The sequence below is a fragment of the Myotis yumanensis genome, unplaced genomic scaffold (genome assembly GCF_028538775.1).
Source record: "Myotis yumanensis isolate MYYU_CA2020_CCGP unplaced genomic scaffold, mMyoYum1.0.hap1 SCAF_2, whole genome shotgun sequence".
NCBI lineage: Eukaryota > Metazoa > Chordata > Mammalia > Chiroptera > Vespertilionidae > Myotis > Myotis yumanensis.
Window position 1 is genome coordinate 42,384,402 of NW_027223753.1, and position 144,179 is coordinate 42,528,580.

Genomic DNA, 144,179 nt, shown 5'->3' on the forward strand with positions numbered 1-144,179 from the left:
AGGAGAGGTGTGCGGAGGGAGGGAGGGTCGGGCGGAGGTAGGGAGAGGCCGGGAGGGAGCGATGGGTGGAGGGAGGCGGGGCTCAGGTGCGGCGCGGCGCTGCGGGCGCCAGACAGGGGAGGGGGCGGGGCCAGGGGGCGAGGAGGGGGTGACGCCGCGACGTCGGCAGCGCCAGCTTCGCGCGTGAGCGGCGCGGGCGTCGGGCCTGGCTGGCGAGCTTTCCCGGCGGGCGGGCGGGCGGGCAGGTCGTCTACGCCGGCTCCGGCGGGAGTGCGCGGAGGTGTCGGGTCAGCGGCGGGATCACCTGCGGCCATGGAGGAGACGCAGCCGCTTCCGCAGGCCGAGCTGCAGCTGTGCGACAGCCTCATCATCTGGGTGAGTACGAGGGGGCGACGGGGGTTCGAGGGGCCGCGGGAGGTGGGGGTTCCCCGTTTTCCCTGGGGAGCCTGAGGAGTAGCCAGGCCACCTGCACCGAGGACTCGCCCTCCGCACCTTCTGGCGCCCTTGGCCGCGAGAGTGCCACCTGCGGGCGGGCCGCGGGGCAGGTGTGTGTGTGTGTGTGTGTGTGTGTGTGTGTGTGTGTACGTGTACACGTTTGTACGTGGGGGCGGGGGAGGGGACGGGAACTCTGGGGGGCGGGACGGGGGAGGCCGGTCTTAAACCCCCAATCCCGCTCCTCCCTCACAGCTGTGGCGCCCAGCCCCTCTCCTCTTCCCCGGCCCGTTTCCTCCTGCCCCGCGACCAGGTGCTGGACTTGTGGGTCACAGCCCCGCTCACCGTCCATCTGCTGGCCTTCCATCTGCTGTACGGCCTTCTCACAGGCACCTTTGTGCCACTTGGGAGTCAGGCCCCCTCCGGAAACCTCCCTTCCACCCCAGCCGCCTAGCTCCGTGTGTACAGGGGGCCAGAGGTGGTTTTAGTTCCTGGATTAGTGCTAATCCGCGCCACCTGGGCATCCGATTTTGCAGAAGCCACTTAGAAGAGATGTTTACTACTATTTTGAGGGGAAAAAGATGTTGGGTTAGGGGCTCCTATTCTCTGTTTCTCGCTCCCCCCCCCCCCCTCACCCCATCCCACCTCTCCAACCATTTTCTTGAAAGGAAGAGTCTTGGCATTTTTGTTTGTACTTGAGCCATGCTTAGTATTTCTTTTTTTTTTTTAAAAAAAATATATTGTATTGAGTTTTTACAGAGAGGAAGGGAGAGGGATAGAGAGCTAGAAACATCGATGAGAGAGAAACATTAATCAGCTGCCTCTTGCATAGCCCCGACTGGGGATGTGGCCGCAACCAAGGTACATGCCCTTGGCCGGAATCGAACTTGGGACCCTTCAGTCCGCAGGCCGACGCTCTATCCACTGAGCCAAACCGGTCAGGGAAATGCTTAGTATTTCCGTTCATTTGTGTTGGGTTTGGACAGGGAGGATCCGTCCCCATTTATTCCCTTCCTCAAAATGATGGCTCACCTTTTGGAGGTGCTCGGCTGTCAGAGAGCTGGCAGGGATGTGGTTTCTTAAGTCGGTATTGGATGATCCACACGATGTTGTTATTGATGCCCATGCCCAAACCAGTTGTTGAGTTTTGTGTAAGGTACTGTGTGCAAAATGGAATGTAAGCGGACTGGATCAGGAGGCGGCAATTGGTTGATGACATTCCCAAGTGAACTCCTAATGCACATAATTCAAAAGAATGAGACATCAGGGAAGGTTTCTGGCGCTTTGTGAAGTGTATTGGAAATTACCATAATTTAAAGCAACTGGAGCACTTTGGAGGTAATTAGCTTGCTTTTAAGTGGAATGCAAGTGTCCAGGGCTTCTGAGTTAAAGCAATTAGCTAACTAACTGTTCATGTGTATTTTCACTTACAGTAAGTATTGGGGTTTGGGTACTGTATTTAAGACTGTCATCGACAGGGCAACCTTACTTTTAATGATGTGTTTTGTTAAAACAAGTGACTGACTAAAGAGTGTATCCTAATCTGTTGCATTGTTGCACTAAACATCGACTAGCGTAGTAAATGCAGTCTTTATGATGTCATTGACTTAAATATGAAGTGGTGGAGAAGTGTAGGGTTTTCTTGAATTGTATTGCAATATTTTTAAGTATTAGGCGACTATGTCCATTCTTTTAACCAGTATTTATTGAGTCCCTACTTTGTATAAGGCACTGAAGAAGACCAATATCAAGAAAAATTAAAGAACTTTCTATTTTGACTGGAGTGGTTGGCAGAGCTGTGTATTTTTACAATGGAAGGCAACATTTCTTAAAAACTGTACAAACAAAGCAACTGATGAGGAATCATAGATGGCAGAGTGTAATTGGTCGTTTGCTTCTCCAGTTCTCTCTCAGGCTGCTGAAACACTGTGGAGAAAATGGAATTACTGTGCAGACTATTACCTCTACAAATGCCACTGCAGCCAAATCCACTTGTACCCATAACACTGCCCAGCTTTATGATTAAGAATAGTCACACATTTCTCTTTGAAAACCTTTATCAGTACCCTATTTGAGCCCCAAACATTTCTCCCTCTCAGGAAAATGACCTCCTCATCTTTGGCTCTGGCTCTGCATCCCATCCTTTCCACCTCTTCTAAAACTTTGCTCTTTCTTATCCCCTTTCTGTATTTACTACTTCTTCCTCTCTCCATGGGCTCCTTCTTCTCCACATGCAAACTTGCTCCAATCTTCTCTATCTCAACAGGAGAGAACAAAGAGCCACCACTTCCTGTATTGCCCCTTCCCTTTATGGTCACATGTCTTGAGTTTTTTAAACTTCTTGAACTTTCATCGACGCCTCAACGCACTGTCCTTAAGCTTGTTTTCTCTAAGGCCTCCACTTCCTTACTCAATTTCATCAACCATTTTGTGCATACTACAATACTCTCTTCCATTTTCTAAAACATACTAAAGATGTCACTCTCTTCATCACCCAGAGCAGTGTTTCCACAGAACTGATGTGCATAAGAATCACTTGGGGATTTTCTGATTTAATATGTTTAGAGCTTGTGATACCTATTGTTCTTAGACCCCACACATCCAGAAACCTTGAGTCATAGCGAGTGTGCTAACAGCTATTGAGTTTATACCATGTGCCAGGCACTAATCTAAGTACAGTGTTTACCAGTTCATTTAATTCTCACAACCATCTTGTGAAGTAGAAGCTGTTCTTACTGTTTTTCATTATATCGATGACACCATTAAGGATAAGGCCAAACTTTTTGTCATGGCTCTTCAGAGGCCTGACCCATGACTGTCCTCACCTCTTCCCCGTCCCTCTTTGCACTAGAATTCCAGTAATTCTGAACTGCATGTTGCCTGAAAATACCATCTCTTTTCCTATACTTGTGCTTTTATTATGTCCCTATTTCCTGAAGTTTTCCTTCCCCTGACCCTTTCTTTACTCAAGACTTTCAGTCTAGGAACCATCTCTAAATAGTCTTTCTTAAATACAAGACCTAATTAGATTAGTTGACTGGTATATTTCAGAACACTTTGTGCATACTACTATCACTGGACTACAGATCACATTTGCTAGAAATGATTTTTGTGTTTTTTTCCTCTCCTTATCTCTTGATTGAGGCTACTTTAGGGTAGAAACCTGATAATTTTCCTTGGTAAATCTGTCCTGTACTACAGTGCCCCACATAGAGTAGAAGCTCAGTAAAGTATCTTTGTGTACTTTGAAAGTAACTGTGGCTAGAGTTAGTCTATGTCATTCTTCCATGTTGCATTAGGATAAGGGAGACAGATTTATAGAATATCAAAATATACACAACCACTAAAGGTGAATTATGGTGAGAGAAAATTTTATTGGATTAATGTAAGTGGTAAACTAAAGGAGATGAAAATATGTGAGAAAAAAGAATCAATCATAGTATATTGAGTTAAAGATCATTATGAGTTGAGATTAGATTTCTAGAAAGTAGATGATCCATTTTTACTCTGTTATAATTTGCTTTTTAAAAATCCTCACTGGAGGGCATGCTTATTGATTCTAGAGAGAGTGGATATGAGAGAGAAAGCGAGAGAGAGAGAGAGAGAGAGAGAGATAAGAGGTGAGAAAGAACATTGGTTGCCTTCCGTACATGCCCCAACCTGGGGTTGAATCCACAAACTAGGTGTATGTCCTGACCAGGAATTGAATCAGCAACGTAACAGCCTTTTAGTATACTGGAAGACTCTCCAACCAGCTGAGCCACACTGGCCAGGACTAATATGCTTTTAAAAAATTTTTCTATCTTGTGTTTGCTTTTTAGAAAATGATGCCACCATTTTACTTCCCTTTTTAATATGTACATGAATGTTTAACAAATAGAGCTTTGAAAAGTTGTAATATCTAAAGCCAAATTAGATAGAACCTGACATGGTAGGTGGGCTTTGGTCTGTTCATGCCCTAAGGCTAATTTTGGATAGCAGGCAGAAGTCCTGCCTTATTTTAGAGCTCATCAATAACCTAAGTAGTAGTTTTAGACTTGACATTTCTAGCCTTTGTTTTCCTACCAAATGATATGACTGAAATTTTCACTTCAAATGTTAGGTTATCTTGAAGTTCTTTTTCTGATGTTATTCTCCCCAAAATAGACAAAACACATAGTATATGTAGGAGTTCCATGCTTGGCTTTCAAAAAGTCAGAAGTACTTCATACATGACATCAGTATATTTGACTTAGGTATATTTTTATGATTTATGAAATGTTAAGTATTTTTATAAAAATATTACACAGTCACAGAAACTTATTAGTATAGTTTTACTTGTTTGGCAGGGTCTGAATTTAAACAAAACAGGTCAATTAGCTATTTTTCTCTCTAATTTTCATATATATATGTATATATATATATGTATATATATATATATATATATATATATATATATATATATATATGTGTGTGTGTGTGTGTGTGTGTGTTTGAGTGTTTGAGGGGAGGTTGGTAATGCTACCCTGTAGGTGTCAAGAGGCAGTAAGTCATTTGCTTTATGTCCTTTTAGCTGCAGACATTCAATACCCCTGCACCTTGTCAGGATGTAAAACAGCTGACTAATGGAGTTGCCATGGCACAAGTTCTTCATCAAATGTAAGTAGTGGTCCTGGTTCTTCCTGAAAGAATTGTAAACCCAATACCAAGGAAGAAAACTTAAACTTGTATTTTAAAGGCTATTGAAACTTTATTTACTGATGACACACATATAGTATCAAAGCATTCTTGCATCTACAAAACAAAAAGGTGTATCACCTGATTAATCTTTGTTAATAAAGATATGTCTTAATTTTAAATGGGCCATCAGGATTTCTGTTCCAGAGATGTTAATTTTAAACTTGTTCTGATCACTTTCACAACCTATAGTAACTGAAAGGAACAGGTTAAATTAATGGTATAATTCCTTAAAATGTTTCCTTTGGTTATACTCTTGTCATTTGAAGGTATCAATGCAAACAGAATACTGGATTTAGAAAAAATATTAATTTTTTAAACCTATATTTGAACTAAGAGTAAATGTATGAATCCACCAATAATGAAATGTTGTATAAATGAAATTTAAAGTTACAAATCCTAGGGAACCTAAACTAATAAAGCAGTTCTCTTTGGGTTAGGCCCATTTTATTTAAATACATAATATCAAAAGTTCTTAACCCCATTATTTCCTGATTTTTGCCAAACATTATATAAGAATTAGGGCCGAAACCGGTTTGGCTCAGTGGATAGAAGCGTCAGTCTGCGGACTGAAGGGTCCCGGGTTTGATTCCGGTCAAGGGCATGTACCTGGGTTGCAGGCACATCCCCAGTAGGAGATGTGCAGGAGGCGGCTGATCGATGTTTCTCTCTCCTCGATGTTTCTGACTCTCTATCTCTCTCCCTTCCTCTCTGTAAAAAATCAATAAAAAAATCTATTAAAAAAAAAAGAAGTAGTGTTATGACATCTACAATATGAGGTATGCACTTAGTAGAAAAATCATGGGCAATTCTGTAGTCATAATTTATTAATTAATAGTCATTGATTTTGTATAAGCTTACTTTCATGATAATGTATCTTCAATGAGACCAGAATCCTATCTCTGCTATCTTATTTTATAGTCGGAGATTTTCTATTGATTAGTTGCTATTATTTTATAAAGATTTGTTGTGATTGAAAACCCCCATAGAAGGGTTAGCAAAAATTCTTTACTACTCTTAGAAAAACAACTTAAAACAATATAAAAATTCTCATTCCTTGGAATATTCAAAATGGTCTAATTTAAATAGACACATAGTTAACTCAAGATTAACATTTTAAGAGATATGCTTAACATGTTAACTTTTTTGGGAGGCTGTCATTCTGAAATATTTCTTATTCCCTTGCTTTTTTAAAGATGTTTCTTAAATGTTTTGTTTATTCATACCCTGATTGGTTTCAAGTGATTTAATTAGCCAGAACCAAGCATTCTGAATATGATTCTTTCTTGATGATTTGGGGATGTCATCAGTATTTTTTTTGTCATAAGGATATACACCTGGCCTTTTTTTCATTACAGTATATTGTAGGTATTGGTGTAGATACAGCTACATTGTAGTTGGTATGGATGTAAGGCTGATGTGTGTTCACTCACTCCAGCAGTGCTAGCCGAAGGTACCATTTAAATATATCGTGGTGCTTTTAGTAGCTTTATACCAAACCACAATAGAAGAGACCCATTTTGACCATGATATGGTACAATGACTCTTTGATCTCCTATCCTCTAGAACTGTATCTCATGTTTAACAGAGGGTCAGCTTCCATATAATGAAATCTTAAAAATCAATGCCTAAAGTATATAACTTAGTTGTTGGAGTCATGGGGTTATTGCTAGGGTTCTATAGTTCCTTAATTATGTTTAGTTTGACTACATACTATGTATCTCTCTGTTTTAAATGTCTGTAGGAAAACTGTAACCACAACGATATTAGTTTTCTGAGGTTGCCATAACAAAATACCATCAGTTTGACCTGACTCTAAAGCCATTGCTCCGAGTCAGCTATAATCATTGAAATCTAGTATCTTGATCCCCTACTGATAGATGAATAAATGAAAGGCTAGGTGTACATGTCCAAATTACAGATCACAACTTGATGTGTTAAGCACAGAAGGCCTTTTGATTATTCAAGCAGAGGAGTATCAGTTCATTAAAGCAATATAATTGTGATATATATAGTAATCAGTAGGCATTAATTACTACCTGAGTTTAGTTGGTAAAATTGTCAGAAGACAAATACTATAGGTGGAGTTAAAATTATTGTGTACTGATTCTCACCTAGTTTTATTTGAAGACAGTTGGATCATAATTTGCTTTTTTAGTCTCATGTCCCTTTCTTACATGGTGCTCCTCGATTTTCACAGAAGTTCTGGGAAATATGAGAAAAGGAGCTAACTGCTGTGGCCGAGAGTATAATTAAGGCATGTAGATGTGGCAGTGCAAAAAGTGAAAAGAGGATAAATGTCCAGAGAGTTCTGAGGTTAGATATCAAGTTTAATAATGCCAAAGATTGACTGTCATTTTAATTGTTTGAGAAGAATGGATTTGTTTATAAGAAAGAAGCAGGAAATACTAGTTGTACTGGTTAATAATTCGGATTTTTTTCAATAGATGGAGTTACACATATGTTGATATATATGCAATTTGATATGTATTCTATTTTGTTGTATTGACAGCAAGCTTCAAAACTTCATATGTCAAATTTTCTGAAGGTGTTAACATCATAGATATTTTTACACTTAAAAATGTTGAATTTTGTGCCAAAAAAAGAACATTTGCGGAAAGTTTTCATTCATTACTTTATTTTGAAGAAAAGTGCTGCTGAATACTTCGGGAAGCTTATGGTGAACATGCTCCATCTCAACATACTTGTGAACGCTGGTTTAAATGCTTTAAAAGTGATGATTTAGATGTGAAAGACAGAATGTCCAGGTCAACCGAAAAAGTTTGAAGACCCACAATTACAAGCATTATTGGATGAAGATGGGTGTCAAACTCAAAAACAACTTGCAGAAAGATTAAACATTGCTCAGCAAACAATTTTCGATCGTTTGCAAGCAATGGGAAAGATTTTAAAAGAAAGAAAAATGGGTGCCACCTCAACTGAACGAAAGACAAGTGGAAAACCAAAAAGTCATCAGTAAAATGTTGCTTCAACGGCACAAAAGAAAGTCTTTTTTGCATAGAATTGTGACTGGCGATGAAAAGTGGATTTATTTTGAGAATCCCAAATGCACAGGATCATGGGTTGATCCAGGTCAACCATCACATCAACTGCAAGGCCAAATCGCTTCAGAAAAAAAAACAATGCTCTGCGTTTGGTGGGATCAGGAAGGCGTGGTGTATTATGAGCTTCTAAAACCAGGTGAAACCTTAATACTGATCGCTGCTGACAACAAATAATCAATTTGAACCACACTTTAATCGTGAAATGACCAAAATGTGCCAGAAGACATGGAAAATTAATTTTTGCTTCATTTTGCACCATCACACACTTCAAAACCAGTTAAAGACACATTAAAAGATCTTGCCTGGGAAGTGTTACCCACCTGCTGTATTCACCAAACCTTGCTCCTTCAGATTACCACTTGTTCCCATCGATGGCACATGCACTTTCTGAGCAGCACTTTAAAACATAGGAAGAAGTGGAAAATTGGGTCCCTGAATGGTTTGCCTCAAAACAAGAAAAGTTCTATTGGGACGGTATCCACAAATTAGCTGAAAGATGGGGGAAATGTGTAGCTAGTGATGGACATTACTTTGAATAAAGCACTTTTGATGTTTCTCTTGAAATTATCGTGTTTTCTTTGATTATAATATCTGCATTATTAACCGATACACCTAGTATATATTTATGGACATGTCAGCAAGTATTTCTCAGGGACTGAATATTTGTGCCCTTTCAAAATTCATATGCTGAAGACTTAACTGTGTAGGGCTTCATTGTGTATCTGTATTGGAGATAGGGCCTGTAAGGAAGTCATTAATGTTAATCAGATGGTAAGTTCGGGGGCCCTGATCTGCTAGGATTAGACTTCTTATAAAAAGAGACATCAGAGTGGTCACTCCCTGCAAACATACAAAGAAGAGATCATGTGAGCACACATAGCAAGATGGCAGCTGCCTACAAGCCAAGAGAACAGACTTCAGAATGAAACCTACCTTGCCAACATCTTAATCCCTTCCACTCTAAAAATCAGCAGAAAAAAATATCCTCCTCAGGTGAGGATTAACAAAAAAGAAAACAGTTAAAATTCAAAATAAAGGAATTTAAAGTGGTGAAGCCATTTTTGGTTACTCCTGTCAGAAGTGAGATCTTCTGTATTAGAACATCTGAGGCAAATAGTTTCTGAAAAGCTAATCACTGTGTTCTAATTTCAGCTTTGTATTTTAAATTCAAGGTACTGCCATGGAAAATAATACTTTGATTTCTTTCCTCACTTCAGTTGCTTATCTGTAAAGTCAAGATTTAGATGGGACCTTTAAGACCTCTTCTAGCACTATATTCTGATTTTGTTGTGTTGGCTTAACTCTTAAAGCATTTATCACATTCTCCTTTGAGTATAGTTATTTTTGCTTTCTATTTTTCCCTTTAATAATTATTTCTCTAAGAGTCAGAATAGTAAATTATTTATCTTCAAATTAACCTTGCTCAATACCTTACTCAGAGCAAGCATCCAAATATTTGTTTTAAATATAATATATTAATATAGTCCATTATTTATAGTTAAATGTCATTCTTCTAGATCAGTGGTTCTCAACCTTCCTAATGCTGTGACCCTTTAATACAGTTCCTCATGTTGTGGTGACCCCCAATTTCATTGTTACAAATTGAACATAAAGCATAGTGATTCATCACAAAAACAATATGTAATTATATATGTGTTTTCCAATGGTCTTAGGCGACCCCTGTGAAAGGGTCTTTCGACCCCCAAAGGGGTCGCGACCCACAGGTTGAGAACTGCTGTTCTAGACTTTATGTAACACATACTGATATAGCAGGTTTTTTTTGTGTTGACCTTTAATATCAATAGTACTTAGTTTAAAACTAAGTTTGTCCTTGTAGATTTCTCATTCTACTCAGTTACAGTGAAATTTATTTGGGGTTTTGCCAGATACTAATTTCACTTGGGACAAATTATTTAGGTTCTCTCATCCTCAGTTCTCTGAAGAGTAAGATTGAAAAAAAAATAGTTTGCCCAAGTTAATGTGACATTTATATGAAATAATATGGGAAAACATTAAGCACAGTGCTTGAGACATAGTAGACATGAAAAATTGTTTTTCTCTTTTTTTTTTCTCCTTTAGGATAGGGACTTTCACATCTTCCTACTTTCAGGGTACCTGTTGACATATTTAGTAAATGTTTCTTAAATTGAAGTTGTTAATGACTTAAGTAGTTTATTATGAGAAATTCTAAAATAAGTCATTAGGAATAACAAAAAATTTAGTGGATCTTCTAAATAATATGTACTATTCTTATTAAGGACAGGCTTTAAAATATGAAGTAACTTTTTCTGTTGACTAAATTTGGTATTTTACATGTTTAGCATTTGTATTTTTGTTTCAGTGATGCAGCTTGGTTCAATGAATCTTGGTTAAGCCGAATTAAAGAGGATATTGCCGACAACTGGAGGATAAAGGTATGCAGAATGAATTGAAGAATCCACTTGATCCAAGCATTGGTTCTAAAATTAGTACTAAGCTCAACTAAATTTTTTTTAAAAATTAATTTAAGGTTGCACTTATTGTATGCAGTTTGAGCTTTGACACATGTATGTTTCCTATATAACTATCATCATAGTTAGAGATAGGAAATTTTTATTAATCTAAAATATGTGCTTATGCTCCTTCCCAATTAATTCTTATTCTTACCTTGGCCCCAGTTGGCCACAGATCTGCTTTCTGTCCCTAAAGGTTTCATTTCTAGAGTTCCATATGAGTGGAATCAAACATTTTGTACTCTTTGTCTCTAGCATCTTTTACCCAGTATAATGTTTCTGAGACTCATCCGTGTTGACTGTATTAACAGTAGATTTGCTAAGTGTTATTTCGTTACATTACTATACCACATTCACTTATTGATGGATTTTTGAATTGTTTTTTTTTCCTCTTTCTTTCCTGATATTGTAATTTATGTGTTTTGTATTTTTGTCTTGATAAGTCTGGTTCAATCAATCTTTTTGAATTTTATTGTTGTTGTTTTTTCCAAAGAACTAGTTTATTTTTTGTTTTATTGATTTTTCTCTTTAATCTTTTTTTTAAATTTCCTTTCTTCTACTTACATATTCACTTCTTTTTCTTGCTTCTTAAGGTGGAAGCTTATATCATCAGTTTTGGACCTTTGTCCTCTTCCCCCCCCGCTTATGAAGCATTGCCTTAGCCACATCCCACACATTTTGACATACAGTGTTCTTATTTTCAATCACTTCAAAATATTTGGTAATTTTCCTTGTGATTTTTCCTTTGATCCATGGGTTAATTAGAAGTAATATTTTAAATTCTAAAAAATTAGAATTTTTAAGTAACTTTTAAAAAATTTCTTAATTGCTAATTTAATTCCATTTTGATATTAAGAAATTCCTTTAAATTTACTGGACTGATTTTATAGCCTAATATCTGATCTGTCTTTGGCGAATATTCCATATATACTTGAAAACAACATGTATTCTGCAGTTCTACAATTTATGTCGTTTATTGATAATACTGTTTGTATCTTTTATATCTTTATTGATTTCTTGTCTAATTATTTTATCAAGGTAGAAGGACTCCTTTAATTTCTAATGATGATTGTGGATTTGTCAATTTTTCCTTTAAATTCTGTTAATTTCTAAATCTCATAATTTAATCTCTATTATTAGGTTTATATACATTAATTTTATGTCCTAAAATATGAATGAATATACTTATCATTATGAAATATCTTTCTTTATCCCTTATAACATTCCTTGTTCTGAAGTATAATTTGTCTGGTACTAATGTAGCAACTTCATTTTTATGGTTATGTTTTGCTTTAGTGTTTTTTTTCCCTCTTCTTTTAATCTCTTAAGTTTTTATATTAGAAGTGTTTCATGGAGACACCTAATTGTTGGGTCTTGCTTTTTTATCCAGTGAACAACTCTTTATTTGGTTCTTTAAAAAACAACAACAAACTTTCCATTTCTTATATTCCTGGTTTTTTTGTTTGTTTGTTTTTATTTTTTAAATTTTATTGTTTAAAGTATTACAAATAGTAGTACATATGTCTCCTTATATCCCTGTTTTTATTGAAATCCTTGAACATTTTTAAACTAGCAGTTATAACATTATCTTCTAATTCTTTCATTTCTCATTTCTGGGCCTATTTCATTGACTTGAGTTTTGTCCTCGTTATAGTACACATTTTCTTGCTTTTTCACATGTGTAGTAATTTTTTATTGGATGCTAGGTAGTTTGAGCATTATTGTTTAGTGTTGAGGTTTTTTTGTATTTTATAGTGTGTTGGACTTTGTTCTTGCAGGCAGTTAAGATACTTGTGAATGAGTTTGATCCTTTTTCTTAAAAAAATAATTCTTTATTGTTGAAAGAATTACATATGTCCCCCTTACCCCCCATTGACCCCCTCCAGCCCGCTCCCGCCCCAGGCATTCAGCACCCTATTGTCTGTGTCCATGAGTTATGCATATATGCATACATGGTCTTTGGTTGATTACCTCCCTGCCCGCCCCCCCCCCATCCCCCTGCCTTCCCTCTGAGATTCCACACTCTGTTCCATGCTTCAAGTCTCTGAATCCACTTGTTCATCAGTTTATTTTGTTCATTTGATTCTACATATGAGTGCGATCGTGTGATACTTGTCTTTCTCTGACTGACTTATTTCACTTAGCATGATACTCTCCAGGTCCCTCCATGCTGTCTCAAGGATAAGAGATTCTTCATTTTTACTGCTGCATAGTATTCCATGCTATTAATGTACCACAGCTTTTTTATCCACTCATCTAATGATGGGCACTTGGGCTGTTTCCAGATCTTAGCTATTGTAAATTATGTTGCTATGAACATAGGGGTGCATACATTCTTTCTAATTGGTGCTTCAAGTTTCTTTGGATATATTCCTAGAAGTGGGATCACTAGGTCATCTTTTAAAGATTTTGGGATGTGGAAAGCAGATTCTCTCGTTAGGGCTGGGGAACCATTTTTCTTCCAAGGGCCATTTGGATATTTATAACATAATTCTCAGGCCATACAAAATTATCAGCTTAAAAATTAGCCTGCTATATTTGGTCAAACATTTAATTAAATCACTTCTAATGCCTTGGCAGGGCCAGACCAAATGATTCTGCAAGCCAGACATTCTCCACTGCTGTTCTAGGGCTAGGTTAGACCTACTACTAAGTTGTGATCTTTGGGAGTTATTAGTGAATGCTTGTCTATACAGCATAGTCTCTTCACCCTGGCTGGTGGGAATTTCTTCAGTTTCTGGCTTGTATAATCATTGAGAATTATTCAGATTATAGTCCCCAGGATTGTTCTTTCCTTGGAAATTATTTTTGTTAAATCTCACTGAGTTTTACCCATGCACATGCAAATTAATATTCAGTCATAGCATCAAAGGAACCATTAATGCAGATTTCTGGAGTTCTTTTTCTCTATAGCTCTCAATTTTTCATTTGTCTGTCCTGCAAATTCTGCATACTGTGATCTTCATGAACATCTGATGTCTCTCTCTTCAACTAACAAGAACATCAGGCCCTATGCTATGGTGTGAAAATTGCCTCTAGAAAGAAATCTTGGATAGTGCATGTGTCTTTTTTTGTTTGTTTTCCTTATCTCAGAAATTAGAGTTCTATATTACTTGTTGGCTACAGCTTGAAAACAATTGACCCTTGTATTTTCTCCTGTTTTCTAGTTGTTTGTGTCAGGAAAATTAAGTCTAGACCTGTTACTCGCTCATGACTGAGCATGGACGTGCTCAATCTTTAAAGTTGGTACTTGACTTCATTCTATCTCATTTTAAATAGAATCACCCTGGTTAAACTTTGTAGGCATGCAGACATTATTTTCTTTCACTCAAACTGATTAACACTTCAATGTTTAAAATTATCATGTACTTAATATTTGTAGAACTCTAACATATAGTATATTTGTTATTTTTATCAGGGGGCAGTTTCTGTTGTCTTTCACCTTGGCATACATTTTCTTTCATTATTAAATTTTGAAATTTGTTATTTTTTCCCCCCATTAGGCTAGTAATTTAAAGAAGGTACTTCAAGGAATTATGAGTTATTACAGCGAGGTATGAGAAACATCTGACTTGTTTTACTACAAAATGCTATGTGATAATTATATGACACTGAAAAATGACTTGGCTTTTCATTTATAACGTATTACTGGAAAATAATTTATAATGAATATATATCTTTTGCCATTTTTAGAACATTCAAATTATGTGAACATAAACAAGCTTAAACTTAATATATTGATTTGGGAAATAATGTTGCTTCTATATTGATACTGTTTAAATTGATTATATTTTGAAATAGAATTGCCTCCAAATGATTTGATTTTATGCAATGCTGTAAAGTAGACCTTATAATGAAATTGCAATTATTTCATATTTAAAACATTGCTTTGATAGCTATTTCCAATGCAAACAATAGCACACATATACTATGAAATTATGCTTGTGCAATTGAATTGGGGGGAAATGCAAAGTAAAAGTAGTATTAAACACATTAGCTAGTACATTATTTAAGTATTTTTTTCTTACTTAGCATCATAAGTTCACTGCTAAGATTATTTGATATAACAAGGTTTATTGCTTAATGTTTGGAAATGGCAGCAATTGCCATTACAAAATTATGTTTCTATTTTTTAAAGTTGTCCCAGTTTAGCTTGTTATTTCTCCCAAATAATTTTAAGACTGAAATTTTTCAATTTATTTATGCCTAAAACTCATTTTGAAGCTTTTTCTAATGCCACAAAAGCTCTTAATTAGCTGAAAAAGAAAGATCAGGTCAGGAAAGATTAACTCATTAGATTTGTTATTTATGTGTGATGGTTTATTATGTGATTCTCTTAACTGATTATATATCAAAATATCATGAATATTCTTTGTCATAACATAAATCTTTTTTTTTTTTTTTAATGAAAAGGCCTAAGTATTGTCAAGATAGATCAGGCCAGGGGCTTCTTAAACAATCCCTTTTTTATAGTGAGATGAAAGGATATTTTGTATAAAAGCATTTTAGTTGCTTTTGGTTTGTTACTTAAAATTTTGGAAGGTGGCTTGAACTTTACTAACTGGCTTTAGTCAGTATTTTGGGTGTATCATTTGTTAATTTATCTGAGTCATTTTAGGAACCTATTTATAATTTTTCTAGTAATAATTAAATGTAGTAACTTTTTGTAGCCTACATAAATGAATGATTTAATTTATTGTTTCAATACCACAGTTTTTGGGGCAACAGATTTCTGAAGAACTTATTCCTGATTTAAACCGAATAACTGAAAGTTCAGATTCTGTGGAGCTTGGGAGGTTACTGCAGCTTATTTTAGGTTGTGCGGTCAACTGTGAAAAGAAGCAAGGTAAGTGAATTTCTGTCATTTGAGAATATGTACTTTCTATAAACAACCTCCATTTCTATAGAAAATAGCACTAAAATGTCCCGTTACTGGTTGACAGCACCCTGAGATGTAAGCCAGAAGATAGGAATTCTAGCACAGCTCTGCCACTAAAAAGTTACCAATCTTGAGTATCATAATTATACCTGGATTCTGAGATTCATATTCAGTGGCTATATGTAATGTATTTTAATTTAATTAGTTTAATATGTTCATTGCTTAAGACTTAGTGGATAATCAGTAAATATTGTACTTATTCATTTGATACAGTATCTCTTTCACTTGTAAGATATCGAACCTTAGGTTGATTTAGAATCTGTACTAATAAAAGTGTAATATACTAATTAGACCGGACAGCCAAATGACCTTCCAGACGTCATTTTGGACGACCTTGTGGACAAAGCTGCGGTGGTGGAGGCTGAGGCAGAGATGGTTAGGGGCGATCAGGCCAGCAGGGGAGCAGTGGGAGGCGATCAGGCTGACAGGGGAGCAGTTAGGGGGTGATCAGACCAGCAGGGGAGCAGTTAGGGAGTGATCAGGCTGGCAGGGGAGCAGTTTGGATGCCATCAGGCCGGCAGGGGAACAGTTTGGGGCATCAGGCAGGCAGAGGCAGTTAGGGTCGATCAGGCAGAGGCGGTTAGGGGTGATCAGGCAGGCATGCAGAGTGGTTAGGGGCGATCAGACAGGCAGGCAGAGTGGTTAGGGGCAATCAGTCAGGCAGGCAGGTAAGCGGTTAGAAGCCAGCAGTCCTGGATTGTGAGAGGGATGCCTAGCAGTCGGATTGGAGAGGGTGCAGGCTGGGCTGAGGGACCCCCTGCCCCCATGCATGAATTTTGTGCACCAGGCCTCTTGTTTTATAAATAAGTATGCAGGTGTTAAATTATAATTCAGGCTTCTTTAGATGATATTCTGCTCTTCAGAAGAATGCCTGTCCAGTGAATCCTCCTAATAACTAGTCTAATAATATAAATGGCATTGGTGTATTATATTGATAAAAACAAACACAGTGATCCATGTTCTACTGAGTAGAAGAAAAGCATTTTGGTTGAATATAATGAATAAAATGATGAACTGAACAAACCAGGATCTACTTGGCTGAAGGGCTTGCATTGATCTAAGTGGTAAGATTTTTGATGCTGGTGTTTTTTGCATGAGTTGGCCAAACTTGGCTTTAGTACATTACCTTTAAAACAAAATGTTGGATAATTAAGTTGTAGAATATTTTTAAAATATGTTTTTATTGATTTTTATAGAGGAATAGATAGAAACATCGATGAGAGAGAAACATCGATCAGCTGCCTCCTGCACACCCCCTACTGGGGATTGAGCTCACAACCCCCGGCATGTACCCTGACTGGGAACCCAACTGGTGACCTCCTGATTCATGGGTTAATGCTCAACCACTGAGCCATATCAGGTGGGCTAAGTTTGTAAAGTATTTTAAGCCAGGACCTTAGAAAACACATACCATGTTATCTAATGAAAGAAGAGAGCATATGAGATAGGATAAGTTCAATAAAACAAATTCAGGGAGGAGAAAAATAAAAAAAAACCTGACATTAATCCTATATAATAAAAGGCTAATATGCAAATTGACCAAATGGCAGAATGACCTGTTGCTGTGATGCACACTGACCACCAGGGGGCAAACACTCAATGCAGGAGCTGCCCCCCAGGTGGTCAGTGCACTACCACAGGGAGAGCGCCGCTCAGCCAGAAGCCAGGCTCAGGGCTGGTGAGTGCAGCGGTGGTGGTGGGAGCCTCTCCTGCTTCTGTGACAGCACTAACTATGTCTGGAGTGGGCCTAAACCATTAGTTGGACATCCCCTGAGGGCTCCTGCACTGCGAGAAGGTACAGGCCGGGCTGAGGGACTCCCCTGAGTGCACGAATCTTGTGCCCCAGGCCTCTAGTTATAGTAGGTCCTCAGGTTATGTTGGAGATCCATTACTATGACACGATGAAACATGATTTTCGCCATAAGTTGGAACCCACCTACATAAGCACCTACATCACTCAGCTGGAGCACATACACAGTAGTAACGAAGTGAAACAGTAAAAAAAAATTAAAAGATAACAGTTCCTGACCTTTACTTGTGGTAAATAAATAATAAAAAACATAAAGCACATATGTACATATGTCAAAATGACAGAACTTTTTTTTTTTGATAAATAAATGGGAGATGGCGACGTAACCACGAAACAAAGTACGTCGGACGATGTAACCCGAGGACTGCCTGTATCAATAAAAAGGGATTGAGTATCTGGAAATCATTACCTAGCTATTTTGTTTAGGGCACATCACTTCCCTAGAGGCTTTTATTTCTAACATAATGTCAAAGGTCTACCTATTGGAATGTAAGGAATGTAAAGTTAAAACTTCAGTAAGTGTTTAAAAATGGACAAATCAAAGCTCATTTTTAGCATTTTTCTGTTGTGATCTTTTGAATTTTTTCTTTAATCCTTTGTTTCTATTTCAATTACTGGGTGTATATAACATCTGTCAAATAGTGGGCATTGGCACCAATTTAATGCCAATAGGAACCCTCAATTTGGGTGCTGTGAAGAAGGAAACTATATACAGTGCAAAACAGCTCAACTGTGATACAGCACAACTATGAAAACAGCAGGGCTGTGAGGCAGACTTGGGGTCAGGCTCCTCTCCAGCTAGACACCTCTGCTCTGCTCCTCCATGGTCTGCCTTGGGTTGAGCTGGTCTGCTCTGCTGTGCTTTGGTCTTTTGGTCTGTTCTTCTCTGGCCCATTCAGCTCAGCCAGGGAGACACAGTCTTCAGTTTTTGGTGGAAAGGGAAAGTGTTCTCTCAGAGCTAGAGGGGAGCTGGCTTATATGGGAAGGAGTGCCCACCCCTGCTCCCTGATTGTTCAGTCCTCATGCAAATGAGGAATCTAAATCCTCACAGTTTGGTCCAAAAGGCACTGTTTGATTGATTAGAATAGAGCCACTCTAGTTGGTTGGAACTTCACATCTCTGATTGGATGGAGAAAGCCTCAGGAACTCCTTTATAAGTTGGCTCATATGGAAGAAACACAGTGCAGGCAAGCAGTTAAGTGCAGGTTCTCCCTGAAGTGCAGTTTGCATGTGAGGTTCCTGTATAGAAATGGCTGATAATCTGTTTTATTTATTCTTAATTGATTATAGAGAGGAAGAAAGGGAGATAGAGAGAGAGAAAGATAGAAACATCAATGATGAGAATCATCGATCAGCTGCCTCTTATTGCATGCCCCCCTACTGGTGATTGAGCCTGGAACCCGGGCAATGTGCCCTGACCAGGAATCAAACCGTGACCTCCAGGTTCACAGGTCTATGCTGAAACACTGAGCTACGCTAGACGAGCTGGGCTCTGGTTTTTTAAAATTTGAGCCCAGTTAGCCACCAAGAGCCCTTCTTAGTAGGTATCTTCTTTCTCAGGGTTCACACATTGTTTTTGCTTAATTTTAGCATGTTTGTCAGTTTTAATACTCTTTTATTAAAGAAACAACTTTGGCTTTGATTCTGTTCTATTTGTACTGGTAAATATTCGTTCTTCTATCTTGTTTCTTTCACTTGAATAAATCAGTTCTGTTTGAAGCTATGATTGGCATGTTAAGCTAGAGTTTCCCCTTACATTATAATTTTGTTGCTTCCTACAAATTTTAATGTAATATGTGGTATTTTCATAATTCTAAGCATTACTTAGCAATTTTGTCCTTATATTTTTAAAAGGAAATTCAATTCTTAGATAAATAAATAAAAGCTTAGAAAGTAGTAAATATAAGGAGATAGCTTAATTTTCATTATTAAAAAATCAGGACTAGCCCTAGCTGGTTTGGCTCACTGGATAGAGCGTCGGCCTAGGGACTGAGGGGTCCCAGGTTCGATTCCGGTCAAGGGCATGTACCTTGGTTGCAGGCACATCCCCAGTAGGGGGTGTGCAGGAGGCAGCTGATCGATGTTTCTCTCTCATAGATGTTTCTAACTCTCTATCCCTCTCCCTTCCTCTCTGTAAAAAATCAATAAAATATATATTTTTAAAAAAATCAGGACTATCTACTTGAATTTATTTTTGGAGGAATGTGTCTGGGTTTGCAATTTTTAGGAGTAAGCACATAAATGAAAAAAAATTCTTTAAGTAACTTAATTAAAATGTAAAAATAAAACACATCCAGAATATAATGCAGCTTCCACACCTTCATGCTTTGCAAACTTTATTTTCAAAATGATTCCATCCAAGGTATTGCAACATTCTAATCATGAATGAATGAACTAGTTTGGTAAACAGTACCCTGTATATTTTGGTGAGGAAAATGATCATTTTTTTGACTACTTTAGCAAACTGGAAGTACTCTATTATCCCAAAAATTCAGTTAAAGGAAACCATTCTACTTCTTGTGCGTTCTCTAGTTAATTCTTCCCCCTCCCACACTCATATAGCACTTAGTTGTCAGGTACATATCAGAATCAGAATCTGTCTAGTTGTTGGCTTCACAAATAAAAGAAAGACTTAAAGAACTTCTTAGAAGTTTCCAGAGGAGTTATTAAAATAATAAAACTATTAGAAAATAAGAAGTCTTTAAAGTTGTTAGAAAATTGTCTTAGCTAGAAAACATATAGTTGAAATGGATTTAAATCTGCAAATACATGAAAGACATTGTCTCATCATTCCTCCTTTCTCATTGGGATAGGATCAGCTTAACTTATTGCATATGTGCTTATATCAGTATCACCTTAAGATGAGACTTGGTAAATGTTGGATGGGCTTTTACAGGAAGCTATATAATTTATTTCTTTGAAAGCCTTCCTGAAATGAACTAAATAGGCGATCAAATTAAACTTTCTGGGCTTAAAATTTTAGGAGTTCATTTAATACATGTGAATTTATTCTATAATACTGAATATTTTAACAAGAGGGAAGAAATTGTCATAATTGTTTTAAGATTAATTGCAATCTCTTCTCTTTCTGTTCCTTATAAGAAAGTTAGAAGTTTTCTTCTTTAAAATAAACCATTTAGCCTTGGCTGGGTGGCTCAGTTGGTTGGACTGTCATCCTGTACACCAAAATGTTGTGGGTTTGATTCCTGGTCATGGCGCATTCGGGAGGCAACTAATCGATTTCTCTCTCTCTCTCCTTCTCCCTAAAAATCAATAAAAACATATGCTTATATAATGATTAAAAAATAAGTAGATAAACCATTTAAAAATATTTATATGAATATTTTCAATTCTCTGCTTGTTTTTAATTGACATATTTCTTGTGGAAAAATAATGTACTTGCATAGACAATTATATGTGGTAAATGCATTTTTATGCTATTAATTGAATGGCTAAAGCACTGGGTAAAGAGTAGATTCTTTTTCAGAAAAAATCTGATTTCTTTTTTAAATCATAGAACATATTCAAAACATAATGACACTGGAAGAGTCTGTTCAACATGTGGTCATGACTGCTATTCAAGAGGTAAGTTACGTCATATTCACATATGTAAGAAAATCTTAAACCAAATGTTATAACGTTTCACATAAATTTTATGGATGTATATTTTTCTGTTTGTATAAATTTGCTCTTTGCAGCATGTTTACTTGCTTTTAGCTATTGTGTCTTCCCTGTCCCCCCAAAAAAATATCTTAAAAGGACATCAAGCCCAGTATTAGTTTTTCTGCACTTAAAAGATAAATTGATATTGTCAAGATCCTTTAAATAACTTTAAATAAGCAGGATAAATAACCTCTCTCTAGGTAGGAATTTTTATTTCTTCTCCTTTTTTCTGCCAGTTACAGCAATATCTCCTGAAATTTTAAAGTGTGTTGTGTGTATTTGTATTTATGTGTGTGTATGTATGTATGTGTATGTGTGTGTAACATTTACATTTTCAGAATGTTAGAACTATGAGAAAACATGGTGATACTTAATAGGTTTTGGAGCCAGGTAGCCTGGGTTCAAGCCAGACTAGTTATCAAAGTTGAACCATAAAGATTCAGAAATCATGTGATGCATGTTTATTCTTAAAATCAGACTAAAAAGGCAGAGATACAGAGCAGGGGAAACCTGAGGGAAAGTAGAGTGAAGGATTACTGAGGACAACCATAGTTTGGAAGGGGCATTATATAGGACTTTAGAAGTCTGTGTACTCTGAATATGCATTTTTGGTTTGAATTCAAGGTATCACTATACATAAATAAGTCTGCCTTTTATATGCAAAAATAACTATTTTACAGAAATTTTTTCATATAACTCCGTTTAAAATCTCTTTAAATTAGTAATTTTGCCATATCACTCATTTTTTCTTGTTTTTTTCTTTTTTCCCTTTGATTGAATTTACTGGGGTGTCACTGGTTAACACAGTTATACAGGTTTCAGGTGCACAATTCTGTATCACTCATTTAAAGGCTGTATTTTAAAAGTTAATATTTATTATGGAAGAATCATTTTTATTATGTTCATTTTTATTCATCTTTTAGAACTTGGATTATAATTCTTTAGTGCACATGTTTTCAATATGTGTACTTATTTTAAGCATACTTTACTTATAATATCCTCACTTGTATAATGCCTTGAATATTGTATTATTTAACTTAAACCTCTGTAAAATTTTTATTTGAATAATATTCTAAGGATTGTCAAATTAAGATAAGGAAAAATTATAAAGTGTTCCACTGTCCTTTCAAGTAAACATTTTTACTGTAGAAACATCACTTTATTGTACTTAATTTACTATTTTAATTTCCTAGTTGATGAGTAAAGAAATATTGAGCTCTCCTACAAATGACGCTGTTGGAGAATTAGAACAACAGGTGAGTATTTCAGTTTGTGAGGAAGGTGTTGAAAGCAATGATATAGTACTTTACCAGTTACTATCATAAAGCTTACAGAGAACATATGCAAGATTATTTTCCTCCATGAGGTTTAGATAGTTTATGAGATCTCAATTGAATATTATGCATTCCTTCATGAATACAAGTAGTGCTGGTCTGCAGAGATTTTTATGATCATTTGAAGAGCTGAGAGGTATCGAATCTCCTTATGACACTTATAATGCATACTAGAGGCCTGGTGCATGAAATTTGTGCACTGGGGGTGAGGGTGGGGCATCCCTCAGCCCGGCCTGTGCCCAGGGATCAGGCCTAAGCCAGCAGTTGGACATTCCTCTCGCAGTCCGGGATTCCTCTCACAGTCTGGGACCCCTCACTCCTTACCGCCCACCAGCTCGCTGTTCCTTAGTGCTACTGCGGTGGCGGGAGAGACTCCTGCCGCCACTGCACTCGCCAGCGGTGAGCCTGGCTTCTGGCTGAGTGGCCCTCTCCCTGTGGGAGTGCACTGACCACCAGGGGGTTGCTCTTGTGTTGAGCGTCTGCCCCCTGGTGGTCAGTGCACATCATAGCGACTGGTTGGCCGATCTTTCTGCCTTTTGGTCGATTTGCATATTAGGGTTTTATTATATAGGATGTGACCCATTTTATATAGTTAGAAAGTAGTAGACAATTTAAAAAATTCTGCTAAGTTCACATTTATCTACTAAGGTAATATAATTTTTGTCACAGTTGCTTTACTTTCTCTTAATATTGAAGAAACAGCTCAAAGACCCTGTACTCGAGTCTTCTTCCCCTGGCTCTATTATATGACTTTCTTAATGGGGGAAAATGCCCTCTCCGCCTGGATATAACCCAGTCTGGTTGTAAAAGAAAGGGTAAGAGGAGAGGCAAATGCATCAGGAACTTTTCTTATTACATTTTTAGACATTTGTTTTTCATGAATTCACCACTCATCTGAAGAAGTATTTCAAATTAAAATATTTTTTCTAGAAAGATTTTAATTTAAGCTTGCGTTCTAATTTTTTTCTGTGATGAAATTAAGCAGTGCATCCACTAATACTCTTTTGCTTAAATATTTCACAAGGATTTACATAAAATTTTATTTCTGTGGGACCTTATCCTTAAATGTTAATGATATTATGTAAATATCACGTAAAAACAAAAATTAAGACTTATTTGTTAATAGGTAAAATTTAAAAACCTTTTCCAATATCAGTGTATATATGTGTTGTGATGAAAGTATATTTTTCAGTTTGTATCAAAACATGACTTACTAACAATTAGGACGTTTTATATTTCAGCTTAAAAGGGCCCTGGAAGAACTTCAGGAAGCACTCTCAGAAAAAGAAGAACTGAGGCAGAGATGCCAAGAACTGGATATGCAGGTGTGGAAAAGAAACTCGATCTAAGAAAGTTCCTGTTTTAAGTGTACCAGGGTTTAATTTTAATTAGGTAATTGGCAAAGTGTATTGGAGGTTGGGTTTCATTTCATAAAGGGACCATTAAAAGACTGTATTAAAGGTTTGAATATTCCAGCATGATTTTCATAATTATTTTTCTCTATAATTGAAAATTGCTGGCTTAACTACTTTGAAAAGATCATTCTAAGTATAGAATTTTAACTAATATTTAGATGTGGTCTTAGTTTTATCTTTTGTAAAAAGGGGAAATTAAAGTATCTATTTCATAGTGTTTGTATATTAAGTGAGGTGAGGATAGAAATGCTTAGAAGTGCTTGACCCCCCCCCCCCCCCAATAACCGAGTGCCAGTTTTGTTTTGCTAACATGTATGTGGATATGAACACATGCATATATAATTCTTGTGTTTATCTGTAAATGCATGTTAGCAGAATAAACTTGATGTAAGAAACAGTAATTAATGGTTAAAGAGAGAGATTTTCAAACCAGGCCATCTATATCCAGAATCTGGCCATGTTATTAACTGGTTATATCCTCTCAGGCAAGTCACTTAATTTCTATACTTCATCTTAATTTTTATCACATCTGTCAAGAAATGATGTGATAATATATATCTCCCAGAGTGATTATGAGTATTGAGTGAGTTAATATACATAAAGCACTAAGAATAAGGCCTGGCACATAGCACTGTATATTTGCATACATATATTGTTATTGCTATTATGTGAAGATGCAAATGTAGAAGTTATGCAATAAGTCTTAAAACTATACAAAAGGTTAAGTGTACTGTCATAATATCCTATATGTAAATTTAATTTTTGTGTATGTTTCTATTGTAAGGATCTTAAGGGCACAAATTCTTATTCTTTTTTATATATCAGTCACTTAGGATTATACATGACAGGTAATAGTCACTAAACTGCTTTTATGACAGGAGGGATAATTGTTTCCTTCTATAGCTGCCTGGGGACAGTTTTCCAGATTTTTTTGTGTTTCTCATTAGGAGGACAATGTTTGTAACTTTCCTATAGTGTATTTAAGGTAAAATTAAGAATTTTAATTTCCTGTTATTAGCTCAATGTGTCAATATATAGTCTCATTCACATAAGTGGGTTAAGTTAATTATACCTTTTGAAAATAAAAATACCAAACTTGTACAGTATGTCAGAAGTCATGATAGGTCAAGTTTTTTTGTGTGTGTATGTGTGTGTGTGTGTGTGTGTGTGTGTGTGTGTGTGTGTTTAATCCTCATTCAAGGGTATGTTTTTATTTATTTTTAGAGAGAGGAAGGGGGGAGAGAGAGAAACCTTGATGTGAGAGAGAAATTTCAATCTGTTGCCTCCCATATGTGCCTGGACTGGGCAGGGATTGAACCTACAACCTAGTTATCTGACTGGGAATTGAACCTGAAATTTTTTGGTGTGTGGGACGATGCTTCAACCAATTGAGCCACCTGGCCAGGGCAGCTCCAGTTTTTTGTTTTTTGGTTTTTGTTTTAATAATCTCAATAAAATCATATGTAAACTTAGGGCTTTATAAAAAGTCACAGCCTTGCTATAAAATTTTAAAGATGTTTTAAAATGAAAACAAATAGAACAAGAGAGCAAATCATGCTCATTACATAAATTGTAAGTAAAGTAGGAAAACGTCTGGTACTAATACTGATGTGATTTTAAAGTTACGTGCTTTTAACCATCCTATATAATAAAAGCCCAGCAACCATAACGGTGTAAGGACCAGAATGACTGCTCGACCAATCACTTTGAGGTGTACTGACCACCTCTTGGTCCTACCCCTGGCCCGCAAGCTCAGATCGCTGGATGGCGAATGGGGAACTGGAGTGGGTGGTGGTGGTGGGACGGGGGACTGGCGAACTGGTGGAAGATGGCCCTGATCTCAGGCTAGGCCTAGGGACCCTATTCGCGCACAATTTCATGCGCCGGGCCTCTAGTTTTAAATAAGAGAACAGTCTCAATGTACGTATAAATTTAATTCATATTGTTGTTATTGATTCATGAACTAAATAATGTATTTGTCCCCTGAAGACTTGATGTGCAACTGATCATTTTCTGTTATGAAACTAAAATGATAACTTTGTGCATACATCTATGTATTTTGGCTTACTAGGTAATAGCATCCTACAAATAAATTTATAACTAAAATGGGAACAAATTAATTTTTCAAAGTTAATTGATATATCACAGTTTAGAGCAGCGGTTCTCAACCTGTGGGTCGTGACCCCTTTGGCGGTCAAACGACCCTTTCACAAGGGTTGCCTAAGACCATCATGCATATCAGATATTTACATTACAATTCATAACAGTAGCAAAATTACAGTTATGAAGTAGCAATGAAAATAATTTTATGGTTGGGTCACAACATGAGGAACTGTATTTAAAGGGCCAGAAGGTTGAGAACCACTGGTTTAGAGACTTACAAACATTTTCTTTATGGAACCAAGGCAAGCATAACATTTTGGAAATATTTTCGTTATCTATACTAATAAAAGGGTAATATGCTAATTAGACTGGGATACCTTCCGGGAGACCTTCCAGACAAAGCCATGGTGGTGCGGCCAAGGCAGAGGTGGTTAGAGGTGATCAGGCTGGCAGGGGAGGGGAGTTGGGGGCCAGCAGGCCGGCAGGAGTGGGCAGTTGGGGGTGAGCAGGCCAGCGGGGAAAGCAGTTGGGGGCGATCAGGCTGGCGGGCAGGGCAGTTGGGGATGAGCAGGCTGGCAGGGGTGGTGGGGGGGCAGGTGTGGGTGAGCAAGCCGGCAGGGGAGCAGTTGGGGGCAAGCTCGCCGGTGGGGGTGGCAGTTGGGGGCGAGCAGGGGGGGCAGTTGGGGGCAAGCTGGCCAGCAGGGGGGAAGTTGGGGGCAAGCAGGCCAGTGGGGGAGCACTTGGGGGCTAGCTGGCTGGCGGGGGGGTGGCAGTTGGGGGTGAGCAGGCTGGCGGGGGGGCAGTTTGGGGTGATCAGGCCGGCGGGAGGGGGCAGTTGGGGCGAGCAGGCCGGTGGTGGGGGCAGTTGGGGGAAGCAAGCCGGCGGGGGGTAGTTGGGGGCAATCAGTCCGGTAGGGGTGGGCAGTTAGGGGTGATCAGGCTGGCAGGCAGAGTGGTTAGGGGCGATCAGGCAGGCAGGTTAGCAGTTAGGAGCCAGCGGTCCTGGATTGTGAGAGGGATGTCCCAGATTCGAGAGGGTGCAGACTGGGCTGAGGGACACCCCCCCCTCCCCCCAGTGCATGAATTTCATTCACCGGGCCACTGGTCCTATATTAAAAGTCTAATATGCTAAGTGTTTGGTTATCTGGTCATCTGTTCAACCAATCAAAGTGTAATATGCTAATGACTAGAGGCCTGTTGCAGGAAGATTCCTGCAAGAATAGGGCTTCCTCAGGCCTATTCCTGCAAGAATAGGGCTATCTAAGGCCAGAGCGAAGCAGTGGAGAAGGGAATCTCCGCCACCTCGATTCCTCCCATCTCTGCCACCTGGCTTCCTCCCCTCTCCACCTCCTGGCTCCCTCTCTTCTCTGCCACTTCGCTCCCCCCCCATGTCCCCTGCCTCAGCTCCACTCCCATCTCTGCAACCTCCGATCTGTTTCCTTCTCCACCGCTTGGCTCCCTTCTGCAGTGCTTGGCTTCCTTCTACAGTGTATTCAGTCTTTGCTGGGTGCCTGTGTATGCAAATTAACTGCCATCTTTGTTGGGTTAATTTGCATACTCTTCTGATTGTCTGGTGGGCATAGCAAAGGTATGGTCAATTAGCATCTTTGTCTTTTATTAGCGTAGATATGCTAAGGCTGGTCAACCACTCGCTATGCTGTGCACTGACCACCAGGGACAGATGCTCTGACCGATAGATTAGCTTGCTGCTGGGGTACAGCCGATAGGGACTGAGAGAGATGGGCCGGACATGCCCTGCAGCCCTCCCACAATCCCTCCCTGGCTGGCCAACCTCCTGCGTCCCTCCCCGGCCCTATTCATGCACTGGTGGGGTCCCTCGGCTTGGCCTGAACCCTCTTGCAATCTGGGCCGAGGGAACCCCCTTCCCCAAGTTCACGAATTTTGTGCACTGGGCCTCTAGAGTGTGTGTGTGTATGTGTGTGTGTGTGTGTGTGTGTGTGTACTCTGTTTTCTGTATGTTAATCTAATTAATCTGATTTCTTATGTTTGGAACCTCTTAGACCTAGAATTCTAGAGTTGGAAGGATCCTGGGAATGATCTTGCTCAAGCTAATTTAATGGGTTTGTCAGAATTAGAACCTAAAACTCTGGACTTCAAGGTTTTTACTATTGATGCTTATATTTGTGTATTTGTCTTTTTGTAGGTGACTGCACTTCAAGATGAAAAGAATTCACTGGTTTCTGAGAATGCGATGATGAATGAAAAACTTGACCAGTTGGATGGATCTTTTGATGATCCAAATACAATGGTTGCAAAAAAGTTTTTTCATGCACAGTTACAACTAGAGCAATTACAGGAAGAAAACTTCAGGTAGCATTTTTAGTTGAAATCATTTTATAGAGTTTTATTAAGCTGATAGCTAAAAAATCATAACAACTAATTATATTATAAAGCATGTTTAGGACACTGATTAAGCTACTGAAATACCAACTGATGTAAGTAATTGCTGACCTCACAGGGTTGATAATCCAGTAAGGCAAGAGGGATACATATATAAACCACTCAAAATAACATGTGATAAGTGCCAAATGAAGATCACAGGCAAGTCCACTAGGAGTGATTGCTGAAGCCTAGTGAGAATGGGTCATTTCTTATTTAGTACAGGGAACTTGATAATAACTGGGGAAATCAGTTTATATTGACCTCTTTTATTTTAGTCCAATGACTTCAGGGTTCATTCTAATCTCCATTTTGATATGGTAACTTCCTACTTCAACAGCCAGAAACCTGCCTTACATTTTCCTCAGTATGTTTACTCAACCCCAAAATACACAGAAAATAATTTAAGAATTGCTAATGCAAGCTAATAATAGACTTCGGTATGTTTACAGTTCTTTTTACAAGCTAATATTTACATATTGTGAAATGAGTAAATACTAAGTACAATTTGACATGTTTTAACAAATGCCGACATTTGTGTAACTCAGACTTCTATCATTAGGTAAATTATTTCTGTCACTGCGGAGAGTTTCCTTATGCTTCTTCCCAGTCAGACCTACCTCCCAGAGCTATTTACTTTTTCTTCTGATTATTTTTCACCATGGATTTCTAAATTGAATCATGCAGTGTGAACTCTTTGGTGACTGATTTCTTTTGTTTATTAGCATGTTTGTGAGATTCATGTCGAATGTATCAATAATTCATTTTATTGCTGAGTAGTATTCTATTACTAGAGGCCCAGTGCACAAAAATTTGTGCACTTGGGGGGGGGGGGGGGGTCCCTCAGCCTGGCCTGTGCCCTCTTGCAGTCTGGGACCCCTCGGGGGATGACCACCTGCTGGCTTAGGCCCGCTCCCTGGGGGTTGGGCCTAAGTTGGCAGTCAGACATCCCTCTGGCAGCCCAGGAGCCCTCGGGGGCTATCCACTTGCTAGTGGAGAGCAGGCCTAAGCTGCAGTCGGACATCCTTAGCACTGCTGAGGAGGCGGGAGAGGCTCCCACCACCGCCGCTATACTGGCAGCCGTCAGTCTGGCTTGTTGCTGAGCAGAGCTCCCCCTGTGGGAGTGCACTGACCACCAGGGGGCAGCTCCTGCATTGAGCATCTGCCCCCTGGTGGTCAGTGTGTGTCATAGTGACCAGTTATTCCCAATCGTTTTGCTGTTAGGGTCAATTTGCATATTACCCTTTTATTATATAGGAGTGCCTGGCCAGCCTGGGTGAGGAGCTGATGGCTTTTTGCAGGCTGGCCACAGCCCTTTCAGTGTGGGGGTCCCCCCTGGGGTGCCTGGCCAGCCTGGGTGAGGAGCTGATGGCTGTTTGCAAGGTGGCCACAGCCCCTTCAGGGTAGGAGTTCCCCCTGGGGTGCCTGGCCAGCCTGGGTGAGGGGCTGTTGGCTGTTTGCAGGCTGGCCACAGCACCTTCAGTATGGGGGTCCCCACTGGGGTGCCTGGCCAGCCTGGGTGAGGGGCTGAGGGCCGTTTTAAGGCTGGCCACACCCCCTTCAGGGTGGGGGGGTGTCCTTCTGAGTTGCCTGGCCAGTCTGGGTGAGTGGCTGATGGCAGTTTTCAGGCTGGCCAAGCCCCCCAGTGGGGACCCTCACCCCATGAGGGTGTGACCAGCCTGGGTGAGTGGCTGATGGCTGTTTGCAGGCTGGTCACAGCCCCTTCAGGGTGGGGGTCCCCGCTGGGGTGCCTGGCCAGCCTGGGTGAGGGGCTGATGGCTGTTTGCAGGCTGATCACAGCCTCTTCAGGGTGGGGGGTCCTGCTGGGGTGCCTGGCCAGTCTGGGTGAAGGGCTGAGGGCTGTTTTCAGGCTGGCTAAGCCCCCCAGTGGGGACCCTCACCCCATGAGGGTGTGGCCAGCCTGGGTTAGGAGCTGATGGCTGTTTGCAGGCTGGCCACAACCCCCAGCCACCCAAACTCCTAGTGGAGGCTGGCTGGAAGTAGATATCTGGGATTTATATGTCTTCTATAATTGAAACTTTGTTGCCATGAGCGGAGGCCACAGCCAGCTCAGGGCAGGTGGCAGGCGGGAAGCTTGGCTTCTTCCATCGCCTGGGCAACCAAGCCTCCTGCTTGCTCTAGCTCCGTGGCTGCCAGCTGCCATCTTGGTTGGGTTAATTTGCATATAGTCGCTTTGATTGGCTGGTGGGTGTGGCTTAGGGCATAGCAAAGGTACGGTCAATTAGCATCTTTGTCTTTTATTAGTGTAGATATGGAATTATTCCACATTATATCACACTTTGTTTATCCATTTTCCTTTATTTATTTTTTATATTTTTATTGATTTCAGAGAGGAAGGGAAAGAGAGAGAGGGAGAGAAACATCAATGATGAGAGAGAATCATCCATTGGCTGCTCCCAGTACGCCGCAACTCAGGAATATGCATTGACCAGGAATCGAACCGTGATCTCCTGGTTTATAGGTCAACACTCAACCACTGAGCCATGCCGGCTGGGCCTAGGTTTCTTATTGTGACTGGTTTTTAATTTAATTTCTTTGTCAATAGAGAACATATTCCATGAGATTTCAACCTTCTGGTATTTCTGATCCTTTTTTATTGCTCATCATATGTTTTAGTGTGGTCAGTATTCCATGTGTACTTGCAAATAATGTGTGTTCTGTAGTTTTTGACATATGTTTTATAAATGTCAGTTAAATCAAGCTAGTTAATAGTGTTATCCAGATCTCTTCTATATTATTACTGATATTTTTGTTTAGTTCTATCATTTATTAGGAGACTGGTGTTTAAAATTTTCAACAATGATTATGGATTTGTGGATTTCTACTTTTGATTTTGTCAGTTTTGCTTCATGTACGTTAAAACTGTTGTTAGGTATATATACTTTTATATACCTTCTGCTAAAGTAAGCCTTTTATAATTATGAAATATTTCTTTACCTTTGGTAATACCTTTTGTCTTAAAATTTATTGTTTCTAGTAACATAATCACCCCAGCTTTCTCTTACTGTTTGCATGATATTTTTTTTATCTTTTTACATTTAATTGTGTCTTTATGTTTCATATGTCTCTTGTAGTTAGGATTGATGCATTTAGTCCCTTTGCTTCCATGTAATTTTTGATATGGTTGTATTTAGGTCTGTTTGTCAATATGCCATTTTTATTTTTCATATCTATTCTTTTGTTTTTTCTTCCTTTGCTGCATTTTTTGGGATTGATCAACTAATTTTTTAATATTTGATTTTAATCACTGTATTGTCACTTCAGTTTTTGTTGTTGCAGTAGGGCTTGAGTATTAATCGTTAATTTATCCCAGTCTACAAAGAGTTAATATTTTGCTACTTTATATGCTATATTTTTGAATAATTTTAATATATATATATATACATTCTCTTCATCTTTTGAAATTAAATTCCTGTTTGGACTAGAGATAACCAAACACAATGTTTCAGAAGTGAAAATGAAAATTCAGAACATTATTTACTTCTCAAGTCTATTTGAAAAGCAAGAACTCCAAAGTATCTTATTTCTTTAGTCTTTCTTCTTTGAATGTGGGATTTAAAATAATGTAGAAGTAAGTCTTATTAACCACAAGTCTCAGTGAGAAAGTAAATGATGGAAATTGAATTATTAATATCTAATTTGTTTTCTTTATGCAAGGCTTGAAGCTGCAAAAGATGATTACCGTGTTCACTGTGAAGAACTTGAAAAGCAATTAATTGAATTTCAGCATAGGAATGATGAATTGACTAGTCTTGCTGAGGAAACAAGAGCCCTGAAAGATGAAATTGATGTTCTTAGGTATGGCATGTCAAAGTAGGATTGTCACTTCTAAGTTCTTACTTACTCATTTCAGTATTCCATATTTTAATCAGTGATTCTCATAGTTACCCCTACGTATAGAGTATTAATCAATTTTTATCCAAACTCCTAGTCTTCTTTAAGGCTTATTGATGATAATTGCAACTTAAAGATAATACTCAATTCTTCTTAGGACAATTTTATATTAGAACTGATAAGCCTAAACAAAATGATAACTTTTTTTCTTAAAAGTTGGTAAGCTGAGTTACTTTCAGGTACATTTATCTTGACCTCTATCTACTCATTAGTTTATCCTGTCGAATTTTTATGTAAGGAAATGCACACTGTCACAATCCGCATTTTGGTATTTGCTAAAATAAATAGATAAATACAAATAAGAATGCTAACATTTATTTCAGGATCACCCTCGGGTTCTCTTAATTGTATTTGACAATATAAAACTTATATTTAGCTTTGGCCTGTAAAATGTTGCTTAAATAAATAGACTATCTACGTGTTATTTATATTTTCTGTTACATTTTCTTAATTAGCCATTTTGATGCACAGTTTTTAATGTCCATTTGAAACAAAATCTGTATAACTAGTCATTTGGACTTGCACCTGAGGGTGAAGTGATTTGGTTTGTTTGTTTATTTTTGTTCTGGCTCAGTTGGTCAGGTAAGCACAAGTCTAAAGGGAAATGCTTTATGAAACAAAGTATAAGTTAATTAACCTCCAATGCATATCAGTTACTTGAAATAAAACTATATTAAATGTTATTTATGCACAAAGCACAATTGGTCCATAATCTACAGAGTAGCTCAGAATTATTCAATTATATTTACAAACCCATTCTTCTTTTTATACAGCATGCTAGTCCTTGAAACAGTTTTATTTAGTGTGTCAAATTTGAAGCCTTTTTTAAAAAGCCTTTGTAACAAAAAGGCTGAATTATAGACAGTGTTATGCCTGAGTCCGGTTCCAAAGTTCTCACAAAATTTATTATTCTGTCTCTCTTTCCTTTTTTTTTTTTTTTTTTTTTTTTTGCCAATTGAGAGTTCATTTGAAAGACTAATTTTTCAGCCAGAAGAAAATGATGTGCATTGCTAGTTTTCACACAGTAATGTTTAGTCTTTATTATTATAGGGCTACCTCTGATAAAGCAAATAAGTTGGAGTCCACAGTTGAGATATATCGTCAGAAGCTACAAGATCTGAATGACCTTCGGAAGCAGGTGAAAACGTTGCAGGAAACAAACATGATGTATATGCACAATACAGTCAGCTTAGAAGAAGAATTAAAGAAGGCAAACGCAGCACGTACACAATTAGAAACATACAAGAGACAGGTAAGAAAATATGTTAATTTTTTTAATCATTAAAATATAAAGACCTCAACTTGGTTATTCCATTTGCACAGAAGTGAAGAAACATTGCCTATAGTAAACTATGAACTTATGATAAATTTCTTCTATGTATAATTTCAATTCAGGGGTTGATCATTGAGTTTGAGTTATCTAGGTCTTCTACATTTTTATTGGATCTGAGCATATATATATATATATATATTTGGATAGTTTATTTTATTTTTTTAAAGATTTCTGGTAACCAGTGATAAAAGCCTAGATAATGGGACTGTAACCTAAAATATTCTGTTGTTATTTATCATCCAACCTATGGAAACAGTAAAAGGCTAATTGTGTATTTTGTCTAACTTGTTACTTGGGTGTTTTAAAATTTATTTTAAATCTTCTTATCTACATGTTATTTTCACAAATGTTTAGACTTAGACTGTAGTCTTGCTATAATTTTATTTACAATCAGTTTTTCATTTATTAAGCTCTGAAATCAAACGATCATTATCGTATATTCTTGTGTTTTACTTTTGTTTCTGACAAAAGGTTCAGGATCTACACAGTAAACTTTCCTCTGAATCCAAAAGGGCTGACACACTAGCATTTGAAATGAAGCGACTTGAAGAAAAACATGAAGCTTTACTTAAGGAAAAAGAGGTAAACGTCACTATAATTAATAAGTAATATGTCTGTTTGCTTTTAGATTTTAATGTGATCCTTGCTGTTCTAAGAATAGAAGTGATATCAACCAATTATTCTGTCTTTCTTCAAATTGAAGTTGTTGGTGTAAAAGAAAGTCTTGTAAAAATTCTTCGTGCAGTTTTGATAGTTTCCTTCACAAGGGAAGATCAAGTGACAGAGCCAAGGTCATACGTCTTGGGTTTAATGTTTTTTTTAACTCAGGACTATCAACTCCTTGAAAGTGAGGACCATAGATGCAGTTTTTAGCAGCTTTATTAAGATACTAGAAGCCCGGTGCACAAAATTTGTACACTCGGGGGTCCCTCAGCCCAGCCTGCGCCATTTCGCAGTCCGGGAGCCCTTGGTGGATGTCTGACTGACGGCTTAGGCTCTCCCCCCAGCTGTTGCAATCAGTAATCTGTCTCTATAGATTTGTCTAGTCCAGCTGTTCTCAACCTGTGGGTTGTGACCCCTTTGGGGGTCGAACGACCCTTTCACAGGGATCGCCTAAGACCATAGGAAAACACATATATAATTAGATATTGTTTTTGTGATGAATCACTATGCTTTAAGTATGTTCAATTTGTAACAATGAAATTGGGGGTCACCACATTATGAGGAACTGTATTAAAGGGTCGCGGCATTAGGAAGGTTGAGAACCACTGGTCTGGTCTATCCAGAATATGTAATCATACACTTGGTGGTCTTGTGACTTAATTCCATAGTTAGTATAATGCTTTCAAGGTTCATCCATGTGGTAGCATGTATCAATGCTTCATTTTTACTGCTGAGTAATACTCCATTGTATGGATATACCACACTTTATTTATCTGTTCATCAGTTTATGGACTTTTGGGCTATTTCTACTTTTTCATTGTTAAACAGATAATATGGCCATGAACATTTATATACGTACAAGTTTTTTATTTGGACCTATCCTTTTTTGAGTATGGAATGGTATTGCTTGGTCATGTGATAACTAAGTTTAACTGTTTAAAGAACTAGACTGTTTTCTAAAGTGTATGAACCATTTTTTCCTCCCACCAGCAGTTTTTGAGGGTTCCAGTTTCTACACATCCTTACCAATATATACTATTTTTTAGTTTTAATTATCCTCATAGGTATGAAGTGGTATGTCATCGTGGTTTTGATCTGTAGGTTCCTAATGACTAATGATGTTGTGCATCTTTTTATGTGCTTATTGGCCATTTGAATATCTCCCTTGGAGAAATGTCTCTTCACATTTTTTGCTCATTTTGATTTACATTATTTGCTTTTTAATGATTGATTTTTAAACTTCTTTATATATTCTAGATACATATCCTCAGATATATGACTTAAAAATATTTTTCTCCTATTCTGTGCATTATCTTCTCACTTTCTTTGATGTTACTGTTTACAGAATAATTTTTATTTGATGAAGTCACAATTATCTTTTTTTTTTCTCTTGTTACATGTGCTTTTGTGGGTAGTGTTTCTGTGAAAGCATTGAGTAATCTGAGTATATAAACATTTACTCCTGTGTTTTCTTTTATATTTATATTTATTGGTTTTATATTTAGTCTGATCAATTTTTAGTTAATTTTTGGATATGGTGTAAGTGTCCTAGCACGATTTGTTGACAAGACTGTTCTTTCCTCCACTGAATTGTTTTGGTACCAATGTTAAAAATGAATTGGGTGCCCTAACCGGTTTGGCTCAGTGGATAGAGCGTTGGCCTGCGGATTGAAGGGTCCTAGGTTTGATTCCGGTCACGGGCATGTACCTTGGTTGCGGGCACATCCCCAGTGGTGGGTGTGCAGGAGTCAGCTGATTGATGTTCCTCTCATCGATGTTTCAAACTCTCTATCCCTCTCCCTTTCCCTTTCTCTCTATAAAAAATCAATAAAATATATATTTTTAAAAATGAATTGGCCATGAGACTGTAATGATGGATATGTTATACTAGTACATTTGTCAAAACTCATAAAAGTAAAGCAGAGTTAAACCTAATGTAAACTGTCATCATTAGTTAGTAGTAATAGTGTATCAATATTGGTTCATTTGTTCTTACAAGTAACTATACTAATGCAAGATGCTAATGAGGGAAACTAGGCAGTGTAGGAGTGGGAGAAGTGGGAGAAGAGGGAATGTACTATCTACTCTATTTTGGGGGACAAAATTAATATCTATTAATTGATTTAAAAGTAAAAATAATTTTGACATTAATGTAAGAGTTTATTTCTGGACTTTCAATTATTTGTCACTGATTATAGTCTAGCTTGATGCTAGTACCACTAAGTTTTAAAATTGGCAAGTATGAGCTCTCCAAGTTTGTTCTTTTTAAAGATGGGATTGTCTGAATCTGTAGATCAGTTTGGAAACATTGCCACCTTAATGGTATTAAGTTTCTCGTCCTTAAATGTTGGATCACATTCTATTTATTTTGGTTTTTAGCTTCTTTCAACAATGTTTTATAGTTTTTATTATATAAGATTTGGACTTTTTAAATTTTTATTCTGAGTGTTTTGTTATTTTTGTTGCTATTATGAATGAAATTATTTTCTTTTTTATTTTTATTGCTAATGTACAGAAATACAATTTATTATTGTACATTGATATTGCATTTTGCAATCTTGTGGAATTCACTTCGTATTTCTAATAGTTTTTTGTGGGTTCTTTAGGATTTTCTAGATACAAGATCAGGACATCTGCAAAGAGGAATAGTTTTGTTTCTTGCTTTGCAGTTTGAATGCCTTTTTCTTTTTCTTGTCAAATTTTCCTGGCCAGAACCTTGAGTATTATGTTGAGTAGAAGTGTCAAGAGTGGCCATCATTCTTTTGGTTCTAATATTATGGAGAAAGCATTCATGCTTTCACCATTAAGCACATTTTAGCCATGGATTTTTTATTGCTGTTGTTTTGTTTTGTAGATACCATTTATGGAGTTGACTAGTCTTTATTCCTAGTTTGTTGCATATTCTTGCTTTTTCTGGTTCATTGAAATATGTGATTTTTGTCTTTTATTGTATTAATGTGGTTACTTAGTAGTGTGGTTAGTAATGCAATGGTTTTTAGATATTAAGCCACAAATTCATACTTCCAGAATGCTACTTATCACTTTTTCAGTAGAGTTTCACACCAGTGATAAAAAGAAATAACAATTCTCCAGCATCTTGTACACATAACACTATATTCCGTGTACTTGACAAACATTATCTTATTGGTTGCTCAAAACACCTTTGCAAGGGTTTGCATATGTCAGTATTCCTGTTTTGATGAGGAGGATACTAAAACCAGAGAGTCACATCTCTTGCCCCAGATAATATAGCTAAGAAGGAGTGAAACTGGAATTCAAGCCACAATCTATTTGCCTCCAAACTCCATGCTTTTTTTATTACTCTGCAGTTGTATATTTTTACTGTGTTGCATAATTATATTCATTTGGTTCAGAGACAAACTAATAGGGGGATCACAAGCTTTGTGTTATACAAAAACTATATAGTTATGTGATTTATACAAGAGAAAATTACCCCTTAGCACTAAAACTAAAACATTGCCATTTTTAATTAAATAAGCAATAATTATCAAATTAACTTTAAATTATTGTAAGCATAAAGTATACTACCTGTGGGCATAATTAAAAATTTTGCTTATATGAACAATTCTTTTTTAGAGACTAATAGAACAGCGTGATACGCTGAAAGAAACGAATGAAGAGCTTCGATGTTCACAAGTACAACAGGATCACCTAAACCAAACAGGTAAATTTTGTTGAATTAGAAACGTGTTTTTTTTGTTTGTTTTTTAATGGTAGAAATACTGAATTATTCATCTGTTTTGTTATTTAGATGCATCTGCTGCAAAAAGTTATGAGAATCTTGCTGCTGAGATTATGCCAGTGGAATATAGGTAAATTTGTTTTTATTAATTGATAATCTATACTTAATATTAGAAATATGATGTCTTTTTGTTGTTGTTAGTCCTCATCCAAGAATATTTTTCCCATTGGTTTTTAGAAAGAGAGGGAGGGAAGGAAGGGAAGGAAGGAAGACAGAGATATACATCTATTGGTTGCCTCCTGCACACAGTACCCCAACCAGGTACAGATTGAACCTGCAACGCAGGTATATGCCCTTGACTGAGAATTGAACCCTTGACCCTTTGGTGCTCGGGCCACCACTCTATCCATTGAGCAATACCAACCAACACTGCTTAAGCTTTCTAAGTCAGCTTGTTATTGCTACTATACCAGTTTCAAATTTATCATAAGTAAAATTTCACAAACTAACTCACTTATTCTAGTTTTTATAGTATGACCTTTATTGTGTTGAACTTTTTTTCTTTATTCTTTCAAACTCTACGGAAAATCTTAATACATGGCATTCAAATCCAGATGGTAAAAAGAAAAGGAGAGGAGCTGCCAATAATAGAAGGAGGATTAAGCAGAAGTTAAATTACAAATTTTAGAGGTTCCTCTTGACCCATCTTTTATCTTGGGATTTTAGTGCTATGTTTACTTAGACATTTGACTAATCTGGTATTTTTATGCTTTTCCTTTCTTTGGTGACAGCTGTATTTATTCAGTACTGCAAACTCTATTTAAATGGCTTTATTGAGATTCACCTATTTAAAAGTGTAGAATTTGGTGGGTTTCAATGTAGTCAAACTGTGCAATAATTCTTGCTATAAAATTTCAGAACATTTTTATTCCTCCAAAATATACCTTTATATAAATAGCAATTATTCCCCACTCCTGCCTCTTCTCTACGTCCATCCTCAGGCAACCAGTAATCTACTTTTGTCTCTCAATTTGCCTGTAATGGATATTTTATATATATGGAATCATACAATATGTGGCCTTTTGTGACTGGCTTCTTTCACTAAGCATAATGTTTACAATGTTGTTGATTTTTATTTCAGTTTTTGGTCATGCTAGACAGGAAACTATTTGTACTTTTTAGTTACTATCTAGTGATATTAATATTTTTTAAATGGCCATATGAGCCTATTTTTTAAGGTTATAGTGCTAGCATTCAGAAGACTAAAAATTGAGATTGATAGTGGTTGCTTTTGGGGAATGGGACTTAGGAGGGGAGCAGGTAGGCCTGCCTTATTTATTTTCATTTTTAAATATATTTTTATTGTTGATAGTTACTTTTTTATTTAATACTAGAGGCCCGGTGCACAGAAATTTGTGCACTCGGGGGGGGGGGGCGGGGGGGGGGGAGCTCAGCCCAGCCTGTGCCCTCTCGCAGTCTGGGACCCCTCGGGGGATGTCCACCTGCTGGTTTAGGCCCGTTCCCTGGGGGATCAGGCCTAAGCTGGCAGTCAGGCATTCCTCTGGCAGCCCGAGAGCCCTAGGGGGATGTCCACTTGCCAATGGGGAGCAGGCCTAAGCTGCAGTCGGACATCCTTAGCACTGCTGAGGAGGCGGGAGAGGCTCCCGCCACCACCGCTGTGCTGACAGCTGTCAGCCTGGCTTGTTGCTGAGCAGAGCTCCCCCTGTGGGAGCGCACTGACCACCAGGGGGTACCTCCTGCATTGAACATCTGCCCCCTGGTGGTCAGTGAGTGTCATAGTGACCAGTCTTTCCCAGTTGTTCTGCTGTTAGGATCAATTTGCATATTACCCTTTTATTATATAGGACTAGAGGCCCGGTGCACAAAAATTTGTGCACGCGGGGCGGGGGGGGGGGGGGTTCCCCAGCCCATCCTGTGCCCTCTCGAAGTCTGGGACCCCTCGGGAGATAAAGACCTGCTGGCTTAGGCCTGCTCCCGGGTGGCAGAGGGCAGGCCCAATCCCTAGGTGCAGCCCCCGGTCAGGCTCAGAGCAGGGCCGATTGGGGAGTTGGGGCACCGCCCCATCATGCACAGAGCAGGGCGGATGGGGAGGTTGCGATGCCACCCTCAGTCACGCTCAGGGTAGGGCCAATTGGGGGGTTGGGGCACCGCCCCCTGTCACACTCAAGGCAGGGTCGATGGGGAGGTTGCGGCGCCACCCCCTGTCACGCACAGAGCAGGGCCCATCAGGGGTGTTGGGGCTCTGTACCCTGTCGCTCACAGAGTAGGGCTGATAGGGGAGTTGGGGCACCGCCCCCTGTCACACACAGAGCAGGGTGGATCAGGGGGTTGGGGCGCTGCACCCTGTCACACTCAGGGCAGGGCCAATGGGGAGGTTATGGCTCTACCCTGTCACACACAGAGCAGGGCCCGTGGGGGGGGGGGGGGGGTTGGTGCGCTGCACCCTGTCAAACACAGAGCTGCAGGGCAATCAGGGGATTGGGGAGCTCCCCCCTATCAGGCACAGAGCAGGGCAGATAGGGAGGTTGTGGCCCCGCCCCCTGTCACACACAGAGCCACAGGGCAATCAGGGGTTTTGGGCGCTGCCCCGTGTCACGCTGATCCCAGTGCCGGGAGGCATATTACCCTTTTACTATATAGAACAGAGGCCTGGTGCACGGGTGGGGGCCGGCTGGTTTGCCCTGAAGGGTGTCCTGGATCAGGGTGGGGGTCCCCACTGGGGTGCCTGGCCAGTCTGGGTGAGGGGCTGAGGGCTGTTTTCCGGAAGCGAGTGACTGAAGCTTCCAACCGCTCCTTGTTTTCTTTTTTTTTTTTTTTTTATTCTGGGCCAGCTTTAGCTCTGAGGCCTCGCCACTGAAAACATCGATACAATGTTGCTAAAGCCCGGCTGACTGAAAGCCGGTTTCTGGGCTTTTGTTTATTTTCTTATTTGCAACATAGTAGATAGTTGCTTAGAGTTGCAACTGAGAGGCCGGAAAGTGAGGCAGGGAATGTTGGAGTCAGTAGTCACTGAAGCAAGCAAGCCTCATGTTCGCTTCCAGCTGCCTGGCTGCCGGCCGCCATCTTGGCTGACAGTTAATTTGCATATACTCACTGATTAGCCAATGAAAAGGGTAGCGGTCGTAAGCCAATTACCATGTTTCTCTTTTATTAGTGTAGACTAGAGGCCTGGTGCACGAAATTCATGCACGGGTAGGGTCCCTAGGCCTGGCCGTTGATCAGGGCCCATCGGGGATTTCCTTCCCCAGGCTGCTGGCTGCTGGCCAGGGCCTTCCTTTCCCAGGCTGCCGGATGGGGCCTTCCTTCATTCCACGCTGCCCGCTGGTGGTCAGGACACGTCATAGCGAGCGGTCAAACTCCCGAGGGGACAATTTGCATATTAGCCTTTTATTATATAGGATAATTTCTATCATTTGTATTTAAAAAACATGTGTATGTAAGTCTTTAATAATTTTTTTCTCTAAAAACAAAAATATCTAGAGATAGTCATATGACTGCAATTATCATAAAAGTGTATTTAAAAATTGTGTACCAACTGTGGCTTCTTAAATCTATTGCTTTTCCTTTACATGTTCTTTAAGGATATGCTCTATATTAGCTTTGGTAAATAGTTTCTAAATTGTAAAATTAAAATAATCCAAAGTATTTCAGGAATTTGCATAGTCATTTAACAATATGTAGCATAATCTTACATCTTTACCTTTAAAATATTTACTAATTGTTTTTGAGACATAGTCTTATAATGTACATAGTTTTTTCTTTAAAACCTTTCAGAAGCTTTGGTAAAATTTTAAAATCACAGCTATTGAGTTGCCAGGCATTTCCCTTTTTAGAAAGTTAAGAATGTAAAACTTCTTATACTTAAAACAATTGAAAAACAAATTTTACTTGTCAACATCAGGGAGGTGTTTATTCGACTGCAACATGAAAATAAGATGCTTCGCCTGCAGCAGGAAGGTACTGAGAACCAGCGCATCGAAGAACTGCAGGAGCAGCTAGAGCAGAAGCACCGCAAGATGAATGAACTGGAAACTGAGCAAAGGTGACATGCTCCTTCACAGTGAACAAGTCACAGTGATTCAATTACCAACCACAAAATCGTGGCTCACAGAAGTGGAAAATATCATTGTAGTTCACATAATTAGGATTTTTAAAAAATATATTTTTATTGATTTCAGAGAGGAAGGGAGAGGGAGAGATAGAAACATCAATGATGAGAGAGAATCATTGATCGGCTGCCTCCTGCAGGACCCCTACTGGGGATCAAGCCCACAGCCCAGGCATGTACCCTTGACCAGAATCGAACCCAGGACCCTTCAGTCTGTAGGCTGATGCTCTATCCACTGAGCCAAACTGGCTAGGGCTAATTAGGATTTTTAGAAGAAGATTAATTTTTGTTGTTGTTTTTAGTCTCTCACTACCATTTACTTTTAGCAGACTCTGTTAACCAGGTTGCTTATCCTTGAATTTTGTTTGCATGTCTTCACAATTTAGAGAAAATATAACAGATGAATAGATGATAACCTGGTTTCTACTAGTCTGGTGCAGAGATGGGACATAGATTGTGTTGTCAAATTTGAATCCCACTTCTTTTTAAACTTGTTAATTATTTGGTTCTGAGCAAGTTACTTAAATTCACACTTGGTATCTTCAGCTGTAAATTGGGGGTGATACCTATTTGCAAGTTATGAGGATTACAGAAATGGTTTATTTATATAATACCAATGAGAGGTGTTCAAATATTATATTATTAAAAAAAAACTAGAGGCCCGGTGTACGAATTCGTGCATGGGTGGGGTCTGGCTGGCCCACCCTGATGGGGGCCGATCAGGGCCAGGCCAGCAGGAGGTTGGCCGTCGGCCCCGCCCCTGATGAGTGTGGGGGCAGGGGCAATCAGGGGCAAAGCCGGCCAGGAGTGGGCTGTGGGTGGTTGGCCAGCCGGCCCCACCCCTGATCGGGTTTGGGGGTGCCAGTCGGGGGGAGGGGCCACGGGAGGTTTGGGGGGCCGATTGAGGCTCCCATTGGGCTGGTTGGCTGCCACAGTGCTCATCATAGCAACCAGTTGTTCTGCTGTTCCAGTCGCTTGGCTTTTATATATGTAGGTATGACATTTAATATAGTGGTTACTATATGCCAGGCACATTTCTAAGCACATTTTGGTATTAACTCAATAAATCCTCATAATAACTGTATGAAGCAATAAGTGTGATTACCACTGTTTTATGGGTAAGGAAGTAAACTACAAGGAGATTAAGCAGCTTTCCCAGAGTTACACAGCTGGAAATTGTGGATCCTACATTGACCCTCTGTCAATCTGATTCCTGAGTCTGTGCTTTTAACCACTATGTTAATCTTCCCTTTATAAATATCATACTTGGAGTGAAGGTTTTTAAATGTATTTGACCAACCTTCACTGGATTTTAGAAACCACAGGAATCTGAGACACTTGAACCTTGTCTCTCATACTTGTATGCACACATTACATCAGCTGTGGTAAAATGAAGAATGCATTTTGGCTTTCTGAAGAGACCATTAAATATTACTATCTGACACAGTTTAATATCAATTGACACTGGAGATACTAATTTTTAGCTTTTAGAGAGTTAATATAGGAAGCTAGATGTATCAATAGATAATTATTATATTATGCAATAACTATGTGAAGAAAGTCAGACAGATACTCCTCTTGCTGGTAACTTCCAACTATGGTAACTCTAAAGCAGGTTTTCAAGAAATGAGATTATGGCAAGTAAAAAAATATACATTAGTTGGTAGTGCCAATCTCTTTAATTTAAATAACAAGTCATGAAGAAATGGTTGGAAAATAGTGACCTTCCTCTTCTAGTACACTGTGAAATCTGAAATAGGAAAAGGAAACCTAGTTTCCATTCATTAAAAATGCAACTGTAGGAAAAGCAAGCTAGTTTTCTAATTTTTATTCCAGTAAGTACAGTGTAGAAATGTTGTATTTTTACTACTGACACATAAAGTACCTTAAATTTTAAATGTGGGTAAATATGCTTTCAGGATAAAAATGTCATCTTTTATTAAATATTTCCTTGAAAGTAGCCTCCTATATACTGTATATTATACCTCACCACAGAACATTGTTCGCATCTGTTATTGCTATTAAATACATAGTTTAAGTTACATTGCATAAATGCACCTTTTTAGATCCTTAACTACTTTGACTTTCAATACAAATAAACCCATATGATTCATCTTAAAATAGGCTGAGCAAAGAGCGCATCCAAGAATTGCAGCAGCAGATTGAAGATCTCCAGAAGTCTTTACAGGAACAAGGCTCCAAGTCTGAAGGAGAAAGTGTAAGTACCTGAAAAATTATGGTGATTCTGCTCTTTGGCCTCTCTGTTAGGTCCTGATGCCCAAATTAACCTTGTATTTGAAAGTGCTACCCTTATCATTGATGACACCCTTAAATACCGTATATATTTGCATAACAGATGCAGTGATTTTGCCAATTTGGAACCTGTAAATTGATCATTTGTATTGGAAGGTGATTTCTATCTGTCCTACTTCAACAGCTAATTCTATGTTCATAGCAATTCCTGACTGAGACCTGCTGCAGTTGAGGCCTTCCCAGTTCTGCTGGGAACCCAACAGGGCTGGCCTGAGACAAACTCTAGTGAGAGTAAGCATCAGCTAGAATTGAGGAAAACTTTTAATTAGAAAAAGAATTAGAAAATGATTTCTACCAAAAGAGCAGACCTCAAAAGGACAGAAACCTTAATGCAGTTTTGAAGACATTGCCCTCTTCCATTCTAGCTCATGACCTTGCCATTTCTAATGGATTTTGATAGCATATATTTTGAGAGCAGAAATAAGAGAACTTAAAGAACTTAAAAAAGATCAAACAACATGGCTGGTGTGTCTCAGTGGTTGAGCATTTAACCATGAACCAGGAGGTCATGGTTAGATTCCCGATCATGGCACATGCCTGGGTTGCAGTCTCCATCCAATTAGGGGGTGTGCAGGAGGCAGCTGATCAATGATTCTCTTTCATCATTGATGTTTCTAACTCTCTCTCCCTCTCCTCTCCCTTCCTCTCTCTCAAATGAGTTTTTTAAAAAAAGGATCAAACGCTCTAAATATACTTAGCAGTGTTCCTATAGTTGGATCTCTATGTATATAGGGGAAAAAAGAAAGAAGTAATAATTGAGGGAGGGATGTATTTAACTAAACAGCAAGAAGATAGGGCTAATTGTGTGTTAGGTAGACATTGATTAGATGGAGTGTTAGGTGATTCTACCTGTGTTGATGGGGGGCGGGGGGAGGGAGAAAACTCAGAAGAATAAAGAGATGAAAAGGAAAATTGAAATGGTTTCATTTCCTTTCTGTCTTTTTTATGCTTTATATGATTTTTTCTTTTTTTCCTGGGGGCTTGGAAAATAGAAATCGTCTCATGCATGGCGGCATCTCATATGTGCATATATACGGTATTGTAACCTCTCTAATACAAATATATTTTTAAGGCACATTAGGGAATAATTGAAAAATTGGATCTATTTGGGGGAGTACATTTTGGATTAAGATTTTAAATTTCTTTATCTTTTAAAAAATAATGTTAGTGTCCAAATTATATTTCAAATTATATATATAAAGTTAGAAAGATATAGATATATAGACATATAGACATATATGTATATATATGTGAATTTATAGATACATTTTTTTTTTATTAATCCTCACCCTAGGATATTTTTTCCATTGATTTTCAGAGAGAGTGGGAGGAAGGGAGGAAAATGAGTTGGCGGGGAAAGAGAGAGAAACGTTGATTAGTTGCCTCCCACATGCATCCTGACCTGGGCTGGGGAACAAACCATAAATCTAGGTACGTGCCCTTGACTAGGAATCAGGCCTGTGACCCTTTGGTGCACGGGCCGATGCTCTAACCTCTGAACCACACTGACCAGGGCTCAAATTATATATTTTTAAGCTCTACAGCTATTTAGTAGGTGATACAGAACTACTATTGCAATTTAAATGTCTCTGTTTTTTTTTTAAAGAGGAAATTTTATGTTTTGAATTTGATTTTTTAACAAAATCTAATGACTTCATTTTTATATTAATATTAAAGTGTTTGCATTTATAATGACAAAGGTTTATTATAAAGATAAGTTAGTTATTTCAATCCATTCTTCATTAAAGGCCTAAAATCTTAAACATTTTATTTTAAACTAGAGGCTTGGTGCACGAGATTCGTGCACTTGGAGGGGGTGGTCTCTCAGCTCGGTCTACACCCTCTCGCAATCCAGGAACTCTTGGGGGGGGATGTCCGACTGATGGCTTAGCGCTGCTGCGGAGGTGGGAGAGGCTCCCACCACCGCCGCTATGCTTGCCAGCCATGAGCCAGGCTTCTGGCTGAGTGGCGCTCCCCCTGTGGGAGCGCACTGACCTCCAGGGGGCAGCTCCTGCATTGAGTGTCTGCCCCCTGGTGATCAGTGTGCATCATAGTGACCGGTCGTTCTGCCATTTGGTTAATTTGCATATTAGCCTTTTATTATATAGGATAAATGATTCTGTAGCCATTTCAGTGTTTGATACTCCTCCATATATCACGTTCAGCTTGCATTTTCTATTTTTCAAGTTCAAATTGTATTTGCATTGTATTCAGAAATAAGAAGCATTTTCTTTCTACTATTGTACTCTTATTTCATTTCCTATTCTTCTTTCCCTTTGAAGTGAAAAATACCTAAATTTTATGTTTTTAAAAGTTTATTATTAGAAATACACATTTTTAGCACATTTATATTTTAAATAATATATCTTCAAGAGGAGATAAAGTGATTCTGATGTCTGGAAAATTTATTGTTGCCACAATAGTTATCTTATAGCAACTGTTTTTAATTTTTATAGTCCAGCAACCTAAAGCAGAAGTTGGAAGCTCATATGTAAGTAAAATTGGTATTTCATTTCAAATATGAGAGGGGAAGGGTTTTAAAATGATCTAAAGTTAATATCCTTTTCTGATTTTATGAAAACAAATACCCTGATGCCAATTGAATGTTCACCACTGCCATTAAAAAGTGAAAAGGAAAATGTGCTAGAAGGCTCAGCCTGCCTGCCAGTGATCCCAATGCTCACATTTTTCATTTACTAATGCCATTGAAGAGTTTACAGAGCTGGCAATATCGGCACTAGATTATGTGGAAATGAGGGATGTTTATCCTATAAAATACTTCTTTTAACTTTCTTAGGAAGCAAAGGTTGCAGGGGGAATAATTGCACATTTTTAGCACCCATCATGTGCCAACCAATTTACCTCTTCACAACAATCCCTATACTATTTGGCAGATATTATTCCCATTTCATAGGTGAGGAGAGTAAGGATCAGAAAGTGACGAGCCCACAGTCCATGAATGTTATGTGGCAGAAAACCAGTTTTCATTCTTAAATCTGTTTGGCTCCAAAGCTCCTTGCTCTTCTTTCTACTGCTTAGGGAAAAACTAACAGAGGTACATGAAGAATTACAGAAGAAACAAGAGCTCATTGAAGATCTTCAGCCAGATGTAAACCAGAATGGTAGGTATTTGTAAAAACCTGGTTCTAAGGACTTGCCCTTTTTAGTTGACAAATACAAGAATTATGTATAAGTTTTTGGACAAAGTATAGATACATACATTGCAAATAAGTGCTATTATAATTTTTAGTGATTTAAGTAATAAATGATCTAATGTTGATGCAAAAAAGTAAGTCTAATAAAATGAACTTATGATATATAGGAGTATCAAACATTTTGTAATATAGCATTAATACTATGAAAATATAAATAAGTAAAAGGATTTAAAATCAGATTAAAATGAACTTCAAACATTGTATAAAAGAATGTTTTATTTTCTCATGATGGCTGTGCTTAAATTGTAAGGTATGTTTGCTCATTGAAATAATTGAAAGAAGAGAAATAGCTAAATAAAGCAGATTATAGATATTTTTAAGAAAAAAATAATATGAAAGATCGAGGATGTATTGGTTGCAATTCAAAAGTTTTAGATAAAAATTCACTACAAACAATAAATAAAAGGTTTCTCTTTTAAGTTCTTTTATGAGTCCCTAGAAAATAAATGTGATAAATGTATATTTTTGTGTGTGAGGATGGAATATTTTAAACAGGGAGTAATTGGTTATTTTCATTTTCAACAATAGCACAAAAGATCAATGAACTTGAAGCTGCTCTTCAGAAGAAAGATGAAGATATGAAAGCAATGGAGGAACGATATAAAATGTATTTAGAGAAAGCAAGAAATGTGAGTGATCTGTCTTACAGAACTCCCGCCTCTGTGACGCAGGTGCTAAGTAGGCCTGTTCCACCTGATTGTACTGCTCTTCTTGTTTCCATGTCACATCACTTCCTTCCCCACTCTCTGTCTTGCCCGTCAGGCTCCTGGTGGGTTCCAGGTCAGTCCTCCCATTCTCTCTCACTCATCAGCCTCAGGTAAAACGACCACATGGCTTACAGAAACAGTTAAGCATGGACAGCAGTGACCTCTTTAGAGAAAATGACCACTATGATATACGGCATTGTTAGCTTTAAAATGAAGGCATGTTTGCCTTTTGTGAAAATTTAGCTTTTTAAATTTGTTTGAAAGTATTTTAGCATTTAGTCTAGCTTAGGCAGTTATATACTGTTCTAGTGTTCACCACACTAATTATTCTTTTTATTTATATTCTTTACTAAATATCTGCAAGTGATATTCTTATAAAATCTTTTATTTTCATGACTACCATATATTTTCCCAATTATAAGTGTTCTTTCACAAAATGTCAATGTATTGTTTTCAATTTACTGAATGAAAAAAAGAATTTTGTGATGAAGTTTTATAATATTGCTAATGTCTGCCCTTTTAATGTTTTATATAATATTCATTAAGGCGTAAATAGTATCTGCAGCAACAGATATACTGCAAGATCTTCTTAAAGCTTAGCAAGATGGATGTTACATGAAATCTGGTCATCAGTGGGGGAGGCACTCTGCTCCATGCAGTCATTCAGTCTTAAAGCGAGAGAGGCTCCACCTTATTCAACATACAGTTCCCAAGTTCACTTGACATTCTCCAACTAGTGGATGAGGGAGTGAGCATAGCTTGTGTGGGAAGTAGGTCATGGGGTCAGACTTGGAAACAGTGTAAACCACTTTCACTCGCCTCAGTGGGCAGAGCTCAGGTACATAGCCACACTCAGCTTCTCAGGAGGTAGTCCATGCCACAGTTCAGTTTCTCTGTTTCAGAAGTGTAAGTGTCTTTAGTAAAAATATAAAGTATAGAAAGGTTCCCAGATACGACTGCTGTTAACCTTTGAAATACTACCTTAACACTGTATATTTTTCAATAGATATTATCTCTATGTTTCTTTACCATAATATACACATATATGATTTGTGTGTTTTTTAAACTTAAAAGAATTTCCTTGTGGAATATAAATGTAATTTGATTTTTATTGAGTGTCTCTTACGCTAAGCCCTGGTCGTACAGCACTAAGCAAGACAGACATCACACTTACAGAACAGATTTTGCAAAAGTAAAAGAATGGTGACATAATATTCAGTTGTATAATATATCACAGTTATTTAGTTGTCATCCTATTGTTGAAAATAGCTTGTTTCCATTCTTTTTTCTTTTTTTGTTCCTAGAAATAAGGCTATAGGCAACATAGTTATTCAGAAAGCTTTTGACTTATTTTGGTTTATCATAACCTTGTTCCTAGGTTAATGGATGAAATAGAATTATTGGGTCAAAGGGTAAGAACTTCTTAATAAGATGCTTTTTCTGTATTTCTAAATGATACTCTAAAAGGACTATAACTAATTGAACAGAGCAATGACAAAATACCATATTCTTGCCATCATTGAATATTCACATTAAAAAAATGATACTTTTTTGGTAAACATGATTTTTTTTTCCCTCTTACACTATTTGGTGGAGAGGTTAAAATAGTAATATATGTCCATTATAGAAAATTCAGGAAATATAGAAAAGTCACAACCATACTTTTTATCACTAGAGTTAACAGATTATGATTTTTTCTTTGTAATTAAATTATGATTTAAACTTTATGTTGTGTGTATGATGTGAACCCCGTGAGGGCAGGCACCATGTCTCTCATAACTTGCTGTACCCCCATCTGTCACTGTGCCTGCCACTTTCGGCACTCAGTAAATCATTTTGAATGAACAGCAGAAATTGTTAGGCACATTACCTTTGTACTCTTTTTCTGTCCTCTGTAATTACATACAATATTTTCCTAACCATTAAATAATTTTAAATATTTTAATGGGTTTTTAATTATAATATACAGGTGACTTTATTACTGGCAACTTGTTTTTGCTGTAATTTATTCCTGATGCTTCTAAATTGATTTATACATAGTTTAGCAAAGTCTCAGAACAACATTGTGCTAAAACATCTGAGTTTTACTCAACTTTTAGTAATTTAATATGATTGGCACCCCAGTGTTTGCAGAAAATAATCACCAATATCTATTATATTGATCTTATGTATTGAATTACTACATTTAACTAAATAGTAAAAAAGATTGTTGCTAAGAATTTTGTATATATTACTCTTACTTTGTACATCAGCAATTTTCACTATAATTACTGAATTCATTTTAACATTTTAAAAAATGTTTAAGGCATATAAAAGTAGAAGGCATCTTACCTCCCTCATTTCTGATATGCTTCAAGACTTCAGTGCTCAAGGTTTGATACGGCCAAAAATAACTATCCCTGATTATTGAGCCTTGGAGAAGGGACATTTGATTTTGAGATGGGGATTTTTTCATTTTGTACTGAATTTTTATTCTCTTTCTCACCTATAGAATAAGTTATTTTGTAATTCAAATTAAATTATGAGACAAATTATAGTTAGTTGCTGGATCACTTTCTGCGTAATTTTCCACTTACACTGATTTTGTAGACTGCGTTCTTATATTTCAACAATTTATAAGATAAAGTGAACATACTTTTTTTTTCTTTAAACAGGTTATAAAAACTTTAGATCCTAAATTAAATCCAGCATCAGCTGAAATAATGCTGCTTAGAAAGCAGTTGGCAGAGAAAGAGAGAAGAATTGAGATTCTGGAGGTAAAACTTCATATTCATACCTCTCCTCTTATTATTCTGTATAATCCTGATAATTAACTATTGACAAATATTAGCCATTAATTATCAAGTCTCACAAGAAGTTAGAAATACTCTTTTTTAGCACTGTGTGTTCATTGCAGAGCATCTCACTGGCCCATGAGATTGGTCTCTGCAGTTTGTGCTCCCTGCTGCATTGTATCTCCCTCCCTCCTAACAGCCAGTCTCTGGATGTCTCTTATGAGTTTTTAATAGATTCCACTATCATACTCCTTTTAAAATTATGTGGATGAGAGTTCATTCAGAAAAAAAAAAGGAAATGAAAGAAAGAAACCAAGCTCGCCTTTTAAATAGAGAACTGTATTCAGTTCACCAAATTTATCTTATCTCTTCTCCCTGATCCTCATGGGGACCCAAACAAACTTACTAGGTGGAATTCGTGAGAGAAGGAAGTACTTCAAAATCCCAGGAAGCCCTTGAATAAAGTGCCAGTCTGTTACTGACCATGCAAAGTTATGGTGGTAGTAACATTTTTAAATTTTACAGTTATTTTTATATCAGTAGTTATGTTATTTTTATGAACTGGGTGAAGTATAAGTATGTCAGTATTGAATTGTATATTCTTAGATTTTTATAATTGGGCATGTTCTACTTTGCAAAGTGCTTCACAAAACTATTCTTAATACTATTATTATTCTTAATAATATTCTTAATATTATGTTATTCTTGAAGTCAGTGTATACTTTCTCATAATCACATATGGATAATTGCACAGCCCTGTTGAATTCTATATACTCACCTTGAAATTCTCATAATTGATCATTTGAATCAACTAGGAATGCTTTATTTCAAAGAAACATTTTATGTTCACTTATAACTTTCTTCATGTTATTTCTGAGCCAGTAGATATGGGCTGTGGTAAAAATATTTTGTTTAAAGATTTAAAGACTTGAATACTCAGAATACACAACAGTCTTATGTGTACTTTCTATAAGTTCCTGTTCAGGCCATATTGGCTATTATAAAAAGCACTGGTTAGCGGGTATTTCTCTGCAGAAGTGCTATTCATTCTTGAGGATTCAACTCAGATGTCTTCCCTTAATTCTCTCTCCAGAGTTTGTCCATGTACTGTGAACTCATGAATTCATTCCACAGTATCATTCTTTGAATTAGGCTAGAAGGCTGTGAATTGAGGCCAGAGGCTGTATCTTATATCTCTGTACTCCCACCATTAAATATTACATAAATCAAAAGCCAAGTTGTCAGCTTTATTGGTAACTTAAAGTGATTATCTTTCTCCTTGGTCAGTGTGGCTCAGTTGGGTGTCATCCCAACACCTAAAGGTTGCTGGTTTGATTACCAGTCAGGGCAGTCAATGCCTGGATTAAAAGCTTGATCCCTTGTAGGGGGTGTGCAGGAGGCAGCCGTTCGATGTTTTTCTCTCACATCAATGTTTGAGAGAAAATATTGATGTGAGAGAAAAAAAAATCAATTTAAAAAAAAAAGTGATCTCCTTTCCTTTCTGGTCCAAGTAACAAGACTTGGACTGAGTCTCTGAAATCTAAGTTGCTCTGACTATTCACTTCCCATCAAAAGCCAGTGATAATGGACAGCATTATTGGTGCTTGAAATGAAGCTCCCTAACATGTATGATGACAGAGTGGTGCCTCTACCTCTAGGGCTCTGAGGAAAAACTACAGTTAAGTCACAGCATTTGGGCCTTTAATTTATGTGTATTTATCTATACACTGAAAGAAGTAAAAAGAAGAGTAAGGTAAATAGCAGAGGTTATTCTATCTGCCATCTTTCTTGGGGAGTGTTTGCCTGGAGTCGGTGTGAGCCAGAAGAAAGGCATCTTGCCTCCCTCATTTTCTGTATGCTTTTTGTATCATCAGCATCTTGCTGTGAAAACATTCAGATGTTTTAAGGTTATAATTTTTTAAATGAATCAACTTTATCTGGTACTCAGTAAAATAATACAAGTAGTTGTATTAGAGTAATTAAGAAATGGATGTCAGACGCTAAGGTGGCTTGTAACTGACCACAGGCAATCTAGTACACAGGTCATTAAGAACTGAGAGATAAAAACCCATGCTAAGCTTTATAGGAGATTTAAAGGATTTTCTGGAATATTTTTTATTACATCCTCCTTCTTCTTAGTTTTTACTTTTCAAAATAGGTGCAGCTCTGTTTTGTTACCTAAACCAGTTATTACTTTTTTCTAGGTATAAAGGATAGTAGCATAAGAATCACTAGTTTTTGTGAGCTTTGTTTTTGGTTTTTTAATACCTGTTTTACCAGTAAAATTTCTGAAATAAAGATTTACCAGTCGCAATCTTACTCCTTTATAAAGCTGTTATATGTGCATTTCTCCATAATTGAGTCTATAATTTGACAGTTTTTTATACCTCAAAATGCATTAATCAAATTCTCTCAATAATGAGCATGCGAAGAAATATTATACTATTTTTAGTAATTTGGGGTTATTTGGGGGATTTTAATAGTCTTCATATCTTTTTCCAGAGTGAATGTAAAGTAGCAAAATTTCGTGATTATGAAGAAAAACTAATTGTTTCTGCCTGGTATAATAAGGTGAGTTGAAATTCAGCTAATGATTGGAAGTTTAGAACAGTGTTTATCAAACATTTTGATCAGGAAACATTGATGAAAATAATATTTTATACCACAGATCAGTCTATACACATATATGTAAACAAGTTACCCTATGGGCATTGCATTCAGGTATTTTCTGTCATACTCTTTTTTAAAAAAATGTTGGTCGTAATCCCAATTAACTATATATTTTAGTTTAATGTGTTTAGTTGATTTTTACTTTTTCAAAATCAGTAAATTGATTTCATGACTCATTCACCTTTAATTAAAGCACATGAAGTGTACATGCCACAGTCCATAAATACTTTTAAAATTGCATTTTTTGAGTTAAAACATTATATTTGTGTTCCATAAAGGTTTCTTTAGAAATGTGAATATCTGTGTAATGCTTCTAGTAATCAGCATTTATTTTAATATTCCCTGAAGCCTCTCAGTGTGTCCTTTAATGTATTTGTTATTTTTTTAAAATCCAGGGACTACTCCTCAGTAGTTGTTCTTACAAGGAGAAAAATAGTATAAAATAATTTGAAATGTTTTTTATTTTTTTACTCTGAGTATCTGTAGGATGTTTTCAAGAAAAGTAGAATTTCATGGTTCTTTTGGGTTATTCTAATCTGCTAGAATAGATATTAATACAAGCTCAACCTACCGTAGATGCTGCGTATTTAGAATGAGAAAATATCAATTTATAGACCCCCCTCCCCCGTCCTTCACCACATAGAACTAGTCCCTCCTCAGACATGCTTTGTTTCTTTCATGCCTTCAAACCTTTTGTTCTCTTTTCTTTCCTTCCCTGCTCTATTTGGTAAAATCTGACTTAATTTAACAAGGCTTTGAAGGAAATTACTTGTGAAGTGTTCCCAGACTCTTTTCCATCATGGGTTAATCATCCTGCTGGTTAATATAGAGGGCTATGGATTATTTTCTTTGTTCTGTGGCCATTTTAAAAAATGTATTTTATTTTATTTTATTTTTTTCCATCACCATTAATCCTTCCATACCTTCCTCCACCTCCACTACCTCCTCGCCATGCAATCACCACACTGTTGTCCATGAGTTCTTTTTCTTTTTTTTTTTTTTTTTGCTCAATCCCTCCCCCATCCCCCAGCCGCTGCCATGCCAGAGCTGTTAGTCTTGTATCTATGAGTCTGTCTCTGTTTTGCTTGTTATCTCAGTTTATTCATTAGATTCCACATATGAATGAAATCATATGGTACTTGTCTCTCTCTGACTGGCTTATTTCACTTAGCATAATATTCTTCAGGTCCATACATGCTATCTCAAGGATAAAATTTTCTTTTTTATAGCCAACTAGTATTCCATTGTGTAAATGTACCAGAGCTGTTTTATCCACTCATCTGCTGATGGACACTTGGGTTGCTTCCAAATCTTGGCTATTATAAATAACACTACAGTGAACACAGGGGTGTATATATTCTTTCAAATTAGTGTTTCTGGTTTCTCCAGATAAATTTTCAGAAGTGGAATCACTGGGTCATAAGGCAGTTCCATTTTTAATTTTTTGAAGTATCTCCATACTGCTTTCCACAGTGGCTGCACTAAGTCTTCATTCCCACTTTATTTGTTGATATATTAATGATAGCCATTCTGATATCTCATTGTGGTGTTACTTTACATCTATCTGATGATTAGTGAACTTGAGCATCGTTTCATATGTCTATTGGCCATATGTCCTTTTTGCTCTTTAATTGGATTGTTCGTTTTTATTTGGTGTTGGGTTTATAAGTTCTTTATAAATTTTGGATATTAACCCCTTATCAAATGTATTGGCAATTATGTTCTCCCATTCAGTGGATTGTCTTTTTATTTTATGGATGGTTTCTTTTGTCTTAGTTTGATGTAGTTCTATTTGTTCATTTTTCTTTTGTTTCCCTTGCCCAAGGAGATATATCAGAAAAAATATTGCTACGAGAAGTGGCCATAATTTTACTACCTATGTTTTCTTCTAGGATTTTTATGAGCCTAACATTTAAGTCTGTAATCCATTTTTAGTTTATTCTTGTGTTTGGTGTAAGAAGGTGGTCCGGTTTCATTTTTTTTGCATTCATCTGTCCAATTTTCAAGCACTTTTATTAATAGACTAGCTTTACCCCATTGTATGTTTTTGCCTCCTTTGTTCAAGAATTAATTGTTGTAAAGGCATGGGGTTATTTCTGGGCTGTCTATTCTGTTCCATTGATCTATATGTCTGGTTTTTTATGCCAGTATTAATGCTGTTTTTTTAAGTATTTTTAAAAATATATTTTTATTGATTTAAGGGAGAGGGAGAAAGAGATAGAAACATCAGTGATGAGAATCATCGATTGGCTGCCTCCTGCAAGCCCACTATTGGGGATGCAGCCCGCAACCCAGGCATGTGCCCTAACCAGTAATTGAACCATGACCTCCTGATTCATGGGTTGACATTCAACCATTGAGCCACACCAGCTTGGCACCATGCTTTTTTGATAACTGTGGCCTTGTAGTACAGTTTGATGATAGGTAGTGTGAGTCCTCCAACTTTGTTCTTTTTTCTCACGATCATATTGCTATTTGGGATCTTTTGTGGTTCCATATAAAATTTTGGGATAATTCTGTGACAATATGCCATTGGTATCGTGATAGAAATTGCATTGAATTTATAGACTGCTTTGGGTAGTATGGACATTTTAATGATGTTAATTCTTTCTATTCATGAACAAGGAATATGCTTCCACTTATTTGTATCTTCTTCAATTTATTTCTTTGGTGTCTTATACTTTTCCAAGTATAGGTATTTTACATTCTTGGTTAAATTTATTCCTGGTTTGTTTTTTTTTTACTCCTTTGAAGCAATTTTGAATGGGTTTGTTTCCTTAGTTTTCCTTAAGCATGCATCTGAAGACTTTGTTAAAATATTGGACTCACCTACAGAGCTTCTTACTCACTAGGTCTGGGTAGCATTTATAGGTAGAATTTACATTTTTTAACAAGTTCTCGTTGGTGGTAATGTTAATCCAGGGGTTACACTTAGGCAACCATTGACCCAAGCTTTTATATTGTGTTATGGGTGCTCAATGTGGGTGGAGTGATTGCCCAAATGCAAAATTTTGCTTTGGGACCTTTTTATTTTAATTGTTCTTGTAATTAAAGTTAGTTTTAGAGCATTATTTTAAGGTGCTGTTTTTAATGATTTTATATTTAATGGATTAACATAGAGAAACTAGGTTTTATGCCCTTGTTTTCTTCTTACTAGCATTACCAGATACAGTTGAATTAACTTCTGCACCCTTATTCTTTAAATTAAAAAATGAGGCCAACACCAGCTTTGTAGTATTGTTTCGAGGATTAAATAACTTTATGTATGTAAAAAGCACTTTAAAATCTAACTCTAAGTAGTCATTTTATTTTTTATTTATTTTTGTTCAGAGTCTAGCATTCCAGAAACTGGGGATAGAATCTAGACTTGTGAGCAGCAGCGGGGCTGGCAAAGACCCTGCTGCATGTCCTCCTGCACGGTCTTTCCTAGCACAGCAGCGGCACATCACCAACTCCCGAAGAAATCTCTCTGTTAAAGTTCCTGCTGCAACCTCTGATTAAACTGCTAAAGACAACAAGCAGAAGTGCCCTTAAAATAGTTTGTGTCTTTCAACCAACTACCAGACTGAAAAAGATGTTTATGATGCTGGATATCAGCTGTTCAAGAGGCACGGAATTAAGTTTGCTGGCTGACTTTGAAAACAAATTTTACAATTAGCTATTTCTCTGAGGGAGCACATTTGAATAATTAGAAGATGTAATTAGGCACCCATCTAAACATTTGTGTTTTGAGACTATTATAATTTCAAATTGATTTTGTATATTTTAGTTTAGTGTTTTCATTTGTGTCAGTAACTTGGTTAATTTGCAATGTGTAATCAGTAATAAGTAATTTAAAAATACATCTATATTCATTTTATTGTTTTGGTCCATATAAAAATAACCTTAAGGTAGGCACATATAGAACTATACAAGAGTTATATTTTTTTACTTGATATGTACAAGACTTGATCTGTAGCCTCTAACTCTGTCATTGAATGGGTATATCTTATCGTGAAGTAGAAGATATGACATTTGGAAGTTTTGATTGTTGAAATGACTTTGCTATAGCAAAGTGACTAATAGGAAGTTTTGCAGATTCAGAAGAGGTTATATACTTCTGTTACCTACTATAAAAAGGGCTTCTATGTGGCAGGGTGTAAATGGGAAGGGTAAATGGATAAACTGATTTTAATGAGAGGTGACTTTCTGATGGGAAACAAGCTAAAAGTATAAAATGATACTTTGTGTGAAACATCCACATGCTCTTTAATATAATTAATAAATAATTATTTTACTTTTAAGCATAAAATTATCAGGATTTCTACTAAAAATACTATAATAATTTTGCCTCCTAAGAAGAAATGGTGCAGCAATGAAACAATTTGGAATCAAGTTAATTTTGTTTAATAAGTAAACAATCTGTCTTGGGCTGTGTTTATGGTATTCAGTTCGTTTTTGCCCAAAGCCCGTCATTTTCAAAGGTGTTACTTTCTCATTTTTTAAGAGTTACTTGTTGGAATTTTAATTAGATGAGTAAAATATGTGCTGTTCAATATTGTAGCCACAAGCCACATGTGGCAATTTTAGTTAAGCTAATTAAAATTAAGTTTTTGGTTGCACCAGCCACAGTTCAAATGCTCAGTATCCACATTGGCTAATGGCTACAGAATTAGTGCAGATATAAAATATTTCCATCATTGCAGAAGGTTCTACTGGACAGTGCCATGCTAACTCTTCTTATAATAACATTGAAACACTCCTTGCTGTTAGACCACAAAAGTAAAAAGAAGAAAATGTCAGGACTATTTCAGTATGAAAAGGAATTGAATTGTGGCAAAACTAGCATTTGCATTCCTTAAAGTTGAATAGCTTGTGTTGTGACATTCATAGTTCATCTTTCCAGTATTTTTCAGCAGCTGCACACTTACCCACTTGTGCATAGACCAGGCAGGGGTCAGCACACTTTTCTGTAAAGGGGCAGATAGTAGTAACTTTAGGTGTTGTTGGCCATGTGATCAGTAGCAGGTAAATCAGCTCCGCCCTTAAGTATGAAAGCAGTAGCCATACACAGTATGTAAACCAAATAGGTGTGGTTGTATTTCAATAAAACTTTACTTACAAAGACTGGTGTTAGGTCAGATTTGGCCTGCATGCTGTAGACCTTCTTGGGTCTAGAGTTTATTCTTAGCCTTTCCTTGAAAATATAAATATTGTTCCATTTGCAGTGTTACTTATTTAGATTCTTTGTTTTTTGATTCTCTACCAGTAAATTTTTTTTAAATTACTGAAAATACAAGAATTGCTTCCATACTGTATTTTGGTCTCTTAGATTAGGGCACATCTGTCAGGATATTTTGTTTTATCAGGGTTACTTCTGTTGACTACCTCTTAGATTTTGGTGTCTTTTTTCAGTGCAGTTTTATAGTTGGTTTGCTTCTTCATATAGCCTTATAGTCTTTGTGTGCCTGTGACTTTTGGTGAAATGAAAACGTATTAGCATGCCAATTAAAATTTTCTAAATATATGGCATTTTAAAATATTTTGGTCAGTGTAAGACATGAGCTACTTTGGTATTTACTACTTGCTTATAATTGAAAATAAACAACATTGTCAAACTCCCTTTTACTGAAATTTATTGTAAAACATCAATGCCAATAAATTAATATTTTCACAATTCAATTGCTCACAAATTTTCGATTATACTTGGAATTTCTATGTAATCTGTGCAATTTATGAATAAGCTAGATTCTTTTATCTTAATAGAGAAAAAGCAAATTTTGTGATTTACTACTTTTCTAGTTTATAAGTAGAATTTAAATTGCTAGATACATAAGTATTTATACAAGACTAATGTAATTTAAAGTTCTATATTATTGTGATTAATCATATGGAAATTCAGGAATTGATCAGAAGTGAGATTGTTTTCCACATCTGGTTAATAGAGTGAGATTGACACCCTGTGGGTGGTAAAGCATTATAAATATTCCTCATAAACCATGAATTATATATGTCTGTGTTATAAGTGATGCTTAAGTGCATATACCAGGGAAGAGAAATATAGCATTTATTATGTGATAATGAGTTGAATGTCCCAGTGATAATAAAGTAAAACTACAGACCATTTGGAAATGATCTTTATTTTGAACATTTGCTGTGTAATTAATATTACTTTCTCTTTTTAAAATAAAAAGTATGTATACATATGGCAATGATGTTTACCCTGAGATTAACTTAATGTATTGAGAAATATTTTAAGTTCACTGTATTTTTTTTTAATAAATAAGGCTGTTGAGCTAATGATTTAGTATAGATTAAGAATTAATGTCTTGCCCTGGCTAGTGTTTCTAAGTGGTTAGAGCACTGGCATATGCACCAAAGGGTCTTTGGTTCAATTCCCTGTCAAGGTGCATACCTAGGTTGCAGGTTCGATCCCCAGTCCAGGTTCGGGTGCATGTGGCAAGCAACCAGCCGATATTTCTCTTTCTCTTTCTCTTTCTCTTTCTCTTTCTCTTTCTCTTTCTCTTTCTCTTTCTCTTTCTCTTTCTCTTTCTCTTTCTCTTTCTCTTTCTCTTTCTCTTTCTCTTTCTCTTTCTCTTTTCCTCTTTCTCTTTCTCTTCTCTTTCTCTTTCTCTTTCTCTTTCTCTTTCTCTTTCTCTTTCTCTTTCTCTTTCTCTTTCTCTTTCTCTCTTTCTCTTTCTCTTTCTCTTTCTCTTTCTCTTTCTCTTCTCCTCTTTCTCTCTCTCTCTCTCTCTCTCTCTCTCTCCTCTCTCCCTCCCTCCCTCCCTCCCTCCCTCCCCTCCCACCATTCCCTCCCTCCTCCCTCTTTCCCCTCATTATCTTCCCCCTCCTCCCCTCCCTTCCACTTTCTCTAAAAATCAATGGAAAAAATTATCTTCGGGTGAGATTTAACAACAACAGAAAAGAATTAAATTCTTGTCTAGAAACATTAAAACTGGGCATTCCTCATGAAGGTATCATCTTGGATACTAGAGTGCTGATTTGAATGTTAGATAATGTTTGTACACCTATACCTGGTTACTGTATAGTGGCACATCTGACTCTATGGGGTGGCTTATAGAGGCCCAATACTACCGTGTTAGGTTCTCTCTGTGTATATTTAACAAGAACCATTCCTGTGTAAAATGAGTGTATATGGTTGTATGCATACAGTCTTATTGTGAACCTGTACATTGCGAAAACGTCGTTTGGGATATTGTAAAGCACTAAAGCACAACTGCAAAAGACAATGGTGTGCAGTTATTAAACGTGATATAGCTTAATTGTAATGTTTAGTTTATAAAAGGTCCTTTCTATTTTCCATGGCAAAGACTTTGACACTTGAAAAATAGAAGCACTATTTGATTTATTTTTGTAAGTATTTAGGATATTTTAAATAAATGATTGTCCAATAACAGTATAATGTTGTAAAGTGTTTTAGTAAATAAAGTTTCTGATTCTGTGTGATGGTTATGATTGATTTTTATTAGGTATAGGTGCATGTTTAATTTGCTTTAAATAAGACAAAATATTTAGATCAGAAAAGGAAAATAAATAGCACTAATTTATTTTTTTTAAAATATATTTTTATTGATTTTAGAGAGGAAGGGAGAGGGATAGAGATAGAAACATCAATGATGAGAGAGAATCATTGATCGGTCTGCCTCCTGCACGCCCCCCATTGGGGATCGAACCTGCAAACCAGGCATGTGCCCTCGGCCGGAATCGAACCTGGGACCCTTCAGTCCGCAGGCCGATGCCTCTATCCACTGAGCCAAACCAGCCAGGGCTAATTTTTTAAATTTTGTTCTATGTTTGAGGTTTTTTTTTTTGGTGAATGAGTAGATGTGTAAAAGTGATTTTTTGGTTTGCCCAGTTACATCTCCAGGTTTCACCACTGGAATCTAGGTATTTTGCGTTATTGTGGAATTCAAAACATTTCTGTGCTTTCTTTGGCAGAGGGACTGCTACTCATCTCTCAATTTCCATTCTCTCGTTTGGCTTTTTGTAATAGAACACCATATTTTAGCTTGTTACATTTACCTTACATCTAGGGCGGGAAATAAGTACTTCTTGGACTCCCTTATAACTAGGTCATTTCACTAAGTTCTGGCCGAAGAAATGTGAATAGTAGTGATGTGTGCCTATTAGAAGAATGGGTATGTTTGTTACAGCCCTTTCCCCTTCTAGAATGCCATGGTCTGAAGGTGACTACCAAGGACAGTGGACCAACAACGAAGAAAGGACTTGCATCCTTGAAATCACCACCTAGCCATATCAGTTGCAGACCTGTAGTCCATATTTCTCTAAGCAAGCAGTTTTTTATAGCTATTTTATTTTGGGGTCTCTCTCTTCTGATATTTTATTTCCCTACTAGAGGCCTGGTGCACAAAATTCGTGCACTTGGTGGGGGTGGGGGGGAGGTTGTCCCTCAGCCTGGCTTGTGCCCTCTTGCAGTCCAGGAGCCCTTGGGGAATGTCTGAGTGATGGCTTAGGCCTGCTTTCCAGGAGGTGGGGCAGGGGGAACAGGCCTAAGCCATCATTTGGACATCCCTAGCACTACTGCAGATGGTCAGTGCGTGTCAGCTCCTGTGTTGAGCGTCTGCCCCCTGGTGGTCAGTGCACATCATAGTGACCTTTGGTTCCGCCGTGCATATTAGCCTTTTATTATATAGGATCTGCACCGGCTTGTCAAAATAAGTTGTGAAAGTTTTTGAAAAGTGCAGATGCTCCATGTTCTTGGATTATATTTTGAAAAGGTTTAATTTTAACCTTGGTGTTAATGGGGGCTCAATAAATGTTTGTTTAATGACAAGAGTAAAGTTAATGTGCCAGGTATACAAAGGTGGAGACAAAAGTGAAGTTCTGTCTCATGTTAGGTAGATCTTCATGATCCCCAAAGACCACTATTCTCTAAATTTAACTTTCTGGACTGGCTCAACATCACATAATGTTATGAGTGGTTCATTAAGAGCGACTCAAGGTTCTAGACCTACACTGACCAATATGGGGGCTGCTAGCCATATAGATACTTAATCAATTAATTAACTTTTATTTCCTCATTACAGCCACACATGGCCATGGCTCCGATATTGGACAGTGCAGTTAGAGAACATTTCTGTCATCACAGAAGGTTCTCATGGACAGCTCTGTTCAGAGGCCTAGGTTGAATGGACACGTTCTGTGTTTCTTGGAAGTTCCCCATGATGTGGGATCACACACATGTAGTGAGGTGAAGCTTTCAGAGATATCCCTGCACAGTGACACGCCCAGGGTTAGAGATGCAGTGAGTTCTCAGCTGGCTATGGTTCTGATGGCGAAGTGCTCCCCCCATCCTTTGCTCAACTGGCTGCAGCAACTTGCTCTCAGTACCTGCTAAATGCTACATTTTAGACCTCTTGCTTCAGCTTAAACATTCCCCTCTTCCATAAATGCTTCCATGATTTCTCAAACAAGGTGAGAAATCCATTTTTCTAAAACTTTAAGTCTTTGTCTTAGTGACCTTAGTTGATCTTACGTACTTTTTAAAAACATCTGTCCCTAGACTAAGTTTATTTATTTATAATCCTCACTCAAAGATATTTTTTCCATTGACTATTTTAGAGTATAAAGGAGGGGAAAAGGGAAAGGAGGGAGGAGGGGGGAAAGAGAGATACATCAATGTGAGAGAGACACATCGATTGGTTGCCTCTAGCACAAGCCCCAACCGGGGACAGGGATGAATGAACCTGCAACCTAGGTACATTCCCTTGACCAGGAATTGAACCGGATCCCCTCAGTCCACAGGCCACTGCTCTAACCACTGAGAAAACCGGCCAGAGCTAGACTAAGTTTCTTGAAGTCAGGGATTATAGCTTATCTCTGTTTCCCCATGGCACGTGGAACACTGTCTTCCACAAAGTCAACAAATATGTACCAGCTGAACTAGACTTGCTGGTGATGGGCAGAATATTTTCTGTAGAAATCAGCCTCAAGATGCTCTGAAGGAATTGGAGGAGTGCATGGAAGGAGCACCTGCATAGGCAAGAAATGAACAAATCACAATATTTTATTTCAGCCCCACAACTAACGAGCACCTACCCCTCAGCCCCCTTTCTTGATTTTATCACGTCATATTTTTATAAGCGCTTCATTGAGATAAAATTCACATACCATATAAACGAGTTTAAAAAGTGTGTAAGTCAGAAGTTTTCAGGATATTCACAGTTGTGCGACCATCACCATTCTCTAAAAACATTTTATCACCTCAAATAGAAACCCTGTAGCCATTAGCCTCTACTCTGCTTCTCCTCTCCTCCCAGCCCAGGGTACCATTAGTCTACTTTCTCTGCCTATTTTGGACATTTCATATGCATGGAATCATACAAAATGTGAGCTTTCGTGAATAGACTCTTAAGCATTATGTTTTTGAGGTTCATTCATTCTGTAGTATGCATCAGTACTTCATTTCTTTTTATTGCTGAATAATATTTTGTTACATGTTTGTGCCACATTTTGTTGTTCATCAGTTGATGGATTTTCGGGTTCTGGCTATTCTGAATAATTCTGCTATGAACATTCATGCCCACGTTTTTGTGTGGAAATAGGTTTCATTTATCTTGGATATATACTGCCACGGTCTGATTATGTCTCTCTAAAATTCTTACATTGAAATCCTGCCCCCTAAGGAGATAGTAATTAGGAGATATGGCCTTTGGGAGGCTCATAAATGGGATTAGTGCCCTTATAACAGGCCTGAGAAAAACTCCCTTCCCTTCCCACCATGTGAGGATGCAGCAAGAAGGGCTGGCCCTGAATCAGAAGGTGGGTCCGCCAAAACCGGTTTGGCTCAGTGGATAGAGCGTCGGCCTGCGGACTGAAAGGTCCCAGGTTCGATTCCGGTTGAGGGCATGTACCTGGGTTGCGGGCACATCCCCAGTAGGAGATGTGCAGGAGGCGGCTGATCGATGTTTCTCTCTCATCGATGTTTCTGGCTTTCTATCTCTCTCCCTTCCTCTCTGTAAAAAATCAATAAAATATATTTAAAAAAAAAAAAAAAAAAAAAAAAAAAAAAAAAAAAAAAAAAAAGAAGGTGGGTCCTTGCCACACACCAGATCTGTGGGCACCTTCATCTTGGCCCTCCAGCTTCCTGCTGAGGAAAACATTCTTATTGTATATAACGTACCCAGTTTATAGTATTTTGTTACAGTAGTTCAACTGATATACTTGTGAATGAAGCTGCTGGGTCATATAATAAATCTATGTTGAACATTTTGAGGAATTGCCAGACTGTTTTCTGAAGTGCCTGCAACATTTCACAATTCCACCGGCAATGTGAGTTCCAGTGTGTCCACATACTCACCTAAAATAGTTATTATTTTAGCTCTCCTATTGTGTGATGTGGTATCTCATTGTAGTTTTGAGTGGCGCTTCCCTAATAATTAATGAGGTTGACCATAGTTTGATATTTAATTACTCATTCATATCTATATCATCTTATATAATAAGAGCCTAATATGCTAAGTGTCCAGTCCAATTGGCCATTCAACAAATCAAAGCATAATATGCTAATGATATGCTAAGGCTGCTCAGCTGCTTGCTATGATGTGCACTGACCACCAGGGGGCAGATGCTCCAACCAGTAGGTTAGCTTGCTGCTGGGGTCTGGCTGATTGGGACTGAGTGAGATGGGCTGGACACGCCCTGGAGCCCTCCTGCGGTCCCTACCCGCTGGCCAACCTCCCATGTCCCTCCCCAGTTCCAATCGTGCATCAGTGGGGTCACAGCAGGCGAGTGCAGCGGCAGTGGCAGGAATCTCTCCTGCCTCCACAGCAGCTCTAAGATGTCCAACTGCTGGCTTAGGCCCGCTTCCCATGGGGAGTGGGCCTAAGCCAGCAGTCAGACATCCCCTGAGGGCTCTTGGACTGTGAGAGGGTACAGGCCTGGCTAAGGACCACCCCCATGCACTCCCCCAAGTGCACAAATTTTGTGCACTGGGCCTCTAGTCTTTAAAGAAAAGCCTATTCAAATTTTTCAGTTTTTTAATTAGTCTGTTTGTTTTTGTATTGATATTTATTGTGGATTCAAATTCTTATTAGATATGTGACTTATAAATAATTTTATACTCTCCTGTGGATTGTCCCTTCTTTTGGAAGTTTTGTTTATAGAACAAAAGATTTTAATTTTGACGAATTCCAGTTTATCAATTTTTTTCTTTTTTACTTGTGCTTTTGGTGTTATATTTAAGAAAACCAAAGTCAGGAAGATTTCCTTCTATGCTTTCTTTTAGGATCTTTATAAGTTTACATCCTATACTAGTCTGTGAGCCATTTTGAGATCATTTTTACGTATTTTGAGATAATTTTACAGCTTTTTGAAAAGATTATTCTTTCTCCATTGAATTGTCTTGGCCCCCTTGTTGAAAATCACCTGACCTTTCCTGAATGTTTTTATTCCTAAACACTCAAGTCTGGTGCATTGGTCTACATGTCTGCCCTTGTGCCAGTACCACACAATTGTGATTACTATAGCTTTGTAGTAAGTTTTAAAATTAGGAAATATGAGTCCTAAATTTTCTTTTTCAGGATTGCTTTGGCTATTTTAAAATGCCACAGAGCTCACTTCTTACTGAGATCCGGCTTTTTTTTTTCTTAAGTGCTCAGATTGTTTCAAAAATTCAGTTAATGTCCATAGTTCTGGAAATGTTGATTTTGACAAGTTTGCTAGTCTTCTCAGGGTTTTTACAGAGGAGTGAATTTTGGGAGGTCACTTTGCCCTTTGAGAAGTTCTTCCCTCCAAGTCAGATTTTTAGAAGTAGAAGGGGTCTTAGTGAGCAATCTTTGAAGTCCACATTGTCCAGAATATGCAACTAAAGTGCTGAGAGGTAAATGGCTTGCTGCATAGTAACAGAAACTTCTGACACACTGAAGCATTAATATTTCTGCTCTGCCTCAGTCCCTTGGCTCCTCCCCACCTAGAGGTTCAACAAACATTCTCTGAGCATCTACTATGCATCAAAACCATTAGGTACTGAACCTGTGTGAGCAAGGCACAATCGTCTCTGCAAAGCTGAGTATAATTGGGAGATTACATGGCAATAGCAAATTAAAATTTTTGACTAACATTCTCAGAGAATGGATGGAGGAGGGAGAGTCAAGAAAAATGTCATTGAGGAGTTGACATCAAAGTTGAGTCTGCCAGGTGTGATTAGACGTTTCTTGCAGAAAACATCTATAATAATAAAAGTGTAATATGCTAATTAGACCGGACGTCCTTCTGGAAGCTGGTGGCTGGAGGGAAGCCCGGGTCCCTGGTGCCAGAGGGAAGCCGGTGCCGGCAGCCGGGGAAAGGAGGGCCCACTCTTGCAAGAATTTCGTGCATTGGGCCTCTGGTACTTTATATAAAGACATGCAGATTGTCCTGTGTAGAGAATTGGTCGTTTGGCAAGAGATGTGATTGAAGAGGTGAGCAGGTTTTCAGATCCCAAAAATGGTCATACACTCAGCTAAGGAGCAGGCCTGCACATAGGGCTGTTCACAGTCCCCACTCCTGAGAGCACTGTTCACCTAGAACAGTGGTCGGCAAACTCACTCGTCAACAGAGCCAAATATCAACAGTACAACGATTGAAATTTCTTTTGAGAGCCAAATTTTTTAAACTTAAACTATATAGGTAGGTACATTGTTATTAACTTAATTAGGGTACTCCTAAGCTGGCCTTTGCTAAAAACGTCCTCAATCTGATTGAGGTACGTTCGCTGAGGTCGACCCCTTCCACCTCTCCCATCCACACTCGTCTTGTATACTTGTTTTGTCTATCTTCTTTCGTTCATCCTCTCTATATGTTCATCCCCCACTTCTTCTAACGCCGCTTCTTCAAAATAGACTCGCCCAGGCCGAAAACCGACTTCTGTGCATGGGCCATGAAGTTTCAATCTCACTGTACGTGCACGCCTGCACGTGGTATTTTGTGGAAGAGCCACACTCAAGGGGCCAAAGAGCCGCATGTGGCTCACGAGCCGTGGTTTGCCGACCACTGACCTAGACTACCAGTGACAGCCCTGCCAAAAAACCTATAATGGTCCAGGTATCAGTAGGGAGAAGGATTTACTGCTCTATGAACCCAATGAGGAAAAGGTCAAATTGCTAGGAAAAAAGGTAGAGAATTAAGCTCTCCAGTGTCATAACTAGAGGTGTTGTTTGAAATAACCATAACAGTGTTGCAGCTACAATTTATTATATGTCAGGTACACTATGCCTTTCTTTAATATATATATATTTCGGTTACATTTATATACACTGAGTGGCCAGATTATTATGACCGGCCAGATTATTATGACTACCCCATCAGTACTTCATTGACACTTCCAAAAATACTGAATATTGAAAACTTCCTAAGCAAATACTCTCAAGGTTTTATTATTAATATTATTTGCATGACTAATTCACTTCATTGTACTGATGGGGTGGTCATAATAATATGTCTGACTGGTCATAATAATCTGGCCACTCAATGTATATATGATATTTATATATAACATGTAGTGTATATGTATTATAAATTCATATTTATATATTAAAGTAACATAGTGTGTGTGTATATATAATATATATACTATATATATTATATATATAATATATATATATATATATATATATTTTTTTTCCCCCTTCTGTTTTGGCCTCACAGGTTTATCAGACAGTGTAGGATAAGTTATGCTATAGTAACTAACAGTCTCAAAATTTTAGTGGCTCTCAATAAAATAGGTTCATTTCTCACATCGCATATCCATTTTGAATCAGCTATGGCTCTGCTGTATGTCTTTGACACCTGGATGTAGGCTGACAGGCCCTTATCTAGGATATTGCTAGTTTCATGGCAAAGGAAATAGAAACATGAACTACTAGCTCACTCTTAAGCACTGAGAAGAGACTCATGGAACTTGTGCTCTCATTTATTGGCCAAACAAATGACATGCCTTCCTGCATATATCAGGGTGATTATGTGTAATCATCCCATGGGGAGGAACACCACAGAGAAAGGCCACCAGAGAGGGATAGTGGCTCTTTTGACCAATGTCATCATCAACCACACAGATATTATTAATTCTATTTTGAAGACTGGGAAATGGGTTCAGAAAAGTAAAGTGTCCTATTTAATGTGCAAGCAAAAATTAATAAATGAGAATACCTGGATTGAATTCAGGCCAGTGTAGCTTTAGAACCCTAACCCCAGTTTATCTGACTCCCCATGCTACCCAACCCCCAGCACTGAGTCTCTTAATGTTGTTTTATGTGTTATCTTTGGACGCTTGATGTATTTGGGTGAAGAGAAGCCTTTTTTTTCTGACCTTGACAGTTGTACTAGGCACCGTCACGATTCAGTGCCAGCCCTGGAAAGTGAGCCTTTGCATTTGACCCTTTATTCTTGCTTAGTATCTGTTTCAGAAGTAAGAGGGAAAGGTTGTTAGATTTTCAGAGCAGAACAGATAGCTCATGGTGCATGCACAAAAACACAGTGTGACCCAAATAGTGGAAAATACCCATCTAGGAACATTAGCCTGTTCTTAAGAAATAAGCATGGGGAAATGGAATATGTGGCCCCATTCCAGAAAGCCAGCTGGGAAATGGAACAGTGAGCTAAGAACAAGCCTGCATTTTGCACTGTGTCACTGAAGGGTTATAACAGAAGTTGGCATTGGGACTGAGAAATAGGACATTGGAGTGAGGTGACAGGACAGAGGAGTAGTGGCAGAGATCTTATTTTAGTCAATAGGTACCATCTAGTGCCAGCCTACAATGATTCGACCCTTTTTAATTAAAAACGTAGATTTTTATTGATTTCACAGAGAGAGAGAGAGAGATAGAAACATCAGTGATGAGAGAAAATCATTGATTGGCTGCCTCCTGCATACCCCACAATGGGGATCAAGCCTGCAACCTGGGCAAGTGCCCTGACTGGGAATCGAACTGTGACCTCCTGGTTCATAGATTGATGCTTAATCACTAAGCCATGCAAGCCAGGCAATTGTACCTTATTTTATTCATTTTATTGGTCCCTACCAATATTCTTAATATTAAAAAAGACATTGTTCTTAATATTGAAAAAGACACTGCTCCTGCCCTCAAGGAATGTATTACTTAACTATTGCTATGTAACAATGTCCAGGCTTAAAACAATACTCATTTAAGGTTGGCAATTCAGGCTGGATTCAGTTGGGCAGTTCTTGTTTTGGATGGGGTCACTCATGCATCTGCATTCAGCTATTGGTTATGGTTGGGTCTAGTTCATCTCAGTTGGCCCTTTGCACAGCTCTGTGGTGGGCCAGCTGTCATCTAGGGCAACATGACAGGAATAATGAGGCCATGTGTTTCTCCTCATCCATCAGGGTAACATGGGCTTATTTAAATGGTGGTCGCAGAGTCCCAAAAGAGCAAGGAGAAGCCCTAGCTCAGAAAAGTGATTTTACTACATTCTATTGGCCAAAGTCAGTCAGCAGGTCACTCCAGAGGAAAGGGAAATGTACACAGAGTCCATCTCTTGATGGGGAGAAGTTGTCAAGCTACACTGAAAGGGGTGTGAATACAGAGGAGGGGTTATTATGACTATCTTGGGAAATGAAAGTTGTTCTCAGCCATCTTACATTGCATAAAAACTAAACACGGTAATGAAACTTATGCTTTGTGCTATGAAAGAGTAATTGGCACTGGACTAGCCCTTCTATCATAAACAACCAGAAAATTAGGCAAAGTAAATAAAAATAAGTTTTCAACTATTGGAAAACTGACACTTCAGAACTGTGATTCCCAAGAGAAAGGAACAAATGAGATGATCTCTAAAATATCTCCAGCTCTCCCTTCCTCTCTCTCAAAATCAATTTTTTAAAAATATTAGGAAAAAACCCCCACACAAAAACAGAGCTTAGAGGCCTTTTCTGCACATGGTCCTCTCATGCAAATGGCACTTCAGGGAGAAGCCTGCACTAAGCTGCCTGCCTCCTGCACTGACCTGCCTTTCTACACTATTTCTGCCATTTGAACCAGTCCTTGAGGAGTTCCTAGAATCCCGTTTGAACCAATAGGACTGAGGCTTCCCCGCCCAATAAAGTGGCACAGCTATATCCCCATTAACATCTCTACCAGCTAATCGGAGCAGCTCCATTATGACCAATATCGCCATGCCTTTTGGACCAAACTATAAGGAATTGGAGTTCTCATTTGCATGAGGATGGGCCAATCAGGGAGCAGGGGCCCGGGACTTTTGTCATGTAAGCCAGTTCCCCTCTGGCTCAGGAGTGCACTTTCCCTTCCCACCAAACACTGAAAACTGTGTCCTTGGCTAGAGCAGAAACACTGAAGACATGTCACTGGAGCAGAGGAAAACAGCCCCTCACAGGGGCAGAGAGAGGCAGACTGGCGCAGAGTGGAGGGGTGCAGAGTGCAGGAGCGCAGAGCAGAGGGGCAAGGCCACAGGGCCGCCTCACAGCCCTGCTGTTTTCACAGCCTTGCTGTGTCACCATTGAGCTGTTTTGCACTGAATACACTTTCCTTGACCGCACCTCAATTGTGAATTCCTGTTGGTGTTGAATTGGCACCAAGGACCATCTGTTGACACGAGTTAGAGCTCAGAATTCCCTGTTCTGACAAAGCAGCTTGCTCGCCCAAGAAGCTGTCCTGATTCCTCACTTAGTCACCGAGCCAGCCCCTGGCTCCTGGCTGGAAATATGTAGGGCATTCCGAGAGGCCCTTTGCTGGACCCTCTCCCTACTGCATGCAGGCCCCCTGTGCCTGACCTGGGCACACTTCCATACTAAATCCGTGTGTCCTGCTCCTTCTCTGCTCTAAATCCTCCGTCCCTGGATCCAGTTTTAATATACAGTGCAGTTTGCATGTGTCTGTGTGTCTCTGGAGGACAGCAATGGGGAAAAGACTCACAGCCTGGATTACTTTCAGGTAAAATCTGTGCGTTGGCCAAGGTGCCACAGAAAGTGGCATATGCTTGCACATGGTGTGTCAGACTCTGATGCAAAAGAAGAGGGGAAGGGCCCCTGGAGCTTTCAAACTAGGCGAGAAATAAGAGAGGTACAAATCAGATGAAATCTTTGTGTAATGCTTGGGCAGGAAGAGATCTCATATTAGAATCCCTCTAAGGAGCTTTGAGGGGGAGAAAGGAGTCGTTTTTTCATTACCAGAAACTTCAGCCATCTATTCCCCATGGTTTCACCATAATTGTGGTCATACTCTTGGCTCTGAGTCCCAATTCATCCATTAGGTCCAGATGAGTGCCGGGTGCTTTACATTTATTCCACACGGAGTGTGTGAGTGCCTCACCTTCTGGAGTCAGGACACATGGACAGCAGAGCAGGAGTGCAGCTCAGATCCTTCACCAAAGTCTTTCATTTTACAGATGAGGAGACTGATCATATTACGTGAAGTATTTTGGCCAATTTCTCAGTCTCCTACTTGGGTGATCTGATTGGGAAAAAGAAATGGAAGGCAAGATCCTGTAATGCCCTGGACGCAAGCCGCTGTCACAAAGAACCAAGAGACGCTTCTCATGCAAAAAGCAAAGGGTTTATTGTTTCCAGCATGCTGGGACCCGCAGCATACTCTGGGCACAGAGCAGCGGCTACGAGCCCCGACCAAGAGTTTAAGCACACATTATATACTTTTTAGCAAACGGGGGAAGTAACCTGGGGTCATTCTACTGGAGATCTGGCGCTGTGTGAGTCAACATACATCTATCTGCTTTCGGTGGGGAGGGAATGTAGTTTGGAATTTTTCACTAATGATCTGGCTTTCTAAGTGAGTTAATGCCTGTCTGGTTTCTTATCAGGTCGTTTGTCCTTCAGTTCCCTCCCTGGCTGCAGCCATCTCCCGTAACCTCCCTGGCTGCAGCTGTCTCCCATAAAAGTTGTTTGTTCCATCTGCCCCTTCTGACCTTTCTGATTACTCTGGTGCCTGTCATTCCCCCCTTTTTCTGTGGACGGTTTCTAATCTTAGAGACCTTCAGGCTCAGCCAAGGCCGAGTATTGTTGCCTGATAATCAGGAGCTTAATGTCCCCTACCCTCTGTTGTATGAATTCCATAATTTTATTTATAATACAGGGTCCTATGGAGAGAATTAACAACAGGATTATGAGCGGTCCAGCAACTGCTGATAAGAGGGTCATTAACCATGGCGACTGTGTAAACCAGGATTCAAACCAACTCTTTTGCGCCTCCCTCTCCTTTTGTCGTTCGGCCAGCCGCTGCCGAAGTTTGGTCATGGATTCCTCCACTACCCCTGTATGGTCGGCATAAAAACAGCATTCTTCCCTAAGGGCTGCACAGAGCCCGCCGTCCTGCATGAACAGGAGATCTAGACCTTGTCTATTCTGTAAGACCACTTCTGAGAGTGATGTGAGGGAGTCCTTAAGGGCTGTTCCAAGAAACCACATCAGGGAGCCATCCAATCCGATGCAAAAGCATAAGAATCTGTATTTCAAGCTAACTTGAGCTCTCCATCCACCAGACTCACCGACACATCGGCTAGCCAAGTGGCCAAGAGAGGGCCAACCCCGCCCAGAGACCGGTTATATAGGGGGGGGGGTCGGAGTAAGGGGAGGAGAAAGAACTGTGCTCTGCCGCCTGGGTGTGGCTAGCAGAGTAGGACGTAGCCCCTACCCTGGGGCAACCTAGCCCTCGCCCTTTCATTCCCCCCTTTGTCTTGGAACTTCCGGCTCAATCATGAGATGGACTGATTCCACCGTTGCTAGAGGCTCGTACTGGGCATATTTTAACAAATGGTCTGGTGGAGGGGAAAGAAACTATTTTAGTTCTAGCAACTTCTATTGAAATAGGATTTTTCTTCTTAAAATTCCTCCATGGCTATCAAAAAGCCAAATTAAGATTAATTTATCTACTGTCCTGATGTTTGCATAAATATAACAAGAATGGTAACTGACTACCTTTGCTGGAATCTCATGGTTGAATCTTAATGTGCCCCGTAGGGCCAGGAAGCCACGCCACCCAGCTGCCATCAGGCCCGCCTGCAGTATCTGCTGAGTTAGGTGAATTCTTCACCTGTAGCAATTCCACCTGAGCCCATGCTCCAGGCTTTAAGCCCATCTCAGTAGCCCTCCTACTTGTTGCGGCCCAGAGCGTGTGGGGGCTCCGCAGGAATGCAGAGGCATCCCTACTGCTCCCCTTTTACTCTTACCAACCGCCAGTGATGGTAGGGCATCGGCCTGACACTCCAGCGCCAGCCATCTTCAGGGCTTCCAAGCAGAATACCAGGCTTTCTTCGTGGCATTTTTACTGGCTTCAAGTCTTTAGAGCTTAGACAGGGCTCTTTAAAACATGATACTCCAGTCAAAGTTTTCCGTTAATAAAACCACTATTAGGAACCGGTCTTGTTGAATCTATGCAAAGAAATGTATTGCCATGTTAGCATTGCCAAATTTCGGAGGAATTACATAAGAAGAAAGACATACTGATCTACTCTAAGATTTTCTGACTTTCCTTGCCAATTCCTTTTAATTGTTGGCATTAAACTTTCTTTCTATGTATAACCATGCCTCAGACCTTCCACTCTAAACAGGCTTTTTTTTCAGACTACCCCTGACATGGGCATGGTTACAAAGGCCTGCAAGCAGTACACAGGCTGCCAACTGTTAGCTGTCTTTCAACAGAGACCAAAACCTGATGGGCACTGTTCCCTGCCCAGGTGGGCACCTGCCCTCTTGGCAGCTAGGCACCCTTTACTTTTTGGGGTTCACCCCACATAGTACCCTTTCAGGACAGCCAACATACATTCAAACCTGCAAGAGAATTAAAGGTTAATGTGACATATCAACACAATGAAACATAATATAGGCATCATGGCCGCTTTAGGCAGCCACATCTTCTGCTACTAAACATGTGATTTTATAAATTGTCCTTGTCTCTTTGGAGCCATGTCCATGAAGATGCAGGCATTATCTAAGTCTATTCAATGTTACCAGCATCAGGCAGGTCGATCACGCCGTAGCTTGACGAAGTCTTTCCGGATCATGGATGGGTCCGCTGACCGGACGTGGGTGTGATGGACCCAGGTCGCGACGCTGTCTATCTTGAGAGCGGTGGGGGTCGTCAGCACCACGGAGTTGGGTGTAGGGACCTTTCCATCGAGGCTCCAGGAGGTGCCTTTTGCCTGGGTGGCGCCAAGGCGCAGCCAAATGTCCTTGTGCGCCCTCTGGAGCCCTCTCAAGAAAAGAGACAATTCTTGCAGCAAGAAAGTCAGGAATGATAGGGGGTGGGGCCTGACCAGCTTCATTCTCGCCTATCTTTACAGATTTCAAGGCCCATTGTCTTTCTTTACAGGTAGGGGGAAAGGCCCATTAAGTCTCTGCCTTGAGGAACTGTGAGCCCCATCCTTAAATGTCCCAATCAGACTAGAATTCCAAAATCCCAACCCAGCACAGAATATTACATAGAAAATCAAAGTTCCCAGTAAACAAACAGACAGAGGTGTTTACAAATATACTTACACCTTTTCAGTGAACAAGTATTTTTACAGCCTTGGGCTCTTGAGCAGATAACAGGAACATCATCCAAGTCCCCTGATGGGGGCCTGACAGGAACAGATGTGGGGGCCTTTCCCACATCCCAGGACAGGATTCTTGACCTATGTCTTATTCAGATAGAAACGGTTTTTATCACAAACAAACAAACAAATCCAAAACCAAGAAAATCGAGGCCAGAAGTACCCTCTGATGTTTCAGGGGTACCAAGGAAGGAGAAGTTAGGCAGTGTCCGGCCCTTCTCACAATCCACCACCAGTGACCAGTTCCAGCTTACTGGCTTATCATCCATTTAACATTTCTTTCCTCCCATCACACCAAAGCCATGCTTTCCAGTTAAAACTTTTAGCCTTAATTTTTAGGTGGCATGTAAATAATTAATATTCCTCAGATTAACAACAAGGATACATATTTAAGCAATAAGGACAGATCAATTTACAGAAACCAGTTTCTACCTGAAATAATTGTACTTTTACTTTAGAAATTGGATTCAAGCACACTTCCTGCTTCATAGGTGATTTGAACTTAAAAGTTTTAAGTTTCCAGCCAATAAGCCTGGCATAGCTGCTAAATTTCAAAATGGTCACAATTTTCCTGCTGGGGAAGTTAAGAAGTAAACCCCATAGCTATTCACATGTAAATTTGACTATCAACTTCCTGGTGGTATTTGCCTCAGGGTGAGAAATTTTCTCCGCCACTTTTTAAGGCCAAAACAGTCTCGGGTTTTTATTCTGTACACAGCAAAAGCTTAGGTTTAGCTCAAAACTATGTGCACTCGTTTTTAAACTGGCCTTTTCCCTTTACACGTGCACAGAAATCCCGGATGCATTTTAAAACTTTTACATTTCTAGCTGGGGCAACCTCCATGGGAAGAGGCCGGCTCGCATCCAGAGCCGCCGCCGCCCCCGGCCTCCGGGGTGTCGGGCCCTCAGGCTCCGCGGGGGACCTTCCCCCGGACCGACGCCGACGGGGGGCCTCGCTGCTCCCGCCTCCCGTGAGCGATGCGCCGGCCCCCGCCCCCTGCGCTCCACCTGGCTCCACTCACTCGCCACAAGCCCGGGGCCAACGCCGGCCAACGCAGGCTGCTGCTGCCGCCAGGCTCCGCGAACGAGCTTGTCCGCGCCCAGCCCGAGCCCCCAGGGCTGCCGCTGCAGCCGAGCCGCCTGGGCCCGCGGCGCGGCCGGGCTCCGGGGCGAGGGCTGCGGTCACCGCGCACCGCGCTCCCGCACGCTTGCCCCCCCCCCCCCCGCCCCGCCTTTACACTCACATACTTTCACCAGACATTCATTCAGAGTTTAAACAATCCATTCAATTCCTAACAACTTCCCAATTTCTGAGGGAGCTCTAAAGCCTCCCGCAATCTCCTTGAACTGATCAATCACAATACCCAAAGGAGCAGTCTGAGTCCATTCCATAACGTCCGTCCAGGAGGAGCAGAGGGTGGAGGAGAGGGAGCAGAGGGTGGAGGAGAGGGAGCAGAGGGTGGAGGAGAGGGGAGAGCCGGCTTCACAGGGAGGATTGCAGGCTCAGAAGCAGAGACCGAGGACCTAGGGAGAGAACCAGGGGGTAAGAAGGGCTTGACCCACGCCGGGGGGTTCTCACATAAGTCTTGCCAGACTAAAATGTAAGGCTCCTGGTCCAGGTGTCCGTGTCGGCCAGGCTGAAAAACCAGATTCCTTACTTCCCTGATGAGAGGCAGATGGAAAGACCCCTCCGGGGGCCATCTGACATTAAAGGTGGGCCACTCGGATGAGCAAAAAGTCTGCCATTTACCCTTTTTGATGATAAGAGAAAGGTTTTGAGCTTGTCCCTTGACCTCCGACCAATGGTCCAGGGTCAGGGACAAAGGAGTAGAAGCACTCTGGCCCATGACAAACAGAAAACACAGACTAATGACAGACAACAAAGAACAAATAACCAGAACAGACACAACGCGTTGAGGCAAAAATCGAAGGATCCAAAAAGAAGGTTTTACAGAGCTAATTGACCTAGCTGGCAACAGAGTTTCAGAATCAGTATTTAACAGACGAGAGGAATCCAGGCGCCCCTGGTCCTCTCCAGACTCCACCAGGGCGTCCCCCGGGGATGTGGCCTGCGACCTCCCGACACGTCTGTCAGCCGCAGTCGGGGGAGGCTCACGCCCCTCCCCGACAGCCACCAGACCGAACAGATTTGCCAGCTCTGACCGAACAGATTTGCCAGCTCTAACAAAATTTGAGCTCTCAATATCTAAGCGATCGCTATTCTTATTCAAAAAGGCGCCGTCACTTACCCCAAGAAGCGTCTGTTGGAACGTTGGTACCTGAAGGCGGCTGCAGTTAATCTCGGTAGAACCTCCAAATGTAATGCCCTGGACGCAAGCCGCTGTCACAAAGAACCAAGAGACGCTTCTCATGCAAAAAGCAAAGGGTTTATTGTTTCCAGCATGCTGGGACCCGCAGCATACTCTGGGCACAGAGCAGCGGCTACGAGCCCCGACCAAGAGTTTAAGCACACATTATATACTTTTTAGCAAACGGGGGAAGTAACCTGGGGTCATTCTACTGGAGATCTGGCACTGTGTGAGTCAACATACATCTATCTGCTTTCGGTGGGGAGGGAATGTAGTTTGGAATTTTTCACTAATGATCTGGCTTTCTAAGTGAGTTAATGCCTGTCTGGTTTCTTATCAGGTCGTTTGTCCTTCAGTTCCCTCCCTGGCTGCAGCTGTCTCCCATAAAAGTTGTTTGTTCCATCTGCCCCTTCTGACCTTTCTGATTACTCTGGTGCCTGTCAATCCCAGATATTTAGGAAGTTCAAGGCCTGATGTGATTGGTTTTATTCTAAGAATATCTTTGGGGGTGTTTTCTAGAGATACATGATTTGTTAAAGGCTACATTGCAGGAGATAAAACTGAATTTGAATCCAGTTTCCACTCTGGTCCTCCCTTCTGCGCAGGCCCCTGTGCCTTTGGAGGACATGCCCATTTTTCCTGCTTTCCCTGCCCCCTCCTCCCCCAATGCCCTCATGCCCGAGGAACTGCACGGAGGCGGTGGTCTACTGGGGAGATGGTGATGCCCATTCTGAACTCCAAGCTCAGCTTCTCGTTGTCTGGCGGCTTAAAGGTAAATTTTTGCAAAAGGGAGGTGAAGAAAATAAACAGCTCAGCCTTGGCCAACTGTTCTCCGAGGCATACCCGCTTTCCTGAAAGACAAGAACATAAGACAAGTTATCTTTCCAGCTGGTGTTGGTGCCCAGAGGGATTGAAATCTTCTCTAGAGTCTTTTAAATCTTGAACAGAGGGAGGGCCTGCTAGGCCCCGGGGCTTTGTATACAGAGGCTCATTCAATCTGACAACACCAGGCTTAAGCAAAGCACAGACAACTTATGTCAGGACTCGCTCCAGTGCCTTCAGGGGTCAGGCAGGTGGAGGTGCAGGTTGTAGGCAGTGATTGAAGTGGGGGGCCTTGGTTGACCTAGAAAGTGGATGTTTAGCCTACAGGCTCTAAAAAATCAATTATCAACAATGACAGAAGCAGAAAACAAGACTTAATTTTTTTCAAACCTTAAAGGAATACTACCCAAAAGTATAAGCCAGTAAATGTCAGAGCAGGGTGTGTAAAGTACAAGGCCTCTTTCCCCTGCTCATATTTTCCTCTTTGATGATCGGGGACCTCGCTGACGTGGATGGCTCTCTACTTTAGCCCCCCTCCTTGACAGGCCTTAGGCCTGCCGGTCCTTCCTCCAGTAGTGCCTTTGCTTCTAGCACAGGGCCCTAGGCTGCATCCTTTGCTCCACGGCTCACACATGGCCCCGTCCAGGCCACATCCCTGTCCCTGTTGTGTGAGTTCAGAACTAGAGGTAGAAGGACAGAGATCCAGTTCTACTCCTCCCACTTTCTGGACATGGGATTCGGGGAAAATTAAGTAACTTCTTGAGGCATTGGTTGAAATGTGTGCTTAACATGGGAATTTTATTTTATATATTGCATGAGCTACATGTGGAATCCAAATAATTTAATACTGTAGAGAGCAAAACAAAGTATTTTAATACATCTCCTGGATAATACAGATTCTAGCTATACAATAGCTTATCTGTAAGTTCATCCTGTTTCTTATTTTTAAAAAAGGAATTTGGAAGAACACAGTTTAAAAGATGACTTTTAAATAAATCTTGTGGGTGGTAACATTACTAGAATAGTTTTTTGTGTATTACAGTTCTTTACTGTGATACTTTTCACATCATACCTTTTATTCTGAAATAATTTCAAATGTATGGAAAACTTGCAAGAATAATATTGAAAAAATGTAATTTTTCCTGAGCTATTTGAGAGTAAATTGCCTATGTTAACCATGAAACCTTCAGGATGAATTCCCTCAAACAAGGATGTTATCCCGCAGAACCACCAAATCAGGAAATTCCCACCATCTTCTCTTCAGATCTCAATCAGGTTTTGCCATTCTCCCAATAATGTCCTTTCTCTAGTCAAGGGACCCAGTTTAGTATCAGGAGTTGCATTTGGCTATCACACAAGAAATTTCTCAACTTCCCTGACTTTGGCACTTTGAAGATGACAGACCCATTATTTGGTCAATGTCTCTCATGTTCCCTCATGATTAGACTCAGGTTGGGAGGTCATGCGTTTCTGGGGGCAGGACCACCCAAGGGAGGCTGCTGCTTCTCATTGCACCCTATCAGGTGGAACACGCTTTTGATTTGCTCCATTATTGGCGAATTTAACTTCATTACGGTGGTGTCTATCCTTTCTCCCCTGTAAAATTATTATTTTCCTCTTTGCAACTGATAAATACTACTTTGAGACTAATAACCATTCCTCATTGGACTAGTTTCCTTTGCTATTTTTTGCCCAAATTATTAATTACTCTAATGGTTGCCTGATTGGAAGTTTTAAAATTTCATCATTCCTTCTACATTATTAGGATCCTACTAAAGGAAATGCTCTCTCTCCCTATTTTATTTATGCACTCATTTATTTATATCGGTATGAATTCACAGATTCCTATTTTATTGAAGGGGTTAAAATTTGTTATTAGTGTTTGGATCTCAAGATACTCTATGTTTGGCTAATAAGTGAGCATTCAAGCTGGTATTTTCTTACTTTGGACAAAAAAAAAAAATGTTCCAGGCTTATCTCATGCTTTCCCTTCCCCAACCTGGAATTAGCCAATTTCCCCAAAAGTCCTGGTTCCTTTTAGTGGATAATGATTAGATCTGGGCATTAGACATGCTCATTGGTATTGAGGTGGTGTTGCTCCCAGGCATTTCAGTGGGTAGAGCAACTCAGTATCTATATGTATAAAAGGCTAATATGCTAAGTGTCCCTCTGACCATCTGACTGGTTGCTGTAATGCGCACTGGCCACAAGGGGGCAGATGCTCAATGCAGGAGCTACAGTGATGTGCACTGGCCATTTACAAAGAAATGGCACTGCAGACCTGGCACCGACAAAGCAACACTCGGCTTCCCCCAAGTGGGACACAGGCCCCACCACCACCCCAGAGCAATACCCCACCAAATCACAGCCAACACTGCCGAGACTCCATGGCTCAAAATGTGGCCCACAGCCCAGGCCTGAAATGGTAGCGGTGGGCACCGGGTAATAATGTCACGTAGCAACACCCGGCTTCCTCTCCCTATCAGCTAGCCTCCTTGGAATTTCTTCAGCCAAGGAACATGACTTGCTTTACAGCCAGGTGCAAATATTTTACACTTTAACCAAATGTTTGTGAAGCATTTTCCTGTGCCTCATCTCATTTGATCCTCACAGAAGTCCTGGAGTAGGTAGATAGGAGACTCGGTAGAATCCTATTTTCTTTTCATTAGCTGGAAAATGGAGATTTAGAAAGCTTAGAAACTTGACCCAATTGAAAAGAAGTAAGAAATGATAGACCTTGAAAATGACTCCAGGTTTTCTTACTGCACAGAATATAGTCAAACACTGCTGCAGTTAAATTTTATTTTACCCTTTGTTCTCCCTGCATGATCTACAATAATAATCTGCTTCATGTTGATACTTAACTGCTGTGTTGCTGACAATTATCTGAAAGAGAAGTTGGGGTGCTTCACTGGGCTGGAAAAAGTTTAGCTAAATCAGAAAGTAGGTCTAATTAAACAAGTTTATCTAAATACATAAAGTTCTCACTGGCGCCAATCGCACACGTGTGTTTCGATCTGTCATTGTCGATCATGAATTCAGTTGACACTTCTATTATAGAGAAAAGGCGAATAGCGATATTAAAATATTTCTTCTAATTGCCTTTCAATGTGCATGAATTCGTGCACCAAGCCTCTAGTGTATATAACACGAGTATATATTTAAATGTGAGGATATATATGCATCCATGTTTACATCTATATTTACTTCTGTATCTACCTATCTACCTACCAGTCTATTAAAAATCTGAGTTCGTATCAATAACCTCTTATTTCAGTCCAACACCACAGAGTTAATTCTATTATCATCCCTTCCCTGTTTGTAACTTCCCCCCATTATTTTCAATATGTTTACTTATTGGATCAGTATCCTGTGTATATAACTTATCTCCCATCAGTACCATAGACATGCTGTACAGATCCCGCCTCATCTTACTGGTGCTCTGACACCCACTCTAGGCTTCTGCTGTCCCCTCCCCTTCGCAAATGCCCTGCTCACCCTGCTTGGGCTACAACACCCGTCACTGGTCACTACCACCATCTCTCTTGTGTGTGTAATAATTTTTCTCCCTAAGTAATACATATTCAATGCAAAACAAAAAAATAAGTGTAAAAAAGGGAAATATAAACAAGACAATGACAGACATAAAAGATGCCACAGTTGACCCCTCAGGCCTCAGTTTCATTATCTCTAAAGTGGCAATAGTAGTATGGACACTGTAAAGTTGCACTGAACACATGTTACATGAGATCAGGTATTTTTTCCACTTCATTCATTGTCCTATGCCCAGGGCTGACTGCTGGCTCAGGACACATTTCCAGAACTAAGGAAATAACCCATGAGACATGCCTAATGCAACACTAAGAAATATACTGAGAATTTTTGTTATTCATTTTACAATGTTATGAGTTTAAAAAACCTTTGAAACTGGCTGCTTGGAAACATGAGAGAGTTTTCACAGCATCCTCCTTTGCACCATTTAAGTTGTCTACCCTGTAAATGTATTAACCAAACTTTTATAGCATAATTAAAATGTAAAGAGGCAAAAGAGGGTACATATAGAATAGAATCCCATCCAGTCAAGGATGGCATTCAGCATCACTCTTGATGTCCATAATAATAAGTAAGTAGCCCCTTTCCTTACCCCTCCCCACCCTCGTTATAAATTGGCTCTAGTTCTGTGTGAATGGGTGGCCCTTAGAAATTCTGTGAAGATGGCAAATGCCCAACCTTTTTTTGTGAGCAAGAGGCAGGGTCTGCATCTCTGTCCCCAGTGTTCCAGGGTACAGAACAGAGTGAAGCTGGAATCTTCAGGCTGCCCTGCCTGCCAAGCAAGGGCTGAGGAAGAAAGGGCAGCCTGGAGCCACGCCAGCCCTGGGAATCCTGAGCTGGAGCAGGAAGTCACGCTGGGCAGGGCTGTTTGGAGGCATTCCAGCTAAAGCAAAGGATGACAGGGAGAGGAGCAGGGGAGGGTGGAGAGGAGTTCTGGACCCACACCCTCTTATTTTGTAGAACTCACCTATTGAGAAAGGCAGAAAGGCGTCCCTTTTCTTCAACTGTCCATTCTCCAGAAAATGCTCCGGATTGAATGTGTTGGGGGTGGCCCATTCTTCAGGGTCCCTGTGCAGTGCGGTCAGATTGGTTATGACCATGGTCCCCTGGAGAAGGCAGCAAAGACTCAGGCAAGGCTTGACCCATGCAACACACCCATGCAGAGGGCTGGAAGTCCCCTGCTCCCAAGAAAGGTCCTGACCATATCCTCACCCTCCACAACCCATTGTCTTCTGAGCCCAGCTCCCCACCCCCAATCTCCTTGCCATGGTACAACTTGCAATGATGGACTGCAAATGCCTGCTGGGAATTTCCTAGGGAAGTATGGCTACTCTTGACTGCAATATGGATGTTCTCTGCAGGGACCAGTCAGTGTAGGACCTGGAAGCAGACACGCATGCACCAATGAGAGAATAACATAGAGCTTTGCCAGTCAGTACTGTACCAAAGTCAACACAGCTGCTCAGTGAAGTGGTGACCATGGCAGATCCAGCAAGGTAAACAACGTCTCATTCATCCCTATTTCTCCATTCTCTTCCCTCCAATGTCTACTATACCTGCCCAGGTTTAATAATAGAATCAGGTCGTCCAGTAAAAGGAACCACTATTCAACAGGTACATATCAAGAAACCCAAGAGTCCTCCTTAATGCCTCCCTTTCCCCCACTGAGCCTTCAGTGAGGCTGGTCAGTTTTACTTTAAATTTCTCTTAATTCTGTCACCTCCATTCTATGCCCACTGTTGCCATCTTACTCCTGGCTACCCCTTGCTTGCCTATACTCCTATAATAGCTGGCTACTATGGCCTACGTCCTCTCTTTCCCCTTTCAATCTGCTCCATACTCTGAAAGCCCAGTGAGCTTAAAATAAAGTTTAATCGTGTCACACCCACCTACCCACCCACCAGCCTTGAACTTGATAGAACCCTTCACCAACTTCCCATTGCTCTTGGGTGACATATCCATTGTCTGACCCCTGTCTGGGCTACTGTGTCTCTGCCTGCACTCCCATTACATCAGCCTTCTTTCAGCTGCTCAAACAGCTTGGTTCCCCTCATTTTGTACCTTTTAAAACGTTGTTTTCAGTGTCTTAATGTCTTTCCTCCTAACTCTTCAGCATGTTGCTGCCCTCATCTCAAACATCACTTCCTTGGGAAGCCTCCTCTGACCACTCCTGCTACCACTCCCCATTCCAGCAGCCTGCATCTTTATAGAGATGTGGGAGTTTTTTCAGTGGGGCAGTTGTCATGGTTTCTAAGTACATACTTGCATGGTTATTTTCCTCAGGTTTGTTTTCCCAGGCCTGAGCATTTCAGATGCTTAATGCACATTTGATGAATTAATAAAGGATAACTGTTACTTTAAGTACTCTCTATACTAAGCAGTAGATTTAACATTCGACATGCATGACCTCATTTTACTTCAATCTGTGAGGTAGGCTTAATGCATTTTACAACTAAAGAAATTGAAGGTCGGAGGGGTTAAATAATGTGCCCAGAGTCACATATTGGAGGAGGTAGAGCCATGGTTTCTATTAGGTCTATTGACATCAAAGCCATGGCAGCTTAGCCTCTACAACAGGGGTCCTCAAACTATGGCCCATGGGCCACATGCAAATACAAATATTGTATTTGTTCCCGTTTTGTTTTTTTACTTCAAAATAAGATATGTGCAGTGTGCATAGGAATTTGTTCATTGTTTTTTTTAAACTATAGTCTGGCCCTCCAACGGTCTGAGGGACAGTGAACTGGCCCCTTGTTTAAAAAGTTTGAGGACCCCTGCTCTACAACTTAGTCACTTAGATCTCTCGGTTCCCAGGATGGTCATTAAAGTGGATGTTAAAAATAAGTGGTGGTGCCCTAACTGGTTTGGCTCAGTGGATAGAGCGCCGGCCTGCGGACTGAAAGGTCCCAGGTTCGATTCCGGTGAAGGGCATGTATCTTGGTTTCAGGCACATCCCCAGTAGGAGATGTGTAGGAGGCGGCTGATTGATGTTTCTAACTCTCTATCCCTCTCCCTTCCTCTCTGTAAAAAATTAATAAAATATTTATTTTAAAAAAATAAGTGGAAGAGCTGAGATGGTTCCTGGAGCTTACATGAATTGCAATAAAAATGCAAGCAGCACCTGTGACATGATTTAGACCTCAGCCTTCACCTATAACATGGTCAATCGGCAAGAAATCATAAATGCAATAGCTGCAGGTATAGCGGCTTTTCCTGACTCTGCAGGGACAATGACCAAAACGTGTACAATGGGAAATTCCCCCTGGTCCTGCCTCTTAAGTTCGTCTTCAGGTACGGCATATGCAGAGGGACATAGACAACTGGAATGGACCCACAGAGGTTGACCAAAGTGGTGAGAAAACAAGTGAGCTGTAAAGGTGCAGTGTGCAGAGAGGGCACTAGGGGGCATAGGAGAGATGTCTGCTGAGATCATAAGCCTGGTGGGCAGAGTGAGATCAGAATTTCCTTTGTGAGGACACAGAATTAAACAGGGATGAATTGAGAGCAATTGCAAGAAGACCCTTTTAAGGTCAAAGTCAAACAACTCCTGTGTAGAGAACATGATGCAGTACAAAAAAGATGAGCCTGGAGATCAGAACAGATCTGGTTCTTGAATCCAACTCTTGTCACTTTGTAGTTGAGGGACCTTACACAAGCTGAATCGTGATGAGACCGTACTTCCCAGTTTATAAAATAGAAATAACAGACTTATCCTGAGGACTGATTAAGATATTTTGAAAGAAACTATGTAGTCCCTGGAACATAATTACTGCTTAACAAGTGTGTGTTCTTCCTCTCCTTTTCTAATACTTAATATTGCACACACTTGGGTTGGTTTCTCCCAGCAGAGGGCTACAAGTAAAAGCTGAAAAAACACCTATCGGGATATTACGTTAGAAACACCAGCATTAATGTGATGTTGGCCCAGATGGTCTCAATTGTCCCTTTATATTTTAATGTTCTATAAACCAGGATTGTGAAGCAAAATTTTCTAAAGTGATTCTGGCAACTCCCTAGTCCTGTGAGATGCTCTACCAAGGCCAAGAAGAAGATTCCATGCAAAGTCAGCTGCATCTCCACAAAGGTTCACAATTCTCCTTTCATAGTAAAAACACTGAGAAATCCCACAGCAAAGAAAGGCCAGTCTTTGCCTAGACGTATTTGACCTAGGAGTCCCCCTTCCTCGCCATAATAACTATTAGTACCCTAGTTGAATTAACGTTCTAAAGACCACACCAGAAGAAAAATAAAAAATATTGAAACAAGCATAATATCTCTCCCCATTAAAGTGATTCCCTAGGAAAGGAACCTGTCACTTTCCAAGTTCAGATTCCTACCATTTAAAGCAATAAGCTTTAAGATCAGAAGCTGGAGTCCCTCATTACCTTGGGCAGGTGGTATCCAGCCAGGGTGGTGGCATTGTTTACTTCCCTGGGCACATTCAGGGGGATGATATTTCCCATTCTCTGCACCTCGTGGATGACGGCATTGGTGTAGGGCATGAGCTCCCGAGCATCCATGCTCGGCTGCTGTGACTGGCCAATCACTCTGTCGATCTCAGCTTGCACTTTTTCTTGAAAAGAAAAGAAAGTTTTTATCTACAGGGAACTCATACAACTTAACAAAAGGAAGATAAACAATCCAATCAAAAAATGGGCAACGGACCTCAATAGATACTTTTTGAAAGAAGACATAAGGAAGGCCAAGAGAAATATGAAAACATGCTCAAAGTCACTAATCATCCGAGAGATACAAATCAAAAACGACAATGCGGTACCATCTCACACCTGTAAGAATGGCTATCATCAACAAATCAACAAATGACAAGTGTTGGTGAGGATGCGGAGAAAAAGGGACCCTCGTGCACTGCTGGTGGGAATGCAGACTGGTGCAGCCACTGTGGAGAATAGTATGGAATTTCCTCAAAAAACTAAAAATGGAACTCCTATTTGACCCAATGATCCCACTTCTAGGAATATATCCCAAGAAACTAGAGACACCAATCAGAAAGGATATATGCATCCCTATGTTCATAGCAGCACAATTTACCATAGCTAAGATCTGGAAACAGCCTAAGTGCCCATCAGCAGATGAGTGGATTAAGAAACAGTGGTACATCTACACAATGCAATACTATGCTGTGGTAAAAAAGAAGGAATTCTTACCCTTTGCAACAGCATGGATGGAACTGGAGAGCATTATGCTAAGTGAAATAAGCCAGTCAGAAAAAGATAAATATCACATGATCTCACACATTTATGGAATATAATGAACAACATAAACTGATGAACAAAAACAGATCCAGAGATAGAGAAGCATCGATCAGACTGTCAAACCTCAGAGGGAAGGTAGGGGAGGGTGGGGGTAAGGGGAAGAGAGCAACCAAAGGACTTGTATGCATGCATATAGGCCTAACCAATGGACACAGACAACAGGGGAGTGAGGGCATGAGTTGGGGTGTGGGTGGGCAATGGGGCAATAAGGACACATATGTAATACCTTAATCAATAAAGAAAAAGACCCCTACACCTTTGCTACATCTTTCTGTATTAAATTCTGTATGTTGAAAATAAAAAATATAAAAAAGAAAGAAAAGAAAGTTCTTGCGTACTATACCTTTCCTTGAGCTTGGGAAGCTAAGGAGTGGAATAACTAGGATCAAAATGCTAAAATTATAGTAGGCTCCATAGACTCCTGTTTGTCAAGGAGGTAATAAGAGTGGAAAGCGGGTCCTGGAATAAGACAATTCTAGTTGTAAGCTTTTGCTCTACAAAATTATGCTGCAAGTTACTTAGACTGAGCCTCAGCTTCCTCTTCTTATTAAGTGAGGCTAAATCTATTTTCATCTTAAGGATATTTTGAAATTTATATTAACTGATTTAGGTGAACACCCAACAAATGTTAGAAACTGCTAATTGTCTCCCAATATCTGCCCCCTCCCCCCTTTTTTACAATAATTGAGATTCTAGCTGGATACCTGATTACTCAGCCAAAGACTACATATCCCAGATTCCCTTTTTACTATGTGTGACCATGTGACTAAGTTCTGACCAATAGAAAGTGTATAGGAGGAATGTTTAATCATTGGAACATACCCTTAAAAGAAGGGTGTGTGCTTTTGAACCCTCTTCCCTTCTCATTGGGGAGACATATTTGATGGTGCCAATAAGAACATTATTTTAGATATATCAGAACAACACAATGGAGAGAGCTTGGAACCCAAAGGGCTCTGTAGAGCCGCAGTTCAAATTTGATATATAAACTTCTATATATGTTTTTACCGTCCATTTAAAACAGTCTAGAGCCCTAGCCGGTTTGGCTCAGTGGATAGAGCTTTGGCCTGCGGACTGAAGAGTCCCAGGTTCAATTCTGGTCAAGGGCACATGTCTGGGTTGCGGGCTCCATCCCCAGTAGGGGGCATTCAGGAGGCAGCCGATCAATGATTCTCTATCATCATTGATGTTTCTATTTCTCTCTCCCTCTCCCTTCCTCTCTGAAATCAATAAAAATATATTTTAGAAAAACCCCAACATTCTAATCATGGTAAAATACACATAAAATGTATCATTTTAACCTTTTTTAAGTGTATAGTTTAATAGTGTTAAGAATAGTCACATTATTATGCAGCCAATCTTCAGAACTTTTCTAACGTGCGAAAGTGAAACTCTGTATTCATTACATAACAAATCCCCATTTCTCCCTATTCCCCAGCCTCTGGCAAGTAGCAGTCTTCTTTCTGTTTCTATGCATTTGACTCCTCTTGATACCTCATATAAGTGGAATCATGCAGTATTTTATGTGTGTGTGTGTGCGTGTGAGGGTGTGTGTGTATGTGTGTGTGTAACTACCTTATTTCACTTAGCATAATAGCCTCTAGGTTTACCTATGTTTAAGCATGTGTCAGAATATCCTTCCTTTTTAAGGCTGAATGATGTTCCATTATACTCCACATTTTTATCTGTTCATCATCAATGGACACTTGGTTACTTCCACCTCTTGGTGTTTTGTGAATAATGCTGCTATGAACATGAGTGTAAAAATCTATCAACTTAACCATTATTATTTTGGAGCCTCTACTATAGAAGCTAAGTCTGTATCCTAACTAGGTAGCTTTTACACTTTTAAAAAAATGTAATTCACAGTTGCAAAGGCATTTTGCATTATGACTCAAGTATCCATAAATATATACACATTATATTTATGTGTATATATTTATGTGACATATATATGTATGTATATATGTGAGATATATATATATATATATATATATATATATATATATAGAGAGAGAGAGAGAGAGAGAGAGAGAGTGAGAAGAGAGTTGCATGAACAAATTTGCCCATAGTACATGGAAAGCACTCTGATCTTTTCTATTCTATTTTTATTTTACAAAAAAAAAAATGCCCTAGCTTGTTTGGCTCAGTGGATAGAAGTCAGTCCCCAGACTGAAGGGTCCTGAGTTTTATTCTGATCAAGGGCATGTACCTCGGTTGCAGGCTTGATCCCTGGCCCTGGTCGGGGTGCATGAGGGAGGCAACCAATCAATGTGTCTCTCACATTGATGTTTCTCTCTCTCTGTTTCTCCCCTTCCACTCTCTCTAAAAACCAATGGAAAAATACCTTCGGGTGAGGATTAACCAAAAAAAAAAAAAAAAAAAAGGTCTTGATCCACTAAATAAATTTTATATCCCTTTAATAAACTGTTACCGAGAGTTTAAAAAGTTGTATCATAACAAATCTGATCTCTCATGTGCTCAAACTATTCTGGGACCTGGAGAAAGAAAACTGATTATAACAGTCACTGTCACTGAATGGACTACAGTTTGTGGGGAAGATGTACAAATAATAAGCAATAGCACAGTTATGGAGGGGCATCAGGTCATCTCTAGAGAAAGAGAATGCTACTAATTTTCTAGAGGATTGGAAAACATGAGAGGTGGTGTTGAACAGATTATTCAAGCAGAGCTAGTTGTTTGCCAAGTAGAAAAATTAGGAAAATACATTCTTGTAGAAGGAAGAACAAGTGCAATGACACAGTCACAAATAATGACAATGCAGAGAAAATGACAGGCAATTTAATGAGGCAGCCATGCAGGGTGGGTGCATTGAGGCTGGACAGGAAGTAAGAGGCACAGCAGAGGGAATGATATATCAAAGTAAGAAGTTTAAACATTTTCTATAGAGCAATGCAAGACAACCTAAAAGGAGAGGTTAGGAAAAGGTCTTTTTCCTCCCTCCCTCCCTCCCTCCCTCCCTCCCTCCCTCCCTCCCTCCCTCCCTCCCTCCCTCCTTCCTTCCCTCCTTCCTTCCTTCCTTCCTTCCTTCCTTCCTTCCTTCCTTCCTTCCTTCCTTCCTTCCTTCCTTCCTTCCTTTCTGTGTTGTCTGACATCTAACTTCCCCTAAGACCAGATTTCTTGTGAGAATGTAACTTTCCTGGAACTCACCAATGTACAATTGTACAATGTACAATTTCCATGTACAATTAACTTCACTGTTTTTCCCAGTAGAGTTTCCTGAGGGCAGGGACTCTTATTATATTTGTATGACGTGGCTCCATTACAGTCACGACAGAAAACATGAAGAACGTGCCTGTTCTCAAGTCCACATGGCCTGGTGACTGTCCTGCCTACCTTTCCTCTCCGCCATGCTATCTTCTGCTCCCAACTTTGGGGCAGTGTGTCCAGGAGGCATTGCTGTGTCCTGGCCCAGGCTTGCTCACCTTGGATTTCTGGGTTGAGGGCCATGTAAAGCAGACCCCAGCGCAGCGTCGTCGAAGTTGTCTCGGTTCCAGCAAAGAAGAGGTCCAGGGTACTGAAGATGAGGTTTTCCTCATTGAAACTGGAAGAATCATCGCCCTTATGCTAGAAAGCACCATGTTTGTTAGTTTATTTAGGGTTCTTGGTGGCCACAATGCATAGGGGCTTCATCCTGGGGAGACAGGTGGGAGGAAAGAGCCCCAGAGAAAGGCTCTGCCTTCCGTCTCCTTGGGAGGCAGTCTTATCACAGCAATATTGTTAGCATAGTCCTACCCCAAGGGCTGGAAATGTTTCTTAGTTTGGGTGAATGAAAATCAAGACAATGATTTTTTATGCCTATAATTTGGGAGAAGCTGTTAGTACAGTGGAGAGTCAGACTTGGGTTCGAATATTAGCCACCCCATTCACTATTTCTATGACAAAGGGCAAGTTACTTATCCTCCCTGCTTCAGTTTCCCATCTTATATAATAGAAATAACAAAACACACCCATGAAGACAACATTATGAATCATGTGAGAGGCAAAGGGCACACGGCAAATACTCAACAAATGTTTATACTGATACTAGAAAGAATAAACTGAACTTGTCTAAGTGCAACAAGTCGTATATCTCTCAGTTAATCTTTTCCTTCCATATGAAAACTCTCTGATTCTAACAATCATTCTTCATGGCATTTCATCATTTTTACCACCTTGTTCGGAGAGCTTTAATTTCTCAACATTCCTCTTAATGTGTGGTCCCATATAGCACATGAAGTTTCCTCCTCTGAGTAGAAATCAATATTTCTATTAATATAATGCCAATACAGTGAAATAAGAGAGGGGATGGGAAAGAAATTCATCACTCTGCCAACTTCCATAGGAGGAACAACTAATGTGATAATAAAAAATGAGCCCTAACCGGTTTGGCTCGGTGGATAGAGCATTGGCCTGCAGACTGAAGGGTCCCAGGTTCGATTCCAGTCAAGAGCATGTACCGTGGTTGTGGGCACATCCCCAGTAGGGGGTGTGAAGGAGGCAGCTGATCGATGTTTCTCTCTCATCGATGTTTCTAACTCTCTATCCCTCTCCCTTCCTCTCTGTAAAAACTCAATAAAAAAAAATGTTTAAAAAGATGATGACACTGATACAAAGTCTATTAATCAGAAGGATTACAGTGTTAAATACTACACATCTAATTTGGCTCCCCCACCCCCATTTCTTTCCGATAATGTCAGAAAGTGGACAATATAGGGTTCTACTCAGTCCTTGAGGATAAACTCTCCCACGCACTCAGCTTTTCTTGTAGGGGTAGGTCATTGGGCACAGGTGCATATAATAATAAAACAAAGTTTTGAGGTTCAATTCTTATTTTTCCTTTTTCATACAGCTCCTTCAAATATGGAGGGTAGAGAATAGAAGAAGAAAAGGCAGCATTTGTGCATTTCCAAGACCTCAAGCCAAATACCATTGAACCCATATCTTTATTCCTAATTGCGTCATCCATCCTGAGTTAATGCTACTCTTACACTCTATGAAATTCTGCCTCTATTTTTACTCCTTTGTGGTAAATTGAATAATGACTCACAAAGATGTCATGTCTAATCTCTGAAACCTGTGGATGTCATATGGGAAAAGGAACATTATAGATATGATTAAGTTAAGGGTCTTGGTTTGGGAAGATGATCCTGGAGAATCCCAATGGGCCCAATGCAATTACAAGAGGCCAGAGGGTTGTCAGGAGAAGATGTAAGGAAGGTAACAGAGAAGATGCTACAGGGATGGCTTTGAAGATGCAGGAAGGGGCCATGAGCCAAGCAATATAGGTGACCTCTAAAAGCTGGAAAGGTCAAGGAAACAGATTTTCCCCTCGAGCCCTCACAGGAGCCAGTCTTGCCAACACCTTGACTTGAGCCCAGACCAACTAGTTTCAGACTTAAGACCTCCAAAGCTGTGAGCTAAATCTGTGTTGTTGTCAGCCACTGAGTTAACTTGTTACAGCATCAGGAGGAAACCTGTACATCCCCATTGGTTCTTCAAAAACAAAGCACAGGAAACAATTTTCCTCACCTTTTCTATTTCCTTGAGGTATGCATCGATAAAATCTCTTGGTTCTTCGGGATTCCAATCTCTCTTGTGGTTTTCGATCACACGAGAAATAAACAACTTCAGTTGCTCCCATTTGCCAAGGTGTGTTTGGTGGAATCCAGGAAGGAAGTTCATTATCCGTGGAAAGGTATTATAGAGCTAATGGAGAAAAACAGAACATGAAGACACTATGGTGCCGTATCCCACTTTATGAGACAACAGAAACATTCTCTTTCTAGCTCTTGTTTGCTTACACTTAGACCTTGACCTTCTGATTGCTCTCATCCCTCTTCTCATTTCCCTAGCAAAGCATGTCAGTGCTCCATCCCAAGTATATCATTTCAGACCACTTCTCACCACCCCAATTGCTTTTTCATCCTTGTACAAGCCACCGTTTCTTATCTGGGTGTCGTAATAGCCTCCAGCAGGCTTTCTGATTCCATTCTTAATCCCATTCCCAGTCTATTTGACAGAACAGCCAGAGTAATCATTGGATGGTCTAATCCAGTGATTTTCAACTGGTGTGCCACAAGAAGTTTTAAAACATGTACTTCCTGACTATTTAGTCGTGGGCACTAACCTATTTTCCCTTAAATTGTCAAATAAAAAAATGACAACAGCCAACACAATAGCCATCCAGAGTGAATGAATAAAAATTACACCTATTTTTTGTCACATTGGCAAAAAAATGTATTTTGTGGTATGCCATAGAATTTTAGTAATTAATTCGTTTGTGTATGCCATAAGATGAAAACGTTTGAAAATCACTGGTTTAGTCAGATCATTTCACTTTTTGATCATTAATTCTCCAATGACTTCCCATGATATGCAGAGATGACTTCTACATCAGTTTCTGGGCATAGAAGCTCTACATGAGCGGGTCCTTGCATGCACCTGTCGCATGCTTTGCTGTCACTCTCTGCCACCTTATCTTCTCCAGTCCAGCCCCACTGGTCTCTATAATGACATCAAGGGCGTTCCTCTTTAGGTCTTTCCATTTGCTATTCCTTCTACCTAGATGGCTCTTCCTCCAAAATCTGTAGAACTCCAACCCCTCACTTCATTAGGGTGCCACTCAAATGCATCTACTTGGAGTGGTCTCACCTAATGATCCTATAAGTGGCAGTAGCCTTGCCACTCTCTTTCCATTCCCTTATCCTATTTTATTTTTCTTCATGGCAATTATCACATGTGCGAGAGAGGTACCTATCTATCTATCCATCCCTATATAGATATACTAGAAGCCTGATGCATGAAATTTGTGCAAGAGTAGGCCTCCTTCCCCCAGCTGCCGGCATCAGCTTCTGTCTGGCACCCGGGACCTGGGCTTCCCTCTGGCCACCGGCACCTGTGACCTAGGCTGCCCTCCGGCCACTGGCAGGCACCTAGGACCTGGGCTTCCCTTGTAGCCCCGGCTTCGTCTGGAAGGTCATCTGGAAGGACGACTGGTCTAATTTGCCTATTACACATTTATTATTATAGATAGCTATATAGATATGTGAGTTAAATATATATATATATGTATTTCTCTGCCTCCATAACAGTAAGACATTTTTACTGAAATAAATTGGTTTTTGAATATATTCTCCCTAATAATATCTGGTAGGAAACAGACAGCATAACATAATGGAAAATCACCTAGACCAGTGGTCAGCAAACTCCGGCTTGCGAGCCACATGCGGCTCTTTGGCCCCTTGAGTGTGGCTCTTCCTAAGCCTTAGGAGTACCCTAATTAAATTAATAACAATGTACCTACCTATATAGTTTAAGTTTAAGAAATTTGGCTCTCAAAAGAAATCTCAATCTTGTACTGTTGATACTTGGCTCTGTTGACTAATGAGTTTGCCAACCACTGACCTAGACCTAAGACATGACATGGGTTTGGCTATTAGCTCTGTTGCTTTCTAGCTATAGTATTTTGATAATGATAATTATATATATATATAAAAGCCCAAGTGATCGTTATGACCGGACGACCAGAGGACCGGACTACTGGCCGGTAGCTATGATGCGCACTGACCACCAGGGGGCAAAAACTCAATGCAGGAGCTGCCCCCTGGTGGTTAGTGCGCTCTCACAGCCAACCTACTGTGGTCCCTCCCTCTGGCCGGCCCTGATCAGGCAGGCCGAGGGACCCCTCCTGTGCATGAATTTGTGCACTGGGCCTCTAATGATAATAATAATAATAATAATAATGAAAATGAAGAGGATATAACTTGTTGCTCTTTTGTTTAACTTGGTGCCTGTGGGCCTCAGGGTTATTCTGGTGACTCAATGACATGCAATCCATTAAGAACTTAACACAGAGCCAGTGGACCACAATCAGGCTTTTCTCACACACTGCCATGTCTGCCTGCACACACTAGGATGCTTCATTTCATCTTTAAACGGTTGTTGTGAAAATTAACTTAGATCAAGTATGTGTAGTTGTTCATCAAGGCACCTCATCTATTTTTGGACTCCAAAAAATGCTTATCCCCCCCACCTCTGCTGCCCCTTCCTACTGTTCCAGGCATTTATTTTCCCTGGAGAAAGTCAGCGGGGTACCCTCTGAGCTCTCACCTTTCCTGGGTTCTGTCTTATTAGGAAGAACAAAAGTGGAATCACTGGGTTGGGGACTACCATGACGAAGTGAGCACTAGGAATTCAAAAATAACTTTGATAATAATAACAATAGCTCACATTCATTATAGCCTTTTCATATGCTAGGATGCATGATAACTTCTTTATCCATTTTGATATGATGGAGCCTTAAAGCTCTAAGCAAAGATGCTTGTCATAAATAAATAAAAAATAAATCCACTTCTAGATACCAGAGAGGTGACCTCAACACTTGCGCTGGTCTAAGACCAAGAAGCTGAACAGAGTTTCTGACAGACTCACAGACCCCCAGAGACAAAAATGGAGCACAGGGTCCACCAAGAAAGGGGTGAGGTTTGAACCCCAAATGTCTTTACCCTATGAAATTAGATTGATAATATCCTGTTGATGGGTGTGTGAACAGTGGAACAGTTTTGGAAACTTTTAGGCAGCATCTTCTATGTCCAGGTTTACACATGCAAGAGAAATGAATGGATGTGTCCACATGAACAGTTGTACTAGAATGTATATGGCAGCTTTATTCATAACATTCAAAACCTGGAAACCATCCAAGTGTATATCAATAGAGAATAGAGTGACAAACAATGCCATATTCATAAGATGAAATGCTATTCAGAATTTTATAAAAAGGGCAACTAACACAAATGAATCTCAAACAACCGGCCAATGGAGAGAGGAGGTCTGAGATGGCTGGCTTAGGGAGGGACACGAGGGATGGGGGGGACTCAAAGGCAATGGCACTACTGTCCTTTTTAAATAAAACAACAGGGGTGCACAGGTGTATGCTATGTAAAGTTTATTGCTTTACATGAATGTTAGAAATGTTCTTTGTATATAATAAATATTTTAAAATACCAAAAACACTAGAGTCACACTAGTTGATTTCAAACAAGTTGGTGTTGAAGTCAGTTTGAAAAGGTTATAGTGTAGCTTATAAAAACATCTGTGTCTGACATCAGCCCCAATATCCCTAACCAAGATATGAAAAGAGAACCCCTTACCTGGGTCCACACTGACACCTCCATACGTATGATATCATCCAGCAACCTCAGCATTTCTTGGAACTGACTATCCTGGTACTCAAAGCGCTCCCCAAAGGTGATGGAGCAAATGATGTTGGAAACTGCATTGTTGATCTTGAAGTGAGGGTTAAAAGGCTGTCCTGGAGGTGGAAGAAAAGGTGGACCCTTGAGCTTGGTTTGTTTCTGTTTTCTACTGAGAGTCTACATGACCTATGACATATGACATAACGAGCACAGAAACACATCTGAGGCTCTGGCCATAGCACCCACCCGGGATCTGACAGCAAGTACTCACTCAGTGCCTGGGAAGTCAAACTGATGGCCAGTGTTTAAAATCAGTAATGTCGAACTGATGTACATATTACCAGCTACACAAGGGGGAGAGAAGAAGGGTTGAAACATTCTGAGGCATGCAACCTATTTTACAACGAGAGGCAAAACATTCTACAATGGCATGGGAGAGTTCTTATGTTTTCTGCAAGAAGGAGGAGATGGAGGAAGAGGAGGAGGAGAAGGAGGAGCAGGAGTGGGGGGAGGGGGAGGAGGAGAAGTTAGGAAAAAATCCGGACAAGTGGATTGAGGAAGTAGGAGCTGACATTCTCTCACTGGAGCCCACACTTCCAGGAATGATTAAAGGGAAAGAGTTAATGGCTGGAGGCTCCTGCATGGTCCCGGGAGTCATGACAATAACAACGCCCCCTCCCAAACAGAAGGTGGAGTCAGAATTTGACACCACAATGTTTGGAGACAATCCCCCAGACCCACCCACATCCTTGGAAACAAACTGCCAATAACTAACTGACCAGGAGCACAACTCTGTGAAGTTGGCCCACATCCACCCTGCCAGAAGCAGGCTGTACTTTCACTTCTTTCATAGTGGTGCCGGTGCTCTGGCCTCTTTCTTTTCCTCTACTTGAATAACTTGCTTTATTCTCAAAAAAAAAAAAAAAAAAAAAATCAGTAATGTCTTTTGTATTTTGTTTATCCTCACCAGAGGATACTTTTTCTATTGCTTTTCAGAGAGAGTGGGGGGGGGGGGGGGGGGGAGAGAGAGATGAGACACACACATCAACTGGTTGCCTACCGCACGTGCCCCGACCAGGAAACGGAGCAAACCCCCAACCCAGGCATGTGCCCCTGACTGGGAGTCGAACCCATGATCCTTTGGTGCATGGGCCGATGCTCTAACCACTTAGCAACATTGGCCAGGGCATAATCAGTAATGTCTTTAATGCCTGTCTTCTTTTGCTTAATTCTAGCGCTCCATGAGCACAGGGCCATGGTTAGTTGTACAGTTATATCCTTAGTGCCTAACACACTGCTGGGCACAGGACAGGCATATAAGTACTAACTAGTATCTGTTCAGTGAATGAATGAGCCACAGTCTCCAGCACCTGACCTAGGAAATATACCCACCGTTCTCCTCTTCTATTGCCTGGTTGAGGTGGTAGGCCTCCTCCTGCATGCGTTCCTCTAAGCTCTTCCTTCCTAAACCAAAGTTCCTCAGTGTTGTCAGGGTGAACCTTCTCTGCTCCTTCCATTCCTGGCCATTGGACATGATCAAGCCTGAATGAAAGAAAGCCAACAATGGGTACAGGGACTTGTATCAGATGACAGAAGGGGAAAGGGCATTAGGCAGGGAAAAGTATTCAGAGGAGCCCTCCCAGAGCAATGAATGTAATTGCCAACATGTACTGATGGTTTGCAAGGCCAGGCACATGCGCATTTTTTATGCATTACGTAATTTCCTACTCACAGGAACTCTGAGGTAGACACAATTATCACCCCCTTTCCCACTTTTGCTGATGAGAAAACTGAGGCACCAGGGATAAGGTAACGTGTGCAAGGTCACACACAGAGGTAGTAAGCAGCTGAACAGGCATTCAAGTGTGCATCCCTGTGCATCCCTGAGTGCCCAGCCCACGCTTTGATTGCCAGCCACGTAGGTAGATTTATGTATTTATGTTACGCTGCATACTAACAATGCAGTCCCAGGGGAGAAAACCCAGGTTTGTAAGGAGGCAAGGCTTTGCTGGACCTTAATAGATGAGTACATGCCTGAAGAAAGCAGAGGAGTGGATATCCTGTGCAGGCAAAGGCAAAGACAACATCTCGTTGTGTTCAACAGACCATCCTTTCTTTCATAACACGCTCCTGTCACCTCTGCCCTTCCAGAGCACTCACTCTTCAATTTCTTTCCACCCCTGGCTCCAGCCTCCACCATCTCCATGAAATGGCCCTCCTCGCCGGAAAATCCAGGGATGCTTTGCAACCTCACCTTACTTGGTCTTTCAGCAGCTCCTGACCCTTTCTTCCCGAAACTCTCTCCTCTCGGGGCACTGCACTCTCCAGAACTGTCCCCTAATCTCTGAAAGCAGAGAACTTCCCATATCTCTGGCTAGTTTATCTCCTACCAAGTTCTGAAATGCTGGAGTTCTTCAAGGTGAACTCTTCGCTTCGTACCCTTACTCCATTTCTGGGACAACTCACTACATCTCACTACACTAACGTCTGTTGACAGTGACCCTCTATTTCTGTCCCTGAGCTCCAGACACAGATACACAGGTGTCTACTTGACTTTGCCAATTTAGCATTCAATCTCAGCCTGTCCGTGATTGAATTTATGCTTTTCTCCATGCAACTCCCCACCCAAGCCTAACCACACACCTGGTCCTCCAAATGTTCCTTCCTTCCATCACTCCACCCATTTGGGGGTCTCCCTCCAGTGTCCCTCCCTCTGGTCATCATGTCTTAGGATTTACCTCCTGAATACCTTAAATCCATGTATCTTCTCTGCCACTGTCCCATTTTAATCTACTGACCTTTCTTGCCACCTCTCTGATCCAAGCAACCACTTTCTCTAACCCAGTGGTCGGCAAACTGCGGCTCGAGAGCCACATGCGGCTTCTTGGCCCCTTGAGTGTGGCTCTTCCACAAAATACCACGTGTGGGCGTGCACGTACAGTGTGATTGAAACTTCGTGGCCCATGCGCAGAAGTCGGTATTTTGTGGAAGAGCCACACTCAGGGGGCCAAAGAGCCGCATGTGGCTTGCGAGCCGCAGTTTGCCGACCACTGCTCTAACCTAAAATGCTGCACCAGTCTCTTGCTTCCTTTATTTTATTCTCTACATTGCAACCCAAATAAGGCTTTAAAATGTAAATATGATGATTCTTTTTTCTACTGAAAACTATCAAGAACTTAATTGTTATTAGAATAAAAAACAACATCCTTATTGAGAACTTGAATAAATTATCCCAGGCCAAGCTCAGCAGCTTCATCTCCATTTAATTATTCCATTGAGTCTCTGTGCTTGCCACACTGGCCACTTTTTCCTTTCCTCAGGTTCACTGTCCTTCCCACCTCAGGGACTTTTTATATTCTAGTCCCTCTGCCTGATTGCTTCTTCACTTCATTAAATCAACTGTCATTTACTTACATTTGTTTTTCCTGAATCTCAGGACTAGATTAGATACCCCTAGTAAGTGCATCTGCCCTCATCTACGTAAAGGCTTTAAATTATTACGGATAGTTGATAGTCTTTCTCTCTGAATAGAATTTGACTTACATAAGAACATGGATTTTATCTGTTCGCTCATTGTTGTATCACTGGTGCCTTGCACTGTACTTCACATTGCAGATAATAAATAGAGTAAATGGATGGAGAGTGAAGCAGTGAACTATTTCAAAGAGGACTTGGGGAGCACTTGAAAAATATGGTGCTCTGGTAGAGCAATACATTTTCATTTAGATTTTTAAATGTTTCACTTTATTTAATGATCATTTAAACTATTCATGCCAAACTGTTCTAACATAGACTGGAAGGCTTGAGATGCCCTGTGGACACCTTAATGATAAAGCATAAGGAACTAGAGGCAAGAAGAAGAAATCACAAAAGCAGTGGAAGGAAGCAGAGGCACATCCGCGTTCCTAGGGGAAGAGACTGGCAGTGGGAAACCAGAAAGAGCGAACGTATCGCTGCCTCCTCTGCTCTCATGGAATGAAGGGATACGTGTTTATCAAAGCATCCAGAATGAGTGAATGCACACCGCACACCACACACGGAAGATGCTGTTTTTCCAAATTCCCGTCGTTAGGACTGGCCCTGCTTGATCCTCTGAGAGTGTCTTCGTGGGGAAATGTGAGCATCAAGCTTTCTTAAAAGTAAAGGGTGTCCCAAAATTCATGCAAGAAGTAATTTTGATAGAAAACACAGGTTTATAATTAAAAATTGTAAATTTTTTATTGATTCATAAAGTATACAGTATGGGGTTATGTATGGAATAGCATATCGGGTAAATGGCCTCCTCCATGGCTTTGCTGGCACATACGAACTCTTTTGTTGAAATTTTCCATGACCAAAATGCGGTTGCTCAGGCAATAACAGTTAATGGTGCTCGCTATCGCGATATGATAATCCAGTTTTTTGTGCCGTGGAGGCCATTTACCCGATATGCTATTCCGTACATAACCCTATACTGTATACTTTATGAATCAATAAAAAATTTACAATTTTTAATTATAAACCTGTGTTTTCTATCAAAATTACTTCTTGCGTGAATTTTGGGACACCCCTTAGGAGTTCTATAATGGGCTTGGTCTCTGGGGAGTGCTGGAGAATTACAGAAACAGAGGCACGGCTAACAAGCCTTAAAAATATTAAGACATCCACATGCAACATTGGTCAAGAAGCTTACCATTTGTCTTAAAGATCCGTTTTCGAACAGGGGACAGGGGACGGTCCAAAATGTTGTGACCCTGGTGGACAAGGGCTTCTTTGATTAAGGGCAATCCAGTTACCACAACTGAAGACCAGGCACCAAACTCCATGCTAAAAACGTTCCCATATTTCTTCACATACTGAAAAGGAAACAGTCACAGTTGAGCACGCATATCTCTGTGTCCAGGAAAGAAGGAGTGTGGAGCTGGGGGCTGTATGGAGGGCCTGGGTGTATGCCTTGATTCCTCTCCTCCTCCTCTCAACCAGGCCTGGGTGCAAGTCACTACCGAGCATGGACATACCTTATAAAACATTCATTCAGAGTAAGCCGATAAGAACTGAGTGAGCATCTAGCCTTGTCCTGAAGTCTAGTAAAGGGAGAGAATTCAGTACACGTGACTAACCAGGATGGCTGAGACCCATGTAGTGCACATCTGGTGTAGCAAGCACGGACTTTTTTATTCTTTTCATTTTAAAATGTATTTTTTGTTGTTGACAAGCATGGACTTTTCAGTAAATCATATCTTTTACACCAAAGAGAACGCTTCCTTTCTCAACACATGTGAGAAGACAGAAAGTTCCTTATCCGGCTGGGGCCCGGTGTGAGAAAAGCCCTTCGGCTCTGGGGCTGTGTGTGAACCTTAGCTCTCTGGTCACCAGCTCTGGGCTCCTGAGAAAACGGTCTCACTTTTTGGAGCCTCCCTCCCTCCCAGGGTGCTGTGAGGGAGAAGGAGGGCAGCAATGTGAAAGGCACTTTGTTTCCTGGTACCTGGCGCGTGGCCACTGGGGTCCTGGAGGAATGAAGGCACTCTGTGTGCAGAAAGACCTGGTGTGCGCTCCTGGCGATGGAGAGGACCGGAGTGCGGGGATGTGCTGGAGGATGGCACCGCTGGTCACAATGGCCACGCTCACTGGGTACCATGGTGAGCACCTTTCCCATTTTATTTTATTTAATCTCACAAGTGCTCCAGGGCAGTAATGAATTTCCCTGTCTTTCAGAAAAGGAAAATGACTTGGAGCCGAAGGAATGCAGCCAAGGTGAGGAAGCTATAGAGTGGGGGAGGGAATTTCCCAGGCATTGTGTAAGATTCGAGGACTAGACCCTGAGGTGGCTCCAGGGCCTTCGAGTTCACTGGCGACCTCAGAGTGTAGTGGGGACCTCAGAGCATAGTGGGGACCTCAGGGTGTAGTGGGGACCTCAGGGTGTAGTGGAAGCAGAGAGTGAAAGTGAGAAGTTGGCAAAATGAGTGAAGGGGGTCAAAGGTACAAACTTGCAGCTATAAAGTAGTAAGTCCCGGGGGTGTAAAGCACAGCATCCTGACTATAGGTAATAAAGCTCTATTGCATATTTGAAAGTTGCTGTGAGTACATCTTAAAGTTCATATCACAAGAAAAAATTTTGTAACTATGCGTGGTGACAGATACTAACGAGACTTATGGTGGTGATCATTCCCAGATGTATACAAATATGGAATCATTATGTTGCACACCTGAAACTAATACAATGTTCTATGTCAATTATACCACAGTTTAAAAAAAAAATGGTGTAATGACAGAATACTACATAGCTATTAAAGTGAATGAACCAAAGCCTCGTGTATGCGAACTTCTAAGGCCTACTCTCTTAGCAACTTCCAAATATGCAGTACACATTAGTTACTATAGTTAGGTGCCCTGCTCTCCATCCCGGGGTCCCCGCCATGGTCCTGCCCTCAGGTCAGGGTCAGGACTCCACCCAGCACCTGTGCCGGTTCCTACCTTCTGAAGGGACAGATGAGGCTGCTTATAGTCCAGTTGGAAGAAGTTCCCAAGGAGGGGCAGCCGCGCGGGCCCGGGCGGGTAGTTCTTTGGGAGCCGGTTTTTGAAGAAGTTGGCAAGGAGCAGGAAGACAACCGCACCCAGCAGGAGAGAGCTGGGGTGGAGCACCCTCCAGACCGCCGCCGCCAGGGAGCCCATCGCGGGGAGCCTGGCTCTGAGGTCTGCTGGCTCCAAGGCGCTCGGAGCAGGTGACCAGGTGACGTCCCACCCGTCGCTGTCGCAGCAATCCCAGCCCTGCAACCCTCCCGCCCGCCCCCACTCAGCCGCGCCCCTACTCTGCCGGCCCCGCCCCTCTGAACTTTGTCCCCGCAGTGCGCCCGCCCCGACCCCAGCCGCGCCCCAGCTTCTTTCTCCCTGCGTCCCTCCCCGCTCTCGCCCTGCCCGCAGCCAGCCGGCCCGGCCAGATGCCAGGCGCTGGATCTCCAGGGAGAACCCGCGTAGATCTTGGAAAATCTTTCTCTGAGACTGTCAGGGCTCTCGGGTTTATGAATTCAATACAATTCAGAGAACGTCAGAGACTTTGAGTCTCCGTGTTTTTTTTTTTCTTTCTTTTTTTTTAATCCTCACCCGAGAACAAGGGAGGACATGGAGAGAGAGAGAGAGAGAGAGATGCATCTATTGGCTGCCTCGCTTAAGGTGCCTCAACCTGAGAACGAACCCAAAACCCAAGTTTGTGCCCTGACTGGGAAGGGAACTGGCAACCTTTCGGAGCACAGGACGCTGCTCAGCCAATTGAGCCACTCCCTGGCTGTTTATCAGTCACCATCAGGTTCTCACCCAAGGATCAGGCATATGAATCCTGCCTGGTAACCAGTCAAGCCAATAGAAGCACCTGATATCTCCTGGGCACTTAACTATATGCCAGGCAGCACGCTTGCCTCTACAGACATTGCTTCCTTCTGAAGAAATTAGGTTGATGCTCTTCTCAGTCCCATCTTGCATCAAGGAAATAGACAGAAGTACCACATATGTGGTGAATAAATGAATCCGCTGGTTTGCAAAACATCTAAAGGGAGGTCCTATATTTGTAACTCTTTTGAAGATTAAAAAGCGCTACATCAAAGCTCCTAGCTGGGGTATATACTGGAAACTGATATAATAAAGTACGTCAACTGTAATTGGAAAAAAAAAGGATTTAAAAAATAAAAATAAAAGTCTTAGAAACAAACAAACAAAAAGCTCCTAGCACTGACCCTTGGATAGGTGATTAACACTGAAGCCAGGTCTCTTTCCAAAGTCCAGAGGGAGAGACCAGGCAGCTTTGCTTTTATGCTTCCAGTCGCCATCTTCCTGTTCACTGCAGTTGTCATGCATCCGTGAAGTGTTGTGACTGTTTACATAACTGTTGTTTTAAAAGAATTATTGTAGAACTGCTTTTAAAAACCCCCCAGCATTATGTGTTTGAGATCTTTACAGGTTGATACCTGAGGCTTTATAGTTCATTCATTTTAACAGCTATGTTTTATTCTGTCATTATACCACAGTTTTTAAAATTGAGGTATAACTGACATAGGACATTATATGGGTTTCAGGTGTACAACATAATGATTCCATATCTGTATACATTTGGGGAATGATGACCCCAGTAAGTCTATTTAGTATCCGTCACCACACGTAGTTACAAAATTTTTTCTTGTGATTCGAACTATTAAGATCTACTTAGCAGCGATCAAATATGCAATGCAGTGTTATTCGTGATAGTCATGGTGCTGTACTTTACATTGCCAGGACTTATTTATTTTGTAACTGCAAATTTGTACCTTTTGACCCCTTCACTTATTTTGCCAACCTTCCACCTCCTGCCACTGGGAACCACCAATCAGTTCACTGTATGTGTGAGACTGTTTTTTATTTTTAAAGACTCTACACATGAGATCACATTATTTGCCTTTCTCTCTGTCTGGCGTATTTCACTTAGCATAATGCTCTTGAGGTACACCCATATTGTTTTTCACAAATGGCAAGATTTCATTCTTTTTCATGGCTGAATAATATTCCATTATTATTTCTTTATTCACTTACTCACTTATTCACTTATTCACCAATGGACATTTAGTTTGTTTCCATTTCTTGGTTATTGTAATAATGCTGCAAAGAACATGGGGGGTACATATGTCTTTTCAAGTTAATGCTTTTAGTTTCTTCAAATAAATACCCAGAAATGGAATTGCTGGGTCATATGCTAGTTCTATTTTTACACCACAATTTATTTACCCATTTTCATGTCAATGAAAATTTATATTAGTTATTTCCCTCCTTCCATTTATAGTTTTTTTTTTAATATAGTACAGCATTAAAATAGTACTGAAGGTGAAAGGTTGTGCCATGGACTTGGATGGATGATGTCATGTTTAAGATAGATTATCTCTATTGACTTCTCTTAGACTTTGCATGAACAAAGTGCTAGACTTTACCTGAAAGCTGAAAACAGTAATGGTTTACATAGATTGGTAACAAACTTATTTAAACTTCTGTAAGAAGAAAAACCGAGATCACTTATTGGAAAACAAAGATGAAGCCTCACCTTCCAATGTGCTTTCTCATTAGCTCTTTCTGAAGTCAGATTTTAAAGCGACTGGCAGTGTTTCTCATACTGAATGCTCTCAGCACATTGGGTAGTCTATGATAAGTACAAAGGGAAAGGAACACCTTTTTATTTATTTTTTACTCTAAGAGCTTATTATGATCAGTACAAGCTTCCCTAGTTGAATATTATTCCCTTCTTCCTCCATGAAGTCAAAATACAAATCAGCACAGGTATTTTGTTCCTAAAATTTTAACATGTAATATGACTTTTTAAAAGTATTTTGTAGAAAATTGTGTATATATTGTCTATGTACCCCAGGTTCAAGGTAGTGGCTTTGATTGATAGTCTAAAGAAAAGTGAATAATGCCAAAATTAATATGCTTAGTTATAACCATAATGAGATGACTACAGTGTTTGATCTTCAGTGTCATTTATCATTTTATACTTTTCCCCTTAGGTTCTCTATCTTCTATTAACCAATTCTCCAAATCACCGAGTTCCTCTAAAAACAAACAAACAAACAAAAAAGGGGGAAAGATAAAGGAGAAAGCGTTACATATTTTGTTGGTCAAATGACATCCATGAAAACATGTAAAACAACTAAGTGAAATATTAATTGCACAGTAAGAAATTATCATATTAGTCCTTTCATTGGTCCTTATACCACATGAATTCCTGAATAAATTGGTACTCCACTAATAAGTTAATCATTAATTGTGGTTATAACTATTAAGTAATTTTTTCAGCATTAATTAAAATTTTGGTGTGAAATCTGTCTATCCAGAGAAGTAATGCTGTACAAATGTTAACAAATAATTTAGTGATTTTTCGATATTAAATTATATGTTAAGTATTTAAAGTGAATTTGAGATGAAAAGTTAGGCATATTTTATAAACAACAATGATAATTTATCAACTTGAAAATGTTTTCTTTTAGGAATTAGAATAATTTGATATTTTTATTTCTATTAGTTGTCTTGTATTTTCTTCCACCACATAAATACATTCTTTGGCAATTAGAAGGCACAAGTGTTTTTTGAATGCTTTTAAGAATTTAGTTCAAAAATTTATTGATGTTATATATTATTTTTACTAAAAAATAACTTGGCCCATCATATCTCTTATGTTTGCTAAGGATTTTTTTCTTAATCTGAAAGTCAAAAGAATTCCTGTAATAATTATAATACACTTATTCCTATAATAACTATACATTTAAAAAATTTTGGCCCAGCCAGTGTTCTCAGTGGTTAGTGTTGACCTATGAACCAGGAGGAAGCTGGTTTGATTCCTGGTCAGGGTACATGCCTGGGTTTAGGGATTAAGCCCAGGTGGGGGGGGGGCAGGATGCAGGAGGCAGCCAAATGATGTTTCTCATTGATGTTTCTCTCTCTCTATCCCTCCCCTTTCCTCTCTCTAGAATCAATAAAAGTGTATTTTAAAAATAGTTTGGGGAACTCTAATTATATATCTCAAATGCCTTGAAAATTTGAAGGGTACTGTAAACTAGCATATTTTAGAATATTCAAGAAAATACTTTTAATACCAGTCTTTATTTTATTTTTATTTTTTAAATATAGAATAATTTATTTTTTTGTTTTTGTTTTTTTTTTTTAATTTAAATTATTTTATTGTTTAAAGTATTACATATGTCTCCTTTCCCTCCCCTATTGACCTCTCCCCAGCCGCTCCCAACCCCCAGCCCATGCCCTCATCCCCCTACTATCTGTGTCCATTGGTTATGCTTTTATGCATGCATACAAGTAATACCAGCCTTTTAGATTTAATAAAGATTTTGGTAAGAAATAATAGTAAATACTTTCAGTATTGACAAAACTCTGAAAATGACATTTCTATGAAACACAAAATACACTATTAAAAATAGAGTCCAGAATTTAGCATTGGGTATTTTGAATTTATATTGTAATATTGAAATTGCAAGTATAGCATTTTAATATTTGCCACCATATTTTTATCAAAGTCAGTCCTAAATTACTGAGCTTTAAGAAATGTTAAGGAGGAGTAAAGATTTCCTCAAATGAAAATTGAGGGAATATGTTATAGTAGATCTGCCTTACAAGAAATGTTAAAAGAAGTTCTTCAGAAAGAAGAAAAAAATATATAGGTCAGGAAATTCACATCTCCATAAAGGAAGGAAGATCATTAGAGAAATTAATGGATGTAAAATAAATCTTTTATTTTCCTTTTCTTAATTGATGTGATAGATAACAGTTTGTTCAAAATAAAAATAGTAACAATTTTTCAGTGATTTGACTTTACTAGAGGCCCGGTGCATGAAAATTCGTGCAAGAGTAGGCTTTCCTTCCCCTGGCTGCTGGCATCGGCTTCCCTCTGGCACCTGGAACTGGGCTTCCCTCCTCCGGCTGCCTGCAGACACCCGGAACTCAGGCTGGCTTCTCTCGGGCTGCCCACAGGCACCTGGGACCTGGGCTGGCTTCCCTCCACCCCGGCTTTGGCAGGAAGGATGTCCGGAAGACCTCTGGTCTCATTAGCATATTACCCTCTTATTATTATAGATAGATAAGTTATATGATTGTTGCAATGTTATAAGGGACAGAGGAAGGAATTATGAAAATTTACATGGTACTGGCACAACTGATGAAGCAGTGTAGTGTTATTTGAAAGTATATTTGAATCCATTGGAAATGTATATTGTAAACTATAGGGCAACCACTTAACAAGTTTAGAAAAAGAAATATAATTGATATGCCAAAACAGAAGAGAAAATGAAATTATATAAAATGCTCAATTAAGGCAGAAAAAGAGGGAAAGAAAAAACAAACACCAAGAGCAAAGCATAGAAGACAGTAATGAATATGATAGACATTAATCTGTATAAATAATCACTTTAAATGCTAATGGTCTAAATACACTAATTAAAAGATAGAGTCTGTCAGAATGGATAAAGAAAAGACCTCTTTCAGATTGCTCATTTTTAGTGTATAGAAATACAACTAGTTTGTAAGTTGATTTTTGCATTCTTCCTGAACTTTGCTTTATTCATTTATTAGTTCTAACAGTTTGTGTGTGTGTGAAATCTTTAGTGTTTTCTATGTAGATGTCATCTGTAAAAATCATTTTAGTTCAGCATCAAAAAGAATAAATTATTTAGGAGTAAACTTACTCAAGGAGGCAAAAGTATTATACACTGAAAACTATAAAATATTGTTGAAAGAAATAAAAGAAGACACAAATAAATGGAAAGACATTTTCCATTCATGGATTAGAGGACTTAATATTGGTAAAATGACCATAGTACTTAAAGTGATTCAACATAATCTCTAACAAGATTCAAATGGCATTTTTTACAGAGATAGAAAATCTATAATCATAAAAGTGTAATATGCTAATTAGACCGGATGTCCTTCTGGACGACCTTCTGGATGAAGCTGGGGCTGCGAGGGAAGTCCCGGTCCTGGGTGCCAGAGAGAAGCTGGTGCCAGCAGCTGGTGGAAGGAAGGCCTACTCTTGCACGAATTTCATGCATCAGGCCTCTAGTAGAATCATAAAATTCACATGGAAACACAAAGGACACTGAATAACCAAAACAATCTTGAGAAAGAAGGGCAATGCTGGAAGCCTCCCACATCCTGACTTCAAAACATATTTCAAAGCTACCATAATCAAAACAGTATGGTACTGGCATGTAAATAGGCATACAGACTGATGAAATATAATAGGGAACCCAGCAATAAATCTGCACATATGGTCATATGATCTTCAACAAGGGTGCCAATTTTACAAAATGGGGAAGGAATAGTCCCTGCAACAAATGGTGTTTGGTAAAATGAATAGGCACACACAAAAGAATGAAATTGTACCCTTATCTTATACCATATACAAAAATAAACTCACAATGGATTAAAGACTTAAACATAAGACTTGAAAATATTTATAAGGCATCTGTAAGTTGTTTTTAAAATCTTTATTGTTCATATTATTACAGATGTCCCTCTTTTCCCCCCATAGGTCCCCTCCACTCAGTTCCTACCCCACCCCAGGCCCTCGCCACCCCACTGTCCGTGTCCATAGGTACTGCATACATGCATATAAAATCTTTGTCCAATCTCTTCCTGCACCCTCCACACCCCCTTTCCCCCCAAAATTGTCAGTCCACTCCCTTTCATGCCCCTGATTGTATTACATTCACCAGTTTATTCTGTTCATCAGATTTTTTATTCATTTGATTTTTAGATTCACTTGTTGATAGATATATATTTGTTGTCACTTTGTTCATAATTTTTTATCTTTACCTTTTTCTTTTTCCTCTTCTTAAAGAATACCCTTCAGCATAATCCTATATAATCCTATATAATAAAAGGGTAATATGCAAATAGACCAAGCAGCAGAACAACTGAACAACCAATCAAAGCATAATATGCTAATGATATGCTAAGGTGATCAACCACTTGCTATGACGTGCACTGACCACCAGGGGGCAGACAGACAACTGGTCGACCAGTCACTATGATGTGCACTGACCACCAGGGGGCAGATGCTTTGACCGGTAGAGGTTAGCTTGCTGCTGGGGTCAGGCTGATCAGGACTGAGCGAGATGGGCTGGGCATGCCCTGGAGTCCTCCCTTGGTCATTCCTCAGCCTGATCGCACACCTGTGGGGTCCCTTAGCCTGGCCTGTGCCCTCTCACAATCCAGGACCCCTTGGGGGATGGCGGAGAGCCAGTTTCAGCTTGATCCCACAGGCCACTCCTCTTGGGAGGGTGCCAGACGCAAGGCTCATGGCTGGCAAGCACTGCTGCTGCAGCGTAAGCCTCTCCAGATTGGGACTAATTGGGCACGAGCCCGCTGCGGGCACAGTGGGGCCGGGATGAGCAGGAGCAGCAGGTAGGAACTGCAAGCAGTGTTGGACTGCGGTTTTTGGCCTGATCCCTGCAGGCCACCCAGAGGGACCCCACCTGTGCACGAATTCATGCACCAGGCCTTTAGTTTCATATAATACTGGTTTGGTGATGATGAACTCCTTTAGCTTTTTCTTGTCTGTGAAGCTCTTTATCTGACCTTCAATTCTGAATGATAGCTTTGCTGGGTAGAGTAATCTTGGTTGTAGGTTCTTGCTATTTATCACTGAATATTTCTTGCCACTCTCTTCTGGCCAGCATAGTTTCTGTTGAGAAATCAGCTGACAGTCATATGGGTACTCCCTTGTAGGTAACTGTTTTTCTCTTGCTGGCTTTAAGATTCTCTCTTTGTCTTTTGCCCTTGGCATTTTAATTATGATGTGTCTTGGTGTGGTCCTCTTTGGATTCCTCTTGTTTGGGATTCTCTGCACTTCCTGGACTTGTAAGTCTATTTCTTTCACCGGGTAGGGGAAGTTTTCTGTCATTATTTCTTCAAATAGGTTTTCAATACCTTGTTCTCTCTCTTCTTCTGGCACCCCCATAATGTGGATGTTGGTACACTTGAAGTTGTCCCAGAGGATCCTTACACTATCTTCCTATTTTTGGATTCTTTTTCTTTTTGCTCTTCTGGTTGGGTGCTTTTTGCTTCTTCCTGTTTCAAATCTTTGACTTGATTCTTGATTCTTGATTCTCTAGTCCACTGTTGAATCTCTGTATATTATTCTTTATTTCAGTCAGTGTATGCTTAATTTCTTACTGGTTCTTTTCCATTTTTTTGGCATTCTCACTAAGATCCTTGAAGGTCTCACTAAGTTCCTCGGAGGTTTCTAGAAGATTCTTGAGTAATCTTATAACTGTGGTTTTGAACTCTATATCCAATAGTTTACTTTCTTCCATTTTTTTTACTTGTGACATGTTTCTTTGTCTCCACATTTTGGCTGCTTCCCTGTGTTTGTTTCTATGTATTGGGTAGCTGCTAAGTCTCCTTGAGTTGATAGAGTTGCCTTGTGTTGTAGGTGTCCTACAGGGCCCAGTGGCTCAGCCTCCCCAGTCACCTGAGGTGGACACTCTTGTTGCACTGCTTTGTGGGCTGTGTGCACAGTCTTGTTGTAGTTGAGCCTTGATTGCTGTTGGTATCACTGGGAGGAATTGACCTCCAGGCCAATTGGTTGTGAGGACCAGCTGTGTCTACAATGGAAGAGCTGCTGTGCAGGAGATACCCTTATGGGGCAGGCCTTGCTTCAGTGGGGCTTTGGTGCTCACTGAGTCTGACCCTTGAGTGTGTCTCATGGATGTGAAGAGTTGTAATCTAGTATGGTCTCACACTGATTACTGGGTACACTGGCTCTTGGATCTCCAAGGAGGTGCAAAGTCAGCCACTGCCTATGGCCACCCAGCAGGAGCTACAGTGAGATCTGTAGATTCCTCCTCTTTGTATGGGGTTTGGAAGTGCCCAGATGAGGCCCAGCTGTGAATCAAGGCAGGCTGGTGCTGGTACCAGCCTTGGGCCTTCTTTTGATAGCTTTGGGGCTCCCTGACCCAGCTGCAGCTTGTTTGACAGGTTTTAGGCTGAGAAAGGACAGGCCATTCATATGCAAAAGCCACAACACACAGCTTGGGTGGGGTTGTAAATTGGGTAGGGTGGGGTCTCAGGGAATTTCCAGGGTGGAGTAAACAGCAATAGCTGCCAGTCAGCCCTGCACTGGGGAGGTCTAAGCTGGGGAACAATGATTGTTTCAAGCACCTTCGTCTGGAAGAAAGCCACCCCTGCGTTCCTGCCCTGATGCCAGATAGTCCAGTTTCTACCCATATGTGTCTGGGTCCCCCAGAGTCTTGCCTGGCACTGGAGCTCAGAGCAAGCAGGAGCTTGTATCTCCCTCCTGATTAAAAAAGCGGCACACCAGGTGCCAGCCCTTTCTACATCTCCACACCTCCTACCAGTCTCAATGCGCTTTCTTCTTACTTCTCTAGTTGTAGTACTTCCACTCAGCCAGCTTTTCCGTGGTTCTGGATGATAGTTGTTATGTATTTTAGTTGTAATTTTGATGTGGTTGTGGGAGGCAGCAAACACAGGTGTTTACCTATGCTGCCATCTTGGTTCTCCCTGGCATCTGTAAGTTTGATCACAAGCCATTGCAGTTTTGTTTTTGTTTTTTTTTTAACCAAAGAGTGATGTGACTGATTTCTTTCCTGTGAAATTACACTGCCTTCCTTGAAGAAAATGTGCCGTAGTTGTACTACTCTGGGTAGTAGCACTACTTTTTGAGATGGGGAAAACTGAAGGAAGAACAGATTTGAGTAGGCAAATATGACTCTTTCAGCCCTATTAAACTTGATGCATTTATTAGATATCCAAGTGGACATACCAAGTTGACAGTTGAATGGTCTGGTCTGGTGTTCTGGACAAAAGTATTTTTAAGTGATGGGATTGGGTGATATCACTTAGAAAGAGTATCCCTGAAGAGACTAAAGGATGCCAGCACTTAGGAGTTGAAGAGAAAAGAAGCCCACAAGAATCCATAAATAAAAACCAGACAAATGGAGAAACAGAGAGAAAGCTTTTGGTAACTGTTAGTAGGCTGAGAGTCTGAAAGTGCAAGAGTGGTTAGCAAATGTTATATAGGCATAGAAATGGGTCAAAAGAATACAGGTATGGAGGAAGAGAAATAGGAGGTTAGCCTATTAGGAACAATGCCAAGATCAGCCAATAGTTCTCAGTAGATGGCCCAAGAATAAACAAGTCTGGGAAAGTACATTCAGAACTTGAAGTTTGGCAAGGAAACAGCATTTCAGCCAGTCTGGACAAGTACTAGTACATGCCATGATTTCAGGTTAGCAAGAGAAGCTTGCAGGATCTTGCAAAGGTGTTTCAAGAAAGATTGTTAATCTATTCAGGGGTAAGAGGAGATGAAAAAGAATCTGGCATCTCAGAGAACATAAGAGGAAAGATTTTCAAGAAAGGGGGAGTGATCAGTGTGCTGAATTTGTGGAAATAAAGTAAGATAATAGCGACGTGATACTTGGAGTTCTCAATGTGGAAATCACTGATGTCAGAGTATCCCAGTTGAGTGGCGGGAAGGAAGCCTGGTTGTGGTGGGCTGCAGGTATGGGAGCTGAGGAATGGAGACAGCATTCAGAAAGTAGCTGTAGATGTATATGCATTTGCAGTCGTAGTCATCCTCTTAAGGTACAAACTGTTGCTTACTATCAATATGGTCCTAAACCTTGTTATTTTCACTTAGTACAATGTCCCAGCAATCATTTTAAGTATGAATGGATCTGTGCAGTTTCAAAAGGTGACTGTACATATTAATATTATAAACAATGCTTTAGAGAGGGTATTACTTGCATTTTTAAAATTCTTGTGTATGTCTATAGGATCAATTTATAGAAGTAGAACAATTGGGCCAAAGGATATGTTTATTTATTTAAATACTGAGAAATATAACCACATTTTGCACGGAGTCCCCACTATCTATGTACCAAGTATTGATTTCCCCTCAAGCTTATCAACTCAGAGCTAAAGATTATTTACCAATTGGATTAACGAAAAATGATTGAGTCTGATTTCAATGTTATTATTTATTTTTTTTAAATCACAACATTTAAAAGCTCAAAAGTGATGTTGTGCATATTTTTGTAAGAACCTTTTGCATTTATTTTTCTCTGAATTCATGACCTTCTCCCAGTTTTGTTTTTCTACTGGTGAGTTGGTCCTTTCCTTACTGAGTTGGTTGTACCATAAAATATAAATGGAGCTAGGCTTTTATCTATTATTTGTGTCACTCATATTCTCCTCACATTTTCCCTGGCCTTCTGACTTTGACTATAGTATTTTTGCCATATAGAAATGTTTGTTTTTAATATCGTCCGAATTATTCATCTTTTCTACAGGTCTTCACAGCTTGGTGTCATGCTCAGGAAAACCACCCCTACTGAAATAATATAATTTCACCACATCTTCTGTGACTTCCTTTATGTTTTGGCTCTTGGAATCTGTCTGACTTGATCTGTGACACTCCCCCTCTTCAGTCTGCTGCAGTCATGCTGCTGTCCAAGCAGACTCCCGACTCTTGTCCAGGATAGCTGCAGTCTTTCCCCGACGCCCTGCAGTGTCTGCTCAGAAATTATCTCCTCACGAGGGATTTCTCTCACCACCCTATGACAAGCTGCAACTCCTCCCCTTCCTGCTCTGTTTGTCTTTATAGCACGAATTCTCATTTAGCATAATTCATGCTCCGGTTTTTGTTTATTCTCTCTTCCTCTGTTCCCATCTAGAATGTAGGCTCCACAAGGGCAGAGTTTTTTTTTGTTTTTTTTTTATTGTGCATTCTTTTTATTAAGTCTTCATTAAACAATGCAGACATTTTATTACAACAAAGAACATAACACTTAATGGTTTTCATTTAGTCCTTCAAAGAAAGCTTTAAAGGAACTATAATTTCAAAGTGATCAAGCCAACTCTGTGAATTAGTGTACAGAACTATCACACATGTAGAGTTATCCCCTCCAATCTAGGGGGAGCATATAGGATACACAGGAAAAGTAACAGTATAAACAACAGTAAAAAATGGGTAAGTGGAAACAGCATATGGATGAAACCTTTATACCCATTTAAGATGTATACACCTTAAAAAGGAAAAATAATTTATTTCCAAGTCTCAGTTCTCTCCTTGTATTAAATGACATTTCCCCCTCTGTAACTAGTATTAGTTTTTGTTGGTTTTTCTCCAGAGTAAGATCACCTGGTTATTTGGGTGCTTATACTTTTGTTCACTAGTAGTCGATGCTATACTTTATATGTCCACATTCTCAAGGCTTCAAAATAAATTAGGTAGTAGCTCTGAAGGAAATGTGATTAGCTTCACCTTTCTACTGATTTTTAACTATGTCTCAGTGGTACCTATACTAGAACTAAGTGGCTTTCTGCCTTATAAAAAGCAATGATTAATAACCACTAAGCAGAGAATTCAGGCTACAAGTTTTTACCTACCTACCTGGAATTGGATTATTTTGATAAGATGGTGATACACAAATAGATTTTGATATAAGAAAACTAAAAGGTATGTTAAATATTGCTGAGACTAAGATTTTTAATTCCTGTTTCTGGTTGACCAGATGGAAGCATCTGCATATAAAAGCTAGAAGCAGAGTTTTACTGCATGAAGGAAGCCCTTTACCATTTATGAAAAGCCCAATGTGGTCTATAATTCACTCAGATAAACTGGTCCCTAGACACTGATCTTAGGGAAGGATGTGAGAGAATAACTCAGATTTAGATTTAGGGCTCAAAGTTACTGAGACATAGGAAGGTATGGAGAGATATACTGAGTCTCTCAGAGGAGAGTTAAGTAACCTGGTTAATCCTAGAAATGTCCCAGTAAAGTATCATTTTCAAGCCAGGCCAGAATATCACTGGCCTCTGAAAGGTGAGATAAATGAAACATCACACCAGATGTATTCTTTGATATTCAGGTAGCACAGATTTAGAAAAAAAAATCCCAATACCACAAGTTTAGATTTATCCTGTTAACTCTATCATTTCTAAATAATTCCAAAACACTGAAAGAATGCTTAACTTAACACAATTTTCTATTGCCCCCAAAATAGGTTTTTGTATTTTAAGTGACTAACCAAAAAATGGATCTTATATTTTGGAGGTAAACTTGTTTTCTTATACAAGTTTAAATTATCTTGGTAAATTATCTTTTTAACAGGTTATCTTCTCGTCTTCTGTAAAGATTTCACATTGTTTTATTTAATATTGTTTTTAAAACAAGTTAACATATTGTACACACTTTTAGTATTGCTGCATATTATTTGTAATCTTATTTGGTATAGTATACCTTTCAGAGTTATTTTTGTATATTTACAGTGAATTAAAGTGAACAGACCCATTCCTCCCCCTCCTGATTAAAAATAAAAAGGGAAAACAGGGAAAAAAAAAGACAAGAACAACAAAAGAGGTTAGGTTCTGCCCTAAACATTCAACTGTGGGGATGCAGTAGTCAGCTTTTTGCACCCATTCTCCATGCTAAAAAGAAAAAAAAAGAAAAGAAAACTTTCTGGGACTACTATGAAGTATTTCAAGAACCTCCAGTAGACTTCTGGATTTGTTCCAAGGGCAGAGTTTTTAAAAATATTTTTTATTCACTGTGGTATTGACAATAAGTAGCACATAATAGATGCTCATAAATACTTGTTGACTGGGTCAACAGATGTGAAGAGGAAGAAGAGAACAGAGAAGAAGGAGAAGGAGAAGGAGGAGGAGGAGGACGAAGAGGAGGAGGAGGAGAAGAACTCACATTTTAGGAAGTATAGAAAATAAAACAATTTGAAAGAGACATCAAGGTAAGTAGGTCAAATATTAAAAAATGATAATGAGAAGATTAGATTTTGTAAGGTAAAAGTATTTTAGGATATATAGAAAAAGGATATTTTACACATAAGAAAATAAGTGTTAATATTTACATTAGTAACAATAGAACTTCTAAAAATGAAAATATAATCTTTAAAATGATAACATCTAACGCATCTGGTACTGGCAACATCTGAAGCATCTAAAAGCATTTTTGGAGACTGGTTTAACTTGAGGAAGGTAACATGGGAGAGCTGGGGCACAGAGGTGAAGGACTCAGTTGATCTGCACTCCTAACCACTCTTGTTCTCTCACTATTTTAACTTCCCAGTTGCACTTTGTTTTCTCTGCCTGTGCCCCTCCTTGAGGTTATTTTATAATCTATAAAATGGATGGGATGCATTTAGGCTACATAGTGTGCTGGATTTTGTAAAGCAAATGGTGTTTATAAGATCTGTCAGGCTCTGTATTGCCAGGTCCTTTGAAATATTATTGGTGCAGTTTGAAAACTAAAAGAACAGATTAGAATTTGACCTGAGGAATACCAAGGACTATTTAGAAACAACCCATAAAACACTGTTAATTTCTAAAAAGTTCATTCTCCCAAAGACAGATACAGAACAGCACCCAAGACTTATCCAGTTATTTGGAATGTTCAGTTAAAATCAAGTTCTGAGCTGAGCCAGAGACCTTTGGGATGTGATAGGTTGAGACTGCCCCCAGGTGGCCACAAGATAAAATGACAGAAGCAAGCCACCTCTTGGATGCTGGGAGAACTCTGCTATATCTTTGTTTTCTTCCAACCGCTATATCCCCTGATTAATAAGACTGGCTAATGTTGGGAGTTTTCTAGAGAGAATCTAATGTTTAAACTGATCACTGGACAAAAATTCCTTAGCGAGTATGGCAGTCTTAGCTCTTTGTAACATGGGCCAGCTATCTATCCTTTCCATCCTTCTTCTGGGCATGGCAGGCCCACGCCTCCCTTTCTTCCAGAATAAATCCCCCCCAGTCTTTGAAAACCCAGCTAAAAATGTTTGTGTGGCCCTGGTCCCTGCCATGAAAAGCCTGAGTTATTTTGGGAGAAAAGGAATGCTTTTGACCAGACTCTCCTACTGTGCAACCCACTAGCAAGCTGGTACCCACCCATTGCTTTAAAATATTCTGACATACATTTCATCCCAGGAGTTTGAAACAATAGAAAACAACTAGTGTAGGCAGTTCTCCTCCCTCCCCTCTCTCCGCTATGACTCCTGAAACATCCTCTTAAATGGTTTCCCTGCCTCCATTCTTTTTGTCCTTTAATCATTCTCCAAACAGTTACCAGAATGGTGTGTTCAAAAACAGACATTAATAGCCACCATTTTACATGAAACACTTAGATAGCTTTCCCTTACTTGTGGAGCTGCCTTCAAAACTTTGATTACACACCTCTATTAGTAAATACTCTTCAGCATGCATCTGTAACATAGATTTATTTAGTATTTATAAATCACATACATGTTTCTCTACCAGCATAAATTGTGTATGTTATAAAACACATCAAATAAAAATTAGAGAATTGGCCAGGACCGGTTTGGCTCAGTGGATAGAGCGTTGGCCTGCGGACTGAAAGGTCCCGGGTTCGATTCCGGTCAAGGGCATGTACCTGGGTTGCGGGCACATCCCCCCGTGGGAGATGTGCAGGAGGCAGCTGGTCGATGTTTCTCTCCCATCGATGTTTCTAACTATCTATCTCTCTCCCTTCCTCTCTGTAAAAAAAAAATCAATAAAATATATTTAAAAAAAAAAAAAAAAAAAAAAAAAAAAAAAAATTAGAGAATTGAAAATAACAATATTTTTATTGACAGTATAAAAAAACATATTGCATCAAATTATATTCTATGGTGAGAGCAACGGGATTGGATGCACTTGTTTATTTTTGAAAATCTGTTTGACACTGTTTCAGTTCATTTGGATATTTCATTTTAATGGTTGTTGTAACAATAATAATAGAAGTTCAAAAACCTGTTTATTATCACAACAAAGTCTTGTGTAACCATTGGTACAAGTGCAAATACACTTTGGCAACTACTGGATCTGAACTCTCCAAGGTGGCATGCAGGAGTCTTGGAAGCCTGACTCAACCTACTGTTCTACCTGGTCTCTGAGCATTGTCTCCTCTACGCCTGACATCCTTGACCTCAGACCCACTGGCCAACGTATGGGTCCAACGTATGGGCCACACCATATGCTTTCACATGTTGTTGCCTTTGCATATGCCTATGAATGGAGTGTCTTTGTCTGCTATGAATTTCTAGCCATTTTTTAAAGTATGCCTATAGAAGCCATTTGTCTAGCTTTTCTAAATCCCATGCCAAGCCCCTAGAATCAATTGCTTCCTCTTTTGGAGTTTGGAGGACATCTTTACATTTCCCCCAACTACAATATTTTTTTTAGTGTATTGTGGGGTTTTAATTTACTTGTCCCATTTCCTGCAAGACTTGAGGGAGGGGGAAAAAAAAACACACCTGTTTATCTGTGGCAACCTTCCCAGTTCATAGAAGGAGCTCAAAAATGTTTATGGAGTAAATAAGTGAATGCCAATAATGATCATTAAGTCTACAGACTGTGTATGTCCCCAAATAATTTCATTATGAATAAACCCCCAGTCACTCCAATCAGGAGAGGGCAGGTCCTAATCTCTGTGGTGGGAGATCCCGATCTCCTAGGGCGGAAGCCTTTTTACTCTTCCTTTGCAGGAGACTTTTCTTAGTGGCCCCAGTTACCTGGGATAATTCTCCTTACCTTCCATTCCACCCTAGGAATGCTGCTATTGTCTGTGCCACCACTCAAAGGAGAAAGAGGGGGAATATCCCGCAGACATTCTTGGATACCCAGGTTTCTTTCTTTCTTTTTTTTTAACTTTCTCTATCATCTGGCCTGACGATTTTTTTTTTTTTTTTTTTTTAGGGGGAGGGCTGGAGATTGGTAAGGGAGTGGTATGGTCCAACTGAAGAAACTGAACAGGAGAATCAAGACTTTCTAATAATTAAAAAATTACACCTTGGGCTGGATATTCTGTTGTCAATTCCATGTTGGTAGCACCCCATCCTAGGACTCTGAGAAGCCCTGGACTCCATTTACCAGAACCCCCTCCCCATGGAGTTTCCCGTTAGAGCTGGCCAATGAGCAGCACTAACAGAAGATGTGGAGGGTGGAGGGGAAGGTGAAGCTGTTGTCCTGGAGTTGGCAGAGAGGGAATTCCCAGAGCTTTTCCTACAAGCTCTTGGGACCATTTCTTTGCTCTTACAGGCTGACACAATTGTTGGGAGCTTCCCAGAGGTCATTAACTGTCTGGCAGGCTCTTTAGAATCACCCGCTTCAGGTCCTCGGGCTGAGTCTTTGGTGTTGGCTTCCCTAGCAATTCCAGTGGGTAAGTCCTTTACTCCTATGTTGAACTCCTTTCACCTGGAATGCATGGAGTGGTTCCTGTTTTGCTAACCAAACTCTGCCACCTCTCATGGTAGTGAGGTGTATAGAATGAATGAGATAGTTGTTCTGTTGACCAGCTGTAGCCGGTATCTATCTAAATCATTCTAAAACATAGGGGCTCAGAATGATTTCCATTTCATTGTTCATAATTTAGTGAGTCGGGACTTCAGACTTTCAGAGCTCAGCAAGGAGGTGCATTTCAGTTTCATGTGGAGCTTCCTGCAGTGACTAGATTGAAACAGGTGGATCCAGGATGCTGGCTGGCTGGCTGGTGGGATACCTTAGTTCTCCTTCCCATGGCCTCTCTCTCTACGTGGTCTCCCACCACTCAGTAGGCTAGTTTGAGTGTCTTTCCACGATGCCTGGCTTCCAGGAGGCTGAGAGCAGAAGCAACAAGGCTGCTTAAGCCTTTATTGGCATAGCATCACTTTTGCCACATTCTGTTGGTCAAAACAAGTAACCAGCCCAAATTGAAAGGATGGGAACCAGAGTCCTCCTTATGAAGGGAAGAGTGGCGAAATCACTATATAAGGAGTGTGGAAGGGAATGCTGCAGCCACTATTGAAAACAAGTCCACAGCAGCTGAAGAAAGCGAAGCATCGAGAGGTTAAATAATTTGTCCAAGCTCCCTCAACGGCTCAGCGGCAGGCCCAAGATTGAACTCTGATGAATTTGACTTCCATGTTCATGTTCTTTGCCACTCCACCACTGCCTATCTGTTTTGCTCACCATTGGATGCCCAGTACAAAGTTCAAAAAGGATTATAGAGACTGAACTGATTCGGTGCCCTCAGCCAGGCCAGCCCTGGTCCCTAATGAGATTGTGGTTCAGACAGGATGAATGACAGTGGTATCTAATGAAGTGCTCTGGGGCTGCCTTTGCCCCAGGGAAGAGCAGGAGGTTTTATCTATCAGAAGGGCTACCCATGAGCCAATAAGCTGAGTAATCTCAAGTGAAGCCATAATGAACTTCGAGTCAGAGGGGCCCACCGGTTGCCAATTCTCTATGCATATGGTGCTCTTTTTTGCTAAACTTCCCTGGAGCTCCTTTGCTAATTTAACTTTCCTTAATAATCAGCAGATGGCTTCTGTCTGGGCAATCATCAGCTGGTGCTTAGCGATGGCAGATTCAAGAGGAGGCATGGGACTTGTTAGGGGTGGGGAATCCAGATGCCAACGTGCACAATGCCAGGTGAAGTTATAGGCATTTTCTAATTGGTGTTGGGGGCAGTGAGGACAGCTGAGAGGGGCATTAGACAGACCCTTCCTGGAAGGGGGAGACTGCTGCTCAGGGAGGCAGGCAGAACCAGAGAAGGCAATGACAACAGAAATTAGGAACAGCTCCAGAAGAGAGACCGGCTCTTTTCTGAGTACTCATTACCTAGTAGTGTGTCCTATGTATATAGTCACACAATCAACATACAGGAAATATAAACTGGGGCCCACCATTTACTCACCTATCCATCCATTCAACAAATACATGTTGAGGCCCTAATTGTACACCAGGCCCCAAAGAGCTGAGGTAATTACACAAATCAGTTTCCCTCTGGCATTGGTTGAGGATAATCCCAGAAGGTGTTGATTTCCCGGCACTTTCCAGATGCAGATGATGGCAGTGAGACGTACTCTGAGCGCTCAGAAAGGTTCAAAGCACTGATTGTGTCTGATATGTCGGAACTTTTTCAGTATTTTGACCATTGTATACCCAGAGACTAGAACCTGCCTGGCAAGTAATAGGGCTCAATAAATATTTTTGGAATGAATTCCCCACCAAACTGCCAATTAATACTAAAAGCAGATTTGACAAAGGTGCCAAGGCAATTCAATGGGGGAAATAACAGTGTTTTCAATGAACAATGCAGGAACAACTGGATATCTGTATGCAAAAAGATGAATTTTGGACCTCACACCATTCACAAAAATGAATTGAAAAGCAGCTTCAATGAGTAATAACTGATGAGACACTATCTTTTTTTAATGTTCCAACATTTTTGTGTGTGTGTGTGTTTCATTTTTATCCTGGACATTTTGTTTTTGAGTAGCTTTATTGAGATATAATTCACATACCTATATACATATAATCTCACACTGAGATTTATAATTTACCCATTGAAAGCATAAATTTCATAGTTTTGGATATTACCTTATTAAAACTTTTTTAGTTGTAAAATGTATATAACATAAAATTTTCCATTTTAACCATTTTAAGTATACAATTCAGTGGCATTCATTTCATTCACAATGTTTTACAACCATCACTAATATCTAATACCAATACTTAGTCATTACCTCAAACAGAAACTCTATACTCATTCAGCAATAATCACCCATCCCTCCTCTACCTAGTTCGTAGTAATCTCTAACCTACCTACTATCTTAACATTTGCCTGTTCTAGATGTTTTATTTAAGGAGAATCATACATTTGTCATTTTATGTGTCTTTTTTCACTTAGCTGTATTCACTACTACTAATAGTTGTATTTTACTAGTAGTAGTGTTTTCAAGGTTCATCTAGGATGTAGCATGTATTAGAACATCATTGCTTTTTAAGAGTAAATTATATTTTATTGTACTTATGTACATTTTATTTATCTACTTGTCTTTAGGTAAACATTTCTTTTTTTTCCTACCTTTTGGCTATTATGTGTAATGCTGCTATGAACATTGGTGTACTAGTACAAGAACCTGTCAAGTCCCTGCTTTCAACCAAGACACCTTTTTGAAATCAAAATATATGAAATTGGGAGTCAAGGGCCCTCAAATCTAGCTTTTAAAATTTTTATTAGAACATATTAGAACACTTTCTTTTAAATTAGAACACGTTTACATGTCAGGATTTTACATAAGATTTCACATGAAAAATAAATAGATAAAAGTTGTATTCTATTGGTACAAATATATTTTACAAGTTCAAATTCATAATGCAAAAACAATGACCATAATGTATTCTATTTTGATGTGTAAGAAATAAAACAAGAGACTACTGATGACAGTTTATATCTATTTGGCACATTAATATGCTTCTTTCTGAAATCACAAGACTACCCTCCTGAATTTTTCCAGGTGCTGAGAGATTTGGTCTCTGATTAACCACGGCAAGTAACAAAACTCATTTGAGATGGTTTAAACAAAATGTATGCAACTATATAGGTAGGTAAAAGGAGCCTTCAGGTTAGATAGAGAATAGGGCCTGGAGGTTACACAGCCTGATTAATACTCAGTCACCCTCTGAAATGCCTTTCATTGCAACCTCACCTCTATCAGCTCTCGGAGTGGGGACTGAGAATGTAAATACTACCACTAGGATGTCTGGCATTGAAGTCCATAGAAGTTCATCATCACCACTGTTTGCCTCCTACCCACTCCAGGAATGGATTAACCAGTGTCTTCTTCCTCAAATTTTATGTTGTGAATGAAAGTCTTGCCAAGGCTGAGACTATAGGCAGAGCCTAGGTCATGTGCCTGTATCCTAGTTGCATTGGAGACTAGAAAATAGAGTTCTGGCTTCTTCTTTGGGGAGATAGCTTGCACAATACGAGGATTTCCTCAAATATAGAAAATAAACCCAGAGTTTGTGGATTCTTTCCCGAATTCTTTCCTCTGGAAAATGTGGACACTATTCACTATATATGAATTTAATTAAAGGAATCATTGATTAATTCAGCAAAATTTGAGTGATTGTCAAGATTGTAAAGTGATTGATTGCCTTTTATTCTGCATCCTATGGGAAACCAAAGGCAAGCTTTGAGCAGAGAAATGACATGATTGGGCTTCATTTCAAGGAATAACTCTTCATGGGATGTGAAAAGATTTGTATTAGGGCACAACTGAAGCATAGCTCAGTTAGTCTATTTTAATCATCAAGGTGAAAGATGATGATAATTTAGGCCCATATGATATTTGGAAAGTCACAAGAATAGGACAAATTGAGGGTATATTTTGAGATGAGAGTTTATAAGATTTGCTGATAGCATGAACACTGAGTATATGAAAAATAGAGGTACCAAGAATTCTGCTTAGGTTTTGGCAAAAGAGGGTGGATCAAGTTTGGAGTGGTGATGTGTGGGGAATTAGGATTCATTTTTGGAACTGTTAAATTGGAGATAACTTAGACATTGAAGATATTGAGAAGTTATACGCCTGCAGCTCAGAGGAGAGGGCCAGGCTGGAAATATAAATTGGGAAGCATTGGATGTAATTGGTACATAAAGGCATGGATTAAATGAAATAAACTAAAGAGTGTGTGTAGATGGACAAGAGCAGAGTTCAGAGGGTGAGCCCTGGGCTACTCTCTGTGCCATTAATGGAAGAAGAGAATTATGTTTGTGAGAAAAGACACAGAGTGTGAGAGATGCTGTGAGTGGTCATCCACTGTCAGAGTGGTCCAGCTTCCTGTTTGTCAGGATGGATTCCCAAATACCTGACTCCTAGATCTGCCATGTGGTTGTCCTGGGATCAGCATCTCCGTGTAATGATAGTAGTGAGCTGTGGGGAGCTTGATGGTATAGTGTTATGTAGGTATATGTGAATTCTGATGTTCACAATTATGAGTTTGTGTTAGTTGGGCAAGTTGTAAAAGCATGGGTAAGCTCCCGTGTCTGGTGTGTGGTAGGGTTATTTATTTTGGAAGAGTTGTGATGTTCATGATTGGATGTTACCTTCTGACCTATATCTTGAATCCTTACATGTCCTGTCATTATTTGTCCCAGAAGCAGAGAGAAGTAATATTGATTAAGATCAACCCTCAGCTGGTAGTAATGTAAGCTCAGCTCAGTCTTCATGGGATGACACCTCAACCTTCATCACAGCACTCTTCTTCTTCATCTTCTTCTATCCTAGGCCTTCCTGGACAGTCTTCATGGACATTTATGAAGGGCTTGCTACATCCTAGATATCTTAAAAAATATTTATTCTTTAATTTAATTATATCATCAGAGCAACCCTATGATGTAGATTTTTTTTTTATTCCTACTATTCCCAGTTTACAGATGAGGAAACTAAGGCTTGGGTAGATTATGCAGCTGGTAAATGGCAGAACTGAGAACCAAATTCAGGACTATTTGACTCCAAAGCCCATATTCTTTCTGTCTTATCATATTGCTTTTTGCTAATAATATATCTTATATATTAAGTAAAAACACATAAATCAGCTAATAGTTGCTGATGAGGACTAAGTAGGTTTTACTAGAAAAAATGCAGGCGGAGCTGATAAAAAAAATACACAACAAAAAGCAAATAGAAAAACCAAAACCAAAAACAATAGCTGAATTGCTTTAATAGAAACATCTTTGCAAAAAAGTGAGTGACAATGAAGGCAGACACAGGTTGCAGATGTGACTGTCATTCACGCCAAGGAATTTGGCTAAATTCTTTTTGGAGGAAAAAGTTAAGTAGCATAAAATGTTCATCCATACCACCAAACCAAACACCTATGATTGGATTTTTGACTTTATGGGTAATTGTTTATGCATCATGAAGTCATGGTGTTTATGTCTCAGATAGCATTGTTGGTGGGTGGTTGCAAGGGACAAAATATTTAGATCAAGGAAATCTAATATCTTCAGGCAAAACTACTTCCCAGACCAATCATTTACATTGTATATCCAAGTTCCCCCATTCTTCTTCCCATTGAAATATGACCTTGGCCTCTGTGCCTGAACCAGCCAGCCTTTGAGCAGATGTAGTTTTACGGTTTAGGTTGAGAAATCCAGATACAAAAGCTTACACCAGTTTTAAGAATGGACTGAGATAACCACTAAAGAAAGCTCTTGCAGGAGAAGCCACAAAGCCAGGAACAAGTCTCCAGGCCATGTAATCACAGGGGTTTATGCAAACCTCTTAAGGGAGGTTTACACAAATATACATCCAATTTCCTCTTTGGAAAGGGCTTTTCCTTCCCAATGAGTCAGTGTTTAACAGAGCTTGGCAAAGCATGATGAGCCTGTCGGCTGGAAGAAGATGCGGTTTGAAAACTCGACCTATTCTTTCAAGGAGAAAATAATCCTTAAGCTGCATTAACATGGCCCACCATGAGCAGCAGAGACGGACGGGGATTCTGTTATCAATGTATTCTCTGAGCTGACGCTCCCTTGCCAGGCTGCAGCGGCCTCTGCTTGCCTGCACCTGCCTTGTTATCTGCCTCCTGCAGACAAGACCTGCCTTTGTGTGTGCCGTCTCTGAGCATGTATCTGTGAGCAGGGCTTGGTTCTCTGAGCTTTAATTTTGAATGAGATGGAAAACACACTCAACACAGCCTCTGCCTCCTCTGTCTAAGTCATGGGGCAAAGTTTATTTCACGTTCCTATCTCATGAGAAGAATCAGGCTGCACTGGGTGTAGATGTGCTGGGATTATGCTGTACCATGCTGTTTTTAAGTACTGACATGCTGGTTTTATACAGTAGTATAATACTATCTTGGTAGCACTTTTTTAAAATCTAAAATCTGAATCCTTCAGGTCTTGAGTTCAAGATCAAAGACTCAATTTTTTCAACATGTGTGAAAAGATAAGTTGCTGGACAGCCTACCAGTCTGGCCAGGTCTCTGAGATTCACATACCCAGTAAGCCCCCAAGTTGTGGTATCACAAAGCTTCTGTTGCAAGAATAACTCTTCCTGCTTTCCCCAGTGAGTGGGATGTGAACTGAAAGTGATGCAGTTAAGTCTGCACTCACTGAGATTTCCACCCGCAGATGATATCATGAACAGAAACAGATATAAGTCAGAAATGGCTTATTTGAAACCAATACTATAGCTGTCGATATAAACCTTGTGGTGCCTGTCCCCCCCCCAAAAAATGTTTATTTAAAAAAAGACCTTCCAAGTTATCAAATAAGAGATGAAATTATTTAGGTAAAGTCAGATGAAATATTTGGAATTATTTTATACCATATTATGCCCTTTCCCCCCCTTATTGCTCTCCTCTCTGTGTCTTTTTTCTGTCTTGCCATCCCCACTTCCCTCCTTTCTCCCCTTGGTCCCAGTTGTCTCCTATGAATGAATAACTGGACCCTCCCAGAAGACAGGAGCTAGTGGGGTGCTTCGAGAGCCTGGAGTCTCAGGGAGGAGATGGGGGGAGGGGACACAGCCTGACCAGCACTGCTAGTTCTGGCTCTCAGCTCACTCCAGAGCCATGGATAACCCAGTGCAGTTCATCACCACTGGCTGCATGGACAAGGCCAGTGAGTGTGGGTCCATGGACAGAAGGATAGTGACAGTCAGAATGGACCTGCAGAGCTAGGGGGCAGGGATGAGGGCACACTAGGGATTAGATTAATAAAATAGCAGTTCTGTGCCATCTCTGCCATGGGCCTCTCCCAGCTGTTGCATCCAAGGCTGTAACTCCATGGTTCATGCTTTGTTCTTAAAGTTTTGAAAACATTGAACAGTTTTAACAGGGAAAACTTATGTTCTATAACCCTCTTTATGAGGGATAAGATAGCTGTAATTTCTGTGTTCGATTCCTACACCCCTACTCCCTTGGTTGTAAGGATGCTAAATGAAGGCAATAAAAACACCTTCACTTATTCTTAGCTTATTGAAGACTGAGCGATTATGATGCAGGAAAAAACCCATTGACATCAACTCTGTATCTGTTAGGCACTGTAGATGCTCCACAAGTATTTGATGATCAGTTGTGTTTTATGGAAATATGTCCTGTATTTTTGGTTCCCTGGAAAAGCTTAGTAATCCGGGGACCCATCCCTCGGGAGCCTGCTAGAGGGCTGGCATTCATCTGGTGACGGTTCTCTGTTAGAGCTCAGGGAATTTTAGAACTGAAGGAACCTCTGACGCCACCTTGCACGGAGGGTGAACAGTGACTTACCCAACAACCCCCAGTGAGGCTTTGGTAGAGAAAGCAGCTGCTGCTTGATTTACTAGGCAGACCCTCCCAGGGAACATTTGCAGGAAGCAGGAGTGCGGGGCCAGTGGTGGAAATTCCAGCAATCCTGAGAGCCGGCCAGTTCAAGGAACTATCTGACCTCAGGTTGCTCTTAATTGCTCCCCTGTTACTGCCTCAGGCATATGCTTCCTCACTCCCATGTCCTTTACTGCTGTCACCCACCTGGTCTCTCCACTTCAGATGGGCCCAGGAATGGCCGCAAGTCCCTTCTCCTATGTCCCAGCACAGCTGAATGAAGGCTGCGGGTAGGGGGTTGAATGAGGTTGTATTAAATGCAGGGTACATGGGCAACACACTTGCCTCTTTCCATCATCAGAAGAGTAAGCTTCCGTAAGGACTCCATTTCCCAATGACCTAGTGGGACATTCAAGCCAGAGACACAAACACACAGCAGCTGCAGGATGGGCTGGGCGAGCATTTTATTTATTTTTTTAAATAGCCTCTTCCTCTTTTCCATCCTAAAGGTATGTTCCTTTCCCTCAGATTTCTCTCCCTTTGCACAAGAGGGCGCTGGAGCCCGTGTTACCGTGCTCTCTGCTTGGAGAATAGGATGCAGGGAAAGGCAGAGAAAGCAACCTGGGTGTGTTCCAGAGGGTGGCATTAGCCCTGCCAGCCTCAGGTTCAGGTCTACTCTGCGTAGACCCCTAGAGGCAGCAACTGAGGGAGGATATACTCCTTCCAGGAACCCAGCAGCTCAGGGGTCCGGCCAGCTGGGAGGGTGTGCTGCAGAATGTGACAGGCTGTGTGAGAACTGGCTGAGGGGCTCGGGACCTTTGGGCCTGGGGCAAAGAAGATTCGGGGGCAAGGGGCACTGTTTCTGTACTTATGACGGGCTTTTGCTTGGGAGAGAGACTAGGCTCATTTTATGTGTCTCTAGCAGCAGAAGTAGGTGGGACCTATAAATAATATCTATCGAGACAGACTTCATCTTGACACATGGAGAACTTGGCACATGGTGTAAGCAGTAGGAGCGTGGGCTGTGGAGGAAGCCCAGACTCCCCCTCTGACCTGCCCCCGCTAGCTCTGTGACTGGGACAAAGGCACCTCACCTTTCCCGGCTCCTTCCTCTTGTCTGTAGATGGGGATAATGACACCGCCCTTGCAGGTGGTGCAGACGCAAACATTTGAATAAAGTGCTCAGCATAGTGCCTAGCATTTTTTTTTGAGAGTTCAAAAACAACAAAAAAGATTATAGTAGGTAACCCTGAATGCAGATTCTGTGAAAGGCACCCTTGCCATCTCCAACCCATTATCTCGAAGTCCCCCAACAACCCTAGGAGGTGAGTGTTCCTACTCTGATTTTACAAGAGGTAAGCGGGTGTCAGAGAGGGTAAGAGATGTATGTGCCAGCGTCTCAGCCTATGAGGTCGGGCCGCTGAAATCCTAGCCGGGCCTGTCTGTCCTCCAAGCCGCTCTCCTGCCAGGACACCATGCTGCCTGCCTGTGTCAACGTGGGGTCTTCACCCAGAGGCCCCGGGCGGCGGGCTGTCGGCGGGTTTATCCATCACACAAACGAAGCAGGGGCACATATGCTGTTCTGGCAGAGGCCAGGCGCGTTCTCCGGCGTGGGTGGGAGCAGTGGATGAATAATCCAGGAGAAGGATCAACAGAAGGGGCCAGAGGAGGCCAGCGCCGCATCAATTCCCCCGCCCCCAACAGGGGCGGCAGAAGGCGCAGCTGGCAGGCCCCCAGATCAGAGCCGCCAGCCCCATCATCTTGCCGCTGGGTTTTGCACAGCTTTCCCTCTCCATTCTTTCTCGTTTTTGACACTTGTGATTATTACCGATCCTGGTGGCGCTGACGCAGGGGAGTGCAATGGTTACCATGGCACGCTTAATAGCGAGAGCAGATGTTTGGCAGGCGGGCTCCTTGCATTCTAAATACACGAGGCGAAAGTCGGTGGAGGGCGTAATTGATTTGCTGACTGCAGTGGGAAGCCAGCCGGTGCCAGCGCTGGGCCCGGGCACCTGATCATGTTCTCTCTAACACAGCACACGGTCTCATCACGAGCTGACCCCTCGCAGGCCCCTCTGGCCTCGCATGTTATCAATTCCCACCTGCTCTCTCCTCTTCTGCCCTGCTCCACACCTGCAGCCTCCCAAACAAGCCACCGGCTGTCTCCTGGCTGCGTCTTCGCACCAGATGTGGCCTCTATCCAGCACCCCGGCCTTTGTCGTGTGGGTGATGCCCTCACGTCCCTCGGTTCTCACCCGACCTCACTCTCTAGCATGCCTACCCTTCCTAGAATGTACTGTTGTGCTGCAATTGCTTGTTTATCCTCCCGATAAAAGGCGAATTTCTTGAGTGCAGAAGCTATGATATTTCTAGGTATAATTTTGACTATAATTTATATAAAAATGACATGAAAGAAAATGTCCATCTTTACCATTAGTGTCACATTTCTTGTAAAACACCTCACAATTGGCCAGGACAGCAAGTGCCCATGACCTCCCTCAAAACAAAATTTTATTCTCTGCATTCGAGGCACACGTTCCTGCCTCCGAGCCTCTGTTTGCAGCATCACCTCCACCTAGAAACCTGGTGTCCGTCTCTCTTCCATCTCTACCTTTTCAAATTCAGTTCATCAATCAAGACAGCTCTTAGCTGCCCATGTCATCTTCTCTGATATACCCTCCCAAGAAAATTTCATCGCTTCTCAATCATAAACCCCTTCCCTAAAACCCCCACTTTCACCGCATACTTAACCCCACAACATACTGTTTGCGTCTCTTTTGAGACCCTTGACTTTTCAAGACCCAGCCAAGTGAAGTGGAGAGCCCAGGCATTGGACTTGGGCCCAACTTCATGTCCCAAGTCTGCCCTTCCCTTGTTATGTGTAACTTTGGACATGTTCCATGACCTCTCAGCTTCGTTTCCCCCATTATTGAAATGGGCACAATCACATTTACTCTACTGGGTAGCTGTGTGGATGAAATGAGATGCTGAAGAAAAAATACGTAGCCCAGTGCATGGGATACAGGAAGGGCTCATTAAATGGTTGCTATTATTAAGTCGCTATTTACATGTTTTCCTGATGCCACCAAGAGACTGTGCCCTCCTTGAAGTTGGTGCCATGATACCTTTGTACACCCAGCAGTGTGATGCCAGCTCATAGCCCCTGTCATATACAGTGGGGAGAGTGGAGGAAACTCACCCTCTCTGTGAGTTTCACCGCCTTGTCTGTAAATTGGGGTGATGAGATAATGGGGAGCATTAAAATTTGAGTACTTTTTAAACTGTAAAGTTCAAAAACAATTGGAGTCCATTTAAAGGGGCCAGCCTGAGAGGAAGTGCATGGAGCAAAGGCACATCCCTTTCTGCTTCACTTGGAAGATGCTGGGCTAAGGCTGGTTTGCAGTAGGTTATTGCCCTGGTGACACAAGTGTTTAGTATTCACCTGGCCCAGGAGTTCTGACCCAGGGGGAGAAAGAGGCAGAGAAGGGAGAGCTGTGTGTGTGTGTGTGTGTGTGTGTGTGTTGGGGAAAGGAATGGCAGAGAGAGGGTTTTCCAGGGACAGAACAACTGAGAATTTGCCTGGAGAAAAATAAGACACTTTGGTTTTGACATTATTTTTGAATAATCACAACTACCAGTTTTGTGACTGTGACCAAGATATCAGATTACTAAAGAAGAATAATGAATTTTCTTACCAAATGTTTTGATGAAGGGTATTGACAAAAGTGAACATTTGTGAGGTCGCTGAGCCGACCCCAACTGGGTGAGAATGGTAGAATTGAGGGGTTCTGCCACTTCAGTTTTACCAAAGTGCTTAGAGCCTTTTTTTCTATCTTAATGAAAATTTGTGATTTTTAGAAAACTCTGTTTCAAAAGAAATGTAACTGTGGCTCATTTCTCGAATTATCAAGTTTTTTTTTATATCACATTTGCCACAGTTATAATTTCCACCTCTTCAGAAAGTTCCAGGAGATTCATAATCCCTCCCCATGAGACCCTCCCTTGATTTGGTGCTGATGAACATGAACTTCAGGCATTTTCCAGTGTGGGATGGGCTAGAGCTAGCTTGTTCTCACTCCCTCATTTCAGTTAGCCATGTGAGCACAGTGAATGAAGTCTTGAGTGACTGTCCTCTATACTATCAGGATTCTGGCATGGATGATAGCACCACACAGCTCTGAGGTCTGGAGAGATGGAGTCTAAATCCAGATGTGGTAGTACCTTGTAACACTGGTAATATATTTTCAAGCCTCTCATCTGGAGAACACCAGAGTTGGATGCCATCATTTTCGGTAATCATGTGGTTTTCCTTCTTTAGTCTGTTGATGTGGGTGAATTGCATTGATTGCTTTTTAATTATTGAACCAGCCTTGCATTCCCAGGAGAAACCTCACTTGGTATTATACTTTTAATGTGTTATTAGATTTGCTTTGCTTTGCTAGTATTTTGTTAAGGATGTTGGGTTTATATTCCTTAGGGACATTGGTCTGTAAAGTTTTTTGTTTGTAATGTCTTTGGTTTTGGTATCTGGATAATCTAAAAAATGAATGGTGACTCATATCTATATGAGCAAGAATTAATTGAGATTCCTATTCTATATTCTGGAAGAGTTTGTGTAGAGTTGATGTTATTTTTCCTGAAATGTTTGGTGAAACTTCCCAGTAGATGCCCTCACTTTGAAGGCTTTTCATATTCAAGGCAGCTCCAGGGCACCTGAGGGCCCTTCCTGTGGAAAACTTAGAAGCTCCCCATGAACAGAGGAATAGGGGAACCCCTTGTTCCCCAGCGACACATGGAAGGCTCCTCTTCCCTGATCACTTCTAGTGTTATCTCACCGACTTGTTGGTCACAGTTTCCCCAGAATGATTTTGAGTCTTTGGGAGGCAGTGTGATACTGTGAACAAAAGCTCAAATCCTTGGCTCTAGCACAGGTCATCCTATGACCTTGGGCCCACATTCCTGCAGCTATTACTGGGTGTGGTGAATTTTAGCTCACAAGGCCACTGTCAGGATTGAAGAGAAAATACTTACAAAAGACCGACATAGTAGGTTTTCAATGATCTCTAGTTTTCTTTCTGAGGGAATAGGAACACCATGTCCTATTTTACTCTGGCCATAGGATCCATGTGGGTAAAAAGCCTGTTTGCTCACCTCTGAATCTGGAAGAGTGTTTCTGAAGAGAGTCAGAAATGCAAAGACAGAGCACTATCCCCCCCCCCCCCTCCCCCCCATCTGTTCAACAAGATGAATGAGTTTACCTTGAAAACAGTCACATTACAAAGTGATTGCTGGATGGGAACAATTTGTTATAATGCTCCAATTTCACTGCTTCCGTCCCGTGGGGAGAATGCCCTCCTCAGTGATGGAGGCTCCAGAGTGTTGCTTCCTAATGGGAACTGGAGAACAGGCAGCTATTCAAATTCTAACTAGAGCCTAGGAGGATGGTTCCTTTTGATTGAAAAAAAGTCATGAGTCAGCTGCTTAGGAGAATGCTTTGCTGATGATATTAGTACATAGAAGCAATTTCATCAGTCTGGGAAGCGCATTTTCAAGAGGTAAGATTGGCAGGGCAGAAAGGACAGAATATTAATGAAGCTGTCAGGGAGGATGACGGTGCTGTTGCAGTTCTGGGCAGCAGAGAGAGCTGTTGTCTCCTAATCTTGAAATAGAGATTTGGCAAGAGAATGACATGAAAGAAACTGGCTTCTTCTTGTTGGCTGTTGTAAAGTTCTATGACTGTCTTAGTAATATTACATTTGGTTGGCTCTCAGACTTCATTAGGAAGAACCAAAAGGACAAAAGATGGTTAGTTACAATATTAGCTAACATTTTGCCTAAAACTTGCCATGAGCCAGGCACTATTCTAAGTACTTTATGTATATTAGTTCATTTAATTCTCACAACAGCGGTGTAAGAGAGGGAATAATATTACTATGCCCATTTTGGAGATGAGGAAACTGAGGCACAGAGACATGAAGTAACTTCCCCCAGGCCACACAGCTAATAATTGCACTCTTAACTATTATTAGCAAAATGCCTTGCTGATGATATTTGTACTCTTGATCCCATTCAGTCTTGTAAACAGTTCTGTGTGGTAAGTACATTTTATTACCATTATTTTATTAGTGGGAAATCTGAGGGGGGGGGGGGGGAGAGATACAGACAGAGAGAGAGAGAGAGAGAGAGAGAGAATGAACTTCCCAAATTTAGTCCTGAAGTATCCTAAACAGTGCTAATAATCTAGGCTTCATATGGTTGGCTAATAACACAGAGAAAATGTCAGAAAGCAAGACTCAGTCCAAAGCCTGCTTTTCACTACTACACACTTCCTGCACACCTCTCTCCCCCGTGCCAGTCTCTGTCAGGGTGAGGGGTCAGGAGATAGAAAAGCCTAGTCTCTGAGCCACAGGTGCCTTGGGCTACACTGGCTTCTCCCCTACTTCAGACTCTCAGCCACTGGACCTGAACACATGGGGTGCAATTTTAGCACTCTCATTTGGTAGCCTGGTGACCTTGACACTGTCTCTCTATTCAATCTGCAGCAGTCTGCTTTCAGGGTTGAAAGACAGGAGAAAATGAAATTTCATTTTCACCACCAGACAGGGAGAAGGCAAGTCCTTGCTCCTCTGAGGTTTACTTTTAGTAAAACAGGTATTTAGAACATATCAAAGGTCTTTAGGGCTGACATTTTAAGAAACAAGTTTGGGTCAGCCTCAAGTCTGTTATTAAATCTTGATCTGGTGGCAGGGGACCTCAACCCAAAGGAATGACTCTAAGGCAAGGTTCTATTGACATTTCGGGTTGGATAATCCTCGTTGTGGGGACCTGTCTTGTGCATTGTGTACTGTTTAGCAGCGTCCCTGACCTCAGCTCACTAGATGCCAGCAGCACCACAGTCCCCTTAAGATGTGACAATACTAGTAAGACAAAACCTCTAATGGTGGGAACACACACACTATGGTAGACCAGAAGGACAGATGCTTTAGGTTGATGATGATGATTATGATGATAATAATAATAAACAACATTTTTTTCACTAGCTATTATGTTCCAGGCCCTGTTATACACAGTCAGATGTATTCTCATTTCATCTTCACAACTACCTTATGAATTTAGTATTGTTTACTTCATTTTATGGAAAAGGAAACCGAGGCACAGCAGATTAAATAACTTGATCATTGTCACACAAAGCTCATAAGCAGTGAGCTGAGACTTCAGTGCTTTCACCATCTGCTTTCCTCAAGATAGACTAGATGACAAGACTCAATGTTTGGGTCACTGACTGGTGTCAGTCTATGGATTGATTGCTTATAGTCCATGATGAAGTAAATGAACTACATCACCAAGCTAACTGTTTAGTTCAGCTAATATATGTATTTTGTAGCCAGACTTTCTCAGTGAAGAAAGCATTGCACAGATTTATATCCTGACACAAGTTTCTTATCTTGTTGCAGGCAAGTATATTGTTACAAGTAGGGCACAGAAATGAAAATGTCATCTAATATTTCCATAGAACTTGGCCATTGACGAGTTGTACTATTGTCTATATTCTTACTTGCTTCTTATAGAGGTTCCTTTCCAGACCTTGTGAGGTTGACTGAAGAGACAACATAAAACAGTCATCCCTTTCCAGTTGAGGGGACCAAGGCTCAGACAATTCAGCGATTTGTCCTTGCCATTAAGATAATAAGTTGGGAATCTGAAATCAAGTCCACGTTTCCTAACTCATAGTCCATGTTCTTTTTGAGTCGGTGTAAAGGCCTAAAAATAGATTACCTGCAATGCATGGGTACTCTTCTATTGTGGATATGACAGGGTTATTGAAATAACAATATCACAATTCTTTGGTCAACGTACTTTTCATTCAAAACTCACAGTGCTCATTTGAAATCTCTGGGGTTGTGGAAAGAGTCTGAGGTTTGGAATCAGTCTCAGCTTCCATATTTACAACTTACGTGATCTGAGGCAAGTTTTTAAGCTCCTCTGACCCTCAGTTGCCTCACTTGTCAGATGGGCATAATTACATCTACCTTCAGGGTTGTTACAATGGTACAGTGCCCGGAAGGATGTCACCTGCATGGTGGGAGCGTAGTCAGTGTGACTTTTCTCTCCTTTCTATCTAGCATGTGCTTTTTGATCCTCTTCCAGATCTCTCAAACTGTCTTCTAACATAGTAACTAATAACAGTGGAAACTAATCTTTATCACTAATGCACAATCCATCTGGGAGAATGTCATTCCTTCCTAAATCAGGACTAATCAACGGGGCCTCAAGACCCAGCCCCGTCCTACCCTGAGCTCGTAGGAACAGATGGAAAATAGGCTGGGCAGATGGAAAAACTCCATTTTCCAACAGGAATTATTTATTTGTGAAGTTGGAGCCACTTGGAATGAGTATTTTGAATTAGGGGGATGAAATATGGTAAGATTCACAACAGGGCCATGAAATTAACTAATGCACTGTGCCTACCAGCGTCACTGTGAGGCACGGAGTAGGAATAATAATGGGGCTTTTAAAAAATGGTCCAAACACATAAATTATTTACTCGTGTGTGTGCATCAGTGTCAGTGACTCCCTTGAAGCTGTTTTGCTGCTGGCATTATCCCTCATGCCCTTCCTAAGAAAGGCTGTTCTCCATTGCAAGGTCCTTTGTCTTTGTGATGAGGTTATTATAGGACATGGACGTTATAAAATACTTAACTGCCATCTTAGGAGACCTGTTTAGTGTTATTCACTGTGCATAGTGTTTTCCACACCTTATATGCAGCCCTTTTGATGATCCTGCAAAGGAGGTACTTTAAAGCTTATTTTGCAGATGAATTACCTGAAATTCAATGATATTAAATAACTTACCCAAGTCATACAATAGACAGTAAGAGTTTTTCCTGCCTCTATTCTTACATCTCAGAGTTTCCCCCATGTGCTCCCCAGCAATCAAAACATCCATCCAATCACATCACAGCCTGTTGCCCTCTACCTGGAGTCTTAGCAGGGCATCAAGAGCCTTCCAGATCTGAGCCTACCTTATCCAGCTTCCTTCACCCTCACATCATGCTTCAGATGTATGTAACCAGAGTTGCCAGTACTCAGAACAAAGACTGGGTTCATGGCTTAGGGGCTTTGCTCATCTTGCTTGGACTACCCAAAAAACTCAGCCCTGCCACACTCTAGGGCCCCACTTCTCACCCCATTTTGACCAATTGCTTCTCCTGTGCCAGGTGCACCTCAGTTATAAATATTCTAGGAAGACTTTCCTGACAACTGGGGTGTTCCTGTCACTGGACTGAGCCGTATGCCCCTGTGCTGTGGTCGAATACTCCAGGCTCTCCCCTCATGTAGCACCTACACCCTGTTGTACTCAACACCTTCAATGTCTGCCTTCACTAACTGATTATGAGCCCTACTTCTCTGGATGCCTGGAACCCAGCACAGCTCCAGGCACAGTGGGGAGTTTGTGTTTGTTAAACTGATGAGTAACTGAATGATTGGATGTATAAGAATGACAAGTGCTATCTGCTAAAGCATCCATATGGTATGTCTGTGGTATTCATGATGGCCTTAGAAAACAAAGAAGTCACCTACTTAGGAGTAAGCCATGAATGTCTCATCTGCATCCCAGAGAGGGCTGAGGGAAACCATGGTGCTGGCTGAGTGGCCTTCTCAGAGTGAGGAGGACTGAGCTGGGACAGAGGTAGATGGGGTGGACATGCGTTTTCTGACCTGATCAGTTCCAGGGAAGGAAGCTACCAACGATGCAATTCCAGAGAGGGACCAGTACGGGAAGGAGGTTCGAGTTAGTCAGTGGTATTTGGACAAGACTGTCATCTAGGCAGTTTGGAAAAATCTTAGGAAGTCCATTCAAACTGTTTACTGAGGTCTGGCCATAGTAGGTTCTCAGAAATACTTTTTAAATAGAAAAAAGAGAACTATACAGGGCTGAGCTCCCCTCTTCCCTCCCTAGATAAAAGAGACTCAGGGTAATTAAAAGCTCCAGAAAGAAGCAATTCAGGCCTTTACTGGCTTCTACAGGCAACCCAGGGTAGGTAGGAGCTGGGAAGGGCTATGTTCAAATCATGACTCTAACTACCACTCTTTTGCTGAGCCTCTGAGTCTCAGCTCTTCATTCATAATTCCCACCTCTGAGGCCTGTCATGAGTGATGTGTACAGTCACAAAACCTGGCACAGAGTGTGTGTTTAAGGGACCATTCTTTCCCCCTTCCTTTGGGTCCAGTGAACCTTGGCACAAAGCAGCAGGAAACAAATCCCAAGCCACACTGGTGTGTAGGAACACAGTTCCTTGCACCCTGCCAGTCAGGCTCTTGGAATGGGCAGACCTACTACTGGCAGGTGGATAATAAGCCAAGATGGAGTAGGACTGGCAGGTCTGACAAGAGATGGCCACTAAGAACTGTGCTGAGGGAAGGCAGGTCTTCATCTCTATCTCCAACTCCTGTTGGACCTTTAGCAAAGTCACATCCTCATTTGCAAAATGGTCACCATGCTTCTCATGTCTCACCCTACCCTTAGCCTGCTTTTGTGTGTTGTTCTGTGGGTAGTGGGCATGCATGGAGACATGCCCTAGGCAATGCATCACAGTGGACCTGGAGAGAAGGGAAATTCCCTCAGGAGGTGGGGGAATAATGAGCCACAAATGCTCCTTTAAGAGGCAGGATTTACATTGGATCTCAGGCTCTGGAAGCTCCCACTGTACACAGGCCCTTGTTCTAGGTTTGCCTGAGAATAGCAAAGGTCTTAATAGACTGAGTCTGTGGCCCTCAAGTCAACTGAAGACATTGATGTGATTATAACTGTGATTGTTAAAAAAGAACAGAAGAGACAAATCCAATCTTGGGGTGGTGGTACCTTCTCTCTTTTTCTGCCATTGAGATAAGGTGGCCAAGACATGGCAACCTTTCAGATGCTTCATTAGTTGGAATATTTTGTCACTCAAAGTATTCTCTACATGGGAGGACCACTCATCTTTCCATCACTGACATATTTTCATCCATCTTGAGTGCTTCTGAGGACAGAAAACTATCAGCTTTATAAAGCAGTCCACTAACAATTATAATTGTTAGTTGAACCAAAATTGATCTCCTTATAATTCCCCATTCCTCCCACCACTCTTAGACCTAAAGAGAAGCAGAACACCTCTCCTACCTGCCTTTCTGTTCCTTCACTCTTTCGCCCACATGCTGATTATGAGGGCAGGTGGTGCCATGGCTGAGTAAGGAATGGGAAGTGTTGTTAACCAAGGTCAGTTCTGTAGGAGTATTCTGAGGTCGAGAGGGATCATTTGGGAGGGGCTACTTATTTAGAGATTTATTTAGAGACACACTAATATGAAGTTAAAAATGGAGGGTGTTGGTCAGGGTTTGGATTACCTACTAAGACACATATAATTTTGATTGTGCAGAATGAAACGGAATTTAATAACTAAGAGTAAGTAAAAAGGGTATTGCAAGAAAAGAGAATTGCATTTGCAGAGGCAAAAAAAATCACAAACATGCATAATATCTTTAGGAAGCTGGGAGTGGTCCATGTGACTAGAGGCAAATGAGGCAGGAGAGGTGGGAAGTGGTGAGACAAAGGAATGCAGTGAGATGATTATTTCTAGCCAGTTATCAGCCAAGCTACAGTCAGTCTCATTTGATGGGTAACGAACGGGTAGCCATTTAGTCATTATGCAGTTTTGTTACACTTTTTTCATTTATACAAAGACATTTATTTTGTATCCTCTGTAGGCCAGGACCTATTCATAACCCTGATGATTTGGCAGCACAGGGCCCAAGACATAGTTTATGCTTTATGTGTATTTTCCAAATAAATAAGTACGGTAGCTGGCTTGTATAACTTACGGTATTATAACTTCACTTAAGACATCATTTCTTACAGGGTCTTGCATAGAATGCTAGTTCTGAAGGATGTCAAAATGTTAATTGAAAATAAAAGTAGTTTGCTCAGATAAGTTTGAAATAATTAAGGGTAAGAGAAGCTTTTTTGTTTTTGTTTTAATTGTTGGTTCATTGGGCATTCAGACTCACTAAGGGAGAAAACATATAGCCTATGGTGCTTCCCAAATTTTCTTGAATATGGAACACCTTTCTAGAGAAGCACCACATGGTCTTAGTGATCCAGGGAACACATTCTGAGAAATGTAGATCTATAGAAATTAGAAACTAAGTAAAGAAGAGTGGTTTTCATCATTAAGAACATGGTGGGGGGACAAAGAGTTAGAAAAGAAGACCCAGCGGCTGTTTAAAATATCCAGCCACAAAGTAACCTATCTGATTTTCGTTTTATTTCACTGGTGATATTCACAAAGTTGTGTCTAGTTACAAGGAGTGCTGGAAAATGTAGTCTCTGCAAAATGGCTACTTTTCACTTTGAACTCCCCATTATGGGTCAGGGAATACAAATTTTGGTGGACAGCTAACTATCTCTGCTGTAGTGTCTGAAAGAAAGGTTCCATGACTGAGCAGAAGAGAGAAAACTAGAAGAGTCTGGATATGCAATTTCACACAGCTGAGTTCCAAGGGCTATTATTGGTAGTTATTTCACTTTTACTCTTACTTGCCAGGGTGAAGCAGTCAGTTTAGGCAAGTGTTGCCATGGTAACAAACAATCCCAAATTCTTAGTGGCTTAGTTTTTCTTTGTGCTCAAAGTTTATCTATATATATAAAGTCTAAGCGACTGAATGACCAAATGACCAAATGACCAAATGACCAAACAACCGGTCGACCAGTTGCTATGATGCACACTGACCACCAGGAGGCAGATGCTCAATGCAGGAGCTGCCCACCAGCCTGGTGGTCAGTGTCCTCCCATAGCCAACCTCCTGCAGCCAGCCAACCTTCTGACGTCCTTCCTTTCAGCTGGCCAACCCTGATTGGCTCTCATCGGTCCCAATCACCGGCCAGGCTAAGGGACCCCACCCATGCACAAATTTGTGCACTGGGCCTCTAGTATACATATAAAATGTTGATTTCTGCTCTGCTCCATGTTGCCTTTACTCCAGGTCCTAGGCTGCTCTCTGAGAGACTGCTAGCTTGTGGTTGAAGAAAAAGAGAACATAGAAGAACCCCACAATATCTTTTTAAGCTATTGTCAGGAGGGACATGTTTCTTCTACCCAACTTTAATGACCCGAGTAAGTGATTGGGGTTGACAGGATGGTGTTGACAATTCTCTCAGTGGGAGAAGAGTGAAAAGTCACAGGTTAAGCCTGGTATCAATGAGGTAAGGAAGTATCTCCTAGGGAGAAGACACATTTTTGGACAATAGTTATTTTGAAAACATTATAATATATCAGAGAGGGGAGCCAGAATTCCTACCCTTTGGGGTTAGGCCACTGGAAGGTCCTATGACATTACCAACCAGTTTCAAGGGAAAGTCATACCTTCAGTTGTTGGCAGTCACTCATCATTAAATAGGGGATTGGATTTCTAGTCTTGTGACTGTTAGAGGTAATGTTCTGCTCACCTGGGACTGCTCTCAACATCCCTGGAGCCCTGAGTCCAATAGTCTCTGGAGTACAGCACCCTTAATGAGGAATAGAATCCCAAATCCTGGCCTATGAAGGTGAGAGAAGAGTCTATACAAACTAGGATGTGTGTGTGTGTGTGTGTGTGTGTGTGTGTGTTGGGAGGAGAGGATAGCAAATCTTGAAAAACAGTGAGGTGGAAAAGAGATTAGATGTGGCTTGGACATGCTCTTTCCTTTCCTGGCAACATCATTTCTCTTTACTCACCTGGAAAAATCTATCTCAGTACCCCAGGGTGAGCACAATGTCTTCTCCTTCAGGGAACCCTCGCTAATCCACTCAGGTGAAGACATTTACTTCTCATTGTTCCCTCCTTCTTCCCAGGGAAAATATAGGAACACATACTCATCACACACAGATAGTTATTTACGTACTTGTTATTATGGGCTGAATTGTATCCCCCCATAAAAGATACATTGGAGTCCTAACCCCCAGTACCTCAGAATGTGGCCTTATCTTCAACCAGGATCTGTACAGAGGTCATCAAACTAAAATGAGGCCATTATGGTGGGCTCCAATTTAATATGACTGCTGTCCTTATAAAAAGGGGGAATTTGGACACAGAGGCAGACATGCACACAAAGAGAATGCCTCCTCCCCAACTCAAGTCACTTCTAGAGGAAAGTTCTCTCTCTCTCTCTCTCTCTCTCTCTCTCTCTCTCTCTCACTCTCTCTCTCTCTCTCCCTGATGTCTAGAAGGTCCAGGGTTTTTACAATCATTGCTGCAATTATTGATCAAACTTTACATTCTCTTTGGCCACAAGGAAGGGTAGTGAGTGAATTAAAAGAGAGATCAATTTTAGCAAAACAAATTGGAGCTGGAGCTGCCTAGAGAGGAAAATGATGACAAGTAATGAGGTCCACATCTGAATGTGTCCAAACCTAGGAAGGCTGAAGGAAACTCTGCTTAGGGTTGTTGCCATGAGACTGTTGAGAAATAGCTTTGCTGGTTGGCATCTTCTAGGAAGTGGCCTACTGATCAGTGTTTTGTAATTCCTGTGAGACAGAATCTGGGTAGCCATCCCCTCCTGGCGCTGTTGAAGATTGTGTGGGGAGCAGGATAAGTGTTTTGAGCAAGGGCTTGGTACAAGGTGCCAATTGCTTTCCATCAGATGAGTCTTTGTCAGAGTTCAATCTGCTTGTGAATTATTCTGGAATCCATTCCCAGCAGAGCCATCTGTTCACAATTGTTCTACCATCTGACCATTTACCCTCTATCAACACCTGTCCCCTGGGCACTCCCACTGACAGTTAGAGTCAACCCATTGTCCAACCTGGATAAACTGAGTCTGAGGAGAGACTTGGAAGGAGAGAGGGGAGGAGGAGGGAGACCTTTCAACACATTGGCATTCAGGGCCAAGATGTGTCTGGGGAGGCCCAACCAAGCCTTCACACAGAACTTGGGGAGAGAGCATGTGGCCCTGCCAGAGCCATATTGTGCCCCAGGCAGTCTGATGTCTCCACAAATAATATTGATGCCTTTTGTTTGGAAACTCTTTGTGGAGGCTTCCCATTTCCCAACAAGCCACGCTAAATGCTGGTCCTCCCCCAAGCCGCTTGGCCTTTTGCACAGTTCCTCAGCCAACTGTGCAGGCAGATGAGGGGCTCTGAATGCTAATGAGGGGAATGGCTGGCATTCCTGAGGCACCCCAGCTCTGGGAACCCCGCCTTTGTTGCTAAGGAGCCTTGGAACTGTAGCTGAAAGGCTCTAACAAGAGAGGGGAGCGAGGAGAGGGAGAGAAGAAAGGCATTTGTGTTCAGAGCTTCACAGTTCTCTGACCAGCTCCAAAGCTGTCCAATTTCTGATCCCAATTAGAATATCAAACTCTGTTATTGTTTCTCTTAGTAATCTTGGGAAATTCCTTTGAAGAGTCAGTGAGCACTTAGCAAACCTTTTGGACAGTGTGCTCTGTACAGTTGTACTTCTGCTTGTGTGAACAAACCACGTCGAGCATTCTGAAAACACCCTTTATTCCAGTCCCCAGAAGGCAGTCATGAGGATGGGAGAACTAGAAGAGGGTGAAAGCTGTGGCGTTTTCAAAATGTTTATGTGAGAGCTCCATTCAACAGATGTTTTCCAGGTGCCCACTTACTGGGGAATCTGGGTTCTGTGCTGGGGACAAAAGTGAGCAAGACCTTGGTCCTGGCTTGGAGTAACCTTGAGACTTGTTAGGGAGACAGACCTCACATAGTAAAGAGAAATCTGTGGGTTATTTGTTCTTACTGTGACCCAGAGAGCACTTTTAAAGTGTGCACTGGATTCTAACCTTTGCTTAGTCCCTCCCATGCTGTAAGTCCTTAGGCAAGTACATTTATCACCTTAAGCCTCAGTTTCTCATCTGTACAATGGGCATAGTAATACCAACCTAGCTGGGTTATAGTGAAGTCAAGTGCAGGTGAGAGAATGAAGAGCAGGAATGTGGAGGATATAGTTTATCAGGATCTCATTATCAGCGAGCCAACTGTGGGCTTGGAAGGTGTCTGTACCCGAAAAAGACAACTAATGACTTGGCCTATTGAATAGGGTAAATCAAAATACTGTCTAAGAGTAAAGTACTATGCCAATT

General features: G+C 40.4%; 2 protein-coding genes across 5 annotated transcripts; one reads left to right on the forward strand and one right to left on the reverse strand.

Annotated features, from left to right (window-relative positions):
• The first annotated feature begins 251 nt into the window (after positions 1–251).
• On the forward strand, positions 252–72,835 carry HOOK1 (hook microtubule tethering protein 1). Of its 4 annotated transcripts, none has more exons than XM_070405231.1 (22): positions 252–375; positions 4,985–5,070; positions 10,555–10,627; positions 14,209–14,259; positions 15,419–15,551; positions 20,972–21,039; positions 22,311–22,373; positions 23,693–23,776; positions 28,134–28,300; positions 32,048–32,188; positions 33,335–33,536; positions 34,089–34,199; positions 37,878–37,965; positions 38,053–38,113; positions 41,906–42,046; positions 44,237–44,330; positions 46,882–46,916; positions 47,465–47,547; positions 48,169–48,269; positions 51,002–51,103; positions 53,624–53,692; positions 72,155–72,835. In XM_070405231.1, the coding sequence occupies exons 1-22, from the start codon at positions 313–315 to the stop codon at positions 72,221–72,223; spliced, it is 2,085 nt and encodes a 694-aa protein (XP_070261332.1). In that variant the 5' UTR covers positions 252–312; the 3' UTR covers positions 72,224–72,835. The 4 variants fall into 4 exon arrangements, with proteins under 4 accessions (XP_070261332.1, XP_070261331.1, XP_070261333.1 ...); XM_070405230.1 differs by lacking the exon at positions 72,155–72,835 and adding an exon at positions 57,122–60,361; XM_070405233.1 differs by lacking the exons at positions 252–375; positions 72,155–72,835 and adding exons at positions 1,575–1,770; positions 57,122–60,361.
• A 4,843-nt stretch (positions 72,836–77,678) lies between these two features.
• On the reverse strand, positions 77,679–103,196 carry CYP2J2 (cytochrome P450 family 2 subfamily J member 2). Its single transcript, XM_070405234.1, has 9 exons — positions 102,920–103,196; positions 101,139–101,301; positions 97,859–98,008; positions 96,422–96,582; positions 92,802–92,978; positions 90,716–90,857; positions 86,382–86,569; positions 82,964–83,102; positions 77,679–78,473 (listed from the first exon to the last, which is right to left on the reverse strand). Exons 1-9 carry the CDS (start codon positions 103,115–103,117, stop codon positions 78,295–78,297), a joined length of 1,497 nt encoding a protein of 498 aa, XP_070261335.1. The 5' UTR covers positions 103,118–103,196; the 3' UTR covers positions 77,679–78,294.
• Positions 103,197–144,179: the final 40,983 nt, after the last annotated feature.

Bases quoted from the DNA above. Each gene is read 5' to 3' on its own strand.
- HOOK1 (XM_070405230.1), top strand. From the start codon at position 313: ATGGAGGAGACGCAGCCGCTTCCGCAGGCCGAGCTGCAGCTGTGCGAC. The intron at 38,114-41,905 runs GTAAATTTGTTT...TGTCAACATCAG, and splicing joins ATTATGCCAGTGGAATATAG to GGAGGTGTTTATTCGACTGC. The intron at 42,047-44,236 runs GTGACATGCTCC...ATCTTAAAATAG, and splicing joins GAACTGGAAACTGAGCAAAG to GCTGAGCAAAGAGCGCATCC.
- CYP2J2 (XM_070405234.1), bottom strand. From the start codon at position 103,117: ATGGGCTCCCTGGCGGCGGCGGTCTGGAGGGTGCTCCACCCCAGCTCT. The intron at 96,583-97,858 runs GTGGGTATATTT...TTCCACCTCCAG, and splicing joins GGCAATAGAAGAGGAGAACG to GACAGCCTTTTAACCCTCAC. The intron at 92,979-96,421 runs GTAAGGGGTTCT...TTTCTCCATTAG, and splicing joins AGGTGTCAGTGTGGACCCAG to CTCTATAATACCTTTCCACG.